We start from the raw sequence: 144,179 nt of genomic DNA on the forward strand, positions 1-144,179 counted from the left end.
ATCATGAGCTTGTCGGTAACGCAAATCTATAAGATATTCCTATATCAAAAAGTGCCTAACGCGACTAAAGAATTAATTATACACTTCAAAAACCGACGAATTCGTAGCTACCTTACTATATATATAAAATCTTTTTGACAATTTATCAAACGATATATGTATATTGTACAAAAGGCACAATGATAAAAACATTCTCTACTAAATAACTTTAATAAATGCATGAAAGGTTTACAAAATAATGAAATGAATTTAAGAGAAAATAATACTTCATTCGTACTTATTCATAGAAATTATTGTAACACCTACGCTCATTATTTCTGCTATTTTTTATACTTATTGCTTAATTTCTCCAAAAATGTAATATTCGTATGATTTTTTTTTTTCTTTAATTTTTACTTGTAATAGCTTCAGCCCTTGTTAACTGTGATTTCATGTATTCTTGCTTGATGTGTACACAAATATTGGGGTGTAACTAATCTTCGAACTCTGTAATTTATTATTTGGTTATTTATCAGTTATTACCTGTCTTGTGTGCCATATGTAATAAATAAATAAATAAATAAATATTAAATATCCAGAAAACATAAAATGCCGCGATATCATATGTACGGCTCACATATCAATACATGGAATTTGTTAATTATAATTTTTGATAAAACTTATATTTTAGGTAATAGAATTCGTTGTAAATTAAACTTCTAAGGGAATATAGCACAAAGTATATGATTAGTAATTTTTCTAGTGGTCGGACCTTATGCATCATAACCGGAAATCGTTGGTTCAAACAAGTTCAAGGACCACTGAGTTTTATATGCCTAATATATGTTTGTACTAAAACCATTTTCAACTCGACTCGACTGAAGGAAAGCATCGCCAGGACACATGCACGCGTCGAATTAAAATCTTCCACATTCAGTTACCTGATTTGGTGGTAGGGCTTTGTGCAAGTCCGTCTGGGTAGGTACCACTCACTCATCATATATTCTACCACCAAACATCAATACTTAGTATTGTTGTGTTGGTTTGAATGGTGAGTGAGCCAGTGTAACACAAGCACAAGGGACATAACATCTTATACATACATACATACATATATTTATCTTAAGCAGTAATGAAACTAAAATATTTTGTCAAATAAAATAGTGGTCATTTTAACAAGATTTGTGTTTATTGTCATAAAAATCTTTATCATAACTCAATGTACAGCAAAATAATTCTATATTCAATAATTAAAAAAAAAATGTAATACTTTTTAGATTGTGTCATACCTATTTGCTATTTTAATTATACAACTAATTAAGTGTGTAAAATGGCTCTGTTAGTAATTATTATCAAATATGCAGTAATCATTATTGGAAATGATGATTTAATCAGGTTCGTTCTGGGAAATGACGATATTAAAGTCTAATCGAACATTAAAGCGCTTTAACTACTCATTGCATACTTAACTGTTGTTATGAATAAAAAAAACATTTGTATAATTAAACAACGTCGAACTTGCCTCTTCGAAGTATCACTTTTTGTTAGGGAAATTCAGTCTTAATATAATGCATGCACGATTAATAAATTAGATTTAAAGTACAAAGCAAAATAACATATGTATTTGTACACATTTAATTCGTGTTTGTGCTGATTTGGCGACACAAAAACGCGTTGGCATGTCACGTTAAAACTTCGTACTGTTGCGGCTTACAGCGCGGCTAAATATCAATGACAGCTCGAAAGATTTATTATGTTTCGCAAGAAACAGAGTAAGTTTTGCTGCAGTTGGCTTACCGATAACTTGGCCGGAGTAGCTATTTAAGAGCTTTTAATCTGTCCGGTGTCAGTGCAAACGTTTCCGACTCGAATGTAAATTATATTTATTCAGTGGAATTTATGGCAGAACTTTTGTTAACTTCCATTGATAATGCTGGTACTGCATTCATGATTTATTACTCCTATCGTCCAGCGGAATAATGGCTTAACTCAAACATGATAAGAAAGAGCATGAAAAACAGATACAGACTTTTATTGGTAGGTACGCAGACGAAAACAAATTTCCTTCATTCTGTAAATCTTCTATATCTATAAGGATATTTTAATATATCGTTTTGGACATTTATTCTGAATGGGGCATTTTGTTATTAATTTTAAACTGACATCGTGGCGAGTTAAAATAATTAAGAAATCATTGCATTTCAAAGATTACCCATTTTAGTAAAAATGTTTGCTCGTATTATAGCTGTTATGTATGTGATTCGTATTTGCTAGGTATACCGCTTATGAGGTAGATAATTTAAATTTAGAACGTTACTCAAGGTTTGATAGAAATCAAGAAAATTAAAAAAACCAACGTGGTAACTATTTATTTATTTTATACTTCGTACTTGTATCAAATTAATTTAGAATCTATGATGTCTAAAATAAAGCGTTTTATTTTATTATAAAAATAGTTGAATACATTAATATTAATCCTTCAAATAAATGTAATACGTTCCAACCAAATAGTGTTTACTAGACTCGGGGCATGTTAAGGAGGTCATTCCGTTACCAAAGTCATTTCCCGTCCAACGACAAAGTCATTATTACCCGGTCAATATCTATTACGAGTTTCCACAAGTATAATGACATGATCGGCCGATAACTATAGTTAGACAATTCAATTCCTTAATCTATATAATAGCATTTGACCTGTGATAGCTTACAATAGGTATAATAATGGAGAGGCTATTTTCCAACGTTCCCTTTTACGGTAATTACTTGCGGCCTTCTCTTGCTTTGAGCTGGCTTCGATTTCTGTTTGCAAAACTATTTCTGACGTATTTTCTGTTTGGCAATAGCCCGTTTGATAGTCGTCATACGTTTTGTTTTTTTTTTATTTAAATGTACTTTATCTAAACTTTATTAAATGAACGAGCTTTCAAAATTCGAAAAGGCTCTGAAATTTTAATGTTAGATAATGCAAATGACTTCGTAAATAGTCTTTAGTAATTTTATATTTTTAAAGGTTTTTAAAATAATATAGTAATAATATTGTATTAATGTTTTATAAATAAATGAAAAAGGCTTTTCTATAAATATTGTTTAATATTATTTAATGTTTATATTATTTTTTTACAAATATAAAGTGATTATATCACATACCGACGGCCGCAAAGCACACAAAGTCTACTGCACTTTTTAGGAAACGCACTTTTTTACATAATTCAACTTAGAATTCTATACTTTATCCGGTCATTATAATTTTTTTCCAAAAATAGTTATTTTTAGGCAAATTTTCTCGCGTATTTAAAGACAACTCGATACATTTACATGGTGGAAGGGCTTTGGGCGTTGTGGGTATAACTGACTTATCATATTTTCTACCGCCAAGCTGCAATACTTCCTATTATTGTGTTTCGGTTTGAAGGGTGAGCCAGTGTCAATTACAAACGACATAACAACTTAGTTTCCAAGTTTGGTGGCGTATTGGAAATATTAGTTAAAAATTCTTATTGCACCAACGGCTTAATGTTTATGGGCGGTATTGATTCTCCGCCCCCGCTTACCTATTACATAAAAAAAATAGTTTAAATTTGATGGTAAGTTTGTTTGACGTTTGTATTTCGATACTTATTTCTTATATTTTCTGATTTTATATTTGCTTACTTTATTTATAAAAAATAGTCTAGGCTTAATTTATTCCGATATTATGATCCGAAGCATAAGTAAATAAGCTTGTGTTTATTTATATTTCTCATAAAAAGTAAGTAGTGAGCTCTTGCCTATTCTTAGTAGGATCTATATTCCAATACGTTGGTATTATGATTTTTTTATAATCAAAAAACGATTTAAATATTCTTCTAAAATTATATACAAATATGTTATGTAATTTTACGAGATAACTGGAAAAAATCAAGGTATTTGAAATGTTGAAATTCGTTACAATTTATTTTTGCTGTGAAAATATAAGAAAATGCTTTAGAGAGTTATTCCAAAATTTAAAAAACGTATTCTAATACATATCTATTTATTGAATGAATAAAAAAAATCCATGATTTTGTGTCGATTGTGTATATATAATTTACGTCGAGATTCATCTAATAGCTTGCAGTTTAAAAGAAAGTCCGTTCGGAAACGAATACCAGAGCATAGACGGTCGTTTAGCAAAGAAGAAAATGCGATTAAATTAAATTTCCGCCAGAAGGAAGTCTCAAAGGGCTCGATAGCCGCAATATCTTAAGCTGCCTTTATAGGAATCGCCGATCGACTTTCTGTACCAAGTGCTTTAGCTTTTTCAATAACATAGTTTCTATGAAACTTGAAATATCCCATTTTCCCATATTTTATTAAAAAATTTACTTGGAATTATTTTAATTTGAGAATATTTGAGAATATTTAAGTATAAGCCAGTAGACGATTAAATTTTTAAAGTGATTTTTAACTTTAGATATTAGTCGTTGTTTATTTTACCGCCTAACGGTAATTATATGCAATTATAGATTATTATATACAAATTATAGACAGATCATAATATAAATGATTATATTATATTATTATTATATCATAATATTACTTACCAATGATTTAACCAACTAGTTCTCAAAGTTATTAGTACATTGATGGTGTGAGGAATACTTTAATATTTGTTAATGCTAAATGTGCTTTTTGTTATATAGCTGTTGAAATATAGTAACGGCCTGAAGAGGGGTTAAGGATGTTCCAGTAGGTATCTCCAGTGCAATTTTGATACAGAAAAGCAGCGGATCCGTTTTAACCTAGTGTGCATGGGGTGCAAAAAATTGTGGCCCACGCATTGGGGGCGCCTTGCGGATAATGGTAAAGACTGAGATCATCGGTCAGGCGCCCACAAGGTTTTTTAACAATCTTTTTAGAGGAAGGGGATATCACTATGAAATAAGTTGCACCTGGGTGATTGTTGTGCTTAAGATGGGGCTGAAAGATAGTTTTGTTTATTAGAGAAACATGTTGTGTAAACCCATGATATTTTCCTTGACCACCATCACCGACCACGATATGGATTATAAATCGGGTTTATAATATGTAAGTCAAAATCCATTGTTCTGTGAATTTTAACCGAAATAATCAGGTTCAATCTCGGACAAGAATCACTAAAGCTTTAATGAGTTTTTTTTGTGTTTATAAAAACAAAATAAAATCAATAAAAATGAAATACTATTTCGTTTTTTTTTTAACGACTGATACTTATTCGTTCTAGGTTAACAATTTCTACATTTTCTCTCGGGTCGTTTCCTTAAAGACGTGTCTCCATTATAAGATATCGGCTTAGGTTGTTCATTCGAATGTATTTATAAATATATAACCGTATTTTATGAGTAAATTTAAACGAAGGCGGCTATAAAATATGTTTTTTATAATGTGAATCGTAATTACTAATTGATAAGTCGCACTTAGACGTATCCTCATAAAACAGACACACACACGCACGACATCAGTATATTGTGACCAAAATACTGTTTGGTTTCTGGTAGATATTAAAATTTAAAGGAAATTGCGTGATCTATGTATGTTTGGCCTGACTGGAAAAAAGTGCTAAATACAAGAACATAAAGTTTACCTTTTAATAGTCTAAATTTAAAGCCGTTGAAACGACAAAGCGTACATATACTAAGAGTTTGCTAGTTTGGCTGTGAGTACGCCGGTCTAGGTACTTACCTACTCATGATTCTCAACACTCATTCTACCAGTAAGCAGTAAGTAATTATTATTGTACTTTTGTTTGATTGGTCAATGAGTTTGTGTAACTACAGGGATATGGGACATAACATATTAGGTCCCATAGTTGGTGACGCATTGACTATGTAAGGAATGGTTATAATATATTATGGCACATTGCGTTTGAGCAGTGACCACTTACCATCTGATGATCCAATTACCCGTCCGCCTTATTTATATGAATATTAAAAACTCGTTGTTGCATAAACTAGAATTCGTACTTTTTAAAGTTGTTCCTCAAGAAGGAGCTGTACTTTTAATCTATTTGTAATTAAAATTAAATTTGGTCTATCTACTTAAATATTTTCCGATTATTCTTGGTAAAAAGTGTTAAAAAATTGTAAGTCGATAAAATCTATCATACAAATACCTCAAATTCATAATAAGATAAAATATATATCTATGAATTCAAAAACGTTTAATTCTGGACTAAAATTAAATTACAATTCTTTACTTTTAATTTTTTTAATTGTATTTTATATACCTCCTACATACGTACAGGTTATAAATATATTATAACACTGATTTATTTTCAACAATTGACATTGCACGAAAGTTACGACGATTTTTATAAATGTATAAAAAATCCTGACATGGTATAACAATGTGAACGGACATCGCTATACTAGGTCGGGACCAGTAAGTGCGAAGAATGTCCCGCCCGAAACGATGTACAGATGAAATAGTCACGCGGTTTCATTGAAACTTTTCATTCAACCCAAGTCACTAATAATTGTCTGAAGTTATTTATATTTTTATATAATTTTTTTTTTTTATGTTGTAGGGAGCAAACGAGCAGGAGACTCGCCTGATGGGAAGTGATTACCACCGCCCATGGACATCTGCAACACCAGGGGGTTGCAGTTGCGTTACCGGTCTTTAAGGAGTAAGTACGCTCTTGAAGGTTCCCAAGTCGTATCGGTTCGGAAAAACCGCCGGCGAAAGCTGGTTCCACAGAGTGGTTGTGCGAAGCAAATTATATTATAGTAGCGAGTAATCCAACACGGAGTCATAGGATGTCATAATAAGTTATATCACTTTATTATTGTATATATTTTTAATAATCGAAATTATATATTTTACATTATTATATAAAATTGTTTAATAATTTGTTAAACTTTAATTGATATTATTTTATGTTAGTCACATAAATGTGTTATTTTATTTATTTTTTTAAAAGATTTCTCTGTCATGGGAAATAATCAGATAAATGCGGGGGATTCAGAAATATATTTGTTTGAGAATTGTTATCAAGCCTGAATTTATTTTGTCATCCTGATCAATTTAAATGACAATTGTTAAATTTTAAAAGATTTTCTACGTGATAATAGATGGCGTTAGTGGTAAGTTAAATCGTGCTATTATATTTATTGAATTATATAGAAGAAAAAATATTTTTGTGTACATTTTTAAGCCTACCATAAAGTTCACCTAAAAGCGTTGGTTCAATTGTGACCCAGTGTAAAAAGAGTTGCGTGGAAGCTGGAGTTTGTTCAAAATATATTCATTCATATATTTTCTGTACATGTGCTTACTGAACTCCTCAAAAGCGGTTGGACTGATTTAGATTATTTTTTGTGTATATTTTTTGAGTATTGACTGGTTCTATATTGTTGTTTGGACTCGATACATGGCGGTGCGATCAGGAAGTCAATAAAATTCTTATTCCACACGGACGAAGTCGCGACGGCCAGCTAGTATCTTTACATAGTATAAAACAAAGTCGCTTTCTCTGTCCCTATGTCCCTTTGTACGCCTAAATCTTTAAATCTAAGCAACGGATTTTGATGCGTTTTTTTTAATTTCCGATATAGCATTAATCCTTATCCAATTAGGTACCTTAAATAAATTGTTGATTTAATATTGATCCATATGGCCCTTTACAGCACATGATTTAAATGAATATTTTCGAAGATATTACAGATTTAAAAATTGCGGTGATACCGGCCGGCCGGGGCGGCGGGAGTGTGCTATAGGCGCGTCGGAGGCCGCGGTTCTCCCGGTAGCACTTTGAATTTAACAGCGATTGGACGCGGTTATTATCGGAGCTCTCTAGCGATTTAAATAACAATTCATACTTCAATACTAATATTATAAATGCGAAAGTAACTATGTCTGTCTGTCTGTCTCGCTTTCACGCCAAAACTACTGGACCGATTTAAATGAAATTTGTTACATAAATAGTAAAGTACAGAAAGGACATAGGCAACTTTTTATTTGGAAAAAAGTGCTGTAAAGGGTTGAAAAGGGGGATGAAAAAGGGAGTAAGTTGTTGAAAGTATTGTCATGTTTAGAATTTTTAGAACTAGAAGCATAAAACTTTTATAATTAGGACATTTTTTTATATAGGTTAGTCTGGAAATCCGTCATTTTTTAAGTTAGAAGGATGAAACTTTATTTATGGACTACTGATTAAAAATGAGTAGATACGTATTTAAGCGTTTCTTGATATTCTACCTCTGAGGGGGTGAAATAAGGGATGAAAGTTTTTATGGAAGGCCGTCATTTTTTAAATTAAAAACAAAATACTGTTTTTGGGATGCTGATTAAAAATTAGTAGATACGTATTTAAGCGTTTCTGGACATTCTACCCTAAGGGCTGAAATACACACCAATGTGGTATACAAAGAGGTATTACATTAACGTAACATTTTAAGTTAATTTGTAAATATATTCATATTCTACGCGGGCGAAGCCGCGGGTAACAGCTAGTATATGTATATAGTGTTATTTAACGTTAGTATTATTGTTCACTTTTATTAATTTTATTGATGAATTGGTGACGGTGTCAGCCTATAGTCTGAGTCAGGCATTAATTATACTGTATTTTTACCTTTTTACTATAGCCACAGAGTCAATCTTGATAGGTTAAAAGTATTTGTAAAAGCGATATAATTATATTATTACGAAAGGCTGTCGAGCTATATTTTAATAAGGTTATTGCAAAATTGCAATATTTTAGGGTTTTTTTCAGATCAGATATAAATCTTATATCCAAGATTGACTTGATTGATTGATTGGAGCCGAGATGGCCCAGTGGTTAGAACGCGTGCATCTTAATCGATGATTTCCGGTTCAAACCCAGGCAGGCACCACTGAATTCTCACGTGCTTAATTTGTGTTTATAATTCATCTCGTGCTCGGCGGTGAAGGAAAATATCGTGAGGAAACCTTCATGTGTCTAATTTCAACGAAATTCTGCCACATGTGTATTCCGCCAACCCGCATTGGAGCAGCGTGGTGGAATACGCTCCAAATCTTCTCCTCAAAGGGAGAGGAGGCCTTTAGTCCAGCTGTGGAAAATTTACAGGCTGCTAATGCTAAATCCAAGATTGTAAATATTGTCAATCATTCAGAAAACAAAATGAAATTTATTCAAGTAGGTTTTTAAAAACATTAAAAACATAAAAAAATTGTTATTTTATTTAATAAAATACAAATATATTTCACAACTGGAATGTTTTTTACCATCGATATAATCTTAGACTGTCTGGTATAGAAACTTTGTTTAATACGATATATATATATATACATTTTACATGTATGAATACTGAACGAAGTGAATCATTCATAGTTTAGAAACTACATATAATATTACTCCATTCAATTTGTACAATGCGTACCGTACCTAATAATGATTTCCGAGGAACCTAGACACCGTAAAACATGATTGGGTCTTGGATGTTTCTGAATACAACCACTTTGGTACACATCAAATTGTATGGAATGAGGTACTAATTGTATAGATATAAACCTCTAAGGCATTAATGTTTGATATGGAAATTTCTATACTATTTCACTGAAACTATATTTAATGTGAATTGAACGCGTTTGATTGTCTTTGTTACATTACGCCATTCAACCCGGCTTGGAATAAATAACTCAAGCTGAAACGTGTATCAATATTAAATGAAATATCAATACGATAGGATTGTAGTTATAAAGTTGATTGTATCTTCAAAATTAGTACAATAAATCAATTTAATTTATTTAATATTGTATTTATAAAATAAAGAAAAAAAATCTAAATTAAAATCGTTCTTCCATTCACGAGCTACGAAGCCATAGATAAGTACACAATTGAACTTTTATATACTTCTTTGTGTAGTTAAAAAAGTAACAGCACCTCCCACCTCTTTGAGGAGAAGATTTATATTAATTACCACGCTTCTTTAATAATGGTTGATGAATAGTATATATTAAAAAAAAAAACTAGTTTTGGTCTAAAAGTACAAACATATATGACGATGTTATTTTTGTAAATATAAATCTTTTCTATATAGATTTTCTTAGAGTGACATAAGTATTTTATTTATTTCTTGATCGAAGCGCAACCTACTGGGTTCAATCTAAACTAACCAAGAAATCATAAACCCCAAAAAAAATTACGAGGAATTCAGTTACATACGCAAGTATGGGAGATATGAAACGTATATATATATAGCATCCTATATATTTATTTACGTAACAATAATTCTTCTCTACTAATTCGTAAAGAATTTAAGGACATTTTTAAGAGTAATTTTTTAATTTTCGATTTATTTCGTGTACAATGAAGTATTTTATTGTAATTCCAATGTTTCGTATGGATAAAGAAATGTCCAAATATTTTATAGTCAACTATCAATGACGATCTTAATATTCTGAAAACAAATTAATCAATACGCTTCTTTGATGTCCGAGTATCAATCCATTAAATATTTCAGTTATTAAGTCGTGATGGTAGAGTATATCACTTTATCATTATTCATGATCTGGTTCTACCTCTAGTGTCGAGTTGTCTCATACAGAATAGCCTTGTGCTGTGAAGGCTAGTTAAATTACAAGCAAGAGTGACGTAACCACGCCAGTTTCGTGATTGAAAGCGCATTAACAACCTACGAAATAATATCTATAATTGTCATGACTGTGTCTTGTACAAGATGGCGCAAATATAATTTTATTTATTGTCTTTTTTTTCATCTTTCGCGGCAAGTTCCGATTTTACATTAATTGTTATTTTAATCTACCAAGGGCAGTTTATTTATTATCAATATAAATAATTGATACGAATATAACAAAAAAGTAAAATAAGATTTAGATAATTGTATAAGATTCGTTTCTTTAAAAGATTAAATAGTTTTAAAGCACGAAACACAGAAGAAACAAACTAAGTAATTAAAACAGCTGCTATACTATTGAAGGGTAACTTTATAGCTGCTATCCCATACAATCTACACTTTTATATATTTTACAATAAACAAGAAAAACAAACACTTCTAGATATTCACTAATAATTATGTATATCAATTTAAAATATACACAACACACACACACATTTTCACAAAATCTAAACAAAGGAAAAATTACTAAACGCATTTATGTAGAAATGTTCCAAATTTCCTTAATGTGCCTTAAATTGGCTTGTTTTTGTGATATGTTTCTAATATTGTCCTAATTAAGACAAATTCACTTTAAAATAACATAATTTTCCAGGCCCGCGTATTGATACACGCCCGGGGTAGATCGGTCGGTGCTTAATGAAAAAACTTTTGTACATTTCAATTAGCCTCTTTCGAAGCCTGTAATTTTCAAACGTTAACGAGCTAAATTTTATCGAAAATTAATTGCGACATCTTCATTGAAAAGTTTTCAGTCAACTTTAATATCTGAAATTTTCTCCCGACGAACTTCGACAATACTGTATATCATAAACTCGGCTAAGGGGGTGAGGCAATGGCTGTGGGTGTAATTCTTGACAAATTTTCATGTCAATCAGTCGAATAGAGATGTGAAAAGACGTTGTCAATGATTTCTATGTTCAATTAAACAAGAGAACAATAATTTGATGATGGACGAAATTAGTGTTCCTTTGAATTTATAACATTTTAAATGCCTCGAGTTACTTTAAAAATATGTATGTATGTTATCTTGTTTTCAGAAAGTTACCTATTGATTATGTAATTCGATTTAAGAATGTTGTACAACGTCGTGAATAAAATCAGTCAATAAACGTTCGACCTAAATTTATTTCGAAATTCGAAATTTTCACCTGGGCAAATGTGATAGAAAAATGCAACTGAACCCAGTAACCAGAAGAGCTGCATCCCCAAAAATCTTCAAACAAACTCTGTCATGATAACATTCAAGTACGAAATTATTAATTTATCGATACTGTGAAAAAAATGTTAGCAATTTTATCGATAGATAAAATAAATATGCTTTTGATGTATGTCTTCAGTTATGAAAAAGTACTTTTACGTTTTCAATTTAATTAATGAATTTTATTTCCTTAAAAATATTACCCGTTAAAACGTTTTAATTTTATTTCCTTAAAAATATTACCCGGAGTTCAAAAGTCGCAGAGATATTACATTTTTTATTTTCACGTTAATTTTAATATTAACAAAGAGCTTAATGTTGCTTAAGTATTTGATAAGAAGGATCTCATTATTGAAATTTATATACATTTTAATTAAATAAGTTAATTTTATTTCGAATTTATTGGAGTTTATTTGGAGAAAATAGAACACGAGACGTCAATGTCAGCGATCAGTCTTTTTTCTACCAACATGCAATGGTGATTGAAGAAAATTCATGGAAAACTCTGAAATTATTTAATATATTTATTATACTGAACTGTACTTTATGCGGATTCTGAGAAAATTGAGTGCACAATACGGGGTTGCGGTGCTCTTTGTCAGTTTATACCGTCACTATGCCTATACTCATAAGAATTTTATAATATTTTAACGTTGTTTAATTTAAATTGTAGTTTTGCCTTTGATACAGAATTAAAACTTTCAACATATATTTAATGTAGGTCAATACTCTAGATTTAATAATAATCACTTTCTGTCAAAGTACAAACATAAAATAACTTAACATTATTTTATCCTCTGTTATTTTGGAAGCCATGTTCCACTTGATCTTACTAATTTTTTTAAATATATTGTAGGTCGGACAAATACGCCACCTGATGGTTAGTCGTTATCATCGCCTTTATATATTGGCACCGTTAAAAATGTGAACCATGCCTCACAACACCAATGCGCCACTACCCATGGGAAGTAAAATGAGTTAAGAACTACCCCCCTTGCGCCTGCAGTTACACCGGCTCACTCTTTAAACCGAAGTACAACAATGAGTATTTCTGTTTAGCGGTATGTGTGTGACCACCCTAGACAGTCTTGAACAAAGCCCTAACACCAAGTAAACACGTGAACATTTACCATATTGATATATATATATATATATTTATTTCACGAATGTGACATCACTAATAATATAAATATGTAACTTTAAACTGGTATGTGTTTATATGAAATATTACAAAATTTAACGAATCAATGAAACCGAATTTAACATTATGCTCTCGCCTCAGAATAAGGATATTTAATTAAGTTTTACTATGAGTTAAATAGGAGTAATAGGAAATAATTTCGGCGTACAATTTATGTATTTATGTATTCTGCTCTGTTGATTTAATAATTCAATAAGTATTTGTAATTGGGTTAAAGCTTATGGGCTTATTATCGCATTATGTGATGTTTATATGAAATAATCTTTGCGTTAGAGTAATACCTTATTTTAATAGTAATTACCCTTTGCTGGACAAGGATTCTTTTATTCAAAAAATTTGGAGCCTTCTTCACTAAGATGCCCCAATGCGGGTTGGTAGCTTCACGCGGCAGATTAACATCCGACAAATGTATGTATATATTTCTTAGTGATGTTTTCGTTTACCTCTAAACAAGAAATTAATTATCAATACAATTCAAGCTCATGACAATTCCGTGGTGCTTCAAATCTTCCAACTACATAGCATCACATCAATATAAATATTATATATTATTACTATATTGTTTACTTTATGTTAGTAAATATTTGCCCTGTATACCTCAAATATGTTATGATATTCCATTTATTTCACCGGCTCACCAACTTTTAACACCGGTAAATAGTAATTTTAGTTAAGTTTTAAGTTATCAAGAAGGCCAAACTAACATTAAAGTTAAGATAATCATCAGTATAATAAATATAATAAATATTGGACAACATCACATACATTACTCTGATCCCAATGTAAGTAGCTAAAGCACTTGTGTTATGGAAATCAGAAGTAACGACGGTACCACAAACACCCAGACCCAAGACAACATAGAAAACTAATGAACTTTTTCTACATCGACTCGGCCGGGGATCGAACCCGGGACCTCGGAGTGGCGTACCCATGAAAACCGGTGTACACACTACTCGACCACGGAGGTCGTCAAATCAGTCGGAATATAAATTATAGTGAGAAATCCGGCGAAAGAATTTTTAGTTAATCAATATGTATACGTTAAATTGTCAATTAATTAAATATTATTTAATAAATGATAGTCATATATCCTGCACGAAATTACAACATATTAGCGAAAAATACGCTTTATTTCAAAATCACTAGTATTATTTTGTCATTGATTCTATCAATATAATTTATATGCGGATAAACATACATAATATTTTTCCTAGATTGAGGCTTTCTACATTTTTTCGTTATAAATGTGGAAGTAACTTTTCCTATTTGTTTTTTTACCTTAAAACGACTAAGCAACTGAAGCGATCATAATAAAATTTGACATCGAGGTAGCCCGGGTTCTGTAACGATATGTAAATTACGGGATTTAAGAGAAAGAAAAAATTTACGTGGAAAGAGTTGCTAAAAAACACCTATTTCAATATAATTATATAATCATATCTTCTTATTAAAGTCGTATCTATTTTGTTTCATTTAATGGAAGTTTTTAAATTAATTATACAAGCGTTTCTGTACTTGTCTTGCTATTTATAGATAAGCCAAAATCTTTAAATTCAAATCATCGTTAGGAATTACAACTTTAAATCGCTTCCTTGTGTACAGCTCAAACTCACTTGTGTGTATACCGAACGCGCGTGTGTAAATGAATAACCATTAGTGTGTACATCATTTACGAGCTCAAAAATGTTACTTTCCCGCTTACTCTCACGGGCCTCTTGTAATCCAATCGTTTGTGTGAGTGCGTAGATTCAGTTGTAGCGTCGCGTCGCCGTGTGGGTGCACAGTCCGGGCGCTCGTAGCCCCCGCCAGTGGCGATCCGGCCGTAGCGACACTACGACGCGCTAGCAGCGTAGCGATTCTATGTGTTCCCTACCCTCATAATCGGACAATAGGACCGCCGGCGAAACCAGTTTTGTTATTTTTTGTCAAATGTGTACAAAAGCTTTGTGACTCGTAAAAATACAGAGACAATATGCTTCGAAGGGACAGCCTTTGTCCCCTTAGAAAGCAATTATTACGCTGCGTTTACGTAATATTTTCGTATATAAATACAAAAACGATGTGAGATTATAATTTGGATTGGAACTGTTTAATTTATTTAGAGAGTAAGCTCTTTATTATTTTGAAAATATTGTGTAAATAAATAAGAAGAAACATACGTGTGACGTTTCAGTGTTGTGGAACGTTTAAAAGCGAACTATTGAACTACAAGTTTCTATGGAATTTCATACTTTATTACGACAGATGAGGTAAATGAGTTCATTTAATATTAAATACGATGTTTTAAAACATGCTTAACTTAAAACTAGATTCTAATTGATCTATTTAATTATTAATATATGTTTTTAAATCTTAAATCTTTTGTTTTTATTGATATATTGCCCCTAAATTTATATTTTTGAATTATATTTGAAAATTTATCAATTAGAATTTTATGTTAAGTATTTGACGAAAAGCGTCACCTGAATTTTATTATTTACTTAATTACAGTTGCTTTATTTTATTGATTGAAATAATAGATTAGTCAAATCCAAGTTTACCTTTTTAATATTGATGTAGATGAGACAATGTGTGATATTCGTCCAATAGTTGTTATTATCCGATCATATGACTATTACATCCATTTAAATATATTTATATATTTAGTAGAAGAAAGTAGCCACACTTAAAAAACCTTACCTAAGGTACGTATAACCTTCTTAATACTAAATCTTGTCATTATAAACTTTTTAGGTTTTTACTTTAGTAATATTTTCGAACGATAAACCTCATATTCGCTTGTTTCCTGCTTATCATTCTCAGTTCCTTAAAAATATTTCACAATGAATTTTACGAAGTTGTCAAACGCACGCTTGTAGAATGTACGTCTGTTTATTATATTAATATATACTCGTATATAATTATACTATATTTAAATAAAGAGATATGTCTTAAACATGGAAAATTTCTTATAATTCTGGTTACTATTGACGAAAAAATTTAGTAACGATATTAAATATATTATAACGTTTCGCAGAAAGAAAAGCTATTCCTACGAAATCTCAATTAATTTTAAACGTATTCTCGAGATGTGTATAGTTATATAATTTAATCACATAGGTTAATATTTACATAATTTCTGAGTTTCGGTTGTTGTTTTTTTTTGTACTTAATTTGATTTATTAAATTGAAACATATCAAATATTATTCTGACAACTACCTCGAATAATGACATGATATAAACAAGGCTTATAAATATATTTTTGAACATATTATTAAAATACGGTTCGGAAACGCCGTATCTATGTTTTAATGATACTACGGTAAGAGCGGACAAAAGAACTTCGTTAATGGGGTATCACTCACGATTTCTAAAAGTCTTTTAGAAAAAACTCAGCCGACCATTAATGAGAGCTAAAATTTCTTTTTGATGTAATAATTTTTATTCTTATTTTGAAATATCCATTACACAAATAATTATAAATTCTGTATGTCACCATTTGTATTACATAACAGATATATCTATACTTATAATAAATCTCTAGAGAGGTCAATTCTGTACATGAAATATATTTCCAAAATAACTATCAGGGGGTGATTAGGGATCGATACTGATGGCAAAAATGCAATCAGTAAAATTTTTGTCTGTCTGTCTGTATAACTGTTATAGAAACAAAAACTACTCGACGGATTTTAACGAAACTTAGTACAATTTTTTTTCATACTCCTGGGCTGGTTATAGTATACTTTTCATCAGGCTACAATCAACAGGAGCAGAGCAGTGAAGCAAAATGTTGGGAAAACAGGAGAAGTTACTCCATTATTTAAGTTTCCGTCGCGTGTACAACCTTAATGTTTAAAGCTACACAGAAATCATGTATGACGGAAATGTTCTCATTAAAATTATATAAAAAATATCCCACGACAGCATATGTCTATCTTTTATGGTTGACTTACAATAACACGTGTAACTCCCGATAGCTTAGCAGTTCGAAGCTTTCTGATTATATTTGTCTACTCCTACGTTTATAACACTCTCAATCATCCCTAATTACAAAAAGTTAACAGTATTAACTATTCCATAAAAAAGAATCATAGAAATCGGTATAGAAACATCAAAGGTATACATGAAATACACTAATAATAAACCATCGCACGTGAATACTGAATCATGCTATAAGGATTATTTTTGTATTGTACAGGCAGGCTTGCTTGGCGCTTAGAGGCTAGCGAGTCACTAATAATGTAATGAGTCAAAGTAATGAGTGAATTTTGGAAATTCTACCCCTAAAGGGGTGAAATAGGGGTTGAACGTTACTATGGAAGTTCGTAATTTTTTAAGTTAGGGTCATGAAATTTTATTTTTGGGATACTGATTAAAAAGGAGTAGCTACTTATTTAAGCGTTTCTAGATCACCACTATGGGGGTGAAATAAGGGTTGAAAGTTTTTATGGAAGTCGTCATTTTTTAAGCTAAAAATATGAAACTTTATTTTTGGGCTATCGATTAAAAATGAGTTGATTCGCATTTAAGCGTTTCTGGATATTTTACGCCTAAGGAGAGAATTTTGTTGACAATTTGTTTATAGGATAGTCTGGAAGGTCATTTTTTAAGTTAGAAGCAAGAAACTTTATTTTTGTGCCACTTATTATAAATGAGTTGATACGTATTTAAGAATATCTGAATATTCTACCGTAAGGGCTGATATACACAACAATGTGGTATACAAAGAGGTCATACATTAAGTTAATTTGTAAATATATTCATATTCTACGCGAGCAAAGCCGCGGGTATCAGCTAGTTTGATATATAGTAATAATCAATCCTTTGTTAGCATTACAGTGTGTTGTTTGTATTTGGTAATAATTACTATGACGTTCTTTTTTTAAATTTTATATCACATGAAAAAAATAGTAACATAAAATTGATCAGATGAGTGATCTAAGAATGAAGGACTGTTGAACTATTGCTTAATCAATGACCTCTAGTTACCTCGAGTATGGTCGTATTTGATTGAGTTAAACGAGCCCCAATAAAACGAAGCGTACTTTTTAGTTTCTTAAACTATAATTTCGTAACTCACTGTGTAGACAAGATTGCTCTTAGTGATATTGCAGGCATACCTGCACTTTTTTGACATTAGTATTTTTCCAGTGATTATTTTATGCACATGGCTTGCAACTTAGGTGTATGTTTGAATGTTTAACCGGCTTACCTGTCTAGGTGTTGTGATGTCTAACTGTTCTTTCAAAATAATATGTACGAAAGAACTTTTATCAAAATTACAAGAATTTTTTTTTTTTATTTATTCTAAAATGTTTTAAAAAAAGAACGTCATTCAAAAGTTAAATAAAACTTCATTGAAGTAGGCTATTTCAAGAACTTGAAACTTCATTTCACCGTTCATTTGCAACCGATTTGGAATATTGATTATACCGCTAATAACCCGATAAGAAATACAGTTGTGTCTCTAATATACTAATTAATTTATGTACAAAATATTTTATTTTGCAATTTTTAAAAAATAATTATCCCAATAATATATTTATTCAAAACATAATAATACATTAAATTTATTTTAATATTATTATATGTGAGCCTTCATTTTGTTAATTAATTATTTAATTCTATGCGTACAGAATTAGTGACATAACCACAATGATGATATACATACACACACATACATATATTGTATGCGACATAAAATGTTAGTTACATTAGCTAGTATTAGTGTTCATTATAATAAATAATAATGATAACGTTATAGAATCGGTCATTTCAAATTTCTAACGATATAATATCATTTTATTAAGCCCTTTAATAAGTTATACTATACATAAAATTATTTATTTATACAAATAAATGTGATTGAAGTTGTTTCGTGTTTTATCGTTTATTTTTACCTAACAGAGTAAGTGAGATTACTTATATTTCCTATTGTTAATATTCTTGTTTATTTTTGAGATACGATACATATTTTTAATGTTATTTGATAGATTACTATGTAAAAATAACTTCTTAACAATCAACTGCGAGACTCGTGTCTTTTATCCTTTTAAGAAGAAAGGTAGAGCCTACTCCACACTGCTCCTATTATGCTGGTGTCTGGCAGCTTATAAAACTTATATTATTTCTTCAATAGAACGAGAACTAAATATGAAAAAAATTAAATGAAAATTAAAAAAAGATAGGGTTACTAATCGTTTCGACCGTTGAAGTAATTTATAATAATTACGTAAAAAAAATACGGCTCAATCCTATAGCACGTTAATCTTAACCGACAATTGGAGTTTTATAGCCCGAAAAGTAATATCGAGTTTTTATTAGTTGATTTATGTTCATAAATCATTTCGTACTAGGCGATGAAAGGAAAATATCACGAGGAAAACCAACCCGCGTTCATTCAAATGCGGACATTGCTCGGTTACTTAAAATATTTTAATTTCAGAAAATAAATTTGGTATAATTTATAGTAATGTAGGGTCCACTGAATTGTAAGTAACCATGTTTAGTGGTACATTGGCGGGGTACGAAATATTATCAATCCATACATCGCCAAATCGCCATCAACTACAGGAACTAAGGCGTTATGTTCTATTTCCCTTTAATTCCACGGGTTCACTGAACCTTAAAACAAGAACACAACAATTTAATTTGGTGCTCTTTGGTGGTAAAATAATTGACGGGTGAGTGGTACCTGCACCCTACCATTAAAACATTATTATCATTAATAAATAAATAATTACATAGCTTAGAAAAAAAAGCTTTTATTCAGAAGCTGTTTTCTAAAAAAATGTTATTTTAACCTTATTGTACAAAACTATCACTAAATAATTTTGATTCGTACAAAATTAATAGTATGTATGATTATTGCACTGTGAGCATCTTGGCAAAAACTAAAAGTATTTCATTGCTAAGGAAAATTTTGGCTTTAAGCCTGACCATAATAAGTTAAAAAGTTGGCAACAATTCTAACAATTGCGAAATTAATCACTTTTTTCTACGTTAATTACTTAAGAGGCGCTATCGAATTGTAAATTCAACTGCTCTTGGCTTTTATCATTATTAAATTTAATTATAACATAATTTTGAAAATTATAATTTATTTTATATACAATTTAACATGACGGAATTGAAAGCACTTATTTGACACAATTAATAGAATTATATAATAGGTACCACACACCCATCAGATATTCTATCGCCAAACAGCAGTACTCGGTATTGTTGTGTTCCGGTTTGAAGGCTGTGCGAGCCAGTGTAACTACAGGCACAAGGGGCATAACATCTCAGTTCCCAGTTGGTGGCGTATTGGCGATGTGGGGAAAGGTTAATGTTTCTTACAGCGCCATTGTTGATTGATCTGGGGTATTAATTTTATTGTAATGATATAATTTTCTTTATTAATAAATTTCATCCGTGCGATGCCGGGGCGGTCGCTAGTATTAAATACATTCATATTATGTATATTACAAGTATATTTGTTATGAAGAATAGAAGCTTTTGTACAAATATCTTGTATAAAATTTGACTTTCGGTATTGTTTCAAAGTGCAATGTGGCAGATAGTAAAGATATCGATTTATATGTTATTCGTATTCTTGTAGGAGGAGTTTAGCTATAATTTACTTTCGAAGCGTGTCAAAGCTTATTCTAACGGGATATCTATACTAGTTTTCGTCACTTTGTTAATTTTTTATTAATGCTAGCTTCGGTCCGCGGTTTCGTCCGTGTAGAAAGAGGGGGCAGGTATTAGGTATTTTTTGTTCTTTTCTGTATCAATTACAAAGTATATACAAAATGTCATGATGATTGTTGAGTACTTAAAATGTGAATTCATAACAGACACACTCATTTATAATATTAGTATGCATCCTTTACTGTTATAACATTATATACACGTTTTAACTATTCTCAGGGTCATAATATTATCATGTACGACTTTTAAAAAATCCCAAAACAAATATGATAGACCAGATTTGTTGATACTTTGTCATTTTTATTTATTTAAACATCGAAATAAAACCGATATAAGAATATACCCACTAAGAACCTCGGTTATTTTTCTATTTAAGTGTTCGCGCCTTCAGTTTCAACATCAGCTGGTAAAGTTGAGTACTCATCATCCAGTAGCACATTTTTTCGTCATCCTTTTGTTACATATTTTTTTATTGACTGGAAAAAGTCTCTGGGTCGGTATGTGCGACTTACCGGAGCTGAGTGCCGAAATTACCGCTAAAAAGGTAGCAGTACCCTCACCGGGGGGTTTTATGTATCCTCGGGGGGCGCATACAATCGTGACACGCCGACGGTGGGCCAGTCTATTCGTGCCTCCAATCTAGATGGGTTCCCGGATTTACTCGTCAGCCTACTCTAAACAAATAAATATTAAAAAGCATTTATTATAAATTAATACCGACTGCTTCGTTGGTCAAGTAGCTAGATATAAGGCCGCAGATCCCAAGGTCCTGGGTACAAACCCTAAGTAGGGCCGATAAAAGTCGTTGGGGTTTTCCGGAGCGAGTTAGAAGTGTGTATACTCCCGTGTCTTACAAAGCAAGTTAAGTCGTTGGTGCGCCTGAACTCTTTCCGGTCATATCGGATTTATCGTCTCATCGAAATATGAGAGAGAGGGTAGTAGGGAGTAGAGAGTGTACCTGTGTTGACGCACATGCTTGTGCACTATAATATGTCCTGTGCAGTAGGTTGGTCTCCTTTGAGATAGGCCGCCGTTGCCGAAATCGGTCTGGCCGACATCATAGATTATCATTAAAAATCAATATAATATATAGAAATTCTAATGATAAAGAAGCGAAATTAATATAATCCACATGATTATGAATGCGCGTCTGAAACCCGCGATAATAGTTAATATCTGTGAGATTAAAGGATAATTTTATGCTCACTCAGGATATTGAATCCATATTCAATGCACATACGATTTCACGATGTACATATACAGTGCTTGAATATTTATTACACTTTTAAGACTTGAATTACATTTGTGCTCTTAGACTATTTTTTTATAGAGTTTTATAGATTATAAAATTGTGCTGATGTCAGTCATCTCAATCGATGACTATACGATGACTATGACTATTTAAAAAGAAATACACGCTTTGTTTCATACCTACTCATATATAACGTGACTAGGAAAAGAGCAACTAGTGAGTTTTTGTCGGTTCTTTTCGATAGAATCCACATTTCGAACCGCTGGTAAGTATATTAATTTATTCTTGAAAATCATTTAGATGTACAAAATTTAATAAATATCTATGCTCCATATTGAAATGTGCTAAATGAATCAATGTAGAGAAAATATAAGATCCAAATTTGCTTTTAGTAAAGACAAAGCTTGTGCTTAGCCTGGGCTTGTAAATGAGCTACTGGTCATTGCTGAGTACTTACATCGTCTTTTTGTATTTATGGTTTTTTTTAAGAATATTAATTTAAAAATAATATAACGTTATTATTCCATTTTATTTTTAGAAGGACATATCTTGGGTGTATTTTATTTTTAATTTGTATTTGTAATTTTGGGTTTCTACATGTTTGTGATACCGATATACGAAATGTTTTTTTTTTATCTTTCTTTCTCTACACGTATTTTGGGTACATAAAGATTTATCAACGGCCAATCTATTACATCTTATACGTAATAGACTCTCAAAATTCTAACTTATAAATATTATTTTAAAATACCCGGTCGTAACCGGATTACATATTTGAAAAGTTTTATAGAAATTTTGAAAATCAAAGAAGCTATATAGAACATATTCTATGTTATGGGATATAAAATAGTTCTATTAAATAAATATAATTAAAAGTGATAAATAAATTATAATAAGAAGTATTTGTTTAATAATAATAAACTACTTCAAGGGCATCATATTCGATTCGTGTTATTTGTATTATTTCTTTAATTTAATTCGTTTTAAAATGTAATAAAATAAAACTTATTCGAGAAGTTCTTATAAATTTTACTTCACAGTATTACAGATCTTTTGTTTCAGGTTTCACGTTTTATTGATCGTAAACTTTAAGAATACTCTTTGTATTGGTTCAGCACGAATACTTCCACTTAATGCTGAGCGTGCTTAGCCGTGTTTCAGTAAATTAAACAAAGTCATAAATTATATACAGAAATGGCTATAAAAATGTAAGCGTTATATAACATAAATTCTGCTTAAGTGGATTACATACATTTGGGTCAAGAACAAGGAATGCTTATTGGTTAAAATTACTCGCGTCTCGTAAGGGCTTGTCTGGAACGATAGGTTTTCGGTTTGTTATTTCTACGAAATTTATTGAGTCTGATAATTTTGTTTATTTGACTGCATAAAAGTATATTTCTGCCGATGTTGTTCTTTGGTAGACATTATCGTATGAAATAGATTACAACATAATTATGTCACGGTACAGTAAACGATAGAAATTTTTAATTGAAAAGCAAAAAAACTTTTAGACTTGCTTGAGTCTAATCTTTTTCCTGTCGCGTTGGACTATGAGACTGATTACGTAAAAAGTAAGGTGAGAGTAAGTTAAGAGTGCTTCTGTGTTTACGAATACGATTTATTTGCGACAATTTCTCATATATATTTGGCGAATGTTTTTAAGAATGACCGCCTTCGGTAAGTAGACATTATTATGATATGTAAAATTATTTAAAATTACAATTTAAAATACTAGTAAAATCGCAAATATCGTAATCGTAAACATAAAATGAATTAAGATAAAAATTAATTGGACCTTTCGCCACTGAAAACACTTTTTACACCTTTAAAAATTTATTTATGGACTAATTTTGTACTTATTTTCAATATAAAAATTTAATAATTTTGAAATAAAAAGAAATTTATGAATTGAATTCGATTAAATAGTTAATTATGTGTTCATTGCTCGTCGAATAAAATGATTCTGAGTCTGAATGTGCAATTTATGCCTACCTTAATTACATTTTTACCATGTCTATCAGCAGTGATGGCTTATCAACTGGAAACCAGTTTCCAGTTATATTAAAAAAAATAAGTCTGAATATTTCTGCGTAATAAATTTTGAATATTACTGAATGACATACAACGCAAGGCTGGTACCCTGGTAGGTCTAAAATAACGAAATTTTACAAAGAAATTATTTATGGAATGTAATCTACGTCATAGTCATAAGAAAGGATTTCTCCAACTTAAACGATGAAAGAAGTATAAATACCGGTGTTTTGTCCTGTTTATGAGCATTTTTTAAAATGCTACCAGATGTCATCGAAATGGCTAGATCGGGTTTGTAAGTTTATATAGAAGTTCGCCTTTTTGATGATAGAGATATGGAAATCGATGTTTAGGGTAATGCTTTTAAACTCAAGTCAGTTAGCACAGTGTTTTTGATACATCACCGTTAGGGTGAATAAATGTTTCCAATGTTTCATCTCGTCGAATACACGGATAGTTTATCTATAAAAGTATATATTTACAGTTTGGGTATATTTCAAATTTAAATTTGGAGCAATTTATTCAACGCCTCACAAATAATTTAAAAATTTGAATTTGGTGCTCTATTTCACTGAAGCTAATTATGTTGAAACCCTACATAAATAAATGCTAATTGGCATTCCGAAAATAATACGTTTTATTAAAATCTTTGAAATGACTATTTCTATGAAGTAGCTCTTCTCGTGTTAAATAAATAATCATGTAGCGGAAGCCATACTTGTAACTGAAAGATACATTTATTTATTATTAATCTATCTTTGATTTTCAATCATCCAATAAAACAACATTTCAAATAAAAATCATTTATTTTAAATTTATGTAAATAACTGCCAGAATTATATTTCAAAATATTGTAAATCATTCTTAATAATGATCGAATGATAAGTCGAAACAATTAACAAAAATCGATTTTTTCAAGCGGAATTCACTATTGCAGATATAGTTTTGAGAATAAAATTGTGCCTCAACCTTACCATAAAATAAAAAAAAGATTAAAAACCGTGTACAGTCTGTAAAGATTTTAACTAACGTACATTAAAACATTTGAATACTTATTTCTTATTAAAAGCAGCCTAATATAACAAAAAGAGAATTTTAAAGACCAATCAGGGAACAGTTAAATAAAACAAAAAAGTGTAATATCAAACCATATCAAGCCTTAGGCCATTTAAGATTCCTTATCTTGTCTCAATCTTCCAAAGATAAACGTAGAATTCAGAATTTATCTAATCAACTTAACGATTCATCGATCGTCACTTCAAACATCTTCTTCAGAAATCCTATATTTGCATTAAGCTTTCTATTGCTCAACGCTGTATCACACGTCAATGCTTGATATTCGGTCGAACATTTCTCAGAATACGATACAAAATTCAATAACAAGTATCGATATGCAGACGTCATTGTGAATCTTACCTCTTTTACAATATAAAGGCATTTTTGTATGTTTGCAAAAAGTATCGGTACATATACTTTGTATGAAGTTTAAATAGATCATTCGAGAGAATACTTTCGTCTAATCGTCTATATTCGAGCAACATGTTTCTTTTTTTACATTACATTAACAGCCTGTAAATTTCCCACTGCTGGGCTAAGGCCTCCTCTCCCTTTTAGGAGAAGATTTGGAGCATATTCCACCACGCTGCTCCAATACGGGTTGGGTGGAATACACACGTGCCAGAAATTAGACACATTCAGGTTTCCTCACGATGTTTTCCTTCACCATCGAGCACGAGATGAATTATAAACAAATTAAGCACATGAAAATTCAGTAGTGCTTCCCTGGGTTTGAACCCAAAATCATCGGTTAAGATGCACGGGTTCTAACCACTGGGCCATCTCGGCTCGTTTCACGACATGTTTCTTGATTGTATAGAAAAACGTTGGGAAAACATTTGGCCAAGTTCTGGGATATGTTTTTTTTTTATGTTAGATACTAAAAATTAACTAGTAAGTAATTAAGTAGTAATTTTAACAAGCTTTTAATTAATTTTTCCTGTTGTTATGTTTGGGGACATAACATAGAACTGAATTGTAAACCGATTTGATTTAAATTGTCTGTGCACACACTTATCATGCTGGAGCACTGTATTAAAATTATACATCATAATACTTTATTAAAGGTTTTTTTTAGATCAACATATTTGCTGTACAAGGATTTAGAAAGACTCAATTTTTGATTCTTTTTGAATTTCATCATATTTACGACTTTTTAAATTTCATATTCATACCTTACATTTTTTTTTTATGTTAGAGGTGGAAACGAGCAGGAGGCTCACCTGATGGAAAGTGACTACCACCGCCCATGGACATCTGCAACACCGGGGGGCTGGCAGGTGCGTTGCCGGCCTTTCAGGAAGGAGTACGCTCTTTTCTTGAAGGTTCCCAAGTCGGATCGGTTCGGAAAAACCGCCGGCGAAAGCTGGTTCCACAGAGTGGTTGTGCGAGGCAGAAAATGTAGGGGTTGCCTTATGATGCCTGTTCCGCTTGCCCCGAACAGTGGCGAGCGCAAAATTTCGCCCCCCAGAATTCGGAGGGCAGTCTGGGCATCCCTGCTCAGGTGGTGTACGTCGTCATGGATGCCCAGAGAGGGATTCTCCACCGCAGTCGCTGATGGTACCCTCCTGGGGTAATGAAACCAAATTCTGCACAACCATTATGTTATGGGAGGGAGGGAGATCGGGCCTCCGGAACTTTTACATACCGGACGAAACGCGGTAGCGTAGCTACCACTTTACGTCGATTTTAAGTGAGAGAGTGGTACTTCCCCGGGCGTGCCGGCCCATTCGGCTGCAACCCGAAGGTATGCATTGTGGCACCTTACATGTCTGGAACTGTGCATACAAAATCCACCTGAAAAGCATGGTTATACGAATGTCATTGTTTACAGAACAAGCGATACCTCGATTGACTGGAGTCATTGTTTGGAGCGGAGCGTAACTCCATTGTTGAGAGAAATGTCATAGCGCCTGCCTACATCGAATACATTTCCACATCTATACGTTATAGTTACGAATATTGCATGATACCATCTCATTCGACAATGTGATACAGCCTTACATTCATCAGAACGTGATACATGTTTCTTTTGAATATGAAAAACAACACGAATTTTATATGAATTTTAAATTTGTGCTTTTAAACGTGGTAATTCATTAATCATAATTAGTCCATGGTTAACAAACCCACAAAAAAGTTATTGCTACGAGATTGGTTCGAGCGTTTGGCGACTGAGAACTATGGCAGAAGTGGATTATTACGGATAAATCGATCTACTTATTTATAGAGGCAATAGCCCTTATATTTGGGGTACATTAACAAGAAAATCTGTCGAAATCAAATTTTATTTACTTTGGGTACTTAGAAATTAATATAATAGAGTCACACACGATTTTATGCAATCCGAGCGGCATATTCATAGTTAAATGTATATTTTTTCATAATAAGCTAAAAATATCCCGTTGACCATCATGTTGAAAGCATTTAATATCATTAATTACATTTTTTACGTCATGTATAGATATTACATGACTTCAATATTAAATGAATTGGAAAATGTATCGTTGACAAAAAAAAAATACCACGACAATATGTGCACTTGTTTTTTTCAGTCATTTTGAATGGATGCGCGTTTCAACTTTGAACAAATTTGCTGTAACTGAAACGCCATGTTTGCAAAGCATTTTTTATATAACTGCTACGGATATTACGACGTTAGAGAGTTCAAAAAAAAAAAGTTTAAATTTGGAAATTTTAATATATAACGTATTTGATTTATATTCTGTTATTTTATTTATAAACATTTCTTTGGATAGTTTCCAATACGATTGGTTTTGATAGAATCCGTGATTTTATTAAATTATTTCGTTTATATATATTATTAATTTTTAATTTTATGTAATGGCAACAATCTTATTTCGTGTCGTTGTACAGAATATTCGATTTTATTTTAATTTATTTATTATATTATCCAAAATAACACCACGTTTTATAGCCTCAACTGATTAAACTGAAAATGATGGTTCATTTTTCACACAAACAGTCATAATTGTGTTTTAACGTGGAATTGCTACTGTCGTAATTCATTGGTTAGTTTATAGGAGAATGATAACTCGCATCGTAAGAAATTTTAAACATTTCTTACATCGCTATCGCTAACCTTAGGAGCTAAGATATAATGCATCTTAAGCTTTTAGTTACATTGGCTTACTCACCCTTCAAACCGAAACACAATAATACACTGAACAACAAATTAAGTATTGCTGCGTAACGGTAGAATATGTTTTAAGTGGATGTTAGCTACTAAGACATGCTTGCACAAAACCCTTCTACGACTTATTGATAAATATACATACATACATACATACATATATAGTTATAGTTGATTCATCGAAGTTTCGATTACGCGATATTTTATGTCGTTGAATTTCGATGTGATTGCAATTGTTGAGCATCATATTAATCCACAAATTTTGGATATAACAGGTCAAAGGTTTCTAGGAATTGCAGAATATTGAAGTATAATACTCCCACAGACTACTTACAATTGGAATCGAATACATTTTTAATATAAAATATTTTATACACACGATAAACGTCCTTTAATAATTATTTAAACAGATTATAGTGTTGTAAATATATTGACTTGGTCTTTAATAAGTTTATATCTCGTTAAGATTGCATTACATATTTTTCTTAAAACACCACCGACAATAGTATGAAAACTCAGCTAGGAAATTGGATTTAAAAGATACTTTTATTTTAAGACTCTTAAAAATATGCTGGTTACAGAAAATATGATTTACCAATATTATATATAATAACATATCCTTGAAATGACAATAAACATCTAAAGAAACAATTCTAAAATGTTAACAACAATATAATCTTTATTGATAACAACCCGGTAGATGGCGCTGATTAAAAATGTCAGTTTCCTGAATCACGCTGTCCGGATATTCGCTACTGGGTATAATTATATATTTTGGGATAACCTATGTTAAACGATTAAGCAAAATTTAACTGTGGACTAAGGAAGGCCCTTCTTTTGTTTTATTCACCATTTAATTTGATTTGAAATTTGTAATAATTTTGTATACGAGTCCAGTTTATGTCATAATTATAACATCTTCCTAACTACATTTGGATCACGGCAATATCTGCTCAAGAGTAGATTAATATTTGCGCGAATTCGATGAACTTTATATTTCCACTCATGGTCTGCTGGACCGATTACCCCACGTGACTAGAAAAAGATCAGATGCAGGACCGACGGCTGTACGTGCTTTCTCCTAGCATTACGGTATGTTGCATAAAAAACTTTCTAGTAATTTCTTGAAAACGGACAATACTTATATTTTACTCAAAAGTATATTTAAAATGAACTTTTTGCAAACGATTTCGTTGCTGCAAAATAATCATATTATATTTGCTTTTCATGATTCTACCAAAAAAATATCACATACAAACTTATAACTTTGATATAAAAATCTAACTACATTTTTAAACACTTCAAGAGAAGACTAAAAAATACTGAATAATTATTTTTTCATTTCGTAACCGCTATATTTGTGATTAAAATGAATTTTCCGTACAAAATTTTATCCTTTATAAAAGTCATTAAGAATTTATTTTTCAATATTCTTAGTAATTATGTATTTCATTTTAGTTTAAATTCTCATTGAAGTACCTTCGTAAAAAATAAATATGTTTTCTATATAATTATGTAGTATTTCAACGCAATGGGTAAACTGTACTATAAATATATTTGTAATTTTGTGTCATGTAATTGATATATTTGAACGAAAAATACATTTCGGACATTTCTCGAAAGGTAAACCTTTTACATTTTAAGAAATGTTTTAGATATTTGTTCAAATATAGTCGATGGTTGGATATACGTGGAATCGTAAAACAATTTGGGGACTGTAATATTTTGTTTGACTTAATATAAAAATGGTCAGGTTATGTTTTATTGGCGATTTGATTGAGTACGATAACATTTGATCAGTTTTCTTACTAATATTGTTATTTTAAAAATAATATTCCGAACGAAGATTTAACAATAATAAAGTCAGCTGAATCAAAATCAAAATAAATCTTGATATACTTGACAAAAGTGAGTTCAGCTATTTTTACAATCGTGTAAAGTTTAGATATATATTTTTAGTCTGTCCTCTTTTTTAATGACTAGCCCCGCCTTCGTATGAAAGTATTTGATTACTAACGAAAAAAAAAAAATGATTTAAATAAAACTATCCACTCACCCACTACCCACTATAAATAATGTATTTAAAAAAAAAATATCCCGCTGAGTTTCTTTCGCCGGTTCTTCTCAGGTCCGAGGTGCTAAATTCCGAACCGGTGGTAGATTTTTGACAATCAATAAGCAAGTAAACACTTCTATATTGAATAAAGATTTTGGACTTTGACTTTGACTATATCTACGAGTGACAACATTTTTAGAATTGGATCATTAGTTCCAGAGACTAGCCTACACACACGGGCTCGGCAAAAAAACAAATTAAGCCTCTTTGCAATAGTATAAAAGTATAGATTAAAATTTATTAGTAGTCAAATTCCTCTATACGTAAGCGTTGCGTAAGCAGACATCTGAGCACCAAGAGTATTACTTCAATGAACGACTTATGAATATTCCACAGAATTTTAATTTATAATTATATATTTTGTTATATTTATATATATTGCAACAAATGCATAAAAGGTAGAGGATTTCTAAGGGCGAGACAGGGACTTTATTTTTTTTAGTATTTAATGTATTTATTTCATTACCTAATAAACCGTACAAACATACATTACTAATTACTAACAGTATCTAAAACGGGATATTTACCATATATGTCTTGTTCACGAGACTCTCTCTCGTGAACAAGACATTCGTAGATAATGTCGAAATATCGAGCTCCACCAAATAAAAATAAAAAACATGGTAAATATCCCGTTTTAGATACTGTTAGTAATAAAAATAACCATGTTAATTTAAAATCTTATACATTACTAATATCTGGTGTGAGTTATACTAAAGCGATGTCCTATACATTTGATATTTATATAATAAAGAAATCTAAAAAATAATTGAATATACCGTTAATAGTATCGAATACGAGTTCAACTCTTGTTACATCGTGATATTAAATTACTCTGAATCAATATATACCTCCCGTCCCGAAAAACGGAAAGAATGAAGGGATTGGTAGGGGAGAATAAAAACTGTCCAAGTTCACAGAAATGAAGTCGAGCAGTATTTTATTTATAAACAGAATATGTCGATCATTTAATGGATCATCTTATTTTAAATATATTTTTAAAAATCATTTTACCATTTTAACGGTTTTTAAAAGTGTAATAAATAATTTATATGTATATACATACATGATAATCGGTTGTGAAGGTAATCGTAACAAACAAACAAACTTACTTTCGTATTTATAATATTAATTAGGATTTAAAATGGAAATGATTTTTTACCGAGCTGTCTTCGGCTTTGGGTTAACTATACCGTTCAATTGACGAAGCTACATTGTAAAGACCTCATGACCAATCACACACAGTCCTTGTTAACCAGATATTGGACTTGATTTATAATTTTAATGCAATATTAAAATAAATTATATTCCAAAACTTAATAATATAAATCATTTTATAGCTCGACAAAAATGTTCACAAGGGACAGTCACAACCTCAAATATCCATTAAAAAAGGCTCAACCTTTTAAAAATTTCGAAACAAAATAATATTTTCAACTAATCAATAAAGGGAATCAGCGGGAAATGTCGGTTATTAATATAGGTATAATTTTATTTCCCCCAACGGCCGTCGCCGAATGCCCATCAGTTACGCAATTAAAGCATGTGAAACGTTCTCCTCTGAGATTTGCATACATATACGCCATTACAGTCAGCATGACTTTATGGTTTGAGCATGACATGTGTCATAAATGTTAACTATTTTTGTATCACAGTCATAAACCGCAATTGTACTTTTATTTATATAAGTCATTTTAACAATGAATATTTACGACTAAATAAGCAAGCTTAAACAAGCAAGGTTTATCAACCTTTGATTTATTTTGTGTAAAGATTTTTTTTTTTATTTAATGATTTTGTATCATAAATAAAGCAGTCTATATTATTGAATTCTCACCATATATTTTAGCGCCAATCAGCACGATTTTGTATTGGTGTGTTGTTTGTATTATCCGCAGTTAAGTAACGGTGTGACAGTTTTACTTCGTTATTGGGATTTAGATTGAATATCTATTGTATTTCGATTGGAACACCCGAAATCGATTCGAATATTAGATAAAATATAATATTTAATTAGTCATAACTCTCTGTTAAAACATTATACTATATATTTTTTATATGTCGACCATGAACGCAGTGCGCCATTTTGATATGAATATCCTTTTAATGTTTTATATATCTATATACATATACATATATATATATATATATATATATATTGTGTCGTTATAGATTTGCATGATTTTTATAGCCAATTTTGATTATCAGTTTGTGACATTTCACGATAGTTATTGTCAGTTTCAAATTTGTTTATAGAAAATAGCTCTACTTATAATAATTAAATTAATAAGTACAGTTATATGCATCGTCCAAGCAAACTGTCCTAAACGAGTAAAGGAACACAAAAAAAAGTAAACATATATTATTTAATAAAGACCATTCAAAAAGTAAACTCGTAATCGTATAATAAATTATACACATAATAAATTCACATTGATCTACTCGTTCGGCTTTGATCATAAATGTACAAAAACTGTGGAAAGAGAGCCATCAGAGGGAGATATTATCGATTAACTGACCGTTCGGAAGTTCAGCCCCTCGGAGCATGAATAGACCGGCCCCTTTGTAATCAGAACAGTAATCAAACGATATGAATTGGGGGATACGAGATATAACTCTATTAGAATTTTAAATAGAATGCAAATTCATAGTACAAATAGTGCACTAATTTTTAATCTTCATTTTAATAGAGGTACATCTACCTATAAACACTATAGTTTAGTTCGTAATTTTCCGTTCTCGTATTAACATCTGTTGAAATGGGATCGCAGCTGAATTATCTTTTAGACTATTATTCGCATTGAGCGCATATTCCGCACAGTGTTCAATAGATTTGAAGTCACATTCGTATTGAATAAGTTAAACCATTTCCATTTTACGATATAATATTTTGATATAATCAAGCATTTGCATTGTTTGAAATATATCTTATTTTCATAAACTTAATTAAAGTTTGATTCTAATAATTAGTTTTGTCTGTTACTATTAAAAATTGTACAGATGTGACCTATTTGGTACGGGAAGGGCTTTGTGCAAGCCTGTCTGGATAGGTACCACTAATTAATCATATATTCTACGACCAAACAAAAATACTTCGTATTATTGTGTTCTGGTTTGTAATATCACAAGGTACATAATATCTTACTTCCCAAGGTTGGTGGCACATTGACGTTGTAAGGAATGGTTAATATTTCATACAGTGCCAATATCTAGTCGTGTAGTAATGTTGACTAATTTACCTTAGGTGGCCGATTTACCAGTTCGCCTACGCACTTGAAATAAAAAGAACAAAAGATAGACCTCAATACGGATAAGTAATTCGATTTACTTGAAACTTTTGAGGTATAAACTATAAGCGTGAAGGATGTTGCGGAGAAATCCCTCAAATTCGCTTTATACAATCGCTGGAAATTTGTAGCGAGTTTTCCTTCAATATAAAACTGTGATAGCACATTATATACTTTAAATGTAAGTCATTCTTAAAATAAACTACATTATCAATTCAAAATAGTTTAAATCGTTATCGGAATAAATAACGCATTATTAAAAACGCGATGATATGAAAAGGTTTTGGAACGAACGCATAAGGAAAAGGCGTCGAACTAGTAAGATGTATGGAATTGGTAATTCGGCCGGGTAAAAATGGAGGGATCTCTTGGCGCCTTATTAATATTTTTATAGTATTCATTTTGAGGGCTTTGTCATAATTTAAATAATATATTAATATTAAGCCTAAATTAATTGAGTATTATTCCACTCATTAAATACAAAAAAAAAATCAGGCTAAGAAATGCAAATGAACCGAGGAGAATGATTTTTATATATGTTGTAGAAGAGGCTTAGAAAAGCTTAACTTGAAATTTACCATCAACGGTAGGTTAAAAATGTATAGAACCTAAATTGCAGAGCGTAAATGAAGCAATAAAAACGTATATTATCATAATTCTCGTACAACGGCGAAATGCCGAGTATTCGCAAAAAAAGATCAACCACTTTTTCAAGATGGCGGCGCATGTAAGAAATCGAGAACATATCCAAAAATCTGCCTTCTTGGTTCATTTGCATTTCCAAATGTATATAATGACTGGACTGGTCTAGCTAGTCTCAAGAAAGAAAGAGAAAGAGTTCAGCCACCAAGAACAAGGGCATTACGTGTATATACTTCCTGTATATACACTCCCGTGCGTTGAGAAGCTCGAAGAACTCCGAGCTGTTGTCGAGAAATTTTCGTCAGAGAAACCCAATTATGTTTCGTAGTCCCGGCCTTTGGCTTAAACCCAGGACAGCGGGATCTGCGGCCTTATATTTTGCCACAAGACCAATGAAAAAGTCAAAAACAAATTGATGTGAACAATTTCGATTGTTGCTACCGTAACTTCCCTATTTGTTTCCGAATATTTTTCTTGATTTTCGTACTAGTGCCCAGTTTACAAGGAAAGCACTATATCCTAAAGGTGAAATTATGCTTCGTTCAATATGTTGGGGAAGGATTTTTATTCCAACACAATCCAGTCATTACAACAGTATGTATGTATCTCTATGTAACTAACGTAAGTTTCCTACATACCTGTATATGATACGCCATGAATTGAGAACGCAAATGCTTGTTATATCCATAGTGCGTGTAATTGCTCCACTTAATCTTACAGTATAACACAATAAACAAAAATTTTGACAAAAAAAAACCTTTTAAAGAGATTGGTTCTGTTAATAAAGTATATTCATTATTATAATTGTTTTAAGAATGTAACATGTGAAAACAGTTTCTTATTTTTTTTTTTTAATAAACCCGTTTTGTCAATTAAACAAATTCCAAATCTTAAATTTATCTTTTAAATACTTATTTATTAACTTTTTATGTATTAAATATATGATGTACAAGTTATGTCAAATTGCAATAAACAAATGCAATTTAAGAATTTAAGAAAAACGACCATTTATTGAACTAAACATAGGTGTAATAAAAACTATCAATACACTTAAGAAATCACATTAAAACACCTTATTTCTTTTACTAACTACATCGAATAACATCCATGTTTTCAAAACACGTGTAATGAAAGCGTGAATTTTGTCATTTTTTTATATAATGAGTTAAAATACGCGGACTAAACAGCATTTGCCAGTCAAGCGGAATAATTTTTTTTCAAATTATGTTATGTTTCTAAGCTACTTGATGTTGATATACAAAAAATAAATGCTTAATCATTTTTATTATATGTTACAATTTTAAAAACAACTTGAGATTTGACGCAAGGAAAGATTCGACCGAGTATCATTAATATGCTACTCAGAATTGAAGAGTTCGGTTACTTTGTCATGGATCCCATGATCCGAACCTAACCAAACTGACACCAAACTATCTTTGAACTATAAGCTTTCCAATAAAAAAAGAATCATCAAAATTCGTTACGTAATTGAGTTATTCGTCCATTTGTCGCGCACATACTTAATGCAAATTTAAGACTTATATGATTTTCTTATGGATACCATCATCAGAACTGGACCAACTTAAAATGGGACCACAAGGGAAGCACTAGCTTTCAAATAAAAAAAAAAATATCAAAATCGGTTCACCCAGTCAAAAGTTCTGAGGTAACAAACATAAAAAAAAAACAAAAAATACAGACGAATTGATAACCTCCTCCTTTTTGAAGTCGGTTAATAACCTTTAATATTCTACAGTATAAAAATTTGAGTTCAATATTACGAAATGACAAAATATGTTCGAGTAGTTTAGATTTTTTTAGATGAAACAAGCAACTATAAACACTTCCCAATAAGAACGTAGTATTAGAGGGAGTGTTCACGCGGCGTTTTCGCGTCCGTAATCTGGACAACGCTCGCCAGCCAACCAATTATCTACGTGAAATAGTGTCCTTATTAGAGCTCTTACTTTGTACCGGCTTAAACAGGATTACGTTGGCGTAAGTAGCCGTCTGTATACCGAATTCTGTTTAAATAGTTATACCTTTGTTATTATTTATGTTCGTGTGCGGTGACTTACAAGTTATTGTCGACTTTGTGTAACACTGCTAAGTACCTAAAATTAGGAGGTATTTTGTTTTAGCGTTGATTTTTGACGTTCATATTAATATCTTTTGTTTAGTATTGTTAAGCATGCAGTAATTAGCTTCACGGAGGTTTCTTTTTCTCGTTGAAAAAAATAGAGCTTATTCCACCACGCTATTCGTTGCGGGCTTAGTTGTATATGGTGCATGTCTCGGATTAAAGATAACATAACATAACATGTCTAAATTAGTGGTTGACTGGATTTTAATTCATGAGCTTCGTTTAACTGGTACATCTTCTATCCATGGAGCTATTAGCCGATACACTTGATAGTTTTACTTCACTTACACGCGTAACACTTTATATTGCATAAAAAAATGTTTTAATTCATAGCAATAGAGTGATTGAATTTCCGTAGTTAACCTCAGTAAATGATTGCTAATGGTCAGTCATATGACGGAACCTGACACTGTCAATCTCTACTTTTACATGGCAAAATAAAAAGGAAATCTCTGTTGATGAATTGTGATAAATGAGCCGTTTTTTGACTACAATTTATCGCAATATGTTACAGAGTCGCGTCGCGAGGTCGATAGTTAGTGGAATGATCGTAATTTGTCTCAGCGGAACGCCACGCGGGCGCTGTATCTCTGAGAACCAGTTAAACTAACCGTTAAACCGTTTAAAAATATAAATATTTTCCGCATCATAGATATTTAAAAATAAACTAAAATTGTTAACACAATTGTGTTTTTCTTTTTTAATGTTAAGTAACAAAATATATCTTTTTTTAATTGATTTAATATTATATAATAATATTTTTATTATAACGATATCATTTTGAATTACGTAATAAAATACTTGTATATATCAAACCATCCTCAGAATTTACTGCCGAGAAGACAAAGGTAAATAAAAGATCCGTAGGCGTACGTAAATAACATTTTTACCTTACCTAAATTTTTCTGCGGTGTGGGAATCCGTCCTAATAGTTCCCAAACGGCTCTTTATTTTAAGAGTTTATGTGATATAAGAAAATGTTTTCTCAAAATGATCCTTCCGTAGTATTGACATAGATAATGTACTCTTAATCCTGTGAGACACGTTCGCCGGGCTCTAGGGAGGTTTTCTGAAACAAAGACACGAGAGGAGATTAGAGGCGATATATACGTACTTATCAGACGGCCTCGCTAGAAATATCTCAACGGAACGGTGTAGGTAAATAAAGAAGAAAATATTCTCTCGGCTCTTATCTTTATTTATCTTTAATGGATTTTTTTCCTTTTATATCCATGTCAACAAAGTATATGATGATATGAAACAATTGTATTTGTAGATTTTAGGCCTTTTTAAACGATGACAGTACGTACAATCATAAGTTATTATTTATTCTATTGTGTGTCTTAACATGTCTACTCGAATTAGGTATATTTAGATCTTCGATTACTATAATATGGTATATGTTTAAGTATTTAAGAAAACCTTTTGAATTGATCGCATTGTCGAAAACCCACATTTACATAGTTTAAAATGATTTAGTTTATTTGGAAATTGTGTTCAAAATGGTAAATTCTCCCTTTTTTATATAGTCGTGATGGCAAAGTCGATAGAACACATGAATCTAAACCGAATATTGCGAGTTGAAATCCAGACAACTCATCTCGCAGTCTAAAGAAAAGCTTCGTAAGGCAACCTGCACGCGTCGCATGAAAATCTGCCACATGTCTATTACGTGTTTACATTAGAGCAGCGGGAGGAATTAGTCCAACGATAGGACATATATAGACTATTATTTTATATTTCTTTATGTTGTAAAGGGTATATAATGGTATCCTAAAATGTATGTTTAATCTTCTTTGTAATATTTAGTTTAACAGCTGAAAATAACGCCTTTATATTCTCTAGATAATATAAAAATAATAATAATAAAACTGTATATTAGGAGAGAATAGCGTCGTTGATGATTTTTGCTTTAAAATACGAGTGGGTAAATATTCACATAAGCACTGTAATGTTGAAATTATTTAAATTTAATACAGAAATTGCTATAAGACGGTGAATCTCAGTAAAACTCTCTGAATTGTTTTGATTTGAATGATTGAAGCTTTTCATTTCAATACAACACTATCCTCCTATTTAAACAACCGACGATAAAACTTCATTACTTCAGAATATATACTTCAAAATATGAAAACGTGTGTAGACTGCAGACAAGTGAAAGTCTTTGTGAACAAAAGCATTTCTTTTAGAGTCTGCAATTCTCACACACAAGGTCCATTGTAATGACAGACAGACGGGAAAAAATCTTGCATAATTCACGCCTCAGCCAGACAGGACGTACTGCTTAGAATTTTTTTATAATGACCTTTATTTTTGATGCAATAAGAGTGATGCGTCGCGTTGTTTAAATTATTGTTCTTTCATTTGCTTGTATTGTTTAGCGTTAGCACCATGTGGCATTGTAAAAACAGACCGGCACTCTCGTCCTTTAATCCGGAGCACTTAACCCTTCGCTCATTTGCATAAGTCCCGTCCGTTACAAGATGGGTTGTTCACTTTAATAAGACCTGAATGTCCATTCATTCAGATTATTCAGTATTTAAAGTATCAATTGGGGTATTCATTAGTGAACATTTTATGTATCGACGTTTCTGTAAGAATTAACTAATTCAAGCATAATGGTACTGTAGGATTAATTCATATTATTTTGTATATAAATACTATTTATGAAACGACAATATGGTGTCTTTAATTTAAAATTTATTCGTATTTATTTAGCCCTACATCATTTAATTGAAAATTAATCTCTGTATGTAGTCTCTGTATGTATGATATTTTTTTTTATTTTCACAAACAAATGTTAATCTATTGTTACAATATATATTGTGTTACTTAAACTAAATTGGCCATGTTCCGTACCACCCTTGAGCTTGGACGTTTTATTGCTATTATTATGTATTATAATAGCGGCCATAGTTTCTTATATTATGTAAAAATTAAGTGCTAAAATATGGTTCTAAAGATACCTCTCCGAAAAGAAAGTTAGACGTAACTTATTAATAGCTCCCATTGAATACGTGCTTCTAAAAATAAAATATTGTTACATTTATTTTGACACAGTACTTAACATGAAAATTTATCGTTGTTACGAAAACAATGAGGCCGAATATAAATATTCGCGAAGGAAGTCAATTGAAACGACTATTGAAGCTTTCGTAATGTTCAATGTATCTGTGGAAAACATAAGACGACAATACAAAAATGGCTAAAATTGGCAAAAAAGCGGAGTCACGCCACAAGTTTACCCAATAAATATTCCTAACTGCCGTTTCGTAAGGAAGCGAATGCTCGAAAACACAATGATGGCCGCCAACATAATACAATACTGCTCAGAACAAGTGAGGCATGTCCAACATGTTCTATTTGTTGAGAAAATTGCGGTTGCTAAGTTTATTCCCCCGTTTAGTTTATTCCCTTCAGTATTGTTTATTTTATAAGTTCGGATTGAAAAGTATTGTAACAAATCGGTTTTCAATGAAAATGTGATTGTAACATTCCGTCATGTTTTCCTAACTGTACCAACTTTTTGCTAATGGTGAATTTCATCACTATGCGTATTTGATTTTATATTTGCGATTAATTCATTTATTGTGTAGCTATTCTAGCTCCTAGTTTAAGCTATTGGAAAACGGTCTCCAAATACTGATATGAATTAAAAAAAAAAAATTTGACATTTACAGATTTTGTGAATACTACAGTTAAAAAATAAATGGCAGTTACGAAAAATCATTTTTTTATAGGATTAGATCCAGATTTGTTTTTTGTTTCTGTCAGGTATCGTCAAGTGTACTAGACAAAAAAAAAATAAAAAGTATATAAAAATGAAATATCTCAAACAGAATTCCGTTTTTGTTCGAATTTCAAATTATAATCGAATATAAAATATTGGTCGTAAATATATTGTCATCGATCAAGCGTTTATAATATATTTCAAAACAAGTTAGTTGCAAACTTAATAATAATTTTATCGTAAATGGCAATTGAAAACTAGTATAAAACTTTTACGGTGATATTGTAACAGAAACAATAAAATCTTTTTCGATTTATCACAAGTTGATACGTATTACAATATGAAAATTACGTAGGTATACATATTTTGACAGGTAAGAAAAATTGGTAATATAAAGGACATGACTCTCTGTGAGCGACGAAAGTTTGCGGAGAATAATGACAATCTATTTTTCTTCCTCGCTCATGTAATTTGGATCATATGGCTGAGCACACGATTACGTAATAACGTTTCTGGAACAAAATTTGGTGGATTATATAATACATTGCAAATAAAATTGTAATATTAACTTTTTTATAAGAAAATCGAAAATTATAACATTTAGAAACGCATTTGGAAGTAATTGTAATGGCTCCAATTTTTTGTCTTATAGAAACATCTTAGAACTTTGTATTATCATATAAGATTATATTATGTATTATATGTCTGTGTGTATGTGTTTGTGCATGTGACTGTGAAAACAGATTGATGAACGTAAGAGACGTTTTTTTTTTTCGTATTTTTCGTATTTATTAATTACAAATTATAGTATTGATTTCCGCTTCATTGTATTAAAAGTTTTTAATTTTTTATCCCATTAAAATCAATAAGTTTTTATAATAAAATATGACATATTATTTCAAGCGGTTTCCTTAAACTAAACATCATCCAGGCGGATTTTATTAATAAACATACTAAGTCCAGAAACTTTTTACAGAGCAACTTAAAATATATATAGAATTTATTCAATAAATTTTGCTCGGTCCAGAAATACTTCTGTGGAATTCGGAATAATTTTTATTTGTATTCAAGGTACATTAAGCTTGAAGAGAATTAATTTTAAAGTTAGATATGATTTGGCCTGGATTCTGAATCAAAGGAGCTTAATTGCTGCGTATAATTAGGCCGTTGAAGAATGGCACGTTGAAAGTAATTATACCTATTTAGTGAGGCTATTATACACATGCCATGAAGAGGTCCTTGATGTTTAAAGTACGCAACTTTGTAAAAGAAATATTTTAAAAGTTAAATCAAGATATTTATTTACATTTAATTTTAAATGTTTGTTACACGCAAGTATACTGCAATGAGAGTTATGTAAATCTATCATGACTTGGTAATAGCAATTATTTTTTAATGTTTTTTTTTATATTATATTATATAGGATAAGAAAAACAGTGCCTGATTAATATCAAGTAAGACACCACGAAACAAGGAATAAGATTAGTAAATTTTTACCTAAGAAGTTAATTCTTGGGATTAGCCTATTTAACAGATTAAAGTTATGGAAAAGTTTACCCCCTATTATCCACTCCTGCCGGAATGGACTCTGGAGTATTTAGGAAATTTGCATGCCAATACTATTGGGAGCGAATCAGCTAAGAAAGTTTTGGGGCTGACTTCATTCGCTTGTTAAAATATTACTCTCTACTTTTCGGAGTTTTCCCAAAGGATCGAATAGTGTACATATTGAAGTGGAAACGAAAGAGCGATAAATCGGCTTATTATATTTATGTTAGTTAAAATAATAAAAGTTTGTATGTTACCTTTAAAACAACTGTAATTGGCATTTATCGTAAATAAAATAAATATTAAAATTTTGGGCGCAAGAAGTAAGTCAAGTAAGTTCAAGTGCCTTTGGTGAGAATTATTTGTAACGGCATAAATTGCCATTACAAATAACAAATTATAAATGATATAATATAATACAAGCTGTTCACCTAGATTTTGTTTAATTATTTTTCGTGTAATCACGTTTATTTATATCGTCACGAAATGTCGAGTAAAGTTTGACACTTTCGTTATCCATTATGAAATTCAAGGCGAGCCTTAAGAGAAACGCAACTATCATGGAAGTCAAGTTTTCCACTCAACTATCTTTTAACGAGCGGAATGAATATAATTCAAGAGTGTTTTATGTTCGGGCACCAAGTTTCATCTGCGGCTGCTTTTGAATAATGCTCCACATTAATAAACAGGGTCGGTTTCACTGCAGTAAGACTGTAAGAAGATATAATTAATTATGTCGCCCAGATAGTAACATCTAAAACGACAGGAACTATCACTTAGGACTTAGATCTCGACAGTCGGTCGCAGGCAGAGACGTTACACAGGTCAGTCATAATTATTATGAAAAAAATGTTTAATTTTTAACGTTTGTGTCACATAATTTCATCCTGTTTTTTCAAGCAATAAAAACGTCATTTACGTTTATATTTATTTTTAATATAGACGAAAATGAAATATAATTAACATTTAATAACAAAATTATTATTTTTTCCTTGCGTATAATTAACGTTTTAATTTAAAACTGGACGAGAGATACGAAGTACGTTATTCCGCTGTACATATAGTAGTAGCTTTTACAAGCATTATGTAAGATTTTTATTTTATATTGTGGAGTATTATTATAATATGGAACAACGCCTACGATTCCACTGCACATGGAATGCTACAAAGGATATTACGACGGCCGCTGCGCCTAGAAGTGTATTGTTTTTCATAATTTTAAACTAGTATGTTGTTCGTTTCCTTTGTTCTGTAACAGCAAAAGCTAGGCGTAATGTTCCACAATGCCCCATATTTTCTATTCATTTTTATTTTAAATGAAAAAAAGCCTTATTTTTAACGCAAGAATCAATAGAAATAGGTTATAATGATAAATTACGTAAACAAAAAGTAGAATAAAACGTAGTAAAACGAGTTTTATAATGAATAATTGAAAATTATTTGTAAATGAAAGTACATAAAACATGAATAAGAAATAAAAGCCGTAGGTATCTTGTTAATGTCAACTGAAGCCATCATGGAAATGAATTTCATCAATAATGCAAAATCTTAGACGAGCAAGAAAACCAATGATATTTCACGCTAATGGGGTCGAATTTTTAATAGAAAGCCAATTTGTCTTCTTCGCGACCAGAAAAATAGAATTCGAACGTCTCCTTTATTTTTTTTTTCTGAGATCACATTCATTTATAACATTGCGTTTCATTGTCAGAGGTTCTCTTGCGGACAGTTCCTCCCTCAGATCATTATCAACGCTTATTTTATCATTAATTTATCACTGTCCGACAAATTATCTGTTTAAAGAACCAGCGTCCTATTTGACAGGAGATAAATCAACAGATATATTGTATGGCTTTTTATATGCATTTCGAATGAAATCCCTCGTTAATGGTATGGTAATCCTTTGTTTTTTCGTAAAAGTTTTTCGTTAATTACCATTAGCATAAATCCTTGATTTATTTAAGTAGTTGAAATGGCAAGCTGTTAGTTCGTGTTATTTTCTTTACGAATACATTTTACGAGATGATTTAGAGCAGATAATATTTGGAGATCACATATTATGTTAAAATACGAATAAGTTAGTAGTCAGTTAGTGCTTAGTTCTTTAAATTGTAACCCAATTTCATTTCATCGTTTTATAAGCATTGCGCGCTCATGCTTTGAGTAATAGTATTATGTTTTGACTCATGACGTACCTCGTACGAACCACTTGCTGGGATCTATGCGAACCCCCATGATATTAGTTAGAGAATTTTGATCAGTTGTGCGACGTGGAAATAGGGTAAGGTTTTTAGAAGCTTTGAGATTATTTTAGCAAAAGAGTAAAATTATTAAAATGTTTACAATATATTGCTGATGGTATATATTATTTTTCCCATAGTAATCAGTAGAACATAAGTTTTATTTGTAGCTTACCTAAAATAAACTTAATTTATATATGTTGATGTTTTTAAATATAAATATTTAATAGCTCATTACGAGACTTAAAATAGAATGACAAACAATATACAATGACATATGATATCAACAAGTTTTTACTAAATTGTGTAATATTATTACTATAAGTATTTAGTGCTCAATTATAAATATAATAAATTCTCCGTAACAAAAAAATTCGCAACTGTTCAGTGACTGGAACACAAAGATTGCAAGTCAAGTTAGTCAAGGCTAGCACCACTTAGTTTTGAATGTGGTCATGTTTATAATGCATCTCGTACTCGACAGTAAAAGGAAAAATCCCTCGAATACCTGCATGTATTGGATGACATTATGTTACATATATAGTCACCCGCAGTGGAATAACCTTCAAAACTATCCCCCTATAAGGAAAAGTGGCCTTTGCCCTGGAGTGAGACTTTAACATAATAAGAATAATCTTGATGGCAACATTCCGATGAATAAGATTTTATATCAATTATTACAAATAACAATAATATAAACATAAGTACATACACGACATAAGTTTATCTAGATAAAAAAAAACCTGTTTTATTTTTTCTATCAGTAGTAAAAACACATTTACGTCATACGGTACATTTGGTCCTAATGGTACTTAAGTAAATTCCAAACATATAGCACTTTTAGTATTTATGTCATCCTTTTCTTACAAATGTTAAACTCCAGATGAGAAAAAGAGATAAATCATTGTGTAGCTATTCATCCGCTAAACAGTAATAAATATATAGCAGAAATAGATCATCAATCAATATTATCAACGAAATGGACTGATACACAATGCATTAATTTCTCAACTGTATAATAAGACTAGTGTAGCTAAAATTTGACAAGTCTTCTAATCGACTTAAACGGTGTGCGAAACCAATCGAACTAACAATTCCGAATGCAACGAACGCCAAACTATTGCAACGGTTTAACATTTCAACGTATTATCCGCGTCGCTATTATGATGGAATTGCAAATTTAAACCCTTTGTAAGCACTTTGCATTTGGAAACACAAATTCGCTTTTACGGTAATTTGCATGCTGTGTCACAGTTGCGGCGACTTCCGAAATGCTGCACCAAAATTGTACACATTGTGCTCTTTATTAATATTATATGCAAACACCATCACTCTAAAACGTCTGCTTTGCGAACTTTGTCAAGTTCGTTAATTTCATCTACAGTTATATGGACAACATTTTACAGAGTTTAAGCTTAAGGATACAAGTATGTAATATTTGATAGTTAATTCCTCTGTTTGTTTAATACTCTGTATTGGAATATTTAACTGCCAAAATGCATGGATTGAATGATCCATTGTAGAAAAAAGCTATTTTTTTTATAATAGTGACTGTTGAATTTCGTCTCACTAGAATACTCATTCCAAACCACTGGAAATGATTAGCGTTCAAGCCATGGGGCCAATTTGGCTCTAAATGTTAATAATAATTTACAGTTGGGGTTGATTTTTTCCTTAATTATCTAATTACATACAATCCGCATGAACTCATTTCATCATTCCTAAAAGTAATATTTTATTGTATATAAAGTAATACATTATTATTGTTTGATGGTATAAGAAAAATAGAAGTTTGGAAACGTGAAATTTTACGTCGTAGGGAACAGAACTCTTAATTATTTGCAAGAATGTTAATGAATAGAATGACAACTTCATAAATTATCTTTATTATATATTATATATGGTGTAACTATGGATAATATTTTTTTTTTATACAAAATGCTCTTGTAAACACTTATAACTAGGTACAAATATACTTGGTGGTAGGGCTTTGTTCAAGCCCGTCTGGGTAGGTACCACCCACTCATTTCAACCCGTTTGAAGGATGAGTGAGCCAGTGTAACTATAGGCACAAGGGTCATAACATCTTAGGTACCAAGGTTGGTGGCACATTAGTGTGATACAAGGAATGGTTAATATTTCTTTCAGCGCCAATGCCAAAGAGGGGGGTGATCACTTAACATTAGGTGGGCTATTTGCCCTATTACATAAAGACATAAGAGGAAATTGACACTTTTTTATTGTCCTATATTGTTTTATCTTGTCAATAAACATATAAATTATAAAATTCGTGGATTTATTAGTATAACAAAGAATATATAAGTTTAATTGACGTCGATTTCATTGACATTCATGGGATTCTTGCCATTATGAACAATTAAAATGAATTTGGAAGATTGCGGAACACACATTTATTTTATGAGTTATTTTATTGAATTGCATTTTTTTTCTCATAAATTTCTTATAATGGAATTTGTAACTGCAAGTGCTTTTCGTACTAAAGAAATTTAAAAAATCATAAAATTTTCATTAAATATACTTAAAAAAAAATCTTAAGCATAACCTTTATCAGTTTTTCCGAATAATAATCTTAAAATTATCGACGATAATTCTTAACGATTAAGAACTGCTAACTAGTTACCAAACACTTAAATGCCCTTGGGGTAAAACTCGATAATAGCCTTCGTGTAACAAAAACAAATATAACCATGTAATGTTTGTACAAACATCACACGGTCAAAGCAGCTAGGCAGCCATCATGGACACAATCGACCCTCAGTAAGTGGGGCAATCCGTTCAGCCCTTGCCGACATGTGGAGACCATAAATAATATTGCACACCTGTAACCAGTTGATTGTGTCTCGATAAAGAAATTTAATATACACATACATTTGGTTGATTTATGTCGTGAGAAAGTGAGCTAATATTATTTATCACGACTGCGTAATATTTCATACCACACAGAAATAACGTTTTATTGTATTAGTAGCGATCCGCCCCGGCTTCGCACGGGTTCAATGTTGATACTTAATATACTACAGAATATCTTTATATACAACGTTCACAGCTTTTTTGTTATTAGACAATGCAAACCGCTATGATCTTGGATCAGGATTAATGCTGTATTACTTAAAATCGCTTCGAAAATAAGCCATTATTTATCGTTAATAGTAAAAAAAAATGGTTATTCTGGGTACCATCGTAGAATTTTTTGTAGACCTTTTTACAACAGCAATGTACAATACTGTAGTACATTATTTTGATTTAACTCGTAGGGTTCAGACAGCGTTTGCAATGTAAGCGAAGCCATGTGTTTATTTAAGAAACATTAGAAACCTCTAAAATTATCAGTATTTCTCGGCTATATTAAGCATGTATTATACATAAAAACCTACCTCTTGAATCACTATATCTATTTTAAAAAAAACCGCATAAAAATCCGTTGCGTAGTTTGAAAGATCTAAGCATAGGGACAGTCAGACAGCGGGAAGCGACTTTGTTTTGTAGTATTGTAGTACTACTCTGTAGTGATTGTTTTATTCATATTTGTCATTAACGCTATATAGTTTTTATAGACTGAACTTTGAAGTATTTCGATATTTTAGTCAGTTTTTGTATGCGTTTGTGTGGATTTGGCAATTCCTTTTTTTTGGCGGACTAGCAAATGCGCTACAATAATGGTAAGTGGTCACTATGACAGATACAGAATGTTCTCAAATCGTGGAGATACGACGAATGGTGTTTTTTTGGCGGTTAACGCGCAAACTTGTCTTTTTGGGGTTGAAATGGACTAGGTTTAGCCGGCCCCAGTTCGAAACTTTGTTTAACGAAGACTCGATTTCAGAGACAAGTTTGTTTGTTTGCATGTTAGTATTACTATTTGATCTTGCATTTATGTCAAAAGAAAACTGCAAATTCACGAATATATTTTTTCCATGTGTTACCAATATCTCTGTATTGAGTTATTATAGCATTTGATTGATTACTTTTCTATAAACAATTATGCTAAAAAATTGATCAGACTTCTTAACAATGACACTGAGAACGTCCAAGTTATAATATAATATGAACACAGCAAATGAACTTTATATTTAAACGGACCAATTACAGGTAGGATCGTAACAATCGTCGATCGTTACGTAGATATCACTTCAGCATTCTTAATGATGAGCTTGTTGGTATTGAAAAAGAAAAGATAATTATACCTTTTTTTTACTTAATTCAATATTAAATATGTACTCTATAACGAAAGTCCTACATTTTATTTAGGCTTTTGCCGTTATATTAGTTCAAGGGTGTAATCAGTTACGTCTCAAATTTTATTCAAACCAATGAACCGATTTAATTATCGTCTATTCTAGAAAATGTTAACGCTATTATCCACATTTTGCTCAAGATTGAATATTTAATTTGATTAACGATGATCGATTTTATAAAATCAGAAATATTAAATCAAAAAACGCGATATTTTAATGTAGGTAGGTACCTTAGCTATGTTGAAGCAGCTTGGTGGTATACTCTTCGAAATTTCTCAAGATAAGGATAGACCTTTGCCTACTACTGGGCAATATAAAGGACATATAAGTCCAGACCCTATACATCTAGGACCTATAATTAATGAAAAATAAAAAGCAAATGAAGCGAATAAAGACCATTAAAGAAATTTCTAAGAATTATTTTTAGAAAATCTCAAATCAGATCTGTGTACTTACGAAGCATGTCAAAAACATTAGTGCCGTACTTTATTAAATATGTAAAGCCTCCATAAGCCGAGCCACGATACAGTCCATTGGTAGCGCAACAGGCTTAATGGAAAAGTTAATTTTAAACGAGCCAGCTTTACTACGCATCAGTTGGTCCTGCGATTAATGGGGATTAACTATGGTTAATTGTTTTCGGGAGCCGGGTCACTGACGTCCCTTATAATTTGTCATGTCCGATCATCTAACTGTCACTGTTTAGTTAAACACAAACCACGTTAAATTAAATAATGATTACGCTCTCTCACTTGGTAGGGGTTTGTGATAACCCGTCTGAGTAGATACCACATATTCATCAAAAACGGCAATAGTCAGCATTGATTTTGTAAAGGTTATTATTTTTTATATTGCTGATGTCAAATGCGATGGTAATTTACCATCAGGTAGCCCATTTGCCAGTTACCCTACATATTAGACAAATAAGATTTATTGAAACGTTTCTGACACGAGATATACTTAAAACTCTTATTTTGAATACAATCTCGTGAATTCGGAATTCGGTTCTATATCTCCTTTTCCTTATTTTCTGTCTAACTTCGGATTTATTGAAGCGTTCAACTTTTGACCGGAAAATTCAATGTTGCCAAACAAAATATTACAAATAAAATTACAACTCTCAAATTGAACGAGAACTTTTTAAATTATACCATGCTTTTAAAAACTGAATATCGATTTTAAAAAGATACGAGTAGGTACTAGAATAATTAAATACTTACATAGTCGTTTGTAAAAAGAGGCTTTACTGTATTGGATATACACTAAACTTCGAGTACATTAAAATAACAATAAATCTATAGTCTATACTTATTGTATATTATTCTTGGTTCTTATTTAAATTATAAAGTATCAAAATGATGTGAATGAATATAATATCTTTGTTTCAGGTATCAAGTGAAAATGAAAACGTCTTAGACGATGTTGCGGCAAATGTGTTGCTAAAGATTAAAAATGAATTTAATAAAAAGTTTCTACGAAATATCAAATAACAGAACTATATTGTTCATGATTGTTTTATTATCGTTAAAACTCTGTAGTCCTCAGGATTTAAGTGAGGATTTCAATGAAGATATTGTAGACTCAGACATAAGTATGGTTGTGGCGGTTAATAAAGCGAAAATAACGAGAAATGCCGCTAGTCCATGTAGGTTGAGTGAACTGCTCTGTGATACGGGGCAGTGTATATCGCTGGATAAGTTCTGTAATGGAGAGGATGACTGTGGTGACAAGAGCGACGAGCCGAAAGCATGTTCACGTAAGTTAATATATACATTTTTTTTTCTTTGTATCTTCGCCTTTAGATATTTTCAATAATAAGTCATTATATACTACCGATGCATCGGTAAGCATGTGCAATGATGATTTACAATATTATGACACTTGTACCGATTCCTTATAGAAGCCTATTAAGTCTTAAATGTGGCCACACTGAACACACTGTCTACGTTTAGCTATAGGATAAATTTACCAATTACCATACCTCTGTAAATGTTTGCCTTTTTTTAAATATAGAATCAAAGTAATTGGTGGTAGGGCTTTGTGCAAGCCCGACCACCACCATCAAGTACGACCCACTCATCAGATATTCTACCGCCAAACAACAGTACTCAGTATTGTTGTGTTCCGGCTTGAAGTGTGAGTGAGGTAGTGTAACTACAGGCACAAGGGACATAACATCCCAAGGTTGATGGCGCATTGGCGATGTAACGAATGGTTAGTATTTCTTAAAGCACCATTGTCTATGGGCGGTGATGACCACTTCCCATCAGGTGGCACATATACCCGTTTGCCAAACTATGCCATAAAAAAAGTTATACCTTCTTTAAATATTGAAGCTATATTGAAGCACATATTTATTGATAGTAAAACGTTACCAGCTCTTCGGGTCGTAAGAGTGTACAACTGTATATAATTTACAATATAAAAAAGGAACGACGATTGAATTCCTTAGACGTGATGTCATTTATAAACTCACTAATTGTATAATGACTTATTGAAACAAACGATCCTTAACAATTATTTAAATTAAGAAAGAAAGCTATCTCTGTTTCTTAATTTTAAATTTGTCCCTTTTGTAAATCCATACAGTCGAGTGAAAAGAAAATTAAGAGAGCCTTTTTCATTGTTTTAAATATATTTTTTAATATTTTTCCGAATAAATATACTCATCATAGAAAATATTTTGAAAAAGAGTCAAATGTGTTTTAAAGTAAATAATTAATAAATTTCACATACGAAAAGTTTAGTACGTATTTATTCAAAATACAATATATTTTTAAGTAAAAATGTAACACGAAATTGATATAAGTATTTATATATAAATGAAACTTAAATATCTGGCAAACTATAACATACGAATAATTATTATTGTGAATGTGTCGCTTTTCACAGCACGACTGTGGGCTTAGGTCCAAAAACCTCCTCATTAGAAGAGAAGGCTTTTAATTCCCGTGAGACTAAGAGACCTAATTCTCTGGGATTTGATTGTATTATTCTGTTAGTATAATTGGTTGGAAATTGTTTAATTTCGCTAAAGTGATTAAACCATTTATTTTTTGATTTTCAATGAATGTTAGATATTTTATTTAATGACAGGACATTAATAATTCATGAGCATACAATTCTATAACCGAAATGACCCAGTGGTTAGAACGCGTGCATCTTAACCGATGATTTCGGGTTCAAACCCAGGCAAGCACCACTGAATTTTCATGTGCTTGATTTGTTTTTATAATTCATTTCGTGCTGGCGGTGAAGGAAATGATCGTGAGAAAACCTGCATATGTCTAATTGCAACGAAATTCTGCCATATGTGTATTTAACTAACCCGCAGCCCAGCCAGCGTGGTTCAATATGCTCCAAATCTTCTCCTCAAAGGGAGATGAGGTCTTAGCCCAGCAGTGGGAAATTTACAGTCTGTTAATGTTATGTATATAATGTAATTCTATAATAAAATAATTTTGTAGGAAACCGACGTAATTAATTCAGAGGTTGGGTTCTGTACAAGCTCAACCGACGAGTCAAGTGACGATTCAAAAGTGCTTGTAAAAGTTTACTTGAATAAAGTATATTTTAATTTTGATTTTGACTGTACGAAATCGGACACGTCGCTAGCGTTTTTATACATATTTTAGATAGGTAAATTTATTTCAGTTACCTCCTAATGAAATTCGTTAATACGATACTCTGCTCTATTTCGTTTCGATATAAATACATACATATTTTAATGAAACTAGATCAAAAATAAACATCAGGAGTTTACGTTAGTAGTTATGACAGTTGAATATACTTGGCTGCTCCGCCACGACTTGAATGTAATATTCATAAATGTTTACGAAAACTTTGCCAAAATACATTGGATTAAAGTTTCGCGGACCGGTATAAAGAACTTATAATTGTTTTTTGGCATTCAATGAAATCTTTGTGGAATAATCGATGTAATACTAAACATATATGATCTTGGATTGTATCCATATTATTATTTTCTGACTTTTACCCTAGTTCTGGAATTGGAAAGTATTAAAAATAAACTTATAATAAAACGTTTCAGACTCCGCTAAGTCGAACCATACTTCCTATAGCAAGGTACAACTTAAATAATATTTTCCTTACTTTTAACACTAGCAACAATTTTAAAATATATGTTATTAAATTATATACAATTTCAATCAACTTAATAAAAAAATAATATGACTGACTGATATACAAAGCGCAGCCTGAACCGGTAGTTTCAACGATATGAAATATTTCTCAGGATGTCCTTATAGGATGTAGGTGAACACAAAGAAAAAAATTCATATTCGAAGAGGGTTAAATGAAAGTTTGTCATTTTTGGAAGTAAGAAATAAGTGATTACACTTCTATTTAATTAATTAAGAATTCTAATTAGAAATTCATCGCTTAAGAGGTTCAGGTTAGAGTTTTAATTATAGTACGAAATATGTAGGGAAGTTCGTCATTTGTAAATTTGAAACATGAAAATTGTAACAAAAAGAAACTTAAGAAAATTTGGTGGGATTCTGTATCTTGTGGGATATCGCATTAGATACACAGCTAGCTAGCACAACTAGCTAGTCACAAGAAAAAGGTGTGCTTACTAAGTTTGAACACTCGAGCACAAAATATTAAGCACATGCAAAATTTAAGATGCTTGCCCGGGATTGAACTCGCAATCTTCGCTTAAAATTCACGGGTCCTATTCTCTGGGCTATCTTGGCTCAAAAAGTAATGCTCGTATTAAATCTATGCGATAACACATTTACTATTCGTTTGAGTTTATAGTTTACATACATAGTTATTGTACACATTTATTTATATATCATACATAATTCTGTGATACAATTACCTTGCTAAGCTAAAAATGTAATTGATACTAAAATTCAATTTAATAGTGTTATTATTATTTGAATGTGTTTGTGTGTAGCGTGTCAGTATTATAATAAGCTATGACAGTATGAGTTTGCCATTTAGACAGACATCTGACGAGAGATCATTACATCATTTTATATTTTAATAGCGCAAGTCGATTTTTGTCATAGTGATTATGGGGCGATAGCTGCATATAAAATATCGGTTATGGTCAGCTGCATATAAAAATTGTTACGAATTAACAAAGAATTTCCTTTGAAAAAGTTACTGGTAAGTCAGAGAGCGGCGCAATCAATGTATAATAAATAAATGAAAAACGTAAACAAAATTAAAGTAAATTGTTTTCGACAAACTCCAATTCTAACTGAACTTATGAGTAATATTTGATATTAAAAATTTCATTTAAAAGAGGTTTCATCATTTTAGCGCTAAATGTAGATGAGTGACTTGCGGTTTTAAATTAAATTAAATCAAAACAAAACCTATCACAGGTTTCGAAATTCCTAAAAAATATTCTGAATAAACTGAATAATAAAGTTTCGCGGGTAACCCACTAGTGTCCGTAACTAACAAACAAAGGTCAAAACGAATATAAAGTAAAGAAAATTAATATATTTAAAGAAAAAAAAAAAAAAAAAAGTGAACCCAACTAGACTTCCCCAATCACATCGTATAACTAACCTAACAGCTCTAAAACACCTAATTAAGAACAGACCATAGCTAGCGTCGCTTCTTTGCAGCCTTTAAATGCGTTTTTATGCCAGAAACGTCCGGAATGATAATTGTCTTACACAAAAGACCGCGCAGATGTCCTTACAAAGGAGATTGAAAGAACTAGATTATTCTCGGTTTCCACGATTCTCTTGAGAGGAAAACGTCATTTGGAAAGATGGCAGACGAGATGGCCTAACTTCATTATCTTTTGACTTTTGATATTACTTCAAATTCTATGTACATATATATAAACATTGTGTTTTTTTTTTCTTTTTGAATTGGTACCCTGTACGGCAATCGCTTTGTAATATACTCGATTGAACCTTTATAATTACATTCTTAGTTATTAAGTATTTTTCATTAATGATAAATCTACAATACTGATTGTTTATATTTTTTAAACAATTCTTAAATATTTCGTAAAAATTAAATGTGTAGAAAAATAAAAAAACTTACTAAGTATACGTTACGATGGATGGATTGTGTGAAAGACGATATGATTAGAAAGAACGTTACTTGTGAGATGACGTCCGATAGAGAAGTATAAAAGAGGAAGATATGCTGCGCCGACCCCAAGTAAAATTGGGATAAGGGCAGGAGGATGATGATGATGATGGTTAAAGTCAATCACAATAATGGAACTATCGCTTTAGTTGGAAGGAAATTGCTCATTCTATAAATCTTGCCCGTTAATAGAATGAGTCTAAGGTTTCAATTTGACGCGATACATCTTCAAAGCTGCAAAATATATTTTCGATTACTTTAAAATCTAACAGATCTTACCCGCATTGAACCAGCGTCGTGGAATACAGTCCCAACATAATCAAAGGGGAAGAAGTCGAAGCCCAGCTGTGGGAAATTTACAGACTTACAAAATTACTTTTCTAATATTATTATTTGTTGGATATATAATAATTATTATCATCAAATAAAAAAAAGATGAACCCGCGATTTTGTCCGGTTGGAATACATTTTGTGACAAAAATTGCTGCAACAGCGTCAAAGGGTGTAAAAAGTACATATATCCGCCAACCTGCTCTGTACCAAATTTTATCATAATCGATTCAGTAATTCAGCTGAGAAAGCGTAACAGACATAATTCACATTTATAATATTGATATAGATAGTACAGATAGTCACAGATAAAAAAAAATGGATTAAGAAATGTTATTAAATACATAAAGCAATATATATATATATAATATTCTAAGAAAGTAAACAAAGTAAACTTAAATCTTATAAAAATGTATGTCACCATTTTCTCTGTCACGTTCCACAAGTTTAGAACATTATTTTATCATCTAATAACTGTCGAAGACTAAGATCCCGCGTCCAAGTAATATAAACTTTTCTTTTGCATTTCACTGTCCATATTGATAAGTTCAAAGTTTATTTCCTTTGAGAATTATTAAAAGAGTTTCATATCGAGTAATCTAAGCTATGAAAATGTTCGTAACTGTATAAATAAATCTGTATAAATGATTTCATTATTAAAATCAACTGATATTTATACTTACTGAGCCCTTTAAGAATCTTTCTAAATAAAACATTTTATAAATCAGACTGATAGATTAACGAGTTTAATCATACCTGTTATTTAGCATTTTAATTTACTCGTATGACTCTTCAGATAAACGTTTTCTTGGTGGTAGCGCTTTGTGCAAGCCCGCCTAAGTAGGTACCCCCCCCACTCATCAGATTTTCTACCACCAAACAGTAATACTCAGTACTGTTGTGTTCTAGTTTGAAGGGTGATAACGGCGGTGGTCACCAATTACCATCATGTGGCCCATTTGCCTGTCCGCTACCTAAATGGTAAAAATAATAAAAATGCCGGAATGTATATTTGGTAGGTATACATATTTTTGTAAAACTATATAAAATAAAGGATTCAATTATTTTACAAGTTTCGGTAATTTGGAAACATGATGGATTAAGATAAGGGCAGTTTAAAAAAAAAACAATTTTATTTATTTATATAGCTAGCTTATCAAAAATACCTACCTGTTTGGGAAGGAATATAACGAAAAAAGATCACATGCTTATTATAAAAATTGTTGTGTACAATAAATATAATCACATATTTATTAGAAAAGGCGTAAGGGCAACCTTTTAATTCCCAAGAAGTATTGTTTGCTAAAATATCTTTATTTTATAACATCCTTAACACAGACACGTTATTGAACAATAAGAATGTCCATTAAGTTTCGTACCAATTATTCTCAATACAATTCACAATTAATATTCACATATTGGAAAACAAAAAAATACTATATCCTGAACATGAAAAAACCATGAAGCAAACGATTAAACGATTCAGAACGCAATCTATCGTCCATTCTAAACACTCAAAAACTCAGGTGAACAATAAACCTCTTTTAATTACAGTGGTAGGTGAAAACGAGCTTTCGCTTTTATCGTTCCCACGTACGTAGTCATTAGCCAGAAATGTGGCTACAATTAACAAAAAACCCGCGTACCGTTTAATAAGGTGTTAAGTTTACCGTGCCGTTTCCGAACCAATGTAATCTGACACGGCATCCTTTAACGTTCTTTATCGTTTCTAAACGTTAGCTCGTGTGTTTAGTGGCTGCTTTATAATACGTTAAATGTTGTAACAAAGCTAACGTGTCAACTTTTGGTTGGAGTTATTAATTTATCTTTTTATTGTACACCATACAAATATGTCCAGAAGAATATGTGGCTTTATTGCTTTGGCGATTATTTCCGGACATCCTTTGGGTTAGGACTTCTGAACTTGGCCGATAAATAAATTTAAAGCTCATGTGAAACAAAACATTAATGAATAAGGCATATTATTTACTCAATACAAGTTTATATTAAAGATAAAAAAGCGTGTCAATATTATATAAAAATGTAGAAAAGTAGAATTCTACTTTATTGACATACCATGTAATTAAAATGATGGAAAAGATTAACTACTAAGTATCTCGCCGGTTCTTCTTGGTAGAATTTACTTTCCCAACCGTGGTAGCTTTAAATTGAATTCAACACAGTAACATGACGTTTCAAAATGGCGTTTATGAGCCTACTGGATTAAAGTATATTTTGATTTTGAAAATTGATATGAGCGTGCTTACATGTTATGAGTAAATGTTATGTTATAAAATGTGTTTGTTTTCTATGAAGCTGGTAGTCTCCGGAACTAACGATTCTTTCTAAGTTAGAAAGCTATATTATTGGTCATCTCTTCCGGGAGGATTACTAGTTTAGTTATATAATTTGGTAAACTATTTTTATCGTTATAATATTTGGTATACATGTTAATCAATAAAGAGAAATAATTGTACGTTGAATGAAGATGTTATCTCTGACATTCAAATATTTCGATATTGACGCGTATGTTACTTTATTCGTATTAGTTAAATTAAAGCTAGTATTTTTTTTTATTAGGTATTCGTTGATTTACACGGGATATTTATAAACTTAACTACCACGCTGCACCAATGCGCGTTGTTGGATAATTGGTTTGTCGCTGGTCATGAAATGACTTTTAAACACAAATGAGGTGCACTTTTACATGGTGTTAGTCCGTCTGGATAAATGCAGCAACTCATAATATATTCTACCGCTAAGCAGCAGTACTTACTAATAGGTACTTGTGTTCCAGTTTGAATGGTGAGTCAGTGTAACTACAGGCACAAGGAACATAACATCTCAGCTCAAGGCTTTTGACGCACTGGCGATATTAAGTTTCTTTACCGTCGAAAATTCAGAGTTACTCGGGTTAATCGACAATCTTTGGTTCAGAAACACATGTTCTAAACTGAGTTGAATTAAAAAGCAAGAATTTTTCACTGATATCGTTTTTCACTGAGACAAGAATTGCGTTTAACTCACAAGCCTACTGGCACAAAAGTAATGACTCGTGTAACAAAAAGCACTATTGAAGTATAAAACTGCTGCTTTTACGTGAATGTTTGCATGCCTAACTACGTAATATTTAATAGGCAATTTCCTAATAACGTCAATGAGGCAATAATTTGCGTGTTAAAAGTCGTAACGATATCGTATACGAAGAAAACTTCCTACAGAATATTCTAGAACCATTTTAACGGTAATGAAAGCCTAAATAAAAACTAAATGTAGCTCTGTATTTGTTCAGTCACGAGATGATATTTTTTATTTAAAAAAAAAAAAAGTTACTCGAAGAAAAAAGAAAATACTGTCTACTTTAGTTAAGCTTTTGTTTCTAACTCATAATAACTCTCGACATAAGTGCCTTTGTCTTTGTAAGGCTTGAAGAAGTTTACATAAGCATAAATAATATTTTTATTTCATTCAAAAAGGTAATATTCAATGACATAAACTTTTTCACTTTTAGTTACATTAGTTTGAGTTTTGACATTGACATTACAAAAAATAATAAAAAATATATATATTTAGTAATAAAATACATTATGTATATTTGCGGCGGCGCGCGTTGTCATATTTTAACCGATTTATGAAATAAATATTCTATTTTTAATAGTTTTTTGTACATTTGTATATTAACGTTTCTATAACTAGAAGTGTTCCAATTACTTAGCTTTTTATACTACATTTTTTTATGATATATGTAAGCGGACGAGCACATAGGCCACCTGATGTTAAGTGGTCACCACCGCCCATAGACAATGGCGCTATAAGAAATATTAACCAATCCTCACACCGCCAATGCGCCACGAACCTTGGGAACTAAGATGTTATGTCCCTTGTGCCTGTAGTTACACTAGCTCACTCACCCTTCAAACCGGAACACACCAATTCTAGGTACTGCTGTGTAGCGGTAGAATATCTGATGAGTGGGTGGTACCTACCCAGACGGGCTAGCACAAAGCCCTACCACCAAGTAGAATTCCGTGTGTATTTTACATTATATACTTATCAATGATTTATGAACGATGTTTATTTGAAGCACTTCAAATTTTTATTTTCTGTGATTTGAATTTCCTTTCGTTAGTAACAAAATGTTACAGTATCCAAGAATAAATTAACCACGAAACAATTTTCATCGGTACACAATTATAATTAAAATAGATGAATGTTTCTTTGTTTTGCGGAACGTATGCGGGCAGTAACTAACAAGTACCCGTTAATGTCCACCTGCTAGGACTATGTAACTTATTTCATCGCGTTGCTCCATTGCAGTGTAGAGGATAAACGTCACATACTTGAATTTAATTCGACATATGAATTTCATTTACTGTATTTCCCAACCAATGATTACATAATCCTAACTAATAAAAGAAATACAAAATATTTGTTTATTACGATTTAATGTTCTAACTACTCAACAGTATCCTGTAATTTCATGTGAATCTCGTAAGCGGTACAGAAAAGAACGAAGAGTATTTAACACTCGACTCCTCCCCTGACACGCGGCTGATGTCGTAAATAGAAATTTGATATAAATAAACACATATTAAACACATAAAAACTCAGTTACCCAAAATCTTTGTATAAGTGTCAGTTTTTCAATCGGTGGAGACTATTACGCCGTTGGAATTAATAAAATTGTATCTAACTATTTCTATAATTAAAAAAAAAATACTACTGAATAATTATAATAATATTTATAGATCATTCCAATCATGGCATACTTCCACGATTAATTATCGTCATGTTTTAGTACGAGTGACGCTTGTGACACGCTTACACTGTATTAGTGTGCGTGAGATGTCAGAATAAAAACAGCAAATTAAAAATACGAATAAGATTATAATTGATAACGCATGATGATAATAAATATGGGTAGTGCACTTTCGTAAGTGAACAGATCTATATATGTTTTGAAAGTACTGATGATACCTTAATTGCTAGCACGTCAACCTACCCCACTCCACGTATGTAAGCACAACTACAGTTTACACATAACTAACGCCGATCGCCTTTGTTTGGTAATACGTGCAACCTGACTGTTTTTTAAATAGTTGCTGATTTGATTCATTTCCTTGTAATTACGAATTTCGTATGTTACCGTTAGAACTAAAATAGAATTTGCCTTGATGAAAATCCAATTATGCCAATAGTTTGAGATTTTATTACAATTTCGGTGCTAATTCGAATCAATTAGAAATTATATTGAGAACCTAAATGCGTTCTGAAATTATTTTATACAATTCTTTAATCAAATCGTAATCACAAAATTAATCAATGCGTGTTTTTCTTACGAAGCGTATATATTACGTAAAAAGAAGCTAAATGTCATACAAATTAAATAAATATTAAATATTAAGTAGTTGGACGGATCTGAAATTGTAGCAAATGTGACAATTTGAATGTATTGATCTGAAATTGTAGCAAACAAATTTGACATTTGATATTATGTTAAATAGAGATACCCACGGCTATTGACGTAATATCGTGATGGTGGGAGTTCTGTTGCAAATTTTACTAGACAGTTATTTAGAGCTAAAAACTTATATATTAAAAGTAAAAAAAAAAAAAAATCCTACGTACGATTTCTCATACTTTCTCGTACTTTCATTTTATATTTTATTTAAATTAATATTCGCTACTAATAATCTATTAGGCATTTTCAAGATCGACGATGTTGTTCTTCAATGTTAAACTTAAAAATTACAAATTACAATAATGATGTTGGTAAAAATATTATAGGATCTTAAGTGCAGTTCTGTTTGAGTAAGTTTCATCGATTCAAGTTCTTTCTACCAATGATTTATTCTTTTACTATCAAGGTTGAGATAATGAAGACTGAGTTAGTACATTTACTTGTATATTTACGTGTAGTGGTAATTCCAACCATTTATCAGGTATTGTACCACCATACACCAATCTATATTAGTAATTTAGTGTAGGTCTACGACAGACGCCATCGAAAACTATCCAAAATTATATGTAGATCGTAAAAATATTATGATTTTTTAGTCGACAACACATATCAACAAAATTCGTATAATCGAGATATTTCGATATTAAATCCATGAAATTCAATGACATGACAGTTTAACGGGCTGCCATATTTGACGTTTAAGGGTGCGTTCAGAAAATGTGTTCCAAATAATAATTTCGTGCAGGGTTACGGTCGTTAGTATATTTATATTGTTGAAGCGTAAGTGAACCAGTTTAACTGGCACAAGGGATAACATTGTAGATTCCGAGATTGGTGGTGCGTTGTTGATATGGGGAATATTCAACACTCATCACCAGGTGGCACATTTGCTCGTGCTTCTACACTAACATAATATAAAAAACAGGTACGAGATACATTATAATATCTCAGTTCCCAATGTGAACACACTGCGTGTTACGGTACGAGGAATTGTTACTTACTTATGTATAAAAAATTCTGGTCTACCACGAAGTTATGAACTGAACAAATTGTCAACTAATTATTGATATAATTTGAGCTCAGACCTAGGCAGGCAACAGAAACAATTTTATTGCTTGTAAAAGCTTGTAAATTAATATTTCAAATACCTAATATCTAAATTACCAAATGCTTTTACTACATTACTTCAAACACGAACCTTTGTTATATTTTTCGACTTGCTATTCTCGTCTCAAGAGTGAATTTGTTAAGACAAAATTGAATGCTTTTGAGAAAACTTATTTGAATAATGGATCGTTTACGATGTCTCAATTATATTCTTTAAGGATAAAACTATGGTAACACAAGGTATTTTGTTACGAAACTGTTATATTTTAAATAAACGTTAATTAATAAACGAAAACATTAAACATTCAGAATATTATAGTGTCCCGATTGAAATGATAAGTCGGGCATTTCGAATATACACGTTAAATATTCCTCCTTTAAGGAGTTAGAGTTTTATTGATTATACCCTGTTCAAGTTAGCTTGATCTTTTTGACAGACGGGCTAGTGATGGGAAACAGAAAATATAATATATATAACAGTCGAAGGAACGATGGAATGCGTAATTCAAATTAGAATTAAATTTTTTTTTACCTTATTTTTCTAAAAAGAGTTATACCAGCTAAAGAGACTCCAACCACTAGCCTAAAAAAAAACCACAACCGTTCGTAACAATAACTTAACAATGATTTTTTGTTATCGATATTTTTAACAGTCCCTAGCGTCCGACCGATGTAACATTGTACAAGGGTCTATTATAATCAGTGTTTCTATTAAAATTTTACTTTGAAGCAATAAAGTCTTAAAATTTTCGGATAACGCTCGTATCTTTAGAGACTTTTATATTGTACGTATTTTTTAAAAATATTTTTACAATTTTTAAAATAATTAAATTAAGAAAATAATATGTTCTACATTGCAAAATTATGTCGATCAGAAAAATTTACATCTGTCAAAAAGATCAAGCTATCTTGTACAGAGTATAGTAACAATATTTTAGGCGTGTAAATTTATATATCGTAATGATAACGATTATGATGCCACCCTAACCGGTTTCGGCCACAGCGGGCAATATTAAGGGTAGCCAGTCATACAGGACATATTATATTGCACTAGTGTGTGCGCAAACGCTGGAGCATTCTCTATTTCCTCACTCACAAAATCCGATGGGACGGCATAACCGATGCGACCGGAAAGAGTTCAGACGCAGGATCATCAGCTTTACGTACTTTCCGAGGCACGGGTGTGTACACGTTCCGATATCCAGAGTTCTTACTTAGATTTTTTCAGTAGAAATTGGCGCAGTAAATATTAGCCATTCTCTACATCATCAATGCGCAATCAACCTTTTAAACTAAGATGTCATGTGCCTTGTGCCTGTAGTTACACTGCCTCACTCATCCTAAGTGTAAGTGATATAATATGAATGTAAATACACTGACGGACTCATAAACTGTATCAATGTTCAAGACGCCTTTAATTTGAAAATCAAATATATATACAAATTTAATAGTTTATTTCGTTAGCTTCATAACAGCGTATCATATCTTGAAGTGCACGTCTGTATACTGGAGAGGACCATTCAACTTTTTTTTTAACAAACACGATAAATGTACAAAGATTGGTTTTGGTTCGTTTTATGGAAAATTGGATTTTACAATAAAAAAAAGTTGAATCACAGGTTTTTTTAATAAGGCACACGGAGGCACCACGTGCATTTTTTTCAGATTCTAATCGGTGTCGCATATATTTTATTAGTGTTATTAAACGGTGTTGTGTAATTTTGATCCATTCTTGTGAAATTGCTGTTCTTAGCGCTGCCACTGGGCACAGGATTTCTCACTTATACTTTTTTTAAACTCTCCCAAACATGCTCAACGGGAGCCATGTAGCGTGCTGGCTAATTATTGTCGAACTTGTGCAGCGGCGTTAGGTCGGAAATTATCTTGCATTACAGTAAAAATTTCGCCTATTAATCCCACTTATCAAAAATATTAATTCGAAATTAATCCTGAACTTTGATGCAGTTTATGAACCCGTTACCATATGTATATATTGCATATCAAAAATGTACCATATAACAATTATAATGACAAAATTAGGCAAGATACGTATTAAAAAAATAATAATAATGAAAATAATAAAAGCATATAAGCTTGTTAAATATTTGTTTTAACGATTTATTTACTAAGTTACTAAATAAATTTTAACGAAGACAAAAAAGTAACATCTTTATATTTTAGGGATTTATTTATGTCTAGGTAGACATTTATAGAGCCCTTTAATTTGCTTTGTAAGCAATTATCCAATAACATCGACGTATCGTACGTTGATATTACTAGGATAAAGTCAAAAAAGGCTTTCAAACGTTAATTGCAATTATTCAACTCAACTCAACTCGACTCAACTCAACTCGACCGATGCATGAACGTATTATTTTATATATACTAGCTATTTCAAATAAATTAAAATATGTTTGTAAAATTACTTGCACATAAATATTGTTCTTGGTCAAATCGAAAGCGAATGCAAAGAAGTTGATATGCTGCGTATCTAATGGCGAGTTGTAACAAAGTGTCCATATGAATATATATGTACCAACTTTATTGGTGATCGATTAAACTTTGTCCAAATTACAATTTTAAAAAGAAAATAAATTAACATCCATATATATATATACAAATAAATAAATTAGTCATAAAATAAATATAATAACAGTCATAAACGCGAATTCTCAATGCATCGTAAATATCTACGAGCTCGCACGATTGCACCGCAAAGTATCCGATCTGAGTCGCATCGCGCATTCCTACGACATTACGTCACACTTGTTGACACCACGTTAGTCCGTTCTGAGACAGCGTTGGGGATATATGCCGCCGGCGCAAAAGCTCTTCAAATGAAGATATGCTCATTCTAAATCAAAAAAAAAAATCTTCTATTCTCAATGCATCAAGTAGTATTTTTGAGTACAATAGTTTCCATCAGCATTTATAATCATAATGTGTGGATGAACTCAAAATCTTCTTTATCTTTTTAACAATAACAACAGTGCAAAAACCTTTTTGTGATCCATGTCACTATTCCTAAAAATACGTCCAATATGGCTGACTACCGTTGCAGATATAGTCACCTGAACCAACGCTTGCCGGACGAAATCGTATCGCAACAATTCGCTTTGCAAGTTCCTGTGATGTGGCGTCGTATCGCATCGCATCGCGATTTTGTGTGGGCGCCCTTAAGCCTCTTTTCCATTATGGAGAAGATTATACATAGATAACTATTCAAAATGTCGAAGTGTTTTATTACTTTTATATTAAAATAATTTTACACCAAAAATACAGTCAACAATGGGAAAATTAAATATTTATCGTTTATTTCAAATATAACATATAAACGACTGTCATTTATTTTGGCTTCATTTTCATATATCAAAAAAAACATCTATTTGTGGCAACACAAAATAAAAAAAAAATGTATACGCGATAATTATTACATGCATATCGTTGTATATGATATACGATCCTTTGATCCTTTGAAAACGAGCGTTGAATACGCACCGAAAGTAATATTCAATGCAAAATACACAAGCGTTGGTTTTGTTTTGTTGTTCGTATTCCAGTTTCATATCGACTAGCAATAGGCGTTGTTTTCGTTTCGTATTCACTAGCAAGTTAAAAGGCATCAAGGATGGACTTACGTTACTTTGTTTACGCATGCATTGATTATGTCACAGATGAGAATACGGAACGTTTTTTTTATTTTTAAATTAAGAAAACGGATCTTTCATAGATTTAATATACGAAGATTGGCCAGGTTTAAGCGTGAACCACAGAGTTTTTATAAGTTTAATTTGTATTTAAAATGTATCATCATATGTCACTTGCTCGGCGGTGAAGGAAAACATCGTGAGAAAATCTGTACTTATGTTAAGCGTGAAATTCTGTAATGTGTCTATAACGATCAAAGCAGCGTGTGCGGGTGCAGGCAGTACGGAGGCGGGGAGAGGACACCTTAACCAAGCAATGGGTCATTAACGAGCTGCTATTTTTTATATAATTTATAAAAAGAGCAATTTCAAATTAAAATGTTTGCAGAACAATTGTTTATTTGTAATCTTAACATTCATTTATAATTTGACTTAAACAAATGTGCAGAAAAATTAATTTGAACAACAAAAAATCCGGTCATGTCTCGTTCCGGACGGAGGGATGAATTTTTTTTAACCCGTTGGATGCCGACGCGAAACAAATGGACCATTTTATTAGAGTAATGGCATACTTAGACATGCTTGTGTGCATAGTTATATGCACGTTTGTAACAATTCACATTTCTTCGTAATAATTTATTAAAGTTACCGTTGACTTGAACGATTAATGATACTTACGATTCATAATAGATGTCTCTTTTTAGTCTTTATTTTTCTTTTATTTGGATTATCTAACGAAAATAACAAAGCCTATTAATGTATTATGAAGGATTTATCATAAATAATGAATTTGTGAATTAGACTTTTACTTACGAACGAAAGTCTCGTACTCACCAACGTGCCAAATAAAGAATTCCTGTGCAAAATTTCATACTGTTGAACCCACCGGTTAAGGCTCTGCGTTGTATGTCAGTCAGGCATTTTTTAATTGTATTAAGTTTATATACACAAAGTAGTAGTATATTGTAAACGTGACACACAAAAACACTAAGGAAGAGACAGCAGCGGCGAAGAGGAGACATGATGTTATAAAAGAACGTCATGCCGTTTGCCAATCAAATATATAATAGTATGACTATTTGTATAATATATGTGTATATACATATATTTTACTCCTACCTAATAGTATGTTGTTTAAGCCCATAGACTACGGCATTCTAATTATGGAATCTAAGATGTTATCTCCCTTGTTTATGTAATTACAGTGGTTCATTTAATCTTCGAACCGAAGATCATTATCATCTGATGGGTGACTTAGAAGCATCTCAGCATAATCGTGGAAATATATTACTAATTAAAAGTCGAAAAGTTTAATTATTATTGATATTTTATATTGCCACATACATGGCAAAGTGTGAACAAATTTTATACGTCAATAAATGCCTAGAACACTTTTTTTTATTAAATAAACTTGATCAAAATTGCACATTACTTAAAGTCACTGTTAAAATAATGATTACATATTTTCATTCGAATTACCTAATTAATTATTTAAATAAAGATTGCGAGGATTTTTTTTTATTTTCCACTCTAGCATTTTCAAGACAACTGTACTTGCTTACGTTGTATATATATTAATGTCAGCAGGTCGTAGTTTTTCGCAACGCACGTAACGAAAATACGTAAATGACAAGACCGTAATAAAAATTAAGGTTTAAAAAAAAAAAAAAGAATAAAAGCGAACAATAATGTTCCGTGGCGAAGTGAACACTTGTCTTATGCTGTGTACTTAATGCGCTGTCAGGACAGACAAAAGGCTTTTTAAAAGATTGTAAAAATATGGCCGACTCCCCATTGTGCGGTTCGCTTTATTCAAATTATTTTTCCTTCTCATTTCCCTATTTTTGTGCTGAAAGGATTTACAATAGTACAGGTACCGAAAATGGTATTGTTCTTGGAAAATATTCGATTCATTTTTTTTCGATTACAACTTAATAGGTATAACAACAAAGAATACTGGAAATGTCAATTTCTGTTGAACCGTTTATCGCACGGTTATAGAAAACGAAAGAAATTATAATATTTTTCTCATTTGTTTTTTTTTTTATGTAAGGCGGTAGACAGATGGGCAAATGGGCCACATGATGGTTGTTGGTCACCACCGCCAATTTACTAAGGCACCGTAAGAAATCTTTAATCCTTACATATCCAATGCGCCAGCAAACTGGGGAATTAGGTTACTATATCCCTTGCGCGTGTAATTGCACTGGCTCACTCACCCTTCAAATTTGAACACAGCAATTTAAAGCATTGCTCTTTGGCGGTAAAATATATGGTGACGTGTCTAACCAGACGGGCTTGCACAAAACCCTACCAAGAAGGTAGGTATATTTTAACGAGGAGAATTGTTAAACATATTTACGCAGTTTTGACGACCTAATCAATATTATAACGCAATCGAGATTTATCTTTGACCGAGATATCCAAGTGATTAGAAGTTGTGAATCTTAATGGAAGGTGCGTTAAAACTTGCTCAAGCATCGCTGAATTTTTGTTTATTATTCATCTCGTTCATTTAGTGAAGGAAAACTGCATGTTTTAGATGAAAATCTGCCATATTTATCCACCTTGCAACGTGGTGGAGTAAGCTCCAAATCTTTACAAGGAGTGGACGCCAGGCTGAGCCCAGTAATGGGACATTTACACGCCTAAACTTTTATTATTTTACATATAATGGATTATAAACAAAATTACAAATGAATATTTATAGAAAAATGATGAGTCTTAATAATATTTTAGTAAATACTAACAACCCGTCTTCGCATGGGTGTAATGCTGATACTAAATATACTATACATACAGAATGTCTTTATATACAACACTCACAGCTTTTTTGCCATTAGATAATACGTACCGCTATGTCTCTGCATTCTAAATCTGTAATATCATCGAAAATATTAATTTAAATTACATGCTGTAAAGGCTATATTCTCTATATTAAATGCACATTGTATTTAAATTCCTTCATTGGATAAGAATTAATGCTGTATTGCCTAAAATCTCTTCGTAAATAAGCCATTATTCCTCGTAAAAAGTAAAGAATAAAAAATAGTTATTGTGGGTTATCCCTATGAGATAGATATTTCGGACATATTTTTTGTAGACCTTTTTAAGGTGTACAACACTGTAGTATATTATATTGATCTATCTCGTAAGGTTTAGCCAACGTTTGCAATGTAATCACCAAAAATTTGTTTATTTACATCAAATAACAAACCTCTAAAATGATCAGTATTTCAATACTATATTATGCATGTATAATACATATGAACCATCCTCTCGAATCACTCTATCTATTAAAAGAACCGCATCAAAATCCGTTGCGTAGTTTTAAAGATTTTTGCATACACAGTGACAGACATACAGCGGGAAGCGACTTTATTTTATACTGAGTAGTGATATATATAAAATTAGACTTATTTTACACGATTCACATATTTTGCAATAAAAGGAGCATAATTATGTAATATTCTATTATTTACTTGGTGTCTTATTTTAGACGTAACAATCATAAAATCGATAAGTAACCACAACTGAAACATATTACACCAACTCGAAGCTAAAATATAGAGTTACGTAATAGGTTTACTTCGACTATTATTAATGGTCTAATAGTCATAAGTCTTAAGATTTTACTGCAAAGCGATTTTCTATAGAATTGTGATCGTCTTTTAAGTTTTAAATGTGTTTCACTGTTATTAAAAGTGAACCACGCTTTAAATTATCTAAAAGTACTTGAACCAACAACACAAAGGATTAAAAAGGAACCTGTGACTAATTTTAGCGGTTTAACAGTGGAAACGTAACAGATATACAGACAGACAGACTTACTTTCGCATTTATAATATTAGTATTGTTAACAATACTCTAAAAATGGAACGATTGCATGTAAATTTGCTTTGGTAGTAGAGCCTTATTCAATTTCAATGCCAAAAATATATATAACAAAAGGGCTAGTTTTAGGCGCGAAATAATTATAGTTTATTTTTAAAAGAATTATGTTTTTTTTTTGCTATAGCGTGCAACAAAACTTACATGGGAGATGTCGGTCGAACATATGAGTTGGAAGTGCGCAGGCCGAGAGAAGACCACTTACCATTCGTTTGTCACCTAAACTTCACTGCTAATGGTGGTAACTATGGGGATATTATACAGGTAAGAATATATAAAATGCCGTTTTAATTTTACCTATATGTAATATGTATATTCTAGCAATATATATATTAATTCAAATGTATTCCTATCAACCACGTCTACAGAACAGACAAGCCAAAGCGAGATTCAGACACCCCTACGTAACTAACCACGTAATCTTGTTTCAGCTAACATTCGACACGTTCACAGTGGGTAAGTTCGTGTCGTTCACCTCCGATGGGTGTCCAGACGGACACATGACGATTGTGGAGAGGAGTCCCTCGCCACCCACTGGTCAGTGGTGCGGCTCAGCGTGGGGTTACACAGTGTACTTCAGCGAATCAGACTCTATTAACATGACACTAAGATTGGACAGACTTAGTCAACAGGTACACATTTTATTGTAATTTTTTTTTTTAATTTTATTTTCTGTCACTTGGCAATTTATTACGTAATTGCTTTAAGCTCATGAGTTGCATCAGTCTCACAATGCTTTTACCTCCAAGATTAATATATTCCTATCAAAGTTACGAACAACGTTTAAAAACACAACTGATATCAATATTTTATTATGATTTATTTATAATTTATGATTATTGCTAAAATGATAAACGAAATCTTTTTTAGTTAAAATTTCTATAACAAATACTATTGTACCTTTTTTAACTCTTTTTATAAAAACGTATTTCCCAAAAGAAATGTTGTTTTTAATTTTTGAAATATGTACAATGATGTTATTATAAAATGCTAATGAATTTAAAAATAAAAATAGGGTACTTGACGGATGTAAAATAATAATATTCGTCAACTATAAAATGAAAAAAAAATTTACAACTAAATAAAAACTGAACACAAAAATCTACGAAAGTACATTTTAAAAGAACTTATATAAAAAACGCGACTAAGTAAAACTATTTATACATTGTGAACATTTTATATTATCCTTATAAAAAATTTTGTTTAACATAATTGACATATTATTTACAAGAATATTAACGTAATATGTTTATTAATATCATTATTATTAAATGGCCATAACATCTCTGACTACCAACACGAGAGAGCTTTTACCGTAAGCACCTAATATAAATTAAAAAAAATATTAGGTCGAACTTTTTTTTTAAAATTTTTATCTGAATAATATAAAAACCATTACAGTTTGAACTTATATAAAAGGAAGACTTTTATCAACATTTCTTGAAGATCAATAAGCTAATGCAAGAAGCATTTACATTCAATTGGATATCTTTTGACATTGATGTGACTTTGCTATAGTTTTATAACTACACATTTCAACAATAATACCATACATTAGCTCCGTGGATATCTTATCATCCTTACATTTCATTGTTACATTGATACAAAGTCTATCGAATTACAATTTTCATTATACTTTTGTACTTAATGATAGAAAATTATTGTGATATATATATTTTTTAAATTACAGTATTTTTACGTCAAAAGCTTTTTCATGCGTCAATGTAAAGTATATTTGATAATCAATGTTTGACATCCACGAATCGAAACAACAGTATAAAAATATATAGGTAATTTTGTAGTGGCCATTATTTATTCGGGTACGTCAACATTAATAATTATAAAGTTGTACGTAGGTATAATTAAGCGGGGATCGATAAAACTGTGGTTATGTTCCCGAACTTTATGGGGGTAAGCTGCTAAGGAAGGATCTTTTGTTAATATTGTTCTCTATAATGTAAAATGATATGATAACGAAGTATTTATATTTAGTTTTAGATTAATACAACAATTTCAAACGACTTATATTAAAGTCTTATATAGATTATTTTTAATATTTATTTCAATTTAACTGATATCTTTTTTTTTCATATTCGTGTTTAATTCTGTGTATTTTGTAAGTAGTGATTTGTGATTTTTTAAACGCATGTTGTAATTAAAATACAAGAAAACTCAATTTTAATTTTTTAAATATTTAATAATTGATATTACACTCAAATGAACCAGAAATGTATTATCATAAGTCAACCGCACTCGTCCTAATTAATTACGAAATGTACGCTATAATTCTAAATATTACAACCAAACAAGTACAATATGAATGACTAATTGCTATCAGAATCGACAACGCGACAACCTTTGAGACGGCGTTCCCGCTAATTAACAGTTTCGGCACAACGCGAAGTTAATCCATATAAATGAACAACAGTATTTATCTTCATTAGGAGTATCTTACTAAGCATCCCTTTATGTTTCACTGACGTAACGTAACTACATGTTTTCAGTTGTGACTTGACTAATATTTCACATCGCCCGCTTTTAACGGTTCGGTGGCCTTCCTTTATCTCGGCTTAGCAGCCATATTATCTGAACCAAGGGTTGAACTTTCGATCAATTAATTAAGCGATGATTACGAACACCCTCCGGACCGCTGGATACGTCCAATTACGATAATGAATATTATTACAGCCTAATTCAATAATTTAATAATGGCAATTTTATTCGCGTCAACGAATCCACTTAAAATATTTTCGTTCAATTGGATTTTCCGTGTAACTTTCAATTAGAATACCTGACTTTTTGGGATTAATAACGAGGTCACTGTTCTTAAATATTGAATAATATTTTACAATTTTTATAGGCTTTTATCAAACTTTGCCAATTAGTTCGTACGTTAAATCTTTCATCTTAGGTCTACCAGTACTATTTAATGTTTGATCAAGATATGAACTCAAATTTGGCACACCTTTCAGTAAAAGTTTAAAATATTAATATAAACATCGCAATTATACTTGGTGGTAGGGCTTTGTGCAAGCCCGTCTGGGTAGGTACCACCCACTCATCAGATATTCTACCTCCAAAATTCGGTTTGAAGGGTGAGCCAGTGTAACTGCAGGCACAAGGGACGTAACATCTTAGTTCCCAATGTTGGTGGCACATTGGTGATGTAAGGAATGGTTAATATTTCTTACAACGCCATTTTCTATGGGCGGTGGTGACCACTTACCATCCGCCTATTTACTTACTTCTTAATCCTGATGTTATATTTAACTGATACTATAACAGTAATTTTATTTATATTTATGATATAAATCAAGTTTTATAACGTATTAAAAATATTATTCAGTACGATAATTAGACTCGAGGCGATCGGGTCAATTGTCCGACCTTGCAAATCTATATGACACTTGACCTCTTTACGTACCTCTTGACATATAGTTGTAATATATTTTGAAATAAAGAACTCACTAATTAATATTTCAAAATATAACCCACATTATTAAACGCATTCTTGATTGCTAGAAGAGAGTGTGTCTATTCAATTCATTAAAATGATAGTGAGAAATGTTGCCAAATTAGGTATTACTTCGTTTTTCCCTAACTCATCTGAAACAGCTTCTACACATGCGAAGCATGATACATTAAACGGCACGTTATCTTCTAATAATTGTTGTTGACAGTTATAATATTGTGTAATAGAACGCCATCGTTAGCACATTCTCGAACATACATTAATACTCATACAATTTACAAAATTGTAAATTAAAATAGCACATGCAGTACAATTGTAATTAAGATTCACACAAACACAAGTATAAATGACAGACGTTCTAGCAATTAACAGCGATGCCTTCGGTTTTAGGGTGTGGGGTACAATTTCGACTTCAAGTTGGCGTACAAGTTTCTAAGACGGAGTGAGGCGCGCTTGCGGTACGGTAACGTGACACTAGGGGCGTGGAGGGGTGAACGCGTTCAAGGCACCTACTGCGACCGCATACTCAGCGACTGCGATCTACGCGCTTGTCGCATTCAGTCGCCTAACTTTCCTGGTGTATATCCACGTAATGCGACATGTACTTATCGCATCGAACACACAAAGGTAATTATTTGAAAGAAAACAATACTTAGCATTTTTTTAGGCAGATAAATTTGTTTAGGAGGACGAGCAGCATTTGTAGTCGAATGAAAAAGTCGTCGTAGAAGAAGACATCGGTTATGCTGCATATCAAAAATAACGATAAAATCAAAACAATAAAAAAGGTACCGACAACAAAACAGTACGAAAAGTATTTCTTCAAACCTCACCGTAGCATACCTTCTTTATTACCTTATGTACTACGGTAAGGTTCTAGCTTTTAGCGATAAAGAAGACCGTTTTGGTAACCGAGGTGTATTGAGCAGGATAAAGGAACAAATATTTTGCTTCCTTTTATATATTATTATGTCATAAATCATGCTATATTTTGTATTCATTATATAAAATGAAAGATATACCAAGTTCCTTAGAAGGAGTTGCAAGGAGGAGGAAGGTTTGCTTGCGGTGTGTTTGTGCCCCGTTAGAATGAAATGCGGCCATGCGGCTACCAGTAGATTCTAGGCCATTGCGACCTACATACTGTCGCATTCAGAATCTTTCCGTCCTAATAAATTTTATTGAGTGATGTAGCGATTAGATGAATTTATAGAATGCATTCAATGCACAAAAACAAAACATATTCACAAAAACAAAACGTAAATACTTCTTTTTATTTATTTTTTTTAATTATTCTTGTTTAATATCATACACTTACCTCATGAAATATTTTTCAAATTGTTGTGTTTCAGGTAAATTCAAAAAAAGTGTAAAAAATTTAAAGCCTAAAACAGATGTATAAATTTACGTAACCCTTACACATCTGGGTTAAGGGTGTCACGAATTTACATTAAAACGAGCATTTCACACATCGCGTAGGTCCGTGTGGTTCATGCGGCTGTTTGTATTAATATTTAATTTAAAATTCACACCAGACTCCGCAACACTCCTATATACATACAATGAACATTACTTATGAATGACATTGCTCTCTGCTCACAAAGCTCGAACAATTGACTTTAAAAATAAAAAAATAAAAATAAAGCATTTATTTATACTGCAAAAATATTATATAAAAATGTTTTTTTCAGATACCCGCAGATAAACACGTTCTGCTGACGGTACGACAAACGAACAGTCACAAAATACATATCAAAGATCAAATCGTTAAATACGATAGAAGCCAGCGAGTTCTCAAGTAAGTATTCAGAATAGGATATAAAAGTTTAAAGAATTTGTAGCTCTTCATACTTTAGCAATAAAGTTCATATTACAAAGGTAAAAACCGGGTAATTGTCTATGTGACCATGTCATCAAATGATAAAATATTCCATATCCAATGTACATAGATTTGCATTGAATGGTTTTCTGAAAATAAGGTTGACCCGGTTCGGTAATTGTGTTTCTGTATTGTTCAATCATAGTTTTTTTACCAGAATTTTTATATCATTCTACAGTTTTATTGGTGTGTATTAAAATACGATAATAAAGTACAATTACCATATGTCAAATTGAATTTTGATTATGGAACGATTATATTAGGAACATAATATCATCTTACTGTAGAAAAGATATTTAATTATTATAAAAATATACGTAAGTAAATTAATATTTGTAATTATGTTGTTTCAAACTTATACTTTTGTAGGATATGGGATCAATGTAACGTGGTCCAAGATTATCTCACAGTATGGGATGGTCCGACCCGGGATTCCCCTGTCCTCGTACGTCTTTGCGGTGGGGACGCTGTACCGGATATAGTTAGCAGAGGACCAAATATGTTACTGGAATTTCATACTTCACCTTATGACAACCCGTTTCATCCAGTTCCTTTGAGCTATTTGCCCGGTTTCGAGCTTGAAGTTCAGGTAAAATTTATGTGAATATAAACTACTGTTCTACAAAATTTAAATATTGTAGTCTTAAAGTTTATTCAAAATGTAGTAAGCAATTATATTAGTAGCCTTAATAGCGGGTTCTATCGGTGTAAAAAATACGAACTCTTGAGCTATTTTCGCCCCTATTCCTAACATAGCTTGACGCTTATTTGGCGGCGAGTTTAAGTAATTCCTTGAAAATAAACATTTGTATGTATTAAAATATAATGTTTAGTCTCGAGACGTAAATTCTCATTTTCATATTTCGTTTGTATTTGGAACCAAATCTAGTATTAAGAATATTAAATTATTAATTTCCAAGTAGAAAATATCACAGGGTAAAAATTTCGTTTCAATCAAAGATAAAATTCTCTCGTGCAAAAACTAAAAAGAAAATTTGTTCCTTTAACAAATCAAACTCACGAAGTGTTTGTCTTACCAATATAATTCTTGGCAGGTGTTGTACGTGGACAAAGACTCGCACTCGTACGTGACTCCGGACGGTCGCTGTCGATTCGTTTTACGCTCCTCCGACAAGACGAGTGGCGTGTTGAGGAATCCGCGACACTCCTTACCTCCGAATACCTCTTGTGTTTATTATTTTCAAGTAAGTGGATCGTTTGAGTTTGTTTTGATTATAAAAAAAATGTATAAGAGTTTATTTTATTCAATACTTTTCGTACTGATGTTAAAATTTCGTAGTATTTAAAAATATTTTAAAATCAAAACATGTTATAATGTAATTATATAATCTATGTATCTGAAACAAGTATCATATAATATATTGTATGTATAACGCTTCCAATTTTATTACATATAATTATGATGAAAAAGCAACTTTAAAAATTGACATTTCTCGATCAATATCTTAAGTTCTGCCGCCTAAAATGTTGCAAAATTTAGTAACCTGTCAAATTTGCATTAGAATAATAAACTAAAAGGTTGCAAGTACTACGAAAGCCTTCGAGTAGCACGAAGAAAATACAATAGACAGCTCTTGGTTTTACATAATTTTATGTAAGTTTGATAATGTCGTAGATTCGGTAAATATGTCAATGTTTGACTGGAATTAATTGCCTGGAAGAACAAAAAAGGTCCAAAGTGAACTTTGTATTCGTGTAACCAACAAAACTTACTTGTTAATATTTGTTTATTAACATGACTTTGTTTGATGAAAGTAAAAACCGAGGGTCACGCGACGAGCCCTTATAGGTCTGTAGGCAAATAAAAAGTAACTTAACAAATAGTCTTAGGCTTTTGGTTTGTATTCAACTTAAATAGTAAATAATTTTCGTCTTATTTAGATAAGAAATCATTAATTCTAGCTAAGCGTAATCAGTTTCTTGTCGGTTATTTTTGGTAGAATCTACATTCCGAAACGGCTGTACATTTGATTCAAAACTGCAACGTGACGATTCGAAAATACTTTAATAAACCCACTTGATATAAAGACTGTTTTGATATTTATTATTTAAACGAGAAGTTTTACTAAATTCAGTTTTGATTAGGTTTGTTGTGTTTTGTTGATATAATATTTACGTATATATCGAAGTAATAATAGTTTCATAATAATCAAGTATTTCTTCTTTGTAGGACTTTGTATTTAAAGGGTTAAAATTTTACCTTTCGCCATTTAAAGGCTCTTCTTACCACAAAACTGCAAGCTTTGCCTGTATATTTATTTATTTATTTATTAGTTAAGCTTTACCTTAAATATTACTTTACCCGTGAGTAACTCAAACATGTAACTTTAGAGTTTCAAAAGTATAATATTAGGATATGGTATATTTCTAGGGAAATTAAAGAGATGAATATTTCAGCTGAAAATTGTGCTATAATGATTGATGAAAATAAATATGTTTTTTTTATTATCTATAAGAGTATACTTTTGGTACGGTACGATTGTATAAGTTAGATGATTTTTTAAGGAATGTTATAAAAAAATCATATTAATTATGTAGTTGTATCTTAGCGAACAATATCTTAAAGAAACATATTTACAGGGTCGTCCGAACGAAATAGTATGGGTGTCGTTTGTGAAATATCACGCAGCGGGCACTGAGCCTGCGGGGTTTGATCAACAAAAGGACTGTTCCTCGCAACTCACGATATGGGACGGGGCGGCACCGGATGCTGACCTTGACAGAAAGGTATTTTATACAAAATGAAATATAAAAAAAGTGACAGATTGCCTTTAACGAATTTTTTTAAAAGTATTTCCTATTAGAATTTAATTTATAATATTATTAGCGGTTAACATAGTCGGGAAACAAAATTATCAAAGGCATTATTGTATCTGTGGTCCACATATTCAGATTTACTTTATTTCAAACCATAGTATATGTGCGCAATCATGAATAAGACATTTTAGAGGAACAGGAGACTGTGAATAATTTGATAAGAATAGAATCTTACTGAGAGTTAATTTTAAATGGTAATTTTTAAATTTGTAACAGTAATAAATAAAGTTTGAGATTTTTTGGGGAAAATGCCAGCTTTGCTTATTTGAGTAACGAAAGATCTTATTTTTTGGACAAATATTGACCCAAGCATAATATTTCGATTGATCCGTCATTATCAATTTATAAATTAATTTACCGACTCGTTCTAGTAATTAGGATGGCGAACTGCGGAAACTTTAAAATATAACCAAACTATATCCACAGCAAAACCGAAACTAGTTCAGAGTAATGAAATGTGGAATAACTTATCGCGTACCGAAACTTTGGTAGTGCGGAAGACTAATGCGATGATACAAATACGAAGAACGATATAAAATTGGGTGGCGTTCTCACCGCCTTTATTCGTGCCATTTCACTTTGCCAACTACTGCGAGCTACTTGACGTCGGGAGCCAAACATTAATTTTCTTTAATGTGTCTGAGCACTCTTACTGACTAGCGACTTCTCTCCCGACTGCACTGCGGTGTTTCGTTCTATTCATTCGACATTCCACGGTTTGCATTAAGAATGGATGCTACGCTCAAGTTATTTTTTGTTGGCACTTTAATCAGAAAAGTTTCCTCGCCAGCAGATAGTCTGAGTAAATAGTGCACCTGGCTGGAGCAAATCACTTCCTGCCCGTAGATTGTGTACTTCGGAAGTAGGTCACGCTTTATTCCACGCTAAAGAAAACATTATTGCAACCGTGTTTAAATATGGCGGACTGTTACAACAAGAATGTGCTTTATCGTTTTTATGGTGGACGTAAAAATCTTTCTCAGTGTTGTTGGAAACTCATTCCAATTTAGTTCTTCATAGTATGTAAGGTAAAATATTTTCTTGATCAACATTTGTTTTTGTCCAAAGTTGGATATGAGTGACAAAAAGTCGCTTCTGGGTTCCTTTTGCCGAGAAGAATCTCCGCGACTATGTGATCATGCCTTGCTGTCTAACGCCACACGAGCTACGAGACCTTGCGCGCCGACCGAGAGCTACATAACCACTGGACCAGCCCTTACAATATTGCAGGTAAATATAAATAATCCATATTTAAAAAAAAAAACACGTGTGTTCTCATTCTTATAGTAATAAATCAAATGTGTTAGTAAGTATTCCATATCATATATTACTGGATTACTAAATAAATAATCCAATACTTAAAATAAACTCACGAGTTATAAACTAAACAAGATGCTGTAGAGCACTTTGTATCAATCACGTACACGTCGAACTGCAAACTGTGCTCGCCACAATTAATGTGCCTTCAATGTATCACAGCCGTGTATTTAAGTGACGTGGGAAATTTAGATTTAACTATCAGGAGTGATGAATGCAATGCTGATGTTACTCTAATAACGGATTTTGTTCACTCATCTACAGTTAATTCGAAATCTATAATTATATTTACGTAACACGATTTATTAGTCTGAGTATCCACAAAATATAATTGAAATAAAATGAAAACCTAAAAAAAAATATCCATAGATTTTGGTCTTAAAATTTTGTATAGATTATCATACATTTTGGAAGCGTCTTGAGATTTTCTTTGCCTTTCACGTTGGTAGTTAAAAAACAAAGCGAATCCAAAATAAGCTTGTACTTGTTCCACAAACGGGGTTCTATAAAAATCCTTCTTTGAAGGTCTTTCGGGATCTTTTCATTACATCGCAAACATTGTGCTTCCATTTTGGTTCGCTCAGCTATGCATAGAGCGGCTTGATGTAGCTTGCACTTTCATGAAAAAATAACGCACAAACACGACTTGTGGATGTCATTAGTTTCAAAGAAGTTGCAGCGTTGCCGTTTGTATGGGAGCGTGTGCTGTGTTTTATGATCACGCTGGAGTAGTGATAAATGTTCGCGCATGTACTAAAAGTGGATTGAATGAGCATAGTATATATTATATAGAATGTAAGTTTTTAATATGTTTTGTTATAATACTTTTAAAAATGTGGAAATAAATACATATAGTATTTAATAAGACGACAGGATCGACATCGAAATTGTAGAACAAAAAATTTATTAATAAAATTAGTTCAATGAAGTGTTCTTAAAATGTTTTTATTGATAATTATACATCTTACTTCATAAAGTATTTCTTAATTATTGTACGAATCAACTAAACGATATATCTTCATACGTACGATAATGAAATAAACTCGTTTTACCTGGTATAAAATAAATCATTACGAAATTATATTATGAACCTTGTTTGAACATAACGTGCGATATTCTCTTAGTTAAATATCAAAATTTTGCTGATCCATAATACAAGTCTTCCCAGATCCACGCACGAGACAAGCCACAAATCGTTCTCGACGCTGACATATTCCCGGCTTTGTCGATTACGTGAGCAGAATATTATAGAGTATTCAATACCGTTAAACTGTTATATTACGCAATCGTATAACATTTTCTATAATAAATTCCTTATACTATTTTCTAAAATGCAACCAGCTATTGTTATATAGATCGCTTTTAATTGGTTTTTTTTTATTGTTTCGAAACGTTTATTGGATTAAAAACAACCAATAACGTAGTTAAATCTCTACGACAAACAATGCTTTAAAAAGTTCACTAGGATTTTTGAGATTAATTGTTTTATTCATTGATACGAACTTGTGAAGTTTTCACCCATAAAGTATTATAATATATAGGACGCATTTTTCAAGTTGTCATTGTATGAGCGGGATTTTTCCAGTGAGTGACATTCAACGGTAAAGGAAAGATAAGTCACGCGCAGACTTGCATTCGCCACAGTGAATAATGCAACGAGCACGTGAACTCTCCGCTCTAAGCTCTCTCTGTGATGGAATGCCTTATAGCTGTCGCGTTATTACTACTTGGACAGCTAAATGAAACACGTACTGAATTTTTTTGCAATTTACTGACATTCAAGAAAGCGTTTTTAAGATTCAGTGAAATTAATTCGGTAGACGTAAATACGGTCCGCCGATTATCGTAAACGTGTCGTATCGTATTACCTATTTTCGTGGTTTAATTGCAATTATAAATTAAATCAATTCTAGACATTATGATTGGGATCGCTTTTATTTCGAACAGGAATTTAATTGTCTTTCTAATGATACGAATGATTATTATAGTATATTGTTAATACATATTTTTATTTAAGAAGATGACTTTATAGCGCGTAATAAAGGCATCTTGTTAAATAAAAACACATTAGAGAAACTTATCGGAACCCTAATAATATTGCATTGACAATTATTATAATAATTTTCACTATGAAAATTGCTAATCAATACCAAAGATAATATCATAGGTAATCAATCTACAAAAAGCAATATCTTTTTTTTTTCAATTAACTAATATTTATAGTATTAACAGTATTTTGTTTTACGATTATTGTTAAAATCACTTTTGGTACTTTCATTACATATGTTAAAACAATAATTATATTTTCTGTCGACGAACTGAATATAACAATTATATAAATACTTGTTTTTCTATTTCATACTAGTGTAAAGACAACCTAATGTTATACTAAAATATAATATCTTCATTCTAATTAATCTTTGTTATAGATAATCTTATGCTAAGTATCAGTTAAATTTGGGCAAGCGCTTTATTCAAGATGATCCTTAAAAATGTAATAATGTAATGAATTTATCTTGCATAATAAGATACAACCTCGTTAGCATTGGTATTCTTAAAGAGTCAGCATCGTATCGTGTCGTATTAAATATAGGAAACCTGGTCTTAAGCAAGTTGTTAAAGTCATAAGTTGAGAACTGCTTTATTATTCAATATTAAATTCAACGTAGAAGGACCGAAGCAAGTTTCTTAACTAAATATTTGAAGTTTCCAACTACAGCCTTACTTCATAACGTTATTGAACTCTGGCCACCTTAAAAATTGGTTCTTTCACATTTTCTCCATGAATCTATATACCTACTGTTTTCATAATTTCCTCTGAAAATGGCTTGCATGTTTCGCTGACTTTAACTCTTGCAAATAAACAAAATTAAACAATACGCGTTTTCGTTCGAGCAAATTGTTGATTTAAGTACAAATTCAAAGTAAACAGTTAATTTGTTTGATAGGAACCCTTTATTAAACTTTGCACAGATGTCAGCTAATTTAACAAAAGCTAAGTAAGTAATATTTTCCCGCAGGAATTGCGTCAGGGTTCGGCGTTGTATCCCGTCTCGTTTCTGCTACGGTACGAGTTTGTAGATGTGAGCGAGCAAGGACAACCTTTAGCGGACTCTCAATCAGCATGCGATAGGGTTTTCAAGTCAGCGCTCACATATTCAGGAAGATTTCAAGCCCCACGTGCCATATTCTATTATGGAAGAGGTGGAGCTCAGAATCTTACTTGTATTTTAAGGTGAAAAATACAGTTACATAATAATATTTTTATGATAAAAAATGATTATTTTTTACATAATATTATTAACAATACCGTTTTTTTACAGATTTGAAGCAAAACACGGCGAAAGAATACAACTAACTTTTACTAATACTTATTTCGGAAATAAGATTTGTAGCACTCATAAAGATTCTCGAACTAGTCGATGGAAGTGCGATAGACCGACGAGAAGGATTATTGGCGGCGAGGGTCTAGCTCAAATTATCATTACCGAATATCCTTGGGAAGGCATTCCAATTGAAAGGGACTGTTTATGTACAAATCGATCTGAACCTTTAAATGTTCATACGTTAACAGCTCCTGTTGTTGAAGTAAATTTTACCGTTACTATGATGAATATAACAGAAGATTATGACGATTTTGCATTTGAGGGAGAATACAAATTTATTCCAACGGGACCTGGTGATGAATCTATTTGTTCGACTGGTTGGGGTGAGAGGCGCTTAAGAGGTAGCAGCGGAGAAATCAGATTGTATGATAAAAGGGAAGTTTCTATTGCACCAGAAATTGTTGGGGACCGAAATGTTATATCAGAGAGCGTGAGAGCCGAAGTCGCTTGCGTTCACAGGCCATGGTTGATAGAACCTGGGGGTGATGAAGTCATTCCAACGCAAGGAAGATATCTATACGTAAAAGTTCCTGGATATGAAATAACTTCGAACTCTCCGTTTTGCCCTACCCCTAACCGCCTATATATATATGAAGCACGAGACACTAATTTATACAGAGAAATTTGTCCCGACATTTCCAGTTCTTTGGAACTATATTCCCCAGGATGGAAATCTGCTCAAACGACAATAGAATCGTCACTAAAACCGCACGCCCGAAGTTACGTTATAGATTTCTTGCAACACGAACAAGCTGACTATTCAATCAAGTGGATAGAAATTATGAAGAAGCCTTCGATTGAACACGATCCAGAGACAAATATTTTACCTGTCTCTGCTACTCTTGATTGTCGTTACAAGTAAGTATCATTCAATTATATTGGTGATAGGACTGAGCGCAAAACTACGTTCTCAGTTAGGATTAAACTCTTCGTTGTTCTATTTGAAAACCAAAAATAAACGATTGTGTTTTTTGTTATTTGTTAATGTAAGGGTCAGTGAATATTTCAGGCATAATGAACATATTATTAATTTTAATAACTGAGTGTAATAAATAACTAAATGAGGACGATTATTTAAATGATAAAAAATATGAAAGAACTTATGCAAAATAGAAAACTGTAATATGTTTTTTTTTTCGAAATATATCAACGATGACTCAATGCTTTTTTTCTTTTCAGCTGCCCGGAATTAAACGCTTGTATTCCTTTAACGTTATGGTGCGATGGTAGTGCTCATTGTCCTTCAGGTTATGATGAAGATGATTCAAATTGTTCCTTCAAATTATCATTACCACCGCCCTATGTAGCCGCGGCTGCTGGGGTCGGTCTTCTGATATGCGCTATAGCTATTGCCCTCTGTGCTTGTAAGAGAAGACGAAGGAAAGACAAAGAATTTAAAGCAAGACTTGATGGTGCATTACCACCAGAAGAAAGACCTTATGATCGAGCCAAAACTAACGGTGTACCAGAAGCAGCGAAACAGTATGCAACCGTACAAAAATATGCTACAATAGATAAATACAGTTTAAGTCAAAAATATAGTGCCGGTTTAAACGATGCGAGATATTATGATGAAGTTGCACAAAGAGACAAACTTGCGGACACGAGATATGCTAGTTTAGGTCGAGCCGGTCGTAACATTAGAACTGAAAATAATAGAGGCAACGGCTCCAGAAGACCGATGCCAGATCTAAGTTACCCCGACCTCAAAGATGGCTTCTGTTGACCCCTAGATCTTTTGGAGACAAATGTTTAGCAGTCTGACACTAATTTCTAAACTCGTTTTTTTTGTCTTGTAAAATTATAATGAAGACTGAATTGGCGTAAGTGCCTACCTTACAGTTGATCCATTTTAACCCACAGTACACCACGTGCTTTATGCGTTATTTATTATTATTCCTATTAATGTATTAATTTGAGATTTTTAATTATTAAGTGATCGAAAGCCGTTCCTCATCTAGATTACTTTGTAAATAATTATATAAATTGTCTATTAAAATTGTTTCAATTTTTGATTTATGCTTTTTTACTACGACATACCTTTATAAATTAGTATTATTCCCATCAAATAACATATCTGAATGTACATAAAATGCTTGACAATACATTTTTAAGACAAGTTAAATCATTATAAACGTAATACTATTAGTGGAGGGTTAGCGTTTTACATTTTGAATACACGGATACTTTGACACGGTACTATTATTTTATAAATGCGAACTCATCATAATAATATTTATAACATTCGCATTGATTATAAACATTCTTTAATGACTAGTTATAAAATGAAATGTGATATAGGTTGTAAAAATGTAGTTAAGACGACGACAACTGTATAACTTGAAACGGTTGAATCATTTCCTCGTGTATCATATAATTTCTTGAAATGTGTGTAAATGTAACTCGTAAATGATTGTAAATAAATTATAGAATAAGAATTTTTAAAGTCTGTAAGTAATTTCCAGGTAAAAGGGATATTAAAGTCATTTCTAAAAATAAAATTTTCCGTGTTATTTTATTTATCTCCCTGTATTTAATATATTTGAAAGAACAAAAAAAGTACACTAGTCATGTCAACGGTAAAAATTTAAAGAGTTATATAATAATATACTCGCACCACCTCCGAAACACGCTTCATCTAAATGGTGTGTTCATTAGGCTAAGTAGTTTTTAGTTGGACATTCCAAAAAAAATTACCAATTGTTTAAAAATATATATATGCTTTTTTACTACGACATTTAATGGTTTACATATCTAAATTCTGGTTTTTGACGAATTAAAAGCAAAAAAAATTTTTTTTTTAAGTTTAATTTACAGAACGGATTAAGGCCACATACTACTATTTAATATTTGATATTTTAAATAGAAATAAATAACTTAAATTAATTTGTGCGATAATATTTAAAAGAAAGATAAATCATAAGTTTTTTTGTAAATAAGACTACTTACACATTGCGATTCGGAGATACAGCTAATTTTATAAGCCTTTAGAGATACCTTCGTAGTTTATGTTTCATTGATGATATATTTTATAAACATTATGAATGTCTTTCGTACTTTGTTAACAAAATGTGTAAATTACTCAATCACGACAAAGCTGCTGAATGGATTAGAATGGAAATTAGTACGTAGGCTATCTAGGTATCCGCCAAATCTGCTCTATCCATATCATGTGATGGATCATTTTTGAATTCATATAAAAACAATTTAACGACATTTTAAAACAAAATTGTTAGTGATAATAAAGTGTCATTGTAGTATGATCTCATTTTCTTACAGACGGAAAATTATTTGTATTTGAATTTAAGTTTAATATATGTTTAAATAAAATGTCAAAAATAAATAAAACGTAATTAACCCTGAAATCAAAGAATTCTCAATTCGATGTCAACAATGCTTATACTTTATATTAAGTCAATTAAATATTAATTATATTAAGACGAATAGTGTAGTTTATTATTATTTGCAAAATTAAGAATAATTTAAGTTATTCTATATGACATAACAGAAGCTTTCGAGTCTATAATATTGACAAGACTATTTGTATTTTTCTGTAGTTTTCATCACAAAATAATCTTGTTAGTCTACTTTAGTTATGAGAGAACCAAAGAGGTTTTAGTGGTCATGACAAATAATGACAGTAAGAGTTTTCATTCGAACACCGTGAAGTTCATAGAGTTGTAGCTGATTTGTATTTGTCTCGCCAAATAATTAGATTATAGGCTCAGGCTGCATTAGTGTGTCCACTTCGTTGACGTAACGAGCGCTGCGCAAACTAAATTATCAGATGAACTAATTAAAGCTCTGATGGAAACAGACTTGAGCACAACGAGGGTTGGAAATATTACGGATGAAGAATTTATATCCCATTGTTCGAGTTAAGCTGCTTTGATATTTAGTATTAATTATTGCTTTTAATAATATTTCATGACCGTCTAATGTAAATATAAAATAAAATTGAAATTTTTCTTTATTATTTGTGCTAAAGATTTTCATTATACGAGTCGTTGTTCACTCGCTTTGCGCGGCATAAATAAAATTTTAGTAATTATTTCATGTAAGACCAATATGCCGAACTTAAAAAATAACCGAATATTTCGGGTGCAAATCTAAGAAATTATATATCAAATAATATGTTGCCATATGTGTCATCAACTGACAACGGAGCTCCGTGGAATTATAAACTCGAAATAATTTTGTTTTGTTTTTTGTTGTTGTTGTTTGTAAGTCATCAAAGACGGTTTGTTTTAATTTAAGGGAGGTACTAGTTGCTGTTGGTTGCTAAGAATTTTTTTTTGAGATATAAGAAAAGCAGAATTATTATTTTTTATCTATAAGAGGAAAGGAAAGTAGAAAATACGACATTGTCGTTTAAAGAATATTAACAATTCTGTACGTCGTGAATGCGCTGCCCTTTACGGATAGGTTAAGATGTAATTTTGCTTTAGAAACATAGCATTACATAGAGATAAATGGCGATTATCCACTTAGACTACCTTGTATAAGGCTTTATCACCAGTACAAAAAAATAAAAATAAAAACGAATACAATGCTAATCACTAATTTTAACTTTTACAACTTCCTGTAATAATTACGTTGTTATGAATAAATTATTAAAGGTGTACCCCCCACTGAATTGCTCTACGTAAATAGGTAGAGCTACCCTTCGTAGAGCTTTAATTAATAAGTTTGTAAAATGTTAATTTAAAAATGATTGTGAGAGCCCTTTTAAACTAATCATAATTTGATTTGACACACAGTTTGCTATATTGATTGATGTTAATGGTTACTGCTGCCCTCGTTATGGTCCTAGCGTGAATGATTTAAATCAGTCTAGTACATTCTTGTGATTAGCACAATTAATCACATAAATTTCCATTTTTAAAATGTAAATTTAAAAAATATACCAGACGTGTAATGATATAAGAAAATAGATCGCGCAAAATAATACATTTGACTTGATAAATTTTAGCTAAAGAATAAAATAGATTGGTTACAGTAGACATTATGTTGCAAAAGTGTGTGCATAAGTATAAATGCACTCATTCTCCCCGTTAAGTTCAATGGGACGGCATTGAGATCAAACGCAGGGCTTTACGAGCTCAAGGCACTGGACTGTAACATTGCCAACTCCTAAACTCCACGCTCATATTTAATTTTAACTGAATTAAAAAAATATTAATTATTAAAAACTTAATAACTTTTACTAGTCTAACTTGTGATTCGACCCAAGGGTTCCTAAATTTACAGCCGTATAATGCAGTCACTATACCAATGAGGAGATTTAGACTTTCATTACAATTTTCACTTAAGGCCTTATTTAGTTATATCTCACGAATGGTTAATAAACATAAATTTCAATTACAATTCAAAAAAGGACGAGCAATGCTCAAATAATCACCGTTCATAGATAAAATGATTACGATTTCTTTATTACCTGGCAATAACAAAACTGTACAGATTAAAATAATAATTCAAAGATTAAATAAGATACAGCAATAGCACGTACACCACATACGTGGAAAAATATATAACGCCGTAATGCTATTTAAATATAATTAGCCGTCAAAACCACTCGTACAGGAATTTAATTTTTTGACGTTTCGTAACAAAACAAACTATACGTAATGAACGAAAACATTAACAGAATTTTAACTATCAGCGGCATAATTTACTGAACGTATGTATTTACGAACGTCAATATGTTTAATATTGCTTTTGCATGAATGTTTGTGGTTAAAAAGAAAAAAAAAAACACATTCGCACATGAATTTAGTTTGGTTTACCATTGTAGATGAATTATGTATATATCGAAATCTAAGTAATTTTAATTAGACGTTGGAGGTTTTCCGTGTACAAAAGTTATACAATTAATATTTTAAACATATAAATATTTGTTATCAAATTATGTTTTTTTATTTCAATGACGGAAGTTACAGTGCTTAAAGGTCCCCCAGCTGTGCCAAGGCCTCCTTTTGTTTTGAGGAGAAGATATGGAGCTTATTCCACCACACTGCTCCAATGCGGTATGGAGGTTATAACGTATTTAAAGAAAATGTGGGAAATTTAACCCCACAGACGTTAATTTCCTCACAATCTTTTCCTTCACCGCCGAGCAAAAACAAAAACACAAATGTAAAACAGATTACGAGTACAAGATTATATGTTTTAAAGTTATATTTTTTCGTAAGGGATAAATCTTGACCAAGTGCCCAAGCAAAAATAGCCATCGAATATATTTAGTATCTAACACAGAAAATGTGGTGTCATATACACGTTCAGAATTTCCATATCTAAATGGAAAACGACCCTACACAATCAATTTTGTTCCCACATTCCATTTGAAAAGTGCACCTGTACCTACTGAGGATATACACTTTTTTTTTTCGTTTTAGTTCGAATTGGAATTGAGGATTGAAATCTATGGTTTATACGCTTTTATTAAACTAGACTAAACATAAAATAGGTTTTAGATTTTACTAAATATTTGTAATAGATTATTACAACACATTTTTTTAAATAATTTTTTTTCGAAATTTGAAAATGATAATATTAATGTTAATTTTCTGATTTCAGTTCGTACTTTAAAAAAAAAAATTAAACAATAACCAAACAAACGCACTTCACTAGAAATACACGCCATAGTGTAAATTTAAAAGTGCTAAACGCTGTTACTTATATGATGATTTTATGTACTAAAACCTCCTTTGAAACGCGCGGCATCTGGAATAAGTTTTATGTATATTAGAGAAAATATATTTAAGGAAATAATAAAAAATACGTATAAATAACAGTCATTCTGTTGTAATGTTAGCCCACATAACATGCGATATTTGAATTTATAGCAAACGTATTATCTTCAATACAGTAATTTCAATAGAAACTACGCACAAATTTAATCTACAGAGTGCTTTTATCGCTTATTACTTTCCATTCAAATAGTAATCAATGTATAAATTTTAATCATTATATTTCTATGGTTTCATACTCGTCATATAAAAGAGAATGATTCTTACATTTATTATTCTAATTTATTTCGTATTAAATTATTTCTCGTCAATAAGGTAATATCATAAAATTTTATAAGTAGGCTTATTTAACTTATATTTTAATTCATTTTGTACGTGAACTGCAAAACCACGTGCTTAATTACAATTTTTGTAAATTATTTACTCTTTATATAAAATTAATCAATATATTTATTTCTACAAGTTGTAATATAAATTTATAAAGGTCGTATTTTATATTCTTTGCGGTAATATACGTATATTAGTAATTTTTAACAAATTTTCTTTGTGTAACACAAGAGGCGATGCTTGAAATATAATCAAGGTAGATAGTTGAATCAAAAGCGTACAGACAAATATTTCAACATACTTGTACGGAATACACATATAATCGAATATAAGATATAATTATATTAATATTATTACAAGCAAGTAAATATAAATAATATATTTTAAATTATTTAAAAATTATATTTTTAATAAAGCCGTCTCCAGTTTGTGGTAGTCATTTTTAATAGAGTTTTGAATACCAAAAGTGACTTGGATTTATATTAATAGATAAAATATTCCATATTAAGTAGTATATACAATTTATAGTTTAAAATGAAATGGAATTACCTACAAAGATTTTTTAAGAAAATTGAACTTAACATATAAACATTTATACAAATGATGAGACATAGATGAGCTAAGTTTTCTTTTTTCTAAAATATTTATGTTGGAATAATTTAAATAAAATATGAAAAAAATATTAATACATTAAAATTTTGAAAAAAAGAATAGCTCGAGGAAAATTTATTAAAAGTTATTGTGTTAAATAAAATTTACTAATTTGAATACCATTACAATGAAAGTAATTATGGCTCAAAATATATCGTTTTTTTTGTAAGATCGTTACTTTTTGTATTTGCACAAAAATTCATAACAATGGCTGCACTTCCATTATTGCTCGCTATAAATCGCCATAATTAAACGTATCATTCGATCGAGTGCGCAATATTTCTCTTTGATGTTGCTGTTAAATGAATATTCCGATGTGGTCGCTATTATTTTGTTAATTACAAGAATTACGAAATGAAATATACGACTACGAAGTGTGGTCACAGTCGAAAAATAATATATTATTGGAATTCAATAATTTTATTAATCTTAATAAATACATAACATTTAAAATATATATTTGCCTCCACCATTGGTGACAAGAGGGTTGGTTCATTTTTTACCCTTGAGTGGATTGAATGCCAATTGAAGCATTCGTCCACTATTTCACGTGGTCGTGATTTTTACAGTAACTTTTCAGTAATTCTTATGTAAATAAAATTGTTTTTTACTAAAAAAAAATATTCTCGTAAATATCCAAATCCTATTAAGAAAAAATGCTCCAATGTGGATGGTGGATACATAAGGCAGTTTCATCCGTGACGAGCAGGTTTGCTCGCGACGTTTTCCTTCACCGACGAGTACGAGGTGAATTATAAACACAAATTAAGCTCGTAATTTGTGTTTATAATTCATCTCGTACGAGAGCTGCAAAGCCATCTCTGCTCAGTCACATGCATGGATATATATTGTATATTAGATTCATATGATTTTGACCAAAGAAAACAGTAACTATGACGTAACAAGTCTATCCAATTTTAATCATTAGTAAATAATTCAATGTTGTCATTAAACATCGTTCTTTACCGATTATTTTAATATTATGTTATTGACAAAATAGATTTATTACAATAATATAAAATAATAATAATTAATAACAAAATACTTTAATTAATTTCTGGTTTGCTAATATTATTAGAAAAACAGTTTAACAATAATACTCTCGCAAAAAAGAGAATGAATTTAAAAACCATCTGACAGCTTGACGTTCGGAAAGTAACACTAATTCTCCTTATGATATACTAGCTGTTACCCGCAGCTTTGCCCGCGTAGAATATGAATATATTTACAAATTAACTTAAAATATTACGTTAATGTAAGACCTCTTTGTATACCATATTGGTGTATATTTCAGCCCTCAGGGTAGAATATTCAGAAACGCCTAAATACGTATCTACTAATTTTTAATCAGTAGCCCAAAAATAAAGTTTCTTGCTTCTAACTTCAAAAATGACGTACTTCAATAAAAAAATTACATCCCTTATTTCACCCCTCAGAGGTACAATATCAAGAAACGTTTAAATAAGTATTTAATCATTTTTTATCAGTATCCTAAAAATAAAGTAAATAATTCCGACTTAAAAAATGACGGAACGTTCAACCCCCATTTCACACCTTTAGGGGTAGAATTTCCAAAATTCCCTCTTTAGTAGGTGTCATGATATGTTAGTTTATAAGTGTTCAGCCTAAAATATAAGTTTTATGCTTCTAGTTCTAAAAATGACAATACTTTCAACAACTTATAACCTTTCATCCCCCTTTTCAACCCCTTACAGCACTTTTTTCCAATTAAAAGGTAACCTATGTTCTTTCTCAGGCTCTTGACTATTTGTGTACCAAATTTCATTTAAATCGGCCCGTTGGTTTAGGCGTGAAAGTGAGACAGACAGACAGACAGACAGACACAGCTACTTTCGCATTTATAATATTCATTAATAGTATGGATTACATTGACTTCTATCATAAATACGTTATAATGTTATGTATAACATTTTTTGAGTAACAGACGTGTGGATCTTGGGTTCTATGTGGGGAAACACCATTCAATAAATTTTCAGAAATCCTATATGTGTTGGACGAAATTTATCAGTCCTGGACGCCGAGTGCGCCCAGGTACGCCGGGTTTACCCATTAAAAAACCATCGGTACCCTCTCCGTCTTTCGGCGGGCGCCACGGGATCACTTACGCATGCTACCGTGACATAGTTACACTGGCTGGCTCAACCTTTCCAACTGTAACACAACAACATCAAGACTTTTTTGTGTAAAATATCTGATGAAGGGGGGTGGGGACTTACCCAGATGGGCTTGCAAATAGCCCTCTACCTTTCCTTTTTAGCCGAAGAAAGTCCCTTTGATCATCAGTGAGCTATTATGGGCTGTTACTTTACTTTTAATTAGGTCATAAAATGTGATTACAGAACAAGAAAAAAAAAAAAAAGTTTTTTTTTTAAAACATTTCTTTATAATTTTGAGACCAATTTAAAAAAAAAAAGCGCACGAACTTCATTAACTATTATATTCGTAATACCAGCGTCTATTATATTCGTAAGATGGTTTTTGATTTCCACGGACCCCTTTTCCGTTAAAAACAAATTATTCAAGCGTAACATGAACTTTCGACTAAATGTAGCATGTGTTTAACCACGGCCATAATTTCAACATAACGACCTACTACGTGAGGGAGATAAGTCGAAGTTTTCGGCGGGAAAGGTATTTGACTAGTTTATCGCACGCACGTTTGAAGAAATTTTAATGAATAGGCTCTAAGGAACCCAGATTATATTAGTTCTTATGCCAATTGAAATTAGACCCATATTGCAATCAAATACAGGCCTCTTAATTCTTAAATACTTATAGACTGTAGGGAAGTAAAGTAAATGCTTCTTAAAATTATAGACAGAGGAATGATTATAAAGTTTTCTTTTATATTGACTATGATTTTATAGGGTATACTCATCGGACGAAAACAATAATAGAAGACATAACAGCAAAATCTTTGTCTTTGTGACGACGAATATTCGAAAATACGAGTCACGAGAATTGCAATTTAAATATTTAAATATATATATATTGATTGCTCTGATAGATTGTTACAATGTGAACAAATTAAAGGTCTCCCCTGTATAATGCAGAAGAGATTGTTTTTGTTTCACCGCGCTAATCTCAGATGTGCGATTTTGCAAGAATTCACTTCGTATCTCGCTCGTGAATTCTATATATTTTACGATAGTTATATTCAATGTAAAATTTGGACATTTCAAACCGGTGTTCTGTAGATATAAAAAAACATACCAACAAACACATTTTATATTATTTTATTATATTAAGTATAGGATATAAGACTAAGTATTTATGATGTATCAAAAGATTAAATTAATAAGATATTATGAAATAATAAGGATTTCAAAAAATATATGCGATCACGCACACTTATAAGGTATATTCTGGCCGTTTAGTCACCTGACTATTATTATTTAGTAGTTATATGCCGAATTAATGTTTTCCTTGTCGTATTTTCAGTCATGATTTTTTTAACTGTTAGTCATTTTGTGTATCATCTTCTCCCCTTTTTTTAACTTTTGGATGTGGCAATGCTGGATGCTGGATGATCCATAAATATACTACAGAATGTATTACAACGTTCACGTTTTTGTCATTAGACAATCCAAACCGCTATGTCCTTGCGTTATTAATCTGTAATATCTTCGAAAATATTTAAATTACATGCTTTAAAGGCTATATTGTCTATATTAAATGCACAATGTAACTTCATTGGTACTTCATTGGATAAGGATTAATGCTGTATTGCCTAAAATCGCTTCGAAACTAAGCCATTATTTCGCGTAAAAAGCGAAAGAGAACAAATAGTTATTATGGGTTATCCCTAAGAGTAAGACATATACCATAGTGGACCTTTTTTGAAGACCTTTTTAAGGTGTACAATAATGTAGTACATTATTTTGATATATCTCGTAGGATTCAGCCAGCGTTTGCAATGTAAGCGCAAAAAATGTGTTTATTTACGACATCACTTAAGTAACCTTTAAAATAATAATCAATGTTTCTCTGCTATATTGTGCATGTATTATACATATTAACCTTCCTCATAATATACACAGGGATAGACAGCGGTAAGCGATGTTGTTTTATACTATGTAATCGTAATTGTTAGGTACATTCAGTATCCCCCGGAATTATCATAACCGATCAAATCCGTCGTCTCCCCTCACGACATACATTCAAGTTCATCATGACATTTTCCGCTATGGTATATTAATTAAAATGTATGAATTTGTTCCCAGTTCACCGTTCTCGACTGTGAGCCGAACCATGCGTTTACCGAAGCAGTTACAACAAAATTTATAGCATCAACTCCGTATTGCGTGCTTCTGGATTAGCTACATTGATTTATAAATGGAAGTTAATGGCGATATTATGTCTTTATTTAAATACGAGCCCGGAATTCTTGGTTCAAGGCATTCATACGAAGCAAATTATTCGGAAATATCGTGTATGTTTCGAATACATAAAACGTAATGTTAATATTTCTCATCTTTTTCGTATTAGCATAATTTGCAAATTACATAGACGGCCTCATTGGTATACTGCTGGCTAAAATACCTCAGATCTCGAGATCCTAGTTTTGAATCTCGGGTTGGTTCATCAAAAATTTTAAAGAGTTTTTCTGCTCAGAAATTCTCAGAAGCGGAGTCTAAAAAGTATTTAAAATCTTTGATCCTTCGTCTAAACTCTTTCTATTCGTGTTGGGTTTGCTGCCCCATCGTATAATGAAAGTGAGCGAATAAAGACAGCACACGCAAATAAAACTCACACAATAATAATCGTAACTCTGCCATTACTTATCGGTGAAGGTACTGACTATAATACTATACTACTATTGTAAGTCCAAGCCCACACTCGAACGCCCTTCTGAATATGCTACTGTTAATTTATTAACGTGATCCATTCATCACTTAGCTCCCTTCCTGAAATAAGTAATGAGAGTGACAATTTTAGGTAATTTAAATTGGTTTCTAGTGTCGCCCCTCCCCATAAATAAGTATAGAACGCGTAAAACGCATCAGAACACATAAATAATGCAAGGGCACAAGTGAAATGTCGGTACTTACGTAATCGTAGGCACTTTCTACCCCTACATAAAAAGTTTTTTACCGAAAAGGTTTTTATCGATATAATAAATAGTTATTAGATATATACATATTATATATCTATTATACGTATACAATAATTCTTTGGTTAATTTTTTTTATGTCTTATTATTTAGGATGATCGAATAATTAATTAAACAATGAAGAAATTAATATGAACTAAAACTTAATTAATTAATGATGACAAAGCCGTTGTATCGCTTTCGCCGTATATCACTATGAAAAAAACATTTAAAAAACATTTCATCAGGTAGTCATTACATATTTAATATACTGTAACATTAAAATTATTGTCATTATTAATTGAACGCATTACAAACTTAAAAGTGGTTTGTACTATTGGATTATGATTTCTGTTTATAATTAATCCCTAGCTTAGTATCGGATGAAAATCTACCACATAATATTAAGTATACACAAACTCACATCGCAGCAATGTTATGAAATAAGCTTCAAGCTTTCTCCTCAAAAATGATATCTTATAGCGACCAAGTTATATTTAAACCCTAATTTCTAAACATAGACAATTTTAAGCTATCGTTCCCCTCTGCTTATGGATTACTGAACAAATCACAATTTCTATTATCTGTCTCTACCTCTCTAGGGGACTACCTCTAAGGGGAAATGTAATCGAGATATTAATAATTATTAAGTATTCCACTCGGATTGTTCTGCCGTTCAAATGTTATGTCGGTAATGTTAACATTATATTACAAATGATAAGCGGGTCCTATATGTGGCGTTAAGCACATTATCAGTCATACTTTTCAAACACAATATGTAATGAAATTACATAATACTTTGTTTTTTACTTCCATTTTGCACGCCTACTAACATCCGCACATATACGAGTAGTACTGAGCTCAGCTTTATATATATAAAATAACATAACAATATTTTATTGATTTTAAAACACACATCAATATTTTCACATCACCGGATATGAAATTGAGCCTAAATAATTATTTATTCATACAAATTAAAGCTTACGAAATATTTACAAAGTATCGGTAATTAGCGATTAGTTTATGTGTGATTTCATACGAAATATAGCACACACGCAAGTGAACGTGTATTTGTAAAAAATAAAGTTAACAATAAGAAATATTTCCAATAAAGATAAATCCTAAAAAATAAAATAGTGACGACAAAGCCACCGAACGTGTATGACATGCTGTCTGTTCTTGTGACATTCCAAATGGCGAGCGACGCTCGAATAAACTATTATATAATTGGAAAGTGACCCTCGGGGTTTAACGGATTACTGGTTACTGCTGTCAAGGGCCCAAAAGGCCCCAAGAGTATCGGAACCTTCCCTTTTTCCTTTTCATAATATTTCGCAAGGGGACGTGAAATGAGTTTTACGGTTTTCGGAGAACATTTGTGTTCGCATTAGCAGTTTAATTGATAATTTTGGGGTAGAGACACGTTAAGCTTCTATTTGAGAATTTGGTTGAGAGATTGTAATACTGCGTCGTGTTTTTGTTTCAATCTTTCATTTAAATCTAATATTCATCAAATATGGATTAGAAATATTAAAATGCTCTCTAAAATACTTCTATTGTTTTTTAATAATTTTTGCTATCAAAAATGGCGTTGAAACAACGAGTTTCAAATATTTTTTTTATTAAAAAACTGGTATGTTTCATTTTAGAATATTCGTATGTAACTGTACGTGAATATCTTTAATTTTAATTAAAAAAATATTGTATTCCATTTTTGAACTGAAATATTTAAATTTCGAATCATCATCATGTGTCAAGTCATAACTTCACTTAAATAGTTTTTAATGGTTTTTCATGGATGTATTTTAATTAAGTCAATCGAGGCTTAAGACGTTTTATTATACAAAAACTGTTTTCTAAGAGTAATTTAAGTTTAGCATCAACCACAAGTTCAAATTGCCTAATTGGGAATCGAGCAATAAACTAAGTCGTTAAACCGCAATCCTTGAGGAGAATGTCCAAAGTTTATATTAGAAAAATTTATAAAGTCGTTAAATTAAGAAGTATGGAAGATATTTCAGAAGTATGTTGCAATGAAGCGTAGTTTTCTAGTACTGTAATCTTGTATTTTATTAATCTCAATGGGTTTAAAGCTAGATTGTTGTAAAACTACAAATTGAAAATAAGAGAACTTTATTTACTAGAACGTTAAATTAAAAATACTGAAAATCTTTCCTACAAAACTTAACTCTATCTAAGAAAGAGTTGAACTTCTTTAAACGCCGGAACACATGCTTACTAAACATTAGCCGAGTGCCCGATTAAATTTCTATCAGCAACGTCTCATTATGAGACTTGTCTCAAATATTAGAGATTTTAGAAACCTCCGCCCTTCACCCTTTACCTGTAGTGCATTAGTTTCGCGTAAACCAAATCATTATGGAGCTTCCATATCTCTTAGTACAAACTAAGTCTATTGAATCTCTATGAGTCTTTAAAAATACTGATACCAGTGAGGAAGAATTTAGATTTACGTCATTTGGATTAATTTTCATAAAAATAAATATATATAATATATATTTAATTTATTTATAGACTGTAATATGTAATATTTATAAAGTTTTTTTTATAAAATAATGTTTCGAATTATTATAAACAGAAGCCAAATGGTATTCGAAAGGCCGAATGGTTCACTGTGACTATTATATAATTAAAAATAATTAAGTGCCTTAGAAATTTTCATCCCTATTTACACTAATTCAAGTATGCTTTTACAATAATTCAAGTAATAATATCTCTTATTCAGATAGTAGTATTATTTTAGCTTTTTCCTTAAAGTTCAATACTTCGTTAAAAATAATTCACATTTGTTTATTCATAGCCAGTGAAAACAAATTCGTTTAATAAGTACTTGTTAATATTCAATCGTCAATACCACTGAAGTGTACAAAGACGAATCGATTCCTTAACAAATCAAATCAAATCAAGTTTATTCAAGTAAACTTCACAACGAAGCATTTTTGAATCGTCATTATTAAAATACTACCACCGTTTCGGAAAGCAGCCGCCAGCGAGAAGAAACGGCAAGAAACTCGCATAGTTGCTCTTTTCAAATAAACAGATTTACAATGCTGTTTTTTTACAATAATTAGTGCCCTGTGATGGAACTCGAGCCTAAATCCAGGCGTTTTTTTCTAAAAAGTACTCTTTTAATGAATAATAAGACTTATTTATTAATTTAATCTTAATAAACTTTTTAAATTTCGTAAATGGTAAATTGGTTACATTTCCCGGTATCTTATTATATATGCGTATACTATTGCCCAAAAACGTTCTCTATACCGTATGCAAACGGAAAGTAGGGGCTACAAGTTTATTCTTATTTCTTGTATTAATAGTATGTATATCAGCTTTTATGGAATACTTTTGTATATTCTTCTGTATAAACATTATATTATCATAAATATATTGTGAAGCAGCCGTTAATGCACCTATTTCTTTAAATTTTTCGCGTAATGATGTCATTTAAGCGTGTCGCGTATTGAACATTTCGTTTGACAACTGAAATATCGATGAAGGGGCTTTAAAATATGGACGCTCCTAAACAAAGATTGTTTGAAACCACAGATTAAAAACTACGTCAGAAACGGTATGCAAGGATTAGACTTATGATAACGTTTTTATAAAATAAGTTGGCGGACGGGCTAATGGGCCACCAAATGTTTACTTGGTGGTAGGGCTTTGTGCAAGCCCGTCTGGGTAGGTACCACCCACTCATCAGATATCCTACCACCAAATAACAGTACTCTGTATTGTTGTATTCCGGTTAGAAGGGTGAGTGAGCCAGTGTAATCACAGGCACAAGGGACATAACATCTTAGTTCCCAAGGTTAGTGGCGCATAGGTGATATAGGGAATGGTTAATATTTCTTACAGCGCCCTTGTCTATGGGCGGTGGTGGTCACTTACAATTAGGTGGCCAATATGCTCATCCGCCAACCAATGCCATAAAAAAGTCATCACTGCCCATAGACATTGATGCCGGAAGCAATATTAAACAGTAACTAAGATGTTGTTTCCCTTGTACCTGTGATTTATTTAAATATTGATTATTCTATTTATCTGATTTTTATCAAATATTCACAGTTATATTTTTCGTTTGGAAGTAATACATTTAAGTTAAATTGTATAATAATCATACCATTTTATTTAGATTATTTCGTAAACACATGCAACTTAACATGTATACAATAATAGTTGAATATGTCTATTCAAAAACACGAGATGGCCCAGTGGTTAGAACGCGTGCATCTTAACCGATGATTTCGGGTTCAAACCCAGGCAGGCACCACTGAATTTACATGTGCTTAATTTGTTTATAATTCATCTCGTGCTCGGCGGTGAAGGAAAACATCGTGAGGAAACCTGCATGTGTCTAATTTCAACGAAATTCTGCCACATGTGTATTCCACCAACCTGCATTGGAGCAGCGTGGTGGAATATGCTCCATACCTTCTCCTTAACGGGAGAGGAGGCCTTAGCCCAGCAGTGGGAAATTTACAGGCTGATTATGTTATGTTTTTTTATGTTATTCAAAAACACATGCTGAATGCCATTCCCTACTATATACTGTTCTGAGATTTCAACTAGACTCTCAAACTGGGGTAGCACCTTGATTTATCGGCCTTGAATTTCCCGTCGTAACGTCCAACCAACTTTGCTAATTAAGAGAAAGATTAATTTCCTTTCCTTTAAACAATTTCCCGAAAAAGTAACAAATCCCAATCTTTTTTTAATTCATAATGTTAAGTCAATTTGACAATCTTAATTAAAGCCGTCGGATTATGAATGGTAAGTTGATTTTTAAATAAATATTTCAGGAAATAAAAAAACACTGTTTTTATTTTGTTAAATAGACTACAGCATTGGTTGTAAACATCAAATTGTTGTATATATTTTTAGTGTTTTATTTTTGAAGTGGTAACTTTTTATGGGAGGTTAAACCGCTTCGTTACGTAACGCGTTATGACGCCAGTCTGTCTGGATTCCTTTAACCTACGCTTAGGCAGGCTCCTCCTCTCCTCCACTCCAACCATATTCAATAGTTTAACATAGATTAGTTTCAGTTACCACTTCTGTCGGTTGTTTCGAGACGCTCACGTATTTTTTTGTTACCTAATATAACTCCTTATATTTACAGTTTTGCCTAACTGACTGTCGAAAGTCATCTGGAGCTCTTAGTAAGCCCATGACCAAGACAGGTTTAATTATCTTTTAACGACACAAAAAATAGTAAACAAGGTATGATATGTAAAATAGTATATAATGACGTGTGTATCCTGACCGATTTCGCTCATGGCGGCTTTTGCCTTCGGAGAATACTGCTAAGACGGAATTGTACAAAAGTGTGTGCACACACAGGAACGTCACACTCACTCAAGTAATCCGATGTTATAACAATCCGACATGACAGGAGAATTTCGACTAATTGCTTCTATTTCTAAGACATGAGAGTTGTAACACTACCAACCCGAAACTATTTGAGGCTATTAAGAATTACTTCACGGGAGTTAGAACCCAACACTTCGAAAGCTTGACAAGTTAGCTACTAGACCAACGAGGCAGTCAAACTTTGTTTTTATGTATGTACATCAGAAGCACGCTATCACATCACAAACAAGCTAATAGGACTTTTTTTCTTTTTATGGTATAGGTTGGCGGACGAGCATATGGGCCACCTGATGGTAACTGATCACCACCGCCCATAGATATTGGCGCTGTAAAAAATATTAACCATTCCTTACATCGCCAATGCGCCACCAACCATGGGAACTAAGATGTTATGTGCCTGTAGTTACTGGCTCACTCACCCTTCAAACCGGAACACAATAATACAGAGTAATGCTGTTTGGCGGTAGAATATGTAATGAGTGGGTGGTACCTACCCAGACACAATATACAAGAAAATTACACCTATAGCACGAATTAATGCAACAAAATTAAAAATTATAAATTTTATAGGTAATACAATAAAATCCGATATTAAAACTATTTGCATGCTGAGTGTAACGTGAGTTAATTCAACCGTAAAGTCGGAAACAGAAATTTCATCACGCCAGCCACGACCATGAACACGGTAACGTGTACGAACGACATGCTATAAAATTGAATAAAACCAATATAAAATCTTTACGAATTGTTTTATTCCGTTAAAAAAGAAAATTATCGTTTCGTTACAACGCACCATTTTTAAATAAAATATTGTTTTTTACTACTTCATATTGGATTGCGTATTATGTTTTGCATCAAACTAGCATTAGGCGTAGCAGCTTTAAATACAGATGTGCGTTCATTTGTCTAAATCTAAATAATACTTAATATGTAGGCTCGTATGGGATATTTTAATTCGATATTTTACAGAATCATTATCATGTTTAATGTAAAGCTTGCTCAGAATGTATCATGAATGAAATACATACTTAAATAAATTATACAATTAAGTTGATATCATGTCCGATATGAATATATATATATTATAACACGAATACACTTAAATTACTCCACACATCTTAACAATAATATATAGCCTCTTTGGTAATGTTATTGTTATTTAGAAACAAGGCAAAAATGAAGTAATCTATTCGTCTGAAATAAAGGTATCTAAGAACACGTGTTTCATTTGGTGTTTAGCATACCAGGAACGCACAAAATCGTCACTTCGGATGAACCGAACAGATTGAGTTAAAGATTATACTTTAAAGCTTGGGCTGATTTTCCGCGTAATTTTGCAAATCCTTATTGCGCGTATACATTACGAATAGAACATCTGATTTAAATTGCAAGTAACTAGGAGACTAAATACATCTTTTGCCTTCTAGTCTTTTGTAGTGTAATCTGTTCGTTTACAAAACCAGTCAATCAGTACTGTAGCTAATGTTAAAAATCAATGTTGGTGTCTGTTATTGTTTAAGCGATTACCATGAATTTTGTCACATAGTTATTTAATTGAAAAAGGTATTTATACTATCCACTATGTGACGCCGCTATGTCAATATATCACAACAAAATTATGTATATGATCAATCAATCATTGTTTTGATAGTTTCTAATGATTTTACACAAATGCGATTAAAGCTGTTAGTAAAGATATATATATATAAAATTATATCGTGACGACTTGTTCATATATTTTTTGCCAGCTCACTTATTAATGCATCGTAGGTGTCACAACCGTCTCTTAGAAATGATATTTATATCATAATAAAGTGCACGTAATGTACAGTAATACAAATGAATAAATTACTGTAATTTATTAATTGTATTGAATAAAAGTACAAGTATATATTTTTTAAAGTTTATAAGTGGTTACTTGTTATTAGCATATTTCTTACCGAAAATTTATCTATAGAATATTTTGATAGCAACAAAATTACCATCAAAGTTTAGACACATATTACGTTGTAGTTTTGTTAACCTACCTAAGAAAAGTACATGTAAGGCAAAGGAAGAAAAGGTTTCTCACTGATTACCTTGATAATTTTATCTTTATTATACCTATATACCCTTAAATTAATGAATCGAATAAGTACATTCTATTATTAAAATTAAAAAAAATTAAATATTACGTTACGGTACAATATTTTTTTTATATTATAGGTAGTCACTGTCACTGTCACATGGGTCAACTGATGATAAATCGTCACTTTCCATAGTCATTGCCGCCATATGAAATTTTAACCATTTCTTACATAAGCAATGCGACACCAACCTTGGGAACTGAGATGTTATGTTCCTTGTGCCTGTAGTTAGACATACTCATTCACCCTTCAAACCGGAACACAACAATACTAAGTATAGTTGCTTGGTGGTAGGATATATGGTAAGTGTACTACTCACCGAGAAACCCTACCACCAAGTAAAGTAAATGAAATAATATTTTTCTTTTAAATATAATATATATTACTGGCATATCGTATAATGCATAATAATAATTATTGTGCATTTGTAATTTATATTTATGGTTAAGTATTAATATTGACCATCGCCTATAAACGTCAGCAATATAAGAAATATTAAACTCTCAATATATCTTCAAAGAGCTACCGACAATGACAGCTAGACGTTAAGTCCCTTCTGTTTATAATTATACTAGTTCATTCACCCTTCAAACGGAGCAATACAAATCATTGCTGTTTGGCATTATAATACTTGATAAACATCTGGTACCTACCCAGACAAGTTTTTACGATGGTAGCAGCAAAAGATTAATGCTGCTATGGAAAAAATATACAACAAAAAGTTTCCATGACATTTAAAGTAATTAAGCAAATTTTCAATAACAAATAATGACGTCATGGTGCCCTGATGCTTAATAATGCTATAAGGGGGAATTATTATCACGCCATAAACTCATTTGCTACCACGTCTATAATCTTGGCTCCGAGTAGTTAGTTTCTCATTAAATGTTACATTTGGGTACAGGGGAACGAAATAAGAAAATTGCGTTGATTGTTGCAGAGTTTTTATACATTGAAGGAAACGAAGAAATACGAAACGAACGCTTTACTAAATTATCAATGTAAAGCGAACAGTTGCGAACTCTACCTTAAAGGGGATGTAGTTTATTCCTTACGCATTATAAGAAGCTATGTTAGCGTGTTACTTGCACGGAATTAATATAGGCTTAGCGCGTTAATGAACCACGAAGCTCCCCCGAATGAGCGTATTTGATTTACATTACACGTGCATTTGTAATTTATATTTATGGTTAAGTATTAATGTTTCGGTAACGGCTTAATGAATTAATTTACTTACGAAGTATTTATTATTTAATTCGTTTAATAAATTAAAATTCGGAATCAAAACAATATTCGTTTCTAAATATTCAATGATTTACCTTATTGTATCTAATTAATATCATTTAGTATGAGAATAGCTTGTTGACTATGTTAAACGGTATTTGAGGATGTTATTATGAAACAATTCAAATGCCTTGAAACTTTCAGTATTATAGAGATCATTTGCTCGTTTTGCGTTTTGATCGGAGGTCTTATTTGATAAAAGTTTGCTAGCAGACTATGTGTTCAACTTCGCAGGAATTTATATCTGTGCCACTGACTTCAATATTCGAGGCAACTAGATAAAATTATTGGCAACATTTTTTTATTCAAAAGTAGTGAACACTATTTTTTCATTTTAACTTATACCTTAATCTGTTTATATGGCGTATCGTATGATGATTGCTGGGTAAAACCACCTTTGCCTAATTTGTAGGCAAGATCATGAGCAAATCAAGATGTCTTTTATTTTAATTAAATATATGCCATATGTGCATCCACCAACACGCGCCGTGATGGAATTAGCTTCAGCTTCTCCTCAAAGGGAGGAAAAAAGGGACATTTACAGGGTAATATTTAAATTAAGAAATTGATATGAAATGGTTAAATTAAATATAAGGTATAAACTTAAATTAAAAAATAATATAAAATTTGAAAATAATAGAAAAAATAAAATGATTACATTATAAAGATTTATAGATTAAAAACTAGAATCTCGCCGTCTGCAATCATAATCCAACGATGTTATTACTTGTTGTGGGTTGTAATATAAAAACTGTTTTTATTTAGAAGTTAAATTAAATTAACATATATCGTATTATAAGAAGACATCATTTTTACGTAAAATTAACAACAAAACAAATATATCAAAATAACATAAATAAATAATAGCTTAAACCTGAAGAAGTTTCAGATTCTTTCGTTTATTTAACACAAAATTGCGGAATTTCAATACGTCCACATACTCAAGAACGGATCGCGCTGGACTAGAACACAGAAATGAAGATCAGAATCAATGATCAGGCGCGCCTTTATCATTTGGAACACGCAAAAAAAAACATATTTTATTGGTTCTGCGTGATATAAGAACTAAAAGCCAATTTGATAATCAACATAACACCAAGGTCAGACAATTTTAATAAACATAATATAACATGCATTCGTTATACATAACGTGTACGATAAACACGAACACACTCGGCTTTCGTATCGTTAACGACTTACAGCTACACTTTACAATAAAGTATTTTTGAACCATCAATATTTCATGTGTACAACCGTTTCGGAAAGCAGCTTCAAGTGAGAAAAAATCGCAAGAAATTGCATTATTTTAATTGATTTCCGTTGATATTAAGATTATTATAATACTTACGTATTTTCTTTTACATCCATTAAGAATATGTCAGACACAATGATTTAATATTGATTTAAAATTTAAATAAATATTTTCAATATTTATATGATATTATCGATTTTTTCACTTATTAAATTGAAATGCTAAAAGTATACTTTTCTGTAATTTACACGTATTATACGTAAAAACCATTATTTTGATAGTGCGGTGGGATAAACTCCATATAGTTTATACCGTTTTATGTGCCTGTATTTACCTTACTTATAATCTTTCCAATATTCTGTATAAAAAGGATTTTACTATTGAAATACGATTTTCGTTTTATAAATGAATTCAGTTGCTTTATTTTTCTCAAACGCAAACGATGGACTCGAACGCCACACGCACATCGAATTTAGATCAACTCCGTCCCCGTTTTCCTCTTGATGGAATTTTGATGTCGTCCTAGTAGCCAGTGCTTGTTCTGAGTACATTTTGTAGTATCGAAAACGCCAATGCGCAAATCTTTGTACAGTATTTACTTCCTTTTTCTTTTTGCTATTTGAAATAAAAATAATAACGATATTTTCCTGGAAACTCTTTATAATATAGTTTTTTTAGTCATATTTATTTGCATAGGTATAATCGTAAGTTGACGTATTAAGAAGCAGGTCGTTTTGACTCGTGAAGAAATATTTAATAGAGAATCAGAGCCCAGTTAAAAGGTAAGTTTAAATCAACAAAACCGATGATAAAATACAGCGGTTATTGTATCTTAAATGATTTACTAGTATTTATAACCAGCAACGCTATTCTGTTTTTTCAACGAAACGATTTCTCACTGGTGAAATGTTGATAATCAACTTATAGTGATACGCTGTTTTGGTATGCGTATCATTAGCATATTATTATTATTACAATCGTATGGCAACCACTTTCTGTCATTTCACGATCGTGGTCTGTCCAGATTCGACTTCGTTTTTCACAATATCTCTAATTTGATTTCAAACAATATATATGCTAAAAATTTAGTATAAAAACATTTTCCATTAAAATTTATATATAAAGTTTTTCGATGTTATAGAGACTATTCATTTCAAAGAGTATATAAATTGTGAATATCTGTGTTGGTTATTTCAAAGAAAAGCATAATTACAATATTGAAAACAATTTTGTCATTTCATACAAAATGCCACTTTGATTTGAAAGTACTGCTAATTTTAGCAATTAAAATAATTGTATTATCTATCTGTACAGTCAGAAACACTAAAGGGGTTAAGAAAGATATTTCAAATGTCGAGATAACTGTTCCGCGAAGTTTGCAGTTCACTAACAAGCTCCGAACAAACTAGAGCATTACGAATGAACATTTCGATTGGTAACTATTTGTACCTACTTGTTTTATTAAATGTATTTATTATTATTATTATATTATATATTATTATTTATAATCCGCAGTAACAACTTTCTCGGTAATGACATGTCACCTAGATGTACTTTGTATTATTCAGTACTAGTTGTCGCCCGCGGTTTTGCTCGCGTTTTAGGGATTAGTTGTCATGTGTTGGGCAAAAAGTAGCCTATGTCCTTCCTTAGGGTTCAAGTTTGCTTCATACCAAATTTCGTTAAATTCGGTTAATTTTTTAGCAGTGAAAGAGCGACAGCAGACAGAGTTACTTTCACATTTATAATATTAGTATAGATCAGACATATTAAGTATTTTATAACAGTATTTATGATGATATCAGTCTAAAATAATAATGTTTACAATTCATTCGGTAATTTAAATGTATTACTATTTTTAGTCCCTGGATTACTCGTAATATTAACAGCTTGATATATATATATATATATGTATTATCTGCAATATTTGTTTGTCTTTTGTCAATTTTCCCTTTTCAAATTATTAATGAAAGCTGGGGTTGCGGGTTATGGTATAATATTAAAATTAATCCTGGACAGCATAATGGTTCATGGGCCGATGAATGCTGTGAAAGTAGTCAAAGATTCTATCCCCCTCTCTAGAATCCTTGGGTTATTGTTGTAGTCACTTCTAACAGAAACTTCATTGGAGGGAAAAATTTCAGACATTGGATATTTTTTTAAATAAAAAAAAATTACATTATCTTTAATCCTCAAAATATAAGATACTGTAGCATATTCCAGTGGAAGTAGTAATAAAGATAAACCTTAGATTTATGTATATAATAGGATTTGCTTAATATACGATTTGATTAATAACTCAGCTACATCGTGCACTACTAAGAGCTCATAATTAATATATATATATATATTTATAATACAACACTATTACACTTAACTACTTATTTCCACTTTAATTTTACTTCCAAAATTCTGTTAACAATTTCGTCAACGTTCAAAACGCCATTTTATCGCAAATCCATAGTGAATATCATAGATTAATCAAGCTCTCGACCAATGATATCTCGCCAATTTACTGTCAATTGTTGTTTATTTGGTTTATTCCCGTTATGGTTGGAAAAGTGTATATATACATATATTTTCTATATCGAAAACAATGTTGCCGATGAGCTATTATTTAATTATTGTTATAATCATACATGCTTTTATTACAACTGCGTTCAACGTTAATTTATTCTGAATGCTTTTAACAGCAATCATTTGCAGTATGTAATAAACATTAAATAAATATGAAATTAATTAAATCCTTAAATTCATCATACATTCAAAAAATTAACTCGAACAGCGTTGGTCGAGTATGATACTTACGCATGAAAAGTGAGGATTGATTATCGAAAGTTTTTTGCAGTTTTAAGTGAAAAAAAAAAAAGAGCTATAATCGTGCTATTGGATTCAATGCGGTTCATTCGAAGCCTCGCTAGCACCTAATTACTAAATAGCTTAATGGCAGAACGACCTCATTAGCGTTGAGTGGATAGTGCTTAGAAAGACATTCTGCTATTGACACTGGTTGTAGTATTATATACAAATGCTAAGCGTAAAATATAATTTTTAATTAATATATTTTATACGAAGTAGGTCGAAAAGTTATAAATAAACTCTATGTACTTTTAATATTAAATGTTTTTTTTTTTATATTAATACTTTTTTATTTTATATATTTTTGTGGTATTTTTATTTATATTTATGAGTTAAGGCTAATGTGTTTTTAATATTGAGCTCATTTATTGATTTCAATGTATTAACTACAAAAGCTTAGATGAAATCATCTTTTCATTTATTATTTATGTATATCTAATCAAATTACCAATAATTATTTATCCAAGTATATTATTAAACACTCTCTTGCACACCCTGACTGACTGCTGGCACATAAAATGACGCCAAGCCTAAACCGGAACATCTAGCAAGATGAACCTTTGCATAGGTGAGCATTAAGGAATTATTTTTCAAAATTTCAAAATTAAGGGGATTTTTGAATGGGGAATGAATATTTGTATAGAAATTCGTTACGTTTGTTGTCAAAAATATGAAAGTCTTCATTTAGTTTTCTGTTCATTAGCAACCTGTAAATTTCCCACTGCTGGGCTAAGGCCTCCTCTTCCTTTGAGGAGAAGGTTTGTAGCATATTCCACCATGCTGCTCCAATGCGGGTTCTGTTCATGAGTTAAGAAGAATTCTGAAAGTTTTTTAAAAATTCATCACCTAATTGGGTAAAATGAGAATGAAAATTTGTATGATATAATTTAGAAATTTGAATATTGAACGCTGATACAGCGTTTTTGAAAATGAATAAGAGAGGGAGAAATTGGGGATAATTTTTGTATGGACGTTCTTCATTTTCGAAGCTTAGCATTTCAAACCTGACCTAGTACTACTAAATTTGCTTAATTTATATATGCTCGGTGATAAAGCGAAATATCGTTAGGAAATCAAACCAAATCAAATTAAAAATACTTCATTCGAGTAGGCTTTTACAAGCACTTTGGATGGAACGACCGAAGAACCGGCAGAGCGGACAAGAAACTCAGTAGTTACTCTTTGCCAACCACTTTACCAACATTTGAGATAACAAGTTATATAAGAAAAATACAATGAAATTTATATAATAGATCCTGAAAGTCAAGGAGTAATAACTCCACGCTTTTTATATATATGTCGCAGCGTCAGATAATTAAATACTTTGATTGTAATCTCTAAGTTTTGAGATTTGATTCTGGATGGCCAGTGAAGTCAATAACTCTTTGTAACGTTAGAAAAACATAAAATGTCAGTTGTCAAGAAGGATAAGACAGATGTGGTCGCGGCCAATGAAATATTGTAAAAATCAATATACGATAATCCAGCTATCGATTTGTTGTATTATTTGTGAATATGTATGACGAAGATGATGACCCCGAACCAAACAATATTGCCGGCTCGCCGTTATATATATGATCTTGTGTTGAGTAATATACTATACTTTATTTGTTAATGTTTTTTTAACAGACGATTTAAATATATAAGTTGGTAAAGTTAATGTGAGAAATCTGCATGTGTCTAAGGAAAATTTGTTACTTGTGTATTCTCTCATAAGAGAAACGTGACGGAATATGCTCCAAAAACTACTCCTTAACAGAAAAGGACGGCCTTAGCCCGGCGGGGCGAAATTTACAGGACGTTACTATCTATATAACTGATAAATGAAAGGTATCCAATCAAGTTATTATCGATCGTCAAAATTATACCACCAGTTCGGAAAGAAACACCTCAGACCTGAGAAGAACCGGCAAAATAAACACAGCGGTTATTTTTGTGTTAGATATTCGTGATAACAATGATAAATTATTTATTTTTTAATTGGCCTCCAGGCGATCGTTTCATTTCCAAGGTGTGCTATTATCTACTTATTAATTTTATAGTAACTTTTTACACACAAATATTCTTGTGTTTTTTTGTGAGGCTTAAAATAGAAAAGTTTTTAACGTTTTTCTGGGATCCTGTTTTAAAAGCGTATAGTGTGTGTGTATTGCTCCACAAACGAATTACTATTCCTTTGTAGTCAGGTAACAGGAGTAACAAGTTTATGTTTTTTCCTTGTATTAATATTGAATTTATAGCGTGCACATCACTATTTTCAGACAACGCCACACCAAACCCTACCACCATTTTTAAGTTAGAAACATGAAACTTTATTTTTGGGTTACTGATCGCAGCGTTTCTGAATATTTTACCCTAAGGGCTGAAATACATACCAATGTGGTATACAAAGAGGTCTTACATTAACGTAATATTTTAAGTTAATTTGTAAATATATTCATATTCTACGCGGGCAAAGCCGCGGGTAACAGCTAGTAATTGATAACTGATTTTTCTGCTTGATTTTTTGATGATTTCAAAAAATTTATTATTAGAGATTTTCTTTAGATAAATTGAATAAATATCATTAAGATTTGTTGTTTAAAATATGATTATAGCTATATATAATAAATTCTATATAAATATAGCTATATATAATATATATAACAAATTGTAGCGTGGGTGGGATTAAATAAGAATTTGAATAAAATATAGTCAAATAATATTATTATTAAATGGCCATTGGGAAGATTATAACATCTAAAATAAAGGAACAGCAGTTACCTAACTAACTAAACTTACATTAGTAAATATAAAACTTGATCATCTATGAAATTCTCAAAATGAATGAAAAACCTAAAAATGATAAACCATAATAAAAAGTGATCCAGTTTGGTTAAACTGGCCAAAAATCAGACAGACCGGTTACGAAAACTAGTTTCCACAAAGACACTGAGGCAAGTCGATGAAGAAGTTACAAAGCATACTTTAATTTTCAAATTGACGCTTTATTAACGAGCCGAGATGACCCAGGGGTTAGAATGCGTGAATCTTAATCCATCATTGTAGGTTCTAACCCAGGCAAGCACCGCTAAATTTTCATATGCTTAATTTGTGTTTATAATTCATTTCGTGCTTGGTAGTGAAGAAACCATGTGTATCCATCAACCCGCATCGGAGCTGAGTGGTGGTATTAGCTCCAAACCAATTCTCCTCAAAGGAAAAGGGGGCCTTAGCCTAGCATGGGGACATTTACAGGCTATGGTAGGTCTTTGAGCAATTCTGTCTCAGTAGATACCATCCACCCATCATATATTTTACCGCAAACAGCATTACTTAGTATTGTTATGTTCCGGTTTGAAGGGCGAATAAGCCAGTGTAACTATAGGCTCAAGAGACATAAGATCTTAGTTCTCAAAGTTGGTGGCACATTGGTGGTATGAGGAATGGTTAGTATTTTTTACAGTGCGGTGGTTACTACTTACCATCAGGTGTCCCATTTGCCAGTCCGCCTACCTACGACATAAAAAATTGATTAAACACATAAGGCACGATCATCTGCGGATATATAATAATAAAGAAATAGAATATTATTATATATATATTTATATAATAATATTTCGAAAAGATTTGAGCGCAGACTTCCGTATGTATCGAGCAATAAAATATTTAAGCATCCTATCATAATATATCATCTATATCAATATATTAGGGCGGGGAATTTGTTTGCTTAAAAGCGCTCTTCTCAGGATCTACCAGTCCTATATGAAAATATTCTAGATGCCTTCTTAGATAGTCCATTTAATGAGAAAGGTTATTTAGGTTATTAGGTTACTTATTTATTTAAAAGAAGTAGAGAAAACCAAAACCTAATAACACGCAAAAATAATTCTATAAAAATTAATGGCTTAAGTTTGGCCTATATAAATTAATTCGATTGTAATGAAACTTCGGCGAATTATTCTGCATAAGCCCAAGAAGGTTCCTGAAAAAGCAAAAAAGGCTTTGTAGGTTTGTCCTTCAATATAAATGTTTTATGTAGACCGTAATTCTTCCCGTGCGAAGCCGGAAAGGGTTGCTGGTATTTAATATAATTTAGCGTTAAATATTAATCCAAGTTTTCATAAAATGAACGGACCGATAACGAAGGTATTTGAAAATCATATTGTATTGTAACTTTGTTTGAAATTGCGAGTTGAATTTATTCAAGACTGTGATTTGAATTCTTTAACGACGCTATTCAAATTCTGGTGATCTAAATTATAAATTAAGCAAGATAATATTACTATACATTTTTTGTATTCAAAATTAAACCAGTTTTACGAAATTCAATGTTTAATCTTAAGACATATTTTTGGGAATTGTTATGCCGTGAAATAAATTGTTCAATGGTACAGTCCAGCTAGAAGGGCCTACACATTTACGTACTAACACTAATGAGTGCGTAGAATAAGAGTGAGTAAAGTGAACCGAATTATTTTAATGTAGGAGTAATATTTAATCACAATTAATAATTACATGATATAATACAATTTTTACATATCTAAATTTATTATTTTACTTCTGAATTGTCAAAAGTCCTTCTATTCCCAAACTAGAACAACTTAACAATTTTATCTTAGGCAAAGGTAAATTTATATAATAAGTAATTATTTTACAGTGCTTGTTTCACAGACCAAGTCATATGCAATGTCTACGTCTGAAATAAAATTAAAGGTGTCTATTAAGGTAACAGGAATGTTTTGGTCCGCCGTTGTGTTAGCCTCGCTAGAGATCACGTAACATTTTCATAGCACTGGAAATTTTCATATATTACTGAATTCATTGAAACAGCGCAAGGCAGATAGTTAGTTTAGTATTTTATTTATTTAACTTAAAATATATTTTAACTATACTAATAAATGTTATTTTTAGTTATGTCTAATTAAAGAGTGATATCAATAAATATAAAACGTTTAAGTATATAATAAATATATTATATACTATTTCTCTGGCTTTAAATGTTGACTATTGACAAGACAAGCTTGAATTTAAAGTTCTTGTCTTATAATAGGAGTTACATTAACCATCTAAATATATACTAATATTATAAATATAAAAGTAACTCAATCTGTCTGTTTGTTACGCTTTCACTGTCAAACTAGTTAACCGATTTTGATTCAGTATGAAACAAGCATAAGCCCAAGGAAAGACATAATCTACTTTTTCATATCTATAACTTAACACCAAGCGGCTGTAAGCTAGTATTACATAATTATTTATTAGCTGAATACTACTAAATTAAAATTAGTTGTTTGCTACGAGTAGACTTCCTAACGATTTGTTTTTAATAATCTCTTAAGTCCATAGATTCGTAATAAACATGTGACATTAGCGGTTGATTATCTCATTAATGAGGCTGCAGATCCTGTGGTCCTGGGTTTCAATCCCGAGTCAGTAAAAAATAAAAAAGGAGAGATTGTTATGTAGCGATAAGGTGGTGACCTCTTACCATCGGGGGCCCATTTGCCCGTCCGACTACCTATATCATAAAAAAACGTACAAAATAAACGTATTCCTTTTTGTACATATTGATATAAATTTTCTTTATAGTAACGAGCATATGCTTTATATAAAATTTATCATTACCCGACGTACATTTGTTCAACGCGTGTACAATTTTATATTTTGCAATAACGCCTTTACGACACATATGATGGATTGTACTGGAAATGATAAGCTTAAAAATTATCCACGTAGTTTCATTGCAAATAAAATAACGCTTCATAACCGACACGTACGGCTATATGAAATCAATATACGAATGGATCGGTAAATTATTTTAATGACTACGATACGAACAGGGAAAATATTTAACTAGTACATACGTAACCCGGTTAACGGCATAAATCCTCACGTATATTTTATGTTAATATTTAAAAAAAAAAAACAAGGTACTCGAGATTGATTCCATGTCGTTTTATTTTTATACAAATATGACGAATTTCATTTCTTAAGAATACAATTTTAAAATATAATTATCTTTTGCACTCTTCGAACGCGGAACAATTTGTTGATGTTTTCTCGCAAAAAAATAAGAATCGCTATGAATCAATTTTTCAAATAAGATTTACTAAATTATCGACTTCTGAATATTTGGTAAAATTACTGTCTTATTATCAAGAAATGATGCATTAGTTGCATTGTATTTAATTTATTTCGTATGTAGTTTTCCGACCCATTGTCTGTAAAGCAAATTCTACTAACCCTCCACGGAAATACCAGCAATATAATATAATAGAGCGTACTCTTTCCTGAAAGGCCGGCAACGCATCTGCAAGCCCCCCGGTGTTGCAGATGTCCATGGGCGGTGGTAGTCACTTTCCATCAGGTGAGCCTCCTGCTCGTTTGCCAACTATAACATAAAAAAAAATATGTACGTAAAAAAATCACTCAATGTTTTTAATGGTACAAAAACATATATAGTAACCATATATATTTTTAATTATGTGTTAATAAATCGTCGAATATATACGTATGTATATCAAGATCTGAATTTGCACTATTTTCTTATTCTATGAATATTTATGATTAGGATTATTTATCTCTCGTAGTCAGCCGAACATCGAATACGAATACTTACAGTAATTCATGAATTCATGTCACCTATCATTAACGTGCTGTACCTAAAAATTTTATCTCGGTTTTAAAGCGATGTTATCGTTTATTCCTTCACTATTCCGGTCGCAAAACGTACTTATCTTTTGGCAACACTGTTGAAAAGTTAAAACAAAATCGCGTCCCCATAAAATCGGGCACCCGCTGAGAAATTCGAAACTTACACATTCTATGTCCGTGTTTTATCGAATTTACACATTTCAAAAATCCAATCGCCGCTCGTGAACGAAAAATGTCACTGCAAAATAGGACTTCATAATACAAGTGGAACGTGGCCGGGGCAATATGCTGACGTCGCCACTATACGGAATACTCGAAACTCGATTTTCACCGTTCCGGCAAAATAAGTAGTCTACCGCGGTGGCATTCAGTAAAGCGTTTTATTGTTTCAATTCTGTTACGACACTACCCTTATTGATTGTTGTTTGATGGTCCATTTAAATAATAGTTTGTAATGCTATATTATTTTTACACTTTGCAATTTCAAATATTATATTTTTGAAACAAAGAGGTCCTTTTAATTTGTTTACTATTTACAGTCGCTATTGTATTCACATTATTTAATAATAGAATTTATTGTTATTTAACTATATTATTAGAATTAAACTATATAGCTACGTGAAATATATTTATTATACCCTGTACAAGTTAGCTTGATCTTTTTGACAGATGTAAATTTTTCTGATCGATATAACTTTGCAATGACGAACACATTATTTTCTTAATTTAATGATTTTAAAAATTGTAAAAATATTTAAAAAAATACATATAATACAAAAGTCCCTAAAGATACTAGCGTTATCCGCATATTTTAATACTTTTTATTGTGTCAAAGTAAAATTTAAATAGAAACACTGAAAATAATAGACGCTTGTACAATGTTATGTCGGTCGGACGGTAGGGACACGAATGACAGGCAGTAACTGTTATAAATATCGATTACAAAAAATCATTATTAAAGATCATTCTTAAGTTATCGTTACGAACGGAGGGTCCTTTTGGTTGGGGTCTCTTTAGCTGGTATAACGCTTTTTAAAAAAATAAGGTAATTTTTTTAAAATTCTAATATGAAATTCGCATGCCATCGTTCCATCGACTGTTATATATATTATATTTTCTGTTTCCATCACTAGCCCGTCTATCAAAAAGATCAAGCTAACTTGAACAGGGTATAAGTTCGGTTGCATCAAACAATTTTATAAATTTTAATAAAATATCCTTTTCTTTAGTGCATATTTAGTATAATTTTGAAATCGATTTTATTCTTTAAGAAGTTTCACATTTATTGTTAGTGCGATTATACATAGTCCAGTATTTTCACTAGCTCATTAGTCAAGTATAGTTCTTTTTAAAATATTTTCTCTTGGCTCTTATTCGAATGAAAACCTTGAACCGTGAACATTGCAATTTATAATTTAGAATAAAGTGAATTACTTAGAAGTAAATCATAATGATTTATATATGTACTGTGTTTATATATCTGACGAAAGACGTGATTTCTTCTTATGCGTTCCTTAGAATACCTTGCTTTGTTACTAAAAATACTGAATTTATAATATGGTTAGTTTAGTTAATAGTAATACATATCTTAAAGCAATCTGCGCCAACCAAACAAATATAAGTCTCACTTATTTTTAATCGTTTTTTTAAACATCGCGGTATATAATATGTATGTATATATAGTTATATTTTTTTAATAATATTTTACAATTTGGACGAACGTTTCTTGTTGGAAGTAAAGTTATACAGAAGTGATAGAACACCAATGTTTAGATACTGTATTACTCTAACATAACTAAGAAATTACTGAATAACTATAAGAAATATGTTATTCGTATATATGTATCGTATAGTATGTAATGCGACTTATATAATTAGACAGCTGCTGGTGAAACAAAATAAAACCCTTGAAAAGCATTTATGACTATTAGATAAACTTAGTTTTTCGCGATTTTTAGAAAACTCTATTTCCACGTAGAATTTTTGAGAGTTTCGTAATAAAATATACCGTACCTAGTACATACATAGTACCGCGATAGAGCAAATAAATAAAGTTTAAACAATCCAAGCCAATGAACGTAAAAAAAAACTCATGCTTTAAACACGTAACCTTCAGTTTTTTCAAAAATCGGTTAATATTTCTACTATATTTGTTTATGATATATTATTATATTATATATATTGCATACGAGGCTCTGATTGAAAGTGACTACCACTATCCATGGACATATGCAGGTGTCTCGCCGGCCTTTAAGAAATGAGTACATTAAATATTGTGAAAAGCGGCGCGCCGCCTCTTCGCCGGAGGTTTTTCCGAACCAATACGTCTTGGGAACCTTCAAGAAAAGAGCCTGCATGTTTCTAAAAGGCTGGCAATGCACCTGCAAGCCCTCCGGTATTGCAGCTGTCCATGTGCGGTGGTAACTGAGTACCTAGCTATTTGGCGACATAATTGACATAATTAAAGTGGCACAATTGACTTTACCCTTTTCAGAATAAAACATCTCTAAGCTTTAAACTTTTTGCTATTCAAATAGTAGTACAGTTACAAAAGTTAAAAAGGTACAAGCCCTAGTTAGGTACCACCCGCTCATCAGATATTCTACCGCCACACAGCAGTACTTAATATTGCTGTGTCCCGTTTTGAAGGTGAGTGAGCCAGTGTCACTACAGGCACTGGGACTTAACATCTTTCCTAAGATTGTTGGCGCATTGGTGATGTAAAGAATGGTTAATATTTCTTACAGCGCCATTGTCTATGGGCGGTGGTGACCACTTACCATCAGATGGGCCATTTGCTCTTCCGCCTACTTATATAATCAAAAAAAAAAACATCTGCGAACTATCTATTGAAATCTATCGTCAAAAGTAATTCATACTCGTAAATAATATTGTATATTCAATTCAAAACCAGATATAACTTTTTCCCTTATCGTTTATCAATAATAATTTAGGGAGACTTCGATATTTGAAATATACCTATGATATTTGAATACATCCCGACCACTGTTATTCCGCCTTTCCGTAAAATATCTATAACGGAAAAAACGACAATTTTAGTGACTATAAATATTGGTGTGTTAAATCAAATGTTTGGAAGTTTAAAAATTGAATGTATGCTATATTTTTGTCGAACACTTAAATATTTTATTGCTCAATATAACGCATGGGTATTTCAAACGAAAGGATAACATTTCGAAATGCTGCTATACAAATATTAGTTTACCTAATGCCTGACCTAGTGGCCAGCTTATACCTAACAAGGCACATCCCGAGGACGTGGGCTTAAATCCTGGGTCGGCCTAATAAAGAAGTCAATGGGCTATTCTGTGAAGGCATTGTTTATACTCCCGTCCTTAAAAAAAACATGTAAAGCCTTTAGTCCAGTACCTAACTCTGTCCGTTATTATGAGAAAGAGGGGATAGAGTGCACTTCTCTTGGCACAAACACTTGTTCACTACTAGTTGTCAAACGCGGCTTCGCTTGCGTTTTAGGGAGTTTTCGTCATGTATTAGGTTCGGTTCATTGGCTGGTGGTGAAAGACCGACAGACAGATTTATAATATTAGTATAGACAGTATCTGAAAAGTTTACTGAATAGTTCAGTCTAAAATGACTGCTTGTTGTAAAACGTTTTAGCCACTGATCTTACTTATAATTAAAAATTCATGATTTTTAACTTAAGTCACACTAACCACAACAACCGCTTAACTACATTTATTAATGTAATAACTCATATAAATATAAATCGCATAACCATCTTTGTCATAATTAAAATAACGGTACATTTTGTCCATTAGTATCAATAGCTTCTGTATACTCTTTTACCAAACATCTTAAATAACCAAAGATAAATGAAGATCAATAAAATATACATGATAGATTTTTTTCGGGAGAAGATATTGCTAAATGCGGTAGTAATTGTATTATAATATGAGTTTCATTTAGATAGCCCGCTAGTGATGTTATTTTTTATAGAGTTACACAACAGGCTCATTAGCTCAGTTGGTTAGAGCGTCGTGCTAATAACGCGAAGGCCGCGGGTTCGATCCCCCCATGAGCCAAGACATTCTTTTGTTTTAACAGTACTGTATAAAGCTCAGTTGGTTAGAGCGTCCTGCTAATAATGCTAAGGCCGTGGGTTCGATCACCCTATGAGCCAAGATGTTCTTTAGCTTTAACTGTGTTGTATAAAGCTCAGTTGGTTAGAGCGTCATGCCAATAGCGCGAAGGCCGCAGGTTCAATCCCCCATGAATCAACCTAACAACATCATGACAACAAGATGTTAGGGAAACAGAAAAGCAAATAAATACGATTTCAAATCTAGGTAAACACTTATGTCCTTAATTTGTAGTCGTTTATAAAATTCATCTCATGCTCGGTGGAAAATGAAAACGTCAAAATTACGTATGTGTGGGATACCAAACCGAACTAGAGAAATGTCTCCGAATAAGTTCCAGACCTTCTGTTTAAAAACGTGACTTACTTCTTTGTCAAGCAGTAGCATATAAACGAGCTTTTTACTTTCAATATTATAATAAAATAAATGTATAGAAATGCCAAAAAATGAGAATTCCATTAGTAACAAAGTAGACACATTAATATAATCTATTATATACAATACGATGCTTACAATTGTAATATGATACGACTGATCATTATGCAGTACAATTAGTCCTTAGCTGAAGTGAAATCAGATATGAGACTTAATAATAGAGAGCGATGTACTAACTAACACATTCATAACTCTATGTGGTAATATGAGATGAGACAAACTGAAATACACATACAGCTTATCATATAAATTAGAGCATAAAAAAGTAAACGATGAAACTCGTTTTCCCAGGGATGTAAGGGGGCGCAAACTACACCTTAGCGCCCCAAGCCAACCTCACCTGCCCGTGGTGCATCCTGCCGATTAGCAAACGAGGCTCTGGCGACCGACTGATGGCGGTATAACCATAAAAAAAATAGGCGTAGCTAAATACCATAGGCCGGTGACGGACAGCAGCGTCACCGGTGCGAGAAGTTGCGTCCTGCGATCGCCAACTCGCCTGCCCAGCGTGGCGATTATGGGCAATACCTCCAAATGGTGAAAACACGTAAGCCACGGCCCCCAATTCCTGGTCCCGCTAATCACTGCCATGAAAACCACAACAGACGTAAACCAGAACTTCGAAAATGTAGTTAGAATTCTCAGGGAAGAAGGCACGAGCCCACCGGATTAGTAAGCTGAAGTGGCAGTAGGCCGGCCATATTTGTCGTAGAACCGATAACCGTTGGGGAAAACGTATTCTAGAGTGGAGACCGCGTCTCGGCAAACGTAGTGTAGGACGTCCTCAGGCACGGTGGAGCGACGATTTGCGCAAGACGGCTGGCAGGAGCTGGATGCGAGTTGCCGAAGAAAGACCACAGTGGCGTGCATTTGGAGAAGCCTATGTTCAGCAGTGGACGTGTGCGGGCTGATGATGATCAATGCGTTATGACCGGAAAAAGTTCAGGTGTAGGTTCAACTGCTTTATATGCATACCGAGGGAGTGGACACTTCCAGTACGCTCTTCCAACTTCTAGACTCCGAGTTAGATTGAGATTGAGACTGAGGCTTGAACCCAGGACCACAGCATTTGCAGCATTATATCTAGCCACTAGGCAAATGAGAGAGTCCAACGAGACCTGCTTTTAAAATATTTAGGTACACGTCTTGGAAGAAATAGACTATGTTGCGCAGAAATGTTCCAACCCGTAGAAATACTAAAAAAGTTTTTAAGATTTAAAAGAAAAAACAATTGTTCAAATAACAATTTTTATTTCATAACAATGGTCTACTCTTTTAAAACTAAACTAGTGGGTCCCCCGCGAAACTTTACGCGTTTATTCAAAAGATTTTTTTAGGAATTTCGAAACCTATGACAGGTTCTGTTTTGATTTCATTAATTTCATTGTAAACTGCAAGTCACTCATCAACATTTGGCACTAAATTGTTGAAATAATTTTTAAATGAAATTTTTAGTGTAAAATAGTTCAGTTAGAATTGGAGTTTGTTAATATTAATTTACTTTAATTTTGTTTACGTTTTATTTTATTTTTTTCTTATTCAGCCCGCTCTGAAACCGGCCAGTACCGTTTTTCTCTCTCTAAAATTAATTATTTGTTAAAATGTAACAATTTAGTAAATTGCGATCAAGAATCAATTCATTCAATTCAAGAGCTCTTCAAAATGAGACCATAACCGAGATATTTTTTTATGTGCAGCTATCGTCTCATAATCACTGGGACAAAATTCGGATTACGCTATTAATATATAAGAATATAAATTTTATTTTGAATAATTTTTGTTTTCAGTTGTCGAAACATATCTGCACAATACGTTCTAAATTCGAAAGTGCTATAGCTAACACGTTGCAAACCAATAAGGAAACCATCATCTACGTAAACCAGTTTTTTTGCAGATAGATATAGATGCCAATTGCTGAGTACTTTTTAAAAGGATTAAACAAAGGAGTATCGTCGGGAGAAGTGTGTAGATTGAAAAGGAGACCAGTCTGATAGATATAAATAAATTTCCAAAAAAAATGTCTCGTGTCTTTGTTAAGACAGCAAATTTGACCATACTATATATATATATATATATATATATATATATATATTGTGTGTATGTATATCTACACCGAAAACTGAGTGACGTGGTCAAGGAACTGACGTCACGTTTAAGACGCAGTAAAAGAAAGGGGCATCCATCTAGGGTTGTCATGGTGGTAACAAATTTGTAACTCTCAGTTGCATTCTTTATGAATTTCATAATATTATAAACTTAGATAATCAGTGACCGTCGATATTTATTTTAAATGTTTTTGAATGGTTGATTATAACATATAATATAAATATATAACACCGTAAAATTGTAAATACCGTTATATTATAACCTATCTCGCGAGATTGTGAACTGCAACATACTGCTCACAATTTAACGCATAACTTTTCGCTAGATTATAATCTACCGAAGCTAATTAAATTTAAATTATAAGAACTCTAACCTAACCGAAATATCATATCATCGAAATATATACAAAAAGTTACGATCGCCTTAATTTCAACTTTATTTCTCCCTTACTTTACTAAGTTGATTTTTAAGTAGATTAGGCCCAGTAGAGTAGATCTGGCTGCGGTTGGAACAGAACATAAAAAAAAACTAGTACGAATTAGAAACGAGTGACTAGTAATATATACAATATAAATATAATAAAAATAAAACCAAACGGATATTCTCCCGTTTTTATAGAGGTAATATGCGAAATTTCATTTAATAAAATCATAATATGATTAACATACTTAAAGCTAAATAAAACAACCTTTCTCTTCACAGAAATAACAAATTAACCGCCGTAGAAATCAAAATGAAATTATATTCGACGACGGGAAAATATAAAAATATTCACTTTGATCATTCGAAACGAGTTATTCAATATTTTGTTCAAATATCAATTCCCATGATAAGTAACAACGACAACTGTTTGGTTTTATATAAATTATTACGCAGATTTTGATTAGAAATATAATATATTTTTTATCTTATTTCGATTCATTGAATATTTTATTAAATTACAGGTTTATAAGTTGCACAAATCATTATTTCGAATGATCTTATATAATTCGTATTCAGCTTTGTTTGTGTTACTCATTATAAATATTATCAAACTTTGTATGAAAATGTTCTTTGAGAGTTCAGTACTGTATATCAATATATTTTTACTACGTCGATATCTTCGGAATCATGTAAGGCTGTAATATTTCGTACAGAGCGTTCTAATTTTTGGGAGTAAAAAAAAAAAATATATATATTTCATTCTCAAAATTCTAAATAACTACATATATAAATTAGAACATCGGCAGTGTTACCTATGTAGTTTCCTGAGGCACGGGATACACATAAACCCGTTGTTACTGTCTCTGATTTCTCTTCGGTCGTGTTGGATTACCGTTCCATCGTATTATTAGAACGATAGAGAATGTTAGATTCATTATTATGATTGTAAAATCTCATGCACAGTATTCCATCAGGATAATTTGTTATTATTTAATAGTCTTTTCCCAAATTCGAGATGGGCCAAAGCATGTGCATTATTATGAGTATGTGCATAATTATTTTTGTAATTCATCTTGTGCGCGGCGGTAAAGAAAAGTTACTGTAAGATACTGTAAGATACTGTAAGAAATAATAACCATTCCTTACATCACACGAATGCGCCACCGAACTTGGAAGCTAAGATGTTCGAGCTGTTTGGCGGTAAAATATCTGATGTGTACGTGGTACCTACCAAGCTGCTGCAAGCTGGCACACCCTTCCACCAAATAAAGTAAACGTCGTTAGAACGTGCATGCGTCAGAGGAAATTCTGCCACATGTATATCAACCAACTCGTATTGGTGAAACCAACAGTGGAACTTTTACTAGCTGTTTGTTACTTTTAATACTTAAATATATTATTTAAAACGATCAAACGAAAAACATTCTAAGAGTATGTTGGTTTAATGAAGTGCATAATTAGTTTCTTAAGCTAAAATACTTTAACCAAGTATATTATTACCACTATAAACGACTTAAAAAAGTTAATGAATGTTTGAACGCGAAGCTCTTATAAACGATCGTAGAGCAAAGAAAACGCTAACAGTTAAGTTGAAGCTAAGAAACAAAGGAATAGTAAATATATTATGTCAAACTTAGTGAATAATGAATGCGCTTGTTTTAAGTTTATACTGCATGAAATGGGAATATTGGTAATATTAATCCTAAATGTTCTTTAGTTTTGGGTTCCGTAGCCAATGAGTTTGTAATTTCCTTTCAAAGTTACGCCCCTTGGCCAACCCTTGCTTCTTTGTCGTTACTTTTTTTTTAGTAATTTTATGTACGTATGTGCCAAAATCTATATATATATTTATTTTGTGTATAATCAATAAGTTTGTAAGTACTAAGCCTTAAATTTCCCTTTGCTGAAAAAAGGTGTTCTTTTCTTTTGAGGAAACGGTCTTAGATCACATTCTTCCAATCTCACTTGATGCGAGTTGGTGGAAATCGTAATATAGAATTTACATTACATACATACATACATTACATTAGCAGCCTGTAAATTTCCCACTGCTGGGCTAAGGCATCTTCTTCCTTTGAGAAGAAGGTTTGGAGCATATTTCACCACGCTGTACCAATGCAGATTGATGGAATACACATGTGGCAGAATTTCGTTGAAATTAGACACATGCAGGTTTCCTCACGATGTTTTCCTTGTGCTTGCTATCGTGACCTTTGATGTGACGATCGGCATTCCCAACCTATATCACACTCACATTAGGGAAAACCTGATAAACTATACCAAAATATTCCATAAAACTATACCATAATATAATATACCGAATATAAAAATTAATAAGCTTGAAAATATTAAATTTAAGTACTTTTTCTATCAGTGTTTAAATAAAATATTTAATTAGTACAACTACAAAAGGCGACACGTGTACTGTTCTTGTTTCTTTTATATTTTTAAGTGCGTGAAACACACTCTGATGACACTTGAGTGCTGTAGACGAAATGAGGTCTCAGCCTAGTGAAAATTATTTCACTGCTTTATAACGAGCTATGCAAATAAAATCGAGGGCGCGGCTTCGACGACCTGAAAACAAAATACCTAACTTTATAACCGAAAGGCCGCCTTAGGTAACAATAAAATTATATTGTGCAATACCTACAGTGGAAAATTATTATAACTGTGTATTGTTGTATTGTTTTATAGTCTCACGAAGATTTTAGGGTACGATTTATTATTTAATGTACATACATGTACGGACAAACACAACGCACATGGATGAAACAAGGATAAGATTTTTCTTATTAATTACTTTTATAAGTGACATCTACCAGTAGCTCATTACCAAAAAACCGTAGGAGATTATCTTGGTTTGTAAAAAAAAATCGAAAGCCATTAAAGTTAATTAGTAAAGTGACTGCCCGTTAATGTCCCACTGTTGGACTAAGGCCTCGTTTCCCTTTGAGGAGAAGGTTTGGAGCTTACTCCACCGCACTGCTCCAATGCGTCGGCACACATGTGGCAGAATTTCGTTGAAATTAGACACAAGCAGATTTCTTCACAATGTTTTCCTTTACCACCAAGCACCAGATGAATTATAAACACAAATTAAGCAGATGATAATTCAGGGGTTCTAGCCTGATTATGAACCTGTAATAATCGTTTAAGCTTCACGCGTTTCAACCATTCCGCCATCTTGGTTCGAAGTGAAATATCACCGCTTAGATTTTCAATTTTCAATTCTTTCGAGGAGACTTTTGACATGCAAATGCTTTGTAAACGAAAAAGAGCGCATACAACTCAGAATGCTGAAACACATATGATAAAAACATTGCATCAGAAATCATTGATTTTAAATTACTTTTCGTGCTTCGCTTCCAAATTAGATCTTGAAATTTAATTTCATAGCGTCTACTATAAAAAAATAATTGAAAGCGCATAAAGGACGAATTAATTTGGCAAATATTCTTTTTTTAAGAAAAATGATTTAGATTTTATATTTTTATTGAAGTGCTATAAATTTATACGTGTCTCATTCACTGGGTCACCTTAAATTTTGTTTCTATTTATATATTTTTTTATTATTATTATAAACATCTCTACACAGTATAATTATACGATGTACAGCACACACACACACATATATATATATATTATGTGCGTCAATATAAAGTATAGCCATCATTATTTTATTATAATGTCGTTTAAAATTAAATGAAATGAGTTAAAAAGTTCATTTCAATAAAAATAAAAATATTTCATTATAGTTTCAATAGTTACCCCGACAGTTTAAAATAATCCATGGGCTTGGCATAAATTTATCAGTCTATATGTTTAAAACACAAATATTTTCTTTGATATTCAATGTAAACATTTCTCAATCACAATACAAACGCAAACAGAGATCTTGGCAGGCACATGATCTCCTTGGGACTTAATGTGGCTTGAAATTACGTATTTACCTACTTATCTAGTCGGAGGTAAAATTAGCTTTAAGACCCACTAAGTCCATTCCTTGTGGGAGCGATTGGCATTTGACAGCGCGATTGCTTTTATGAATAAGGAAACCTTAAAAATAATAAAAATAAGTTTATATTATATTTATTAATTTATAATTATATTATTAGTAATATTCAATAGTTTATTTATTATTATTTACACTCTATTCGTTTATCTAGCCATTAGTTACCTATATAATTATAGTATTTTTTTATATACGAATTTATGACTAACGGCTTAACAAGAAATAACGTTTATACTATACATGAACTTGTACATAAATTAATTAACATAATCATCTAAGCCTGCAGATGTACACTACTGGACAACGGCCTTTCCCAAGGACCCAAGGTGTAAATAAAATAATAAGAATAAGAAAACGTTTATTTAGGACAAACATACATTGCAAACATAAAAAATAAAAATCTAAAAAGAAATAAAAACATAAATAAATTAAAAATTAACTAATGACTATTAAAAAATGAAAATAATTAAGTGTCGAATTTTTCAAATAACATTAATTATTCAACAAATTTTTATTCCATTTGTAAAATAAAAAACAAAACAGAAAATGTAATTTTCACTAATAACCAATCGTTATAACTGAATTGCAAATTTTATTTCTTCTACGTCCCCAATGGCTAAGGAAAACCTGTAAGTCCACAAAATTGGTTCTTACTTTCGCGTATATTAAGATAAAAGAAATAAAAGTGTTTTTCCACTTTTACGTTGACGAATATAATTTGATTTCCGTGCGGATTGGCGGTTGATTTCAAATTCAACATTTCGAAACTTTGAAACTCGAATGGATTTTGTATTCACCTTCCAAACATAAACAGTATAATTTCCAGAAGTTTATATTAGGGGTGTGAAGGTTATTTTTTTTTTTAACTTATAATAAATTGTTAAAGAGACGTCGTAACTTTTCTGAACTTTTCGATTGAAAACTCAGGTTTGTATGGCTCGTGTATGTGCCTTAAATACATTTTTAACAAATCTTATATAGTTAGCTTCTTGAAGTTTAAATGAAACGAGAGATATTTAAGAAAAGTAGTAGTTGTAGCAGTAGTTACTCTTTTTCACATTTTGAATAACTTTTGATTGGGATACGCGGAAGTGTAAGCTGTTTACTTATTCGTTTTTATTGCTGTTTGTTGTTTCAGCTTACTTGATGGTAGGGCTTTGTGCCCCAAGTCCCACTCATCGTATAGTCTACTGCCGAACAGCAATAGTTTATTGGTACTGTTGTATTTACGTTGGCGTTGTAAAGAATGGCTAATATTTTTACAGCACCAATTTTATGGGCATTACTTACCATCAGGAACACAAATCACACATCCGCCTATATGAATTAAAAAAAAAAACACTGCCAACTTCCAAACTCCGATCTGTTACTGAGAATTACTCAATAAAGAAATTTTATTAAGTTGACACATTTTTTTTTATACGTTTTAGTTTTTATTATTTTTTACCCGAGGACCTTGAGGTTTGTAATATAAATATTGGATGTTATCCGAATTCATTATGTAATTGTAATTAGTACTGAAAAAAATCACATCAATTCACATTAACGGAAACGTAAACCCTAGACGTGTACGACGTACGCGTCAGTGTTACAACATGATTGATACGATACGAGATATTGAAATTACTCACATTTCAAAGAAAAACATCTTGAAAATGTGCTTTGAAAATACTGAAATTTCGTGGATACTAAAACATCAATATTTTTTATTACGAGAGATAACCCTTTTTCCTGGTGTATTTTGATTTCTTTTTAATCTTTGAAAACAATTATCTGATATTAAAAAGTAACAATGGAAATACATAAACATAATAATTTTAATTTATTTTGTCTAATTTATTTTAATTTGCATATTATATTTGTTTGAATGATATTATAAATAAAACCTTGTAAAAATCTAGAATCATGAAAATATATTAAACTTTAATTTTATCTGTTAAAAATTAAGTATTTTTTAATTTTTTATTTCAAGATTATAGATTATATTGTAAGACTTCTGAGAATTTAAAGAAAAATTCTTTTGAGAAATTATTATGGGTTAAAATTATACCTAGATTGAAATGATCCATTTTACTTAACAAATGAGTGTTTTCGTAATTCCTACATTTTTCGGGATAAATTTAAACTCTCCGTTCCATTAAACCGTCTCTTGTTCCGTCAAACCCCATCTCCGCCACTGCACTATAGTATATAACTATTTGCTATTTATTATTACAATAAATAGAAAAATATATTTATTCACTTAATGAAACTACTATTAGATTTTCTTAAATCATAATTTCTTCCAATGATTATCATTTTCCATGTTTTATCTGCCGGGCTTGCCGTGATGACAACAGTCCTTATAAGGACATCAGCAACATTTTGTGTATCTTTAGAATGATATAAGTACCGTGATAGCCCAATGGTTCGATCACGTGAATGTTAACCAGAGCTTAGTGATTCAAGCCCGTCCAAGTACCAATGAGTTTTTATGATCTGAATCTCGTGCTCGTGGTGATGAAAAATAATTCGAAATTCCGGCACATTTGTCCACCACCTGGCATTTGTGCAATATTTTGGAGTATGCTAATTCCTTCTCCTCAGAGGCAAGGCGGCGTAAGCATTTAAAGGCTTTAGTACTTTTAATACATTTGAGATGAATAAATTAAACTTTGACATCTGAAGTAAAACTATATTTAAATATTTTATACAACATTTGTGAAGGCATAAAGTTAAGTCAAAGTGCTCTGAATCGTAAATAAGACATACCTTACACTAAGCTTTCATTTGCTTGCTGACTGTCGAGGCGGATGCCTCTAATAAATTAAACAAATGCCATTTGAATTCTTCAATACCAAGATCAGTATTATTAATAGATTCGCTTAACATAAATTGATTCGAGGAACAATTCTTAACTAAAGGCCCTTGAAAGTTTAAATTAAATACTGTCGGTAGCATCGCACGTCATTAATAATGCTTAAAAAATATATTCATTAGTGAATCTTGTGAATCTAAGTGATGTTCTTTATGATGAATATTACATTATTTACAAAACGAAGAAATTCGAGGCGTTAATAAGACTAATTTTCACAGAAAAAAAATAATATCAAAAAGGCGTTTTTTTTTTTACAAAATGAGCTTAGAATTTGCATTATGTTTAATGTAACTTTTTCACTGTCTTTACTAATTTACGTGCAATCGACACCAATTTGGTAGTGACAGAAACATTATTTTTATTGTCAATACCAAAGTTAATCAAAATTATACGATAAATGCAATTAAACGGTTAAAAAATTAGTTATACATTCTAGTTGTTCCTTGGAGTCTTTATTAATAAACTGATGATAAATGTATATTCACCGGTAAGACGATTTAGGGGGCAGGAGGGTCGACCATGTCTTATGTTTTCTTACAAGGGGGTGGGAAGGAGTCTCGATAGTTCTTACGTAAGATCAAAAAAATGCGCAAAGTTAAAATTATTTGAAATAGGTTCGATTGTCGAGGTTCGCTCGGATGCGTATATGTAGGTATAAAATAATATTTCCATATCCATGGAAACGGGCGGCACCAAAAAATACAGATTAGTACCTTTGAAATTACAAATAAATATTTCAAAAAATTTATCCTTTGAAACATAAACACTAAAATAAACCGAACGTTTATTCATTTTTTCCTTTAGATAAACATAATATTTTATATCGGATTTATATTTTATAGCGACCCGACCCGGCTTCGTACGAGTGTAATTTATTAATAATGAAAATTATATGATATATATATAATTTATACCCTATACCCTGAAGAATAATATAGCTTTGAACTGGTGAAAATATTTTTAGAATTGGATCATTGGTTCCGGATATTATCCCTTACTTACAACAAAACCAATTACATATAATATTTAGATTATATATTTCCTTTGGACAGGGAGGGATGAGGTCAAAAACAAGCGAAAATAGTCTTACGTAATAAATGAATGGCCCCGTATAGATAGATTAAATATGACTCGTACTCATAAACAAAATTTAATATTTGAATTTGCTTGTTTTGTACATTTTTCGTTACGAAGTTCTTATACACGGCTTACAATAGAGTGAACTGGCAGAAATCGACACGTAAGGGAAATGCGTTATACCGCCTTTAGGCGACCTTCTCCTTTATATTGTACTCTGTCTTTTATATTATATTGTATGCGGTTTATTTGATGCTGTTTTAATTCACACGGGACTTTTAATAACAATTTTGTTATTGTCATTGAATTATTCTCAAACGTAGTTAATTTATTTTATTTGTCTGTTCATTCATTCGAGCCGAGATGGCCCAGTGGTTAGAACGTCTTCCAAATTCTGCCAAATGTGTATCCACTAAACCGCATAGGAGCAGCGTGGTGGAATATCCAAACCTTCTCCTCAAAAATAGAGGAAGCCTTAGTCCAGCAGTGGGAAATTTCCAAGCTGTTAATGTAATGTAATGTTAATGCAAAATTCATTCATAATATATAGCGTTGTTTTCGTTATATAGAATGTATGAACAAAACTTCGTTCCAACCATATGAGATAAATAAGAGACGAAAAAAAAATGAAGAAAATCGTTGTTTTTTCTTCTCTTATTTTAATTTGTTTATTAATAAGACAAAATACGCCAATATATTTTTCGTATTCAAACAAATGAAACGGTTGACAAACAGATGATACAAAGGTTGTCTATTTATTTATATATTTGTATTGTACGTAATATTCATTATAAATCGAAGTAGTCTTTCATTCTCAAATACGAGAAACACAATGGCCATACGTAATTGTAATCTAAGATCATAGACTTATGTAACAGAGACAGAATTAGTGTCTGATTAACTGATATTAGTTGTCTGTGATGCAGTCCTACACACTGTACCCTAAGGTATTCAAATACTTTAATATGCCATACCAGAATTTAGCACTAATGTATTGGCATTACAGACAAGTTTGTATGACATTAAATTAATCCAATAATTATCCTTTTTACAGTAATTTAATTATGACGTGCTATGATCGAGCTCATACATTACTACTACAAACAGCACGATCGCCGTATATAATGATAAAAAAGGCTATATTTGCTCGAGATTTATTTATAACTAAAATAAAACTAAATGATGACGATAATTATGAAATATAATCTAAATACATGTAAATATATATTAATTAAATAAATATATATTATATTATATGTAATTGGTTTTGTTGTAAGTAAGGGATAATATCCGGAACCAATGATCCAATTCTAAAAATATTTTCACTAGTACAAAGCTATATTATTCTTCATGGTATATAAGTCCGATATGAAATCAAAATATGAGTATACTTTGATAATTATGACTTTCCAATGGAGTTTTAGTTAGAGCGGTCATTATTACTGGAGACAGTAGTCACCCGCCCTACCTGTGCAGATATTATCGAACATTGGTTCATAATGTGACGACACTGTGCGGCAATATATAGTTTGTAATAGTTCGACGGTAATTTTTGTGCCAGATTAACTCTTTAAACTTTTAATGCAATTAAATATAAACATACCCATTCATATGGTAGGCTTTCTTTTTATTTATATTTAATATGTGAATATTTTATATTATAGTATTCATTTTTATTATCAAATATATTATTACAAACTCGAAGGAAGATGAACGAATCTCTCTGATTTTATTTTTAGATCTTCATATATTTAATATATTTAGCAAAAGTAAGGTAGGAGTTCGACTTTACTTAATCTTTTATTTTTTAGCAGGTAAGTAAATGCTTTGGTGTAAAAAGTAGTAATTGACGGGAATATACAAACTAAATACTTAATTATTTTATTTTACTTTAAATTTTATCTCATATATTATATATAATACACTAATAATCTCAGGTCTCGGATTCACCTATAAAACTACGCACATAGTTAAATATATATTGTTGACCTGAGGCAACACGTAGTGGATGCTTATCTTGGGCAGCATTTCTTCCAATTGAAACCCCGATCACATTCATTCACATTTTCTAGTTTTAGACGTTTCGTTTTTATTATAGCAGCAAAATTAATATGATATTGTTTAACATTGAATATTCCTTACAAAAAAATACGACAATAGACGTAATTATAATATTATTATTCGTATTATTTTAACGTCGTATTGTTAAGGAGCAAAAAAAAATTGTCGTCATCAAAAGTTGTAGGGCAAGGTCATAAATTTCAGAATGATGTTCTCGTGATTCTATTTCCATTCCCCTCGGAGCACGGATCGTCCAATGTGATAAATTATTCTCATCAATAATACCCAACCACCATTGTGTCAACAACACTCCATTGTATTTATATTTGTAGGTATTTGTTGGGTTACGGCCCGGTCTCAGTGGCATAATACCAACTAAATCAAAGCTTCTAGACAACTCAAATGGAAGTTATAATAATATATTACATTTGCTTATACCCCTTCTAAAGTTAACTTTACGATATTAGATATAATTCTAAGTTTATAATACATTATATCAAACAAAAAAACTTGTACTCTTTTTTACAACGTATTATAAAGTGAGTTACCCTTGTTTGTAATTCTTCTGATATGCGAAGTAGTCGTTTTTATGCGCGTGAATAGAACTGTATAAAACCTTTGAATTGTATCGAGCATTACCCGACCAAACTTTAGGCAAAGTTAGCCGAAATCCACTCATCCTTTTACTTCTTAACAGAAACCTTTTTCGTTCGAAGAAGCTATACATTTAAGAAAGGAGCCAATAGTATGGTTTGAAATTTCAAGAGTGGGTACCCGTTTCAGGGTTCAATCGAAATAACCACAAAACATTCCGATCCCATTTCCGATTCTCGTCACATCGCACATCACGAAGAGGTCGGGTAGGTAGGGGCACTTTAGACGCGAATTCAGTAAATATAGGTAACTACGGAGACCGTGAGATGGGGTCCTGTATGATTTGACACATTCGCCGCGAGTAAAATTCGATTCCAGTAATTTAAGTGAGCGAATATCATATTACCAATATTCGATGAATAGTGCTAGAGGAAACTCCTTCAAGTTATCGTAAATAAAATAAAACACTATTCAGCCAATTGTAAATCAGTAATTAATAAAAATTACCTTTGATTTATTCTTTAGCAATACTGATTTTTCTGGAAAATAAAATATTTTGATGTATTCAAATTACAATTACTTTTAATGAATACTTATTTTTGACATGACAGCGGGCTTTATTTAAATGTAACGTTCTATATTTAAATCCTGATTACTTATATATACTGATAGACTAAATAGATAGACTGTCAAAGCTGAGAACGTGTCGAAAAAAGTATTGGCCAGCAGTTGGCCACCAAGTACATGCACAATCCACATTGAAGTACATACACACTAGTGAAGTACTATGACGATTGGCAATTGTCAAGTGTTGGTGTCACGCACAGCATAATAATAATTTGCCTCGTTTGTTTTAGTTCTTTTATAGTGCTCCACTTTATCAGGATATAGAAGTAATCTAAGATTGAAATGCTTATTAATATACTTGTTCCACAACTGGGCAAAGGCCTTGCGGAATAATTTTGGAGCCTTTTGTACTATGACGCTTTAATGCATGTTAGTGGATACAAGCGGCAGAATTTCATGAAGCACATGAATACTCCGTTGTATTTGCCGTGGCTGGATACCGAAATCTTCGGTTATGTTTCATTTTCCAATTACTGAGCCATATTGACTGTTAAGTATATCTTCTACATAATCTATACTCATATAATAAATAGAAAAGTATCTCTATCTGTCTGTCTGTCTATCTGTATATAATTCAGTGAATTGCCACTGAACCGAATTTCATGAATTTTTTAGCTAAATTTCGTTTGTTCAGCTTAAACTCCAAGGCACACAGGCTACTTTTTATGCTTAACTTTTGGTGACAATCGCGAGGAAATCCACGGGCGATGACTAGTATATTATTATATAAAAACAAACATTTATTTCATACTATGCGTTTCTATAACATTTATCTGATAAGTTTGTATGCTAATATCGACTTACTAGAGAAAACAATAAAAACATTAATTCTTCATAAATAAAATTGCACAACCGTCCAAAATTTACAGTCTAGAAACAAACGAAAGACAAATAGAAGATTGTCCCGAGTGATAATAGAGCTCGTACTATTCGTGATTGATTGATATTGAATCGTTCTGCGTGTCAAAGGAAAACTTTTTTTATTTATCTTGACGCCTGGCTTCAATCACTACGCTATATGGCTGGACAAAATACAAATGAGAAGGTAGCAACGCTGTTTTTATTAAGTTTTCGGCAATGACGTGGCTATTAAATATATTGAGTTCCGTACTAGAAATTTTATTAATGATAAAATAAATTCTATTTTTATTTCATATATATCGTCGCCTGCAAAAGTCGCTTATTTCAATGTATGTAGCTTTCGATGTATGAACGTCACATAGCTAAATTTTAAAACTTTTAAATTATCACAAAACTGTTTTCGCAGTATGTGCGTATTGAATTAACGATTAAAACGGCATAACAATCGAAAAATAAGAAAAAAACACATAGGGACTATATTGTATTCCCTTCTCGTCAGCTCTAATATCATCGAACCATATTCTAAAATGTTAAATACCTATTTATTTACAAAAAATCTATTAGTATGATATTTATTTTGATTATTTTAATACAGCGTGACAAATACTCTTTAATTGAAATATAGCTGCTTTTTATGTTTCCATTGTTAAGCCTGAACATAGTAACTGTGACCATAAAGTTTGATATATGTGGTCACGTGGTTTTCTGTATATATACACTAAGGATATGATTCAATAGAACATTAAATTGACGTATCTTTCATATAGTTTAGTTCGTCAAGTTATGTTAGAACTATAAACTTTTTATTACGTAACTTCTTTGTCAATTGCTATGAATTTAAATGCGAAGATACTAAGACCCTTCTTAATAAATTATCTAAAAAAAGGCGAAAACGACATCAAAATCTAAAGGAAATTGCGACCAAACACACAGACAAGCGACTTTGCTTTTTATGAAACTTTACAAAATTAATATAATATCTTAAACTATATCAATAAAAATATAAGCTAACAATTACGATCAGTATTCTGTAATGTATTCTTGTATGTTACGGACGTAATCGATACAAACGCTTTTCGTATTCCGTATCACGTAGAATCGATTTAAGATCTCCTGCCGGGGGTCAATGGATATTTATGAAGATAACTCGGATTTATGATCACCATATATAACTAAGCTCTTATCTTGTATTTTTATTGCTTTTTATGTATACAAAGTTATTATAAAAGTTTAATAAATAATATTAGGAAAAAATTGTGACAGGCAATGTACGTATTGACTATGTTTTGATTTTAAGAATCAACTCAGTTTTCGACTTCAACCAATAAAGTGACAATATTTTTAATACACCAAGATTAATAAATACCACATACACATTTTATGATTTTGGAATTAAGCAAATGTATCGCTTTAAAGACGGATTGTATTTTGTGTCTTTTGTTTTATGAGCGAAATCAATACATTTCGTACTAGTTATCAAACTAATATTACATCGAGGTCAGTTTTGTTTGATGGTTATTTTTGCCCTATTAAAGTAAAACCGATTAATATGGAACTTTCATAATATTTTGGTTTACAGTTTCAAACCGGACATAAGGCATAATATGCCGGCGTAGTCAGGGCGAAAATGTCGATGCAGGCGCTTTTGAAGCGAACGCTGCTAAAACTGTTTCATATAAACAAACTCTATATCAGAGGTTTGTAGATTTTCAAAATGTTTTCAGAAAACTCAGTTTGAACATGTTGTACATATATTTATTTATTTATTTTGGTAATAATATTGATAATAATGGTACGCTGTCACCACCATAATCACCACCGCCCAGAGACATTGGCGCTATAAAAAATATTAACCATTCCTTGAACGGCCAATGCGCCACCAACTCCGGGAGCTCAGATCTTTAGTTCCTTATGCACACACACAGTGGCAATTTTACTGACAATTTTTTCTTACCTTACATAATTTCCCACCTCCTTTAATGTAGCACTCGTTTTAATTTCGCGGTAGCCATTGCCAGCGGTATTGCAGTCTTGTACTATTTAGTTCCTTTTCGAATAGCTTTTTATAAAGAGAAAATTAATATTTAAAAGAACAAACGCTATTTTGTATGAAGTCTCTTATATGATGCTTAACAGCTTGGAACTGAATATTTTCTACCATCGTTAATTATACACCAAAATGAATGTAAAAATTCATGTAGTTGCATACTTTGCGTTTTATGCATAAACGTCTACTAAGCGTTTTATATTTTTTTTAAATGTTATTTATTTCTTTTAACAGTGGTCGGACATTTAAATCTTAACCAGATATTATGAGTTCGAAGTAGTATGTAAATTTGACACATCAAATGTAAGTGTATCATACCAATCCGTATTGAATCACAGTGGTAGAATAAGCTCCTTATCCTCAAAGTAGTGGAGACCTTTACAGAGTGTAACAATACTTTACGTTTTAACAAAACAAAATTACTTTTAAATATTTGAGGAAATAACTTTAGTATCTTAGAGTTTTTTGACCTTCTATTATCAAAGATAAAAAATCTTTATTTATAACAATTAAAGTATGCCATACAAGTAATATGAGCGTTTGTATCTGTGTATAGACCCCATATTATCCCATTTACCCACCAAGACAAACAGAAGCTATCAATAATAATTGATTTTAACGTACAAGCTAAAGGTATCTTAAATTACATAATGCTTACTTTATACTTAATTTGGGTACTCGCACACGAGTATGTTTGAATGTATGTGTGTGTGTATGTGTGTATGTAAGGTAGGTAATATTTGTACATCGTGTTGGATTAGTGGATTTTAAAAAAGTATATTTATAAAGAGAAAAATGTGTAAACAAATTTCCTCCTCAGCGGCATATGTCATTGAAACTTAAACACAGCTTACAAGTGAACGCCATTAGTTACTTCCTGCAAAAAATATTTTAGGAACAAAATGTTCTTAGCAATGTGGTGCGGTAATGTGCGCCGGCCCCTTGAATTTTTCATTCCCTCGTGGCTCGACAACTAGGCATTACCGAAATTGCGTCATATTTCTTTCCTCAACACATTGTACGATGGGAAATAGTTAGGGGATAGCCACTTTACTAAATGTTTGCTTGCTGTCTGATGGAGTGGCGATAATTATTTATTATGCAATATTCTTTTTTCAGCCGAGATGGACCAGTGGTTCTAACCACTAATATATAAATATATAATATAAATAATCATCGGTTAAGATGCAAGCGTTAGAACGCGACGATTTCGGGTTCAAGCCCAGGCAAGCACCACTGAATTTCATGTGCTTAATTTGTGTTTATAATTCATCTCGTGCTCGGCGGTGAAGGAAAACGTCGTGAGGAAATCAGCATGTGTCTAATTTCAACGAAATTCTGCCACATGTGTATTCCAGCAACCCGCATTGGAGCAGTGTGGTGAAATATGCTCCAAAACTACTCCTCAAAGGGAGAGGAGGCTTTAGCCCAGCAGTGGGAAATTTACAGGCTGATAATGTAATGTAAAAAAACTTTTTTCGCTAAATAAACAGTTTTGTTGTAGTATTACTTGTAGTTTATTTCAATTTACTTTTGCTAATAGACTGATTGACGCCGGATTTGCATAAAAAATACAATAGTTACTATAGTATAATAATCGCGTATAGATTTCATCCCGACATAAAAACGATACTGTAGGGCCTCCATTCCGTGCAGAGAACGGCCATCAATGCATCTCAAATAACTCGAATTCTCACACAGAATCCGAATTCTTTTCGAAGGTTAAGGTTAAGGTAGGTCTTGTTATAATTATTAATATATTAATGATAAATACATCTAATTAAATCTTTCATAAATTAAATTTACTTATATATATATATATATATATTATTAATTTATATATAGAACAAAAGTCCGTTATACGATATTAATATAAAGCTATAATTATCTTGATTTGATCGTGGAATCCACAGAATTTGGTAGATTAAGATACAAGTCGTATCTCTGTATATAATTCAAATCACTAATCTCTTAGAAATTGATTCAATGGGAGTGTACGACGTATTGAATATATCTCGTAACACAGCTGTGAGATGTGAACACGAATGTATAACAAGCAGTATCTGTGCCTGCTGGGTAAATACCATATCTCTTTTTGAGAATATTTGGTTCTTATACCAATGGTTATGCATCGGTAGATTTGGTAGACTTTATCCGATACACGCCGGTTTTCTCTTGTTGTTTTTCTTCGCCCCCGAGTATGAGATGAATTTCAAACATGAATTAATCACATAAAAACTCAATGTGGCTGGCCAGGTTTGTACCCGATTTATCGGTCAATATTCCCGCTGGGTCAACTCGGCTCACGATGAAATTGATTAAGATTATTTGATTATTTTTTTTATTTCTCAACTCATTCGTTAGTAACTAGCTTTCTATAAGATTTATTTAAGGCCTTAACTATATACAAATAAATATTAAAAATAGTTACTGTACAAATCATGATCGTGTGGAATGATGGCAGGAATGCTAGCAGTGTTCCCCTGTTCAATTTCAATTCCGTAACTCTGGACAAAAAATGAAGCAGCCCTCCTATTAGCAGTAAAGGCAATAAGACGAGTTGCTATAATTTTCAATATTAAAAACAGTGTACACTTTTAATTTATTACGATTCAAACAATACCCATCAATGTTTGAAAATTCTCTGTAAAACTAGCAATACGAACCACAAGCACTAAAAACCGATTGTATTTGTAATTAAAAAAATATTCGTGGTTACATTTAATTGGTATTTTATTAACGCTAATGTATGTAATTCATTCAATGCATATTCATTAGCGACAGAGTGATAAATTGGATTTATTTATTTAAAATAATTGAAATATTGCAAAGCAACCGGTAGTGTATAATTTTATTGTGATATAAATATATTGGCTTTTTTGATAGTTAAATGTGATGCACAAATGTTACGCTAGGTATAAAATGAAATGTTTGTTTTTTTTTTTATATTTATACATATAGATAAATAATACTAAACATTTAAATTAATTTAATCACAAATCAAAATAGCATTATATCAAACTGTTTAAATGATTATTGCTATTTCACTTTGCGGTATGATCCAGTACTTTTAGATATATAACAAGAATTTTAAATAAACATATCAATAAATACGCGCTGCGTGTAACGTACTTTTTGTTCGCACAGTACTGTCGCATAGATCAGTTAGCGGATGTTTATAGTATCTGATTGGTTAAAAATCTCATATTTCTCTTTCAAAATCGAGAGGGACATTTAAATACTAATAAGTCCGCACTGATTATTACACTTAATACAGTTTGTAAAATGACGATTCAAAAATGCTTGTATAAGCCTATTTGAATAACGTATATTTTGATTTTGGATATCATATATACATATAATATTTAAGGTAAAAAAGTGAAGTAAATGATCAGCCTGTAAACGTCCCATTGCTGAGCTTAGGCGTCCTCTCCCATTAAGGAATAGATTTGGAACTTACTTCACCACGCTGCTTCAACCCGGGATAGACATGTGACAGAATTTTATTAGAAATTAGCAACATGCAGGTTTCCGTACAATGTTTTCTTAAGTTACACGCCATTGGGCAATGTCGGCGTATTTAAGGTGTTTACCATTAAATATTTTAAATCCAAAAGAATTTGTACTTTATACTTGGAATACGATGTTTATGTACTAAGTTTATTCGCATTTCTCATCTGGCTGAGTGCGCCGTGTCTAATAAATAACGGGTCATCAATAAGCAAGAGCTTCCACGTTCCATCCAAAACAGTTGTCAATATATCAATGTACCCAGATAACTTTTATGTGCACAGACTTCGAATGTTTCGGCAGCTGTGTATGAGAGGAAAAATTATTTCACTTTATTGACTTTTTTTAAACTGCATATTGCTGTATTGCTTTAAAAGGAAATTAAATTGAGTCAATAAGTACATTGATAAGCGGTATTGTCATAAGTAACAGCCTGTTAGCGTCCCACTGCTGGGCAAAAAATCCTCTCCGTTCCGAGGAGATGGTTTGGAGCTCGCTCTACATGCTGTTCCATTATGGGTTGGTGGATACAGAATCAAAATATTTTTAATTCGAGTAAGCTTTGACGAGCAATTTTGAATCGTCATTTTACAGAATTTTACTAAACGTAAAGCTATTACCGGAAAGGAATGTAGATTCAACCAAGAACAACCGACAAAGAAACGCAGGACTATTCCAAAATTTGAGCTACAGAGTTTGTTTTTTTTTTATGATATCGGTAGGCGGACGAGCAAATGGGCTACCTAATGGTAAGTGGTCACCAAGGCCCATAGAATAGAATAGTCTCGCGAGAGCTTCGCTAGGCCTCGAATTAGTACTGCCCTTATAATATTTTAGAGGTTAAATTAAAAATAATTCTCTAAGGAGAAATTCGAAACTCACCACAGTATACCTACGTGAAATGTTATTATGTTATCGGCGTCATTGATTATAACAGTTATAACATTTATTAGGACACAACAAGTATCAAAATAACGTTGAGTCACGGTGATCCGTGAGTCAACTTTCAACAATTCACAAGTGAGATACAGAATCGCATTGTTGGTATTCCGATTGAAATGAAATAATTAATATGACATCTGTATGTTTATAAAGTCAAAATTTAAATAAAATATAACTTATATTTACTCAGGAAGGCCTCTACGTTAATTTATCGAAGTGCATTAGTACGATTGACGCTTTTGCTTACATGTATAAGATGTCTTAGTGTGCGTGCGATGACTAACGTAGGAATAAAGATAGCTAACAAAATACATAGTAGATTATACACATAATTAACAAATGTTAATGCTCGTCGATCAATTAGGCGTGGAAGCAAAACTATGGCTAATTTTAGCGTACTGTACGTACATATACACATGTTTGACCACCAATTAACAAACCAATACATTAAAAGAATACTAAACATCTTATAACTAACCTTGAAGATACTCACACAAAGTGAAAATACTTTGAGTAATTCTTTATGATTATACTGGGTTGTACGGTTGTACGCCGCAACTTGGATGTACTGAACATTTCACTTCTGGGTATCAGAGATAGGTACATATTATGTGTATACGGAGATGGGAGTTGTGAAACTTTCGAATATTAACTGTTTTGCCAACACGAGAATAATATAACATATTACTTCATTAATTATTATGTAAAATATACATTACATTTTCGTATTGTGAAAATAAACATGATATTATAATTATCAAAATGTCCTTGACAAACACGGTGACGTAAAATGGTGTTAAGAACCGAAATGTTACAATCGTAACGTAGATCGTGGGTTCAAATCCATCACTCTGTCCATCTCGTGCTCGTAGTTGAAAGAAAACATTGTACCCTGTATGTGACAGGCGTGAACGATGAACCTGACTATGTCAAGATAGTATCGCTATCAGTGTTGCAAAATAAATTTCGAGCCTTCTACAAAGAGAAGAAAAACCAACAGTTCTTAAGTATCGCGGGCAAAGACTACATACATTTTAATTATACATTTTATGAATCTGAATACTTAATAAACAAAATTCTATTGAAAAACAATAGTGGTGATATATTTTTGGCTGATTACAATGGAGACTGGCCAACTCTGCATTAGATATTATCGTTTAAAATTGTTTCCGTAAAACACAGATGCAATATCTATACACTCAGTTTCAAAATCCATCAGGATCGAAATCCGATACGACCGGAGTTCAAGCGCAAATACCAAGGTTTACAATGCCTTTTGAAGCAAAATATTTTTGCCACTACCTAATCCAAACTCTGGACTACTTCTGAGATATTGTTGAAGGAAAGACCCAATAACTTTTATCATTTAATTTGCACTGAGGGCCCCAAACTAACAAGACAATCACAAAATTAAATAACGGAGTTGTAAGACGTTGCTTATATCAAGACAAACGTAAAGAAATTAATAATTTTGAAATTACTAAACTTTCCCGGAATTCTGTAAAATCCGTATGGAAATGTCGAGTTTGTAGCAGTTACGCAGAAAACGGAACTTGTTTCAAAGCACCTCTTATGTCATTGTGTACAGTAGTTGCGAAATAAGTTTGTAATGAGCGACGATTTAATACAAATGTGCTAACGTTAGTTTCCTTTCTATCCTTCTTCGCGAGATAATTTGTTTGTTTCACAGTGTACGTCCCTTATTAAGATTGTTCAGTGTAAAGAACACGTGGTTTTTAATCTGACTTCAAATCTAGGCAACATTTCATGTGCTTAATATGGTATTGTTCGTTAATTTCGTGATTTATGGGTACTTCGCGAGGAAACCGGCTTCTGTCAGAAGTAATTCCACCACGTCCTGTAGAGTAATGTAGCGAAATATGGTTTAAACTTTTTCCATTAGAAGAAGTCTGTGCCCAGCAGTAACTATATTCACGAGCTATAAATTACTAGGATATCTACGTAAATTTTAATATAATTTATTATTTAAAATAAAAAATAAAGCCGCAATACACTTTATTTCATTTAACAAATTTTAACCAAACATAAATTTATTTTTGGTTCAATTCAATTTTAATTCAAGTTTCTCCTGAAAAGAATTGGCAAGAAATTCGGTGGTGAGTTCCATTTGTTAATTATTTTACATAAACAGGCGTTTTGAATAGGATGGAGTTTATCTATAACTAGCGACTCTCCTCCTGCTTCAGGCGCGTGCAGTTTATTAAAAAAGAAAATTATATGATATAAATATAATTTATACCCTATAGCAGCCAGAAATAATGTAGCTTTCTAACAGTAAACAATATTAAAATTGGACCAGTAGTTCAGATTAAATAAACAAATAAATTTATTTACATAATAATTATTAACATTAAGTCCCTAAATATAAATAAATATGAGTTAAAAATAGTTACTGTATAAATCTTAACCGGGTGGAATAGTGGCAAAAATGCTAGCAGCATAGATTTCTGAGTAGGTTTATTATCTAATGAAAAAAAGTATACAGAACCTTTTTAGTACGAAATGTTATATTGGTAAATTTTAATATATACATATTTCTTTAATCTCGATACGCAGACAGTTTTGTAAAATACATTGTCAAATTGTCGGATATCAGGGGGAATTTTATTAGGATGGCTTTAGCTAACAATATGAACTTTCCTAGAAGGATGAATACTGTTAATATTATTCTACTGGTAAAAAAGAAATTGAAGGAAATGTTAAGTATAATATTTTATTTTATTTATCTATATAAATATAACTGAGTACTTTTATAAAGATATATTATGTGAATATTTTTCATACTATAAAGATTTTGAGATTTGTATATTATATTTTATTAATATATAGCATTATGAGAGCGGTCAATAACCTTACAAGCTGATATTTTAAACTTCAGTTCCCGTTAATTAAAAGGAAATAGGAGTTTTTTATCAACGATTAAAATTTAATTGGCGACTGAAATTTTACCCTAAATGAAGTAAGGTGTTAAAATCGGAATTTTATTTCAACTAATTCAGATATACCTGTTGTCGTTTCGTATTATTTTTCACACGAATTTCAAGGTTTCAACATAAAGAACTATGACATTAAGTTTATTTTTAAACATAATATAAGAATTTAAATCACTTACTTGAATTTGAGTCTTTAAAACATGACAAACACAAGTCCAGAATTTATTTATTTTAGTGACGTTTGGTGTTGTGATTTAAATTCACGCGAATAAGAATGCGTGATCGGTAAAATTGTACAATTCTGCCCAAATCTATCTAAGACGAACTAATATTTTCTTTTCTCCTACTTGTTTGTAGATCGTAGGAAGTTTATACACCTACTCTTTGGTTGTAAATATAGTTCAGTGCTTGTGAGACGTCGACAAATCCACGTTGGGTCCGATAACGAATTGGATACGGTCGCATTACCGCACGGGGAGTACGAAACCGCTGCGGCACTTGCTTCAAAAATTAAATTCCTGTCGATATTTTTATTACTCTCGAAATGTGGAATTCTCGCTGGTTGGTTCATTTTTAATAAATGAAATAAAGGAGACTTTATATTTGATGTTTATGTTTTTTCATCGATTAGGTAATCGGTTAATAAATATAGCTTTAAATTTTAACACGGGGTATGTTTGGTTTTAGCTTGGGACTTAGAAATTTCTTTCATAAATCATTGTCCAATTCAAATAAAAAAAAAAAAAAACACATTAATCGTGCCGATATGTATAGTCAACTTTATTAGTTCTTTATTTATAGCAGAAATGTAAACCAGCCAATATTTGCCTTGGCATCGGCATCACAAGAAATAGGAACCATTTGTTAAACTGTGACATGATAAGTAAGTAGCGATAGATATTTCAAAATGTTTTTCTCTCGGCGATGTTAGATGGACACGCGACAAGAGGCGCCACACGATGCAGTCGCCTCGGACGTTTGCCAATACACTATTCGTTACACTCCTTATAACACATATTTACTCAAAATATATACAACAAACTTTTATCAATATAGAACGAAAACTCGCTTTTATAAACTACATTTGTGTACTGAAGTTTTATAAGTTAGTTTCGTTTGATTTATTGCATCGTTTTAATACACTGCAGTATGATTTTTTATTCATTCGAAGTGGTTGGGAAACGGAGCGTTTCGGTGTAAAAAGTAATATTTTAACATTGATTATTTTCGATAAAGAAATACGAACACAATATTTAAAATTGCATGTATTTATTAATACTTAATAGGCATAGACAATACTCACCCATCGACTTTCACCTACGGTCGTCTATGTAAATGTTATCTAATTATAGATTATAGAGTACTCTAATAGACTATATACTATATAGATTTCTATTTTATACACATGTTATACATATTCCTAAAAATATTTTTATCTGTTTTTCAATAAAAGTATCACGGTTAAACGCTATATGAATATTTATTGTATTTATGTCGACACGAAGGCTAAACCTAAATTAATATTGTCGATATATATGTCTGTACACAAATGGTAAATTGAAATGGAACATGGCAGCTAAATTACCGGGATCACGTTAAGGATACTC

General features: G+C 31.5%; 1 protein-coding gene and 1 non-coding gene across 2 annotated transcripts; both read left to right on the forward strand.

Annotated features, from left to right (window-relative positions):
• The first annotated feature begins 14,793 nt into the window (after nt 1-14,793).
• LOC113397975 (uncharacterized) lies at nt 14,794-84,052 on the forward strand. The gene is made up of 13 exons (XM_026636514.2): nt 14,794-15,249; nt 49,525-49,892; nt 68,787-68,923; nt 69,091-69,291; nt 72,522-72,758; nt 73,823-73,929; nt 74,380-74,599; nt 75,066-75,215; nt 76,612-76,758; nt 77,917-78,078; nt 81,186-81,400; nt 81,489-82,409; nt 82,731-84,052. Exons 2-13 carry the CDS (start codon nt 49,589-49,591, stop codon nt 83,275-83,277), a joined length of 3,348 nt encoding a protein of 1,115 aa, XP_026492299.2. The 5' UTR covers nt 14,794-15,249; nt 49,525-49,588; the 3' UTR covers nt 83,278-84,052.
• A 33,880-nt stretch (nt 84,053-117,932) lies between these two features.
• Nucleotides 117,933-118,006, forward strand: Trnai-aau (transfer RNA isoleucine (anticodon AAU)). The gene has a single exon. It is a non-coding gene; the product is annotated as a tRNA-Ile (tRNA).
• The last annotated feature ends 26,173 nt before the right edge of the window (nt 118,007-144,179 follow it).

This window comes from Vanessa tameamea, chromosome 13 (genome assembly GCF_037043105.1).
Source record: "Vanessa tameamea isolate UH-Manoa-2023 chromosome 13, ilVanTame1 primary haplotype, whole genome shotgun sequence".
NCBI classification, from domain to species: Eukaryota; Metazoa; Arthropoda; class Insecta; order Lepidoptera; family Nymphalidae; genus Vanessa; species Vanessa tameamea.

Coding starts and splice junctions, on each gene's coding strand:
- LOC113397975 (XM_026636514.2), top strand. CDS start 49,589: ATGAATTTAATAAAAAGTTTCTACGAAATATCAAATAACAGAACTATA. Junction 68,924..69,090: donor ACTATGGGGATATTATACAG/GTAAGAATATAT, acceptor ATCTTGTTTCAG/CTAACATTCGACACGTTCAC. Junction 73,930..74,379: donor AGAAGCCAGCGAGTTCTCAA/GTAAGTATTCAG, acceptor ATACTTTTGTAG/GATATGGGATCAATGTAACG.